This window comes from Myotis nattereri (assembly GCF_964212035.1).
Source record: "Myotis nattereri genome assembly, chromosome: 11".
Taxonomy (NCBI): domain Eukaryota; kingdom Metazoa; phylum Chordata; class Mammalia; order Chiroptera; family Vespertilionidae; genus Myotis; species Myotis nattereri.
This window is the reverse complement of record NC_138086.1, coordinates 72,591,487-72,705,627: the sequence shown is the minus strand read 5'-3', so window position 1 is coordinate 72,705,627 and position 114,141 is coordinate 72,591,487. Positions and strand designations below refer to the sequence as shown.

Here is a 114,141-nt window from a genome sequence, read left to right as displayed (position 1 = left end):
AAGGATAGAGGCTTCTTGTATCTACCAACAGAACAAGTGTCCTATGATGGGGACAGCTCTTTAGGCCTCACTGACACTCACAGAGAGACTGGCCCTCGGCACGCTGCTGCTCCCCCTCCCTCTCCTCTGCTTTCTTTTTTTCCAGAGTTCCAACCAACATGAAATATACCAGACACTTCATATTTTCATTAGTTTACTATCCTATGTCTCCTCCTCTAGACTATGCACCATGAAGTAGGGTTTGTGGCTGTAGGTACTTAATAATTTTATTTATTTATTTTTGAAAGAGCCAGTGTTATTCATTCGCTGTGAATAAATTAAGTGGAGGTAGACTGTGGTAGGGACCTGGTACTGGGTGGGGGACATTCCACTCTCCATCTGGTACTCAGGAGCTCCAATCTCTGCCTCAACAGCAGGGAAAAACACCTCAGCACAAAGTAAGAGGTGCATGGGGTGGGAGCCCAGTCCTTCCTGACATCCTGGCCCAAACAGCAGAGATTCCCTAAGACCTATGTGATTTGCCCTCCACCCCACTGTGACCAGAGGTGTGAGGCCACCAAAGAGAGTGGGTTCCTGGCCTATATTTTGGGTTGCAGACCTTCTGCACCTGACTTGCAGGCAGAGCCTGCCTGCTCACAGCACCCAGAGCTCACAGTGGAGCAGCCCGCCCCCCCCGCCCCCAACTTCATATAATCTTGGCTGCAAAGGGAGAAACCTTCCAATTCATTTGAATTCAAATCCATTCAAACCAGAAGGTGCTGAGAAACTGTATATTTTAAAATAACCTCTCTGGGCACCATCTCATGCCTAAGACAAAGAGCAAATCTGTGCAGAGGGAGCATAACTTTACAAAAAAGAAGCAGATGGGGATGGAGGGCCCTTCCTCCAGGCTGAGATTCCCCAGAGCAGGCTGAAAGCTGTGCTGGGCACTCGCAGAGAGGGTGGTCCCGCTGAACAAGGGCTCCTCGTCCCCCAAGACTGCCCCTCCCTGAGAGTAACAACCCAACATGTTATTGGACATCAGGGCCTAGGAAGACATGGACAGGAGTTTGCAGCAAAGAAAGTAAGGGTTTATTTTAAGAAGTGGCCCATGCCCAGAGACACAGGTGAGGTAATGCTCAAAGGCCTGTGTCCCTGATGGTTTCCAGGGGATGGGTTACATGGGGAAAAAATGACTAATCATGGTGATTAAAGGAGTTAGATTCATGGTCGAGGGCATGGTCTCTACTTATTGGTCCAGGATAGTTTAGGGCAGTGGTTCTCAACCTTGGCTGCACATTAGAATCACCTGGGAATTTTTTTAAAATCCTGATTTCTGGGCCTCATCCTCTGGAAATTCTGTTTCTTTGTTATGGGGTGAGGTCACAGCATTAGTAACAAAGAAACACAATTTCTGGTGAATGAGGCCCAGAAATCAGGATTTTAAAAAGATTCCCAGGTGATTCTAATGTGCAGCCAAGGTTGAGAACCGCTGGCTTAGGGGCTAGTTTAATCAGTGCATCTGGTCCAGATGTCAGTTGACCAAAACTCTGTCTCTGGAGTCAACACACTTGATGCTGTTTCCTAAGATGATTTGACGCCAACCACAACCTCATGGTCCTGAGGGCTTCATGGTTAAGGGAGCAGTTGTGCAGGGGAGAAGGAGGCAGGTGAGTCAGGGTGCAGGATGAGGCCAGTTTTCCTCAAAAGGAGAGAAAGGAGAAAAAGTCATATTAAAGAAATAAAGTTTCGAATAATAGCCTATGTGGCTCAGTGGTTGAGCCTCGGCCTATGAACCAGGAGGTCATGGTTGGATTCCCGATCATGGCACATGCCCAGATTACAGGTTCAGTTCCCAATGTGGGGCGTGCAATTGGCAGCCAATCAATGATTCTCTCTCATCATTGATGTTTCTATCTCTCCTTCTCTATTCCTCTCTAAACTCCATAAAAATATATTTACAAAAAATAAAGTTTCTGCATGGTGCAAAAGCTGTATCAATCTCTATAATTTCTACTATATGTGAACCCAGAAGTCATCCCCTGCAAGCTCTTCAGTTTCCCCTACAATCTCCTGAGCATTTTCTATGCATCTGGGACTGGGATATATATGATTTGATCACCTCATCCTGTTAGCCTCTATGCAACCCCATAAAATTCCTTTTTACAGATAAGGAAAAAGAGGTGAAATAATTTATCCAGGACTACACAGCTACCGTGTTATTTTAGGGCATTTCAAGTCTCTGTCTTTTGGAAGCTCTGGGTGAATTGCTCCACTGATACTTCAGAGGGTGGGCACTGTTTTGGGCAGGGCTGTAGTTCCATGAGACTTGTGTGTAGCCAGACATGGCTTCCTCCCCCATCTAATGCCCCTTAGATGTGCAGCCTGAAAAGTGATCTCAAATACCAGCTCTGCTTTCCCCAGTTCTCCAGATCTTCTCCTTTTGGCTAATGTGAACCTCACGAACGACACTTTGGCCACACACACATCAGAGGCAAACCAGCTCTGCCCTAAGGCTACATTTGCCAGTTAAATGGTTGTTCATTTTGCCGATTTATAGAAACACTACATTTGGTTAGAATGTACAGTACTAAATGTAGCCAGGGCTCAATTAATGTCTGTTGAAGTGAGATTAATATTTTTATTATTATTGATGGGTTCACATTACCTAGTGAGTGGGTGATTTTGTATAGATGGCTGCCCAAAATATCGTGATCATTTTGGCTCAACTTATTTTCTTCCATTCATGAAGTGGGAGAGACACATTCACTCTGCCATAATAGAAGCAACATTATCTAATTAATGCTGAATAAAATCTTCAAAATCACCATTTTCACAGTAAAAATACTAGTACTGTGGGAAATGTGATGTCTGTTATCTAGAAGTCATGTAAAATCATAATTCAAAAATTATTAGGCCCTGACTGGTTTGGCTCAGTGGATAGAGCGTCAGCCTGTCGACCCAAGGTTTGATTCCAGTCAAGGGCATGTACTTTGGTTGCGGGCACATCCCCAGTAGGGAGTGTGCAGGAGGCAGCTGAACGATGTTTCTCTCTCATCAATGTTTCTAACTCTCTATCCCTCTCCCTTCCTCTCTGTAAAAAATCAATAAAATATATTTAAAAATTATTAGGCCCACCTGGAAATCCAAGCTGCCTGTTTTCCCAGGGGGCTCTTTACTTTCCACCCAGAGAATGGGTTCAGAGAGGTAGCCCGGGTTAAAGGAAGGGGTATAACATTGGAGTGGTCACCTCTAAAAGTTGGAATCATGGGTTATTTTTCTATGTCATTTTTGTACTCCCTAAGTTTTGTAATAGAAAACTTTCATTACTTTTGGATTTTATTTTAAAATTTATTTTTAAAAAGAATTCATTTCTTTCATAGTACTAAAAATATCTCTGCATATTATTGAGCAATTAGAGACAACACGTGAAATTTGATGTTTAGAAAGGCCTGTAATGGACTTTTCTTGACCACTTTTTCTCCCCTCTTTTCTAACAACTTTTGTTTCTCTTACAAAAACAAAATCTTGGGGTTTTTTTCTGATTCCCGCTGTGCCCATCTGCCAAGTTAAAGATTATTTAACTTGGGGTGCTCAGGGTAGTTTTTTGGGCTTGTGTAGATCTTATTCCCTCCACAGTATGAATATGAAATATCAGAAAGTGGCAACAATAGTCTTGTTATTAACACTCTCTATGTCTTTCTTGCTTTCTTTACTTTTGTCCAGATGCAGGTGCAGAATGAGATTGTCATAAGGAGAATTGCACACATTCTTGCACACGATCAAGCTTTCCCTCAGCAAGGTTTTTTGGCACTTTTATTGCCTGAGAACATGATCCTCTAACTTTCTTGGAAGGTTGGCAGAAAATCAGCCTCATGTGATCTTCCCCTGGCGGGGGAGGAGAAGGGAGACTTTCAACTAGGACTCCATGCGTCCCCTACTTTAGGGTCATGGATTCCTCACCCAGTCAGAGGACAAGAGTGGATGGTGAGGGGCAGAAAGTGTGGACTCCACCGAGGGTCTTCTGTTTTCCCCTCTAGATCCACTTTCCATGTTCCTCCACCTGCTTTGTGCCCAGGAGGCTACCCCTTACAGGCTACACTAATGGGCATTTTTGCTCTCTGATTTCATATAATTTTGATCAATGGAAGTTGAATTTCAATGAAATCATAACTGTGTCACCTGACAAAAGTATCCCTTCCATGGAATTTCCAAGCCTGTGGATCCAGGGCCCTGGGGAAAAAAAGGAAACAAAATCCTCCAGTGGGTGAGTTGGTAAAGAAGAGAATGGCCGCTTCCACATCCACCTCTTGGTTCCTGGACATAAGCCTTCTGGCTATGGGGTGGATGGCACTCTATATTGGCCACTAGGGGGAGGATACAGCCAACCCAAGACCATCTGTCAGGGGGGAAACCCTAACCACAGTCCCTTCCACCTCCAGTCTCCCGCTGGTGCTCCTATTAACTGCTTCCAAACAGCAACAGGGAGGTAAGGAAAACCATGAACTCAGCCCATGGGATCCCATTCATAAGGCACAAGAGAAGATAAAGAGCCATGGAGAGTCCATTACTAAGTGTAAAGCAGTGAAGCATTCCCAGCTCTACATAGAGCACACACACACTGGTGCTGGAGTTTAGGATCTGGAAGGAAATGTCTGGCAGTGATGGAGGTGCACGGACCAGGGTCTGGGGTGACTATGGCTGCCCAAGCAGAGGCAGCACCCATACCCCAGAGCCAAGCACTGGAAGCAGCACTGGGCCAGGCTGCAACATTGATGTCCCTCTCCTCCTCCTTCTCATTCCCATGGCATGGGAAGGAGCTCAGAATATCAGGTGAACTGAAAGAACACACAACCCTGCACATGTTCAATATACTGTAGTCCACAAAATCATACTGCTGTCCACATACATGCAAAGAAGAAATCTAGACATTAACACCATACAGATAACAGATTTGGTCTTGTGATATAATTAAGGTGTTTTTATATTTATCTTTACCTTGTTTCTCTAAGTTTCTTCAATAAGCATCTGTACCAGCATGTCCCAAGGTGCCTCCATGGCCCCTTTGCATTCATGCCAAAGAGCTCTGTGGAGACCAGGAGCCTTTTCTGGAGACCAGGAGGCCCACAGAAAAGAGTAACCTCAGACCAGCAGCCAGCAAGAAAGGCCCAAGGTCCTGCCTGACCCATCACTTCCTTTTCTCTCCCCAGTTAGGCCACACCCACTTGCCACTGACTTGAGGCGCCCTGCCCCCAGGTCTCCACTTTCTGCCTTCCCTTGGAGGACACGGCCTGTCCACAGGATGCCCCTGCTGGAAGCTTTCACCTTCTTGGCCTTCTGGGCTCGTGAGTCACACCCCTTGACCATTTCAGTCTAGATGAGTGAGCAAAGAAATTCTTTAATGTTTCTTATGTGATCAGAAGTTCATTGGAAATTTTCTTCTTTTGCATACAGTTGGCCTTGGGTTATCTACATTGGAGCAGTCCCAGCTATCCATTACCACAGAAGTGGGGGGAAGTATTGACATAGGTTGCAAGATAACAAGCACCGATTTTGAAAAGGACATCATTCACTGGTACCGGCGGAAACCGAGTCAGGCTTTGGAGCATCTGATTTATGTGAGCTCCACAAAAGGCCCTGCTCGAAGCCATGTAGATGGAAAGAGAAACAAAGTTGAGGCAGGAAAGAATTCTCAGCTTCTCACTTCAACCCTCCGCATATATTTCATAGGAAAAGAAGATACGGGTATTTACTACTGTGCTGGGTGGTACACACAGTCCTCTGTGGGTAGGACTCACAGTGCTAGAACTGTGGAGGCAACTCACCCAGGATCCCCGCCTTGGATTCGTGCCCACCCACATCCTTCCCCACAGTGGCAACTGCAACCAGCACCCGCCTCCCCAGCTGGGCTCCTGGCCTCGGCCTCACCTTGTCTGTAGCTCTTCCTCAGCTTCGCAGGAAGCCACGTTGGCTTATGCTTGCGCATCAGCTTCCAGCTGATTCTAGGAGTTGTGCTTCCAAAGCTTCATCTGACACTATGTCCCAACTAATTAAAGCCTTGTCTGGGGACTGAGCGCACACAGTCTGTGCCACTGTCCATCGTCTCACCACCCAGTTTCAGGCTGAAAGTGGGGAAGGGATGGCTGGAGCCATTATTATTGCTTATACTGAAGACAGCCCCTTGGCAATATCACTATTATTGGTCCGTTTTACAACTAAAGAACTTAAGCTTGGATAATTTCGGCTTAATGATCAGCCCAAGACAACAAGTCCATGCTTTTTGAACTGGACTGTGAGACTACACTGTGAAGTTTAAAGATTGCAATTATTTAAGTCAACACTAGGGTATCTCCAGTAAATTAGGGATGGAGCAATGCCATTTTTCTGGGAGGTGTGGGGAAAAGGTTTCTGTCAGCATGATGTCATCAGAGCAGAGTTCCCAATTCACCGGGGCCCTTAGAGGAGCCCACTCAATCGGGTAACCCTTGATTTTGCTTGTGAAAGAAGGAAGAGAACCTGCCAGAATCAGAAGAACTAACAGTGTGTGTTGGGGGGAAGGGAGAGAATGTGTGTGAATTGCCAATTAATTTTCTCAATTCCTTTAACATATTCGCTCCTTTAACTCTCAGGATCTGTAAATCTGTTCTGTTATCAAGCATATTTGACTCATGAGGTAGGTGAAGTACTAAGTAATTCAGTCACTTGTCCAAGGCACAGGCAGTGGTATGTAACTTGTTGGCAGAATAGAGTAGGGACCCAGATAATCCGGCACCTCTTGACTATTACACTAGAACTGTTCTTAATTACAGGACAGTAAAAGAAAGAACATATTACTCCCATCCCCTTAGGGGAGACAGACTAATCATAATGGAACCTTGACTGATACAAATTATTATTGTGCACTGAAGTATGTGCCCAGGATTTGAGTGATTAGGTGTCTTTACAGAATAAATTAAATGCCAATAGATTATCAATTGACTTTTCAATATAAAAAATGTTTTCATTATACTTTTTTTAAGAGAGAGAGGAAGGGAGAAGGATAGGAGATAGAAACATGGATCAGCTGCCTCCTACATGCCTCCTATTGGGGATGGAGCCTTGGTTCATGGGTCAATGCTCAACCACTGAGCCACACCATCCAGGCTGGGCCTTTCTTTCTTCCTTTTTTTTTTTTTATAAAAAAATATATTTTTATTGGCTTCAGAGAGGAAAGAGAGGGAGAGAGAGATAGAAACATCAGTGATGTGAGAGAATCATTGACCGCCTGCCTCCTGCACACTGCAAACTGGGGATCAAACCCACAGCTCTGGCAAATGCCCTGACCATCTAACTGGGACCTCCTGTTTCATGGGTGGATGCTCAACCACTGAACCACACAGGCCGGCCTAGGCCTTACTTTATTTTTCTAAAAGTGATGTCTGTAGTGGGCTTCTTATAAGAAAATAGGTATCTCCTTGCAAGTTCCCTATATACACTGTTCACTTTAATTAAAATTTACCCAAATAAAACCAACATATTTATTCTCTCTAGTCCCTATTTCAATGATTCGCAGTCTATTTTTTTTAATTTGGAGATGTACTGAAAGAGAAAAAAGAGTAACCCTTTCAGGCCAGGCGGACACAGAGATGGGATTAGACATATGATCGCTCAGCCCTTCTCTCACTTCTGGTGGGCAATTATTTCTTGGATTCACATGGAGACAACAGTACTTATGATCATGACTCTCAAAAACATTGTCTTCTTGAGCCTAAACAGAAGCTTCCTAATCCTCCACATTTTTATTCGAGCAAAATAGAGACCAGAACTTAAGTGGAGCACACCAAATGTGAGAACATGAGCCCTTTCCAAAAGGAATACATGACAGTGTAGATCCTCTCAAAATATCCTTGCTCATCTTTTGCATGTATTTTCATAATTTATGTACAGAAGAGCAGTGTACCTTCACAATCCAGAATCTTCAGAGGGACATATATCAGGAGATAAAAGTTATATCAGCTTTTTAATATTATCCTTAAAAAAATTAATGACAAATTCAACGGTGAACAAAGAGAATGAAGCAAGTAATTTATGTTGCATTCAAATGATAGAATATTATGAAGCCATTAAAATAGCATTCTTGAATATTTATTAAATACATTTAAATATCAAAAAACACATAAAGTACTAATGTGAATACATTAAATCTCAAATACATAAATGTTTAATTGTTGGAAGAAAAAATAAAAGGAAATATTTGTATATTAAGAGAGAGTGTGCTTTTTTGCTGTTAGAGTGGATGGTTTGGTTAATTCTTTATACTTTTCTTAATTTTATATTCTTTCAAAAAAGAGACTAGGAGAATTTTTATAATTAAAATGTTATTTAAGAAGTTAATTTTCTCAGTAAAAGAAAAATACAACTTAAGAAACATCAAACAGGCCTTATTATGTGCCAAACAGCATTGTCTATACTTTGTGTCCATTCTCACTTTCAGTTGTTAAGGAAAAGTTCTTGGCCTATGAACGATATTCATTTAGGCAGTTGTAGCTGAAGAAACTGAGACACAGAGCAATTAAATAACTCAGCCGGGGACAGAAAGGGTAAGCAAGTAGTCAGGAGGGTGCATATGTTAATAGGTCATTTTTTTAAAAGTACGTGTTTATTGATTTCAGAGAGAGGAAGGGAGAGGGAGAGCTAGAAACATCACTGATGAGAATCACCAATTTACTGCCACCTACACGCCCCCTACTGGGGATTGAGCCCGCAACCCAGGCATGTGTCCTGACCAGGAATCAAACATGACCTCCTGGTTCATAGGTCAACGCTCAACCACTGGCCATAGGTCATTTATAATAATATTCACATAAAATTTTTAAGGACCTGATATATTTTTAAAATATAAAGTTAACTACACAAGAGTATAAAACTGTATTAATAAAATTTAATATAAAAATAGTTAACGCATTTTATTTTAAATTTTAAAATATTTTTTAAAATGTATAATGGTCCAAGCAAACATATTACTAGGTATAAATGTGTGTGGGGGAAATTGTTAAAAGTAAATGATGAAGTCCTTTATTTTCCACATTTTATAATACACGGAAAGCTTTAAAACTGTGTCAACAAATTCTCAAAGTAGGATTGGACTCACGTAATCTCGCTCCAGAGTCTGGCCTCTAGATCATAAGAGGATAAAAGAAGTGCTGTGCATTGTTCCTACACCCATGGAGAAGACAAACCTGACCTTGGTGAAACAACACAATCTATACTTTGCACTGAATCATGTGACCAGGATTGGAGTGATCTGGCGTCTTCACAGAACACATAAAATGTCAATAAGTTATCAGTTTGTTTTTTAAAATATAAAATAAAAATGTTGTCCTTTCATAATGCACCTCTGAAATAATTGTGAAACAGATGCCTGCCCTTTCATCCATGCATTCTTCTTATCCAGTACATCCTGGGCCCCAACAGAAAGAATATGGACATCACCTTGCCTCTGTGGCATACACACTCCCTTATCCATTTGATAATTTCTAAGATCATGGCAACATATGCATCCACACCACCTCCTCTTCTAAGGACCCTGGTTCCAGTTATCAATGCAGGGAGGCCATTGGACAAAAGACGGAGATTGACAGGAAAGGCTGACATGGAATCAGCCTCTCGGCCTTGCTCCTCCACCTCTGATGCACGCAGCCTTTTGTGAGTCCATCCTGTCCCTGGGATTCCTGACCATCATGTTCTCCCAGTGTGCACCACAATAGATTTCTTAGACTGACATAAGGCCTTACTGCTTATCTAAACTTTTAATAGGAGAAAAGGGAAAGGGAAAGACCTGAGAGAAACACAAAGAATCTGAAAATATGAGCCCTTTCAGCAGGAAAGTACAGACAAGCTTGTCAACACACCGCCGCTACCTTCTTCACATGGCTGTCTCATGTAGTCCTCAATGGGCCTCCTAGAGCAGTGGTGAGATGCTGACAGTAAGGCACTCCTGTGTTCAGAGCTGAGAAGAAAACTCTCCAGCAGCTTTTTATATGTCAGACTAAGTGGTGAATAACAGGGATAGAGACACCAGAAATACATTGCACTCAATGGATAGAATATTATACAGCCTTTGAAAACAATCTTTTATGGATTGATTACTAAAATTCAAAAATATTTACAATATAACATAAAGAAAAATTAATGAGTGTACAATAACCTCTTAACAATAAAATTATTTGTATTGACAGAATTATAATAAAAGGGGGAAGTGAATCCTCCAATATTGTGGGAATGATTATTTCTGAAGGACTAGATGGCTTTATTTTTTCTATGTACTTTGATTAACTTTACATCTTTTTTTAAATGAGCTAATATGGTTTTACAGTAAAAATATTTAACAAAGTAATTATCACTTGTATGATAACAATACTAACAAGACTTCATGATATTGTTGAAGGCTTATGATTGGCCAGGTCCTAATATTTGAGTGTTTGGTGCATTACCCTCATGTAATGTTATAATGGAAGCAGTTAGAGGCGATCAGACAGGCAGGTGAGTGGTTAGGGGCATCAGGCAGACAAGCAGAGTAGTTAGGAGCGATCAGGCAGGCAGGCAGAGGCGGTTAGGGGTGACCAGGCAGGCAGGCGAGTGATTAGGGGCGGTGAGGCAGGCATGCAGAGTGGTTAGGAGTGATCAGGCAGAAAATCGGGCAAGTGGTTAGGAGCCAGCAGTCCCGATTTGCAAGAGGGATGTCCGACTGCCGGTTTAGGCCTGATCCCAGCAGTCAGGCATCCCCTGAGAGGTCCCGGATTGCAAGAGGGTGCAGGCTAGGCTGAAGGCCACCTCCCCCACCCACCCTGTGCACAAATTTCATGCATTGGGCCTCTAGTTCATAAATAAGTAGAGAAATACAAAGTATAAAATGGGTGCCTTTACTGTCATTTTTAAAATATAATTTTACTCAGACTTTCTTTAATGAGCAACTGTTACTTATCTGACTTCTGTCTCCCAGATCTGGGTCATTGAATGAGTCACTTCTCTTTGCCACTGTCCTCAATGCCAAATGGAGATCATCATAAGAGCTACCTCACAGCCCTGTTGCTGAAAGGATTGAATAAGTAAGTAAACATTTAGAAAAATGCCTTACAAATAACAATTCCTCAATGGTTATTAAATGCCACATTAATTTTAAAACTTATTGTTACACATTAAACATAATATAGCTTTGAAAATACTCTTGCATATGGGATACTTATGTTCAGGAAGCAGCTCCAAGGTCCAAAAATAAGAGGTTGAGTTCTACAAATTGCTCTGTCTCCCATATCAGCCAGCAACTTCAGTCCAGTCCCTTCTTGGAGGCACCCAGATTATAAATGAAATTTGGGTGCCCTGAGTCATAATCTGTGTGCTGACACCTCAATTGATTTATAAAAGCACAAAAGTACTTCCATGCTTCTGCATATGGTGTCTTAAATAATGTCGATGAGGTGTTTCCGTGTCTGATTTCTATGTTGTTCTGTAACAGAAAAATAAAGGTCAGATTTCATACCCAAGTCCTCAATCAACAGCACTTCACAGAAAGATGGGTTTAGGGAGGGGCTGAACATAGCAGGTGAGTCTTCATATTTCTGAAGCAATGTTTCCATGACATGGTAGTTCATGGGGAACAGTTGAGTGGCTATGAGAACCATCCCTGACCAACCCCAAGGCTGACACGTTTTTCACAAAATATTTTCTTTCCAGATCATGGACCCTCTTACCGAGTCTTCCCAGCTCTTATGGGGCACAGGGAGCCCCAGAACTGGTCACATCTGTAGCAGCTCATGAAGAACTCCAGGGAGCATCTGAGCCACCACTTCTTCTGAGAAACCAGAACCAGCCCCGCCCCTGCCACTGGTCTGCGAACAGGGAACTCAGTGTCTAACCTTCTCCCTGGGAGCTGCTTGGTGCACAGGATGCCACCACTGGAAGCTGTCATCTTCCTCTCCCTCTGGGCCTGTGAGTTGTCCCCATCATTTCAGTCTACCAGACAGACCCAAGCAACTCTTTACTGTTACTTCTTTACATGTCATTTGTTCATGGGAGTTTATTTTTATTTTATTTTTGCTTGCAGTTGGCCTTGGGCAGTTAAAGTTGGAGCAACCTGAAATATCAGTTTCCAGTGCAAGGGATGAGAGTGCCCAGATACCTTGTAAGGTGTCCTCTGGCACCTTTGGCAAAGATTACATACACTGGTACCGGCAGAAACCAGATCAGAGTATTGAACATTTAATACAAGTTGCCTCCACAGCCACTGTTTTTGGGAAGAACAGCAAATTTAAGGCAAGTAAATATACACAAACTTCAACTTCTACCTTGACAATAAATTTCTTAGAAAAAGAAGATGAGGCCGTGTATTTCTGTGCCTGCTGGACTGGCATACACAGCATTAGAGATGCCAGGATCACCTGCACAAGAACCATCATCAGTCTGTGCCCACCCACATCCTTCTCTCAATGAGGAACTGCAGAGGCTGCACAGCTGGGCACCAGCCTGAGCCTCCCTCCCCATGGAACTTGAGTCATGTACTATGTTGTTTGTAACCAACTGCTGGGACCCAGGAACTTAGCTGGAATGTGTAAAGAAAGCCCACCCAGCATGGCTCAGTGGTTGAGTGTTGACCTCAGACCTAGGAGGACGTGGTTTGATTCCTGGTCAGGGCACATGCACTGCCTGCAGGCTCAGTCCCCAGCATAGGGAGTGCAGGAGGCAGCCTATAAATGATTCTCTCTCATCATTGATGTTTCTATCTCTCTCCCTCTCCATTCCTCTCTGAAATCAACAAAAATATATATTTAAAAAGAAGAAAGTGTAAAGCAAATGCTGACTTCAGAAATCTCAAAGGAACACCTGACCCATTGCTTCCCCTCCCCACACTGACCTGGACAGCCTGAGTCCTCCCTTTCCTGCCTCCTCCTTAGTGACACAGTCTGGCAGACAGCAGGATGTCCCTGTGGAAACATTCATATTTTTCTCACTCTAAGCTTGTGAGTTGCTTCTTAATTATATCAACATGGATGAGAGTTGAAAGAGATTTTTCATTGTTTCCTGTCTCTATGTCAGATGTTCATGAGAATTTCCACTTTTTGTTTGCAACTGGACATGGGCAGTTACAGCTGGATCCACCTAATTGTCAATTTTCAGAACAGTAGAAAAAGGGTTCATCTCTTGTATGATGTCCACTCAAGACTTTGACAATACACTTATAGACTGGTATCTATAGAAACCAAACCAAATTAGGACACAATTGAAGTTAATCATCCCAACAAAACCCCCGCTCCAGTTCAATTAGCTAAGAAAAGCAACAAATTTGAGGCAAGAAAAAGTTTTCAAAAATCTACTTCAGCCCTGACCATAAACGTCACAGTCAAACATGTGGGCATTGACTACTGTGCTGGTGGGACCCACAGCACCAGAGGTGCCAAGTTGCCCAACAACAGCCTCCTCCGGGTGTGTGCCCCACCCAGCCTTCCTTCAAGGTGCAAACACAACTCACCCCTGCCTGGGCCTCAGCCTCCACCTCGCCTTCTCTGCTGCACCTCTGAGCTCCCAGGAAGCCAACGGTGCTCCTCACACATGAGGCCCCACCTTGAGCAGGGGGCATCTCCGACCATGATGATCCCAAATCTTCATTTAAACTACTTCCTTGTGAATTAAAGTCTCATCGTGGAATGAGTAGACACAGGCCCCATTGATCATATCACCATCCAAAGACCTCCACTAACAGAGTGACTCAGGCTGAGGGAGGAATCACTGTGCACCAGCATGCCTAGATATGGTACATACACATTACCACATATAATTATCATCACACCCCAGAAATAAAACCATTATTTGCCCATTTAAAAGATAAAGACAATAAAGCTCTGAGAATTAAAGTGTTTGATCAAAGACAGAAGTCTATGTGTTTTTAACTGGACCATGCGACTTCCTTGAAAACATGAACATCACAATTCGATAAGAAGCAAAATACTCGAGGTAAATCTGGGATGGAGCAAGTATCCTCTTGCTGGGGGAGGAGGAAGATAGTTCCTCACTTCACATTCGTGGCTGTAGGAACATGATGTCAGCAGAAAGGAGGTCAGAGCCATTGGGGCCATTAGGAGAGCCTACCCTTCTGTGAGTAACCCTTGATTCTGCTTATGCACCAGACTGAGAATGGGTCAAGGGAAAGAACAGCTCATAATTAATTTAAACATTTAATAGGAGAAAAGTGAAAGGGAAAGACCTGAGAGAAACACAAAGAATCTGAGAACATGAGCCCTTTCAGCAGGAAAGTACAGACAAGCTTGTCAACATATCGCTGCTACCTTCTTCACATGGTTGTCTCATGTAGTCCCCAAAGGGCCTCCTAGAGCAGTGGTGAGGTGCTGACAGAGAGACACTCCTGTGCTCAGAACTGAGAAGAAAACTCTCTAGCAGCTTTTTATATGTCAGGCTAAATGGTGAATAACAGGGATAGAGACACCAGAAATACATTGCACTCAATGGTTAGACTATTATGTAGACATTGAAAACCATGATTATGGATTGATTAGTAAAATTTAAAAATATTCACAATATAATATAAGGAAAAATTAATGAGTGCATAGTAACCTCTCAACAATAAAACTGTATTGATAGAAAAAGAATAAAAGGGGGAAGGGAATTCTCCAAAACTGTTAGAATTATTATTACTGAGGGACTAGATGGCTTTATTTCTTCTATGCAGTTTAATTAACTTTGCATATTTTGTTAAATGAGCTCATATGGTTTTATCATAAAAATACTTAAAGTAATTTTCTCTTGTTTGACAATAATACTAATAAGACTTCATGACATCATTGAAGACTCAATGCATCAGATACTAATATTTGAGTGTTTGGTTGTAATGTAATGTTATAATGGAAGCCTCTGAATAGCTTTAAAACATACATATAGTCCTGTGACATGGCTCAGTGATTGAGCATTGACCTATGAACCAGGAGGTCAGGTTTCGATTCCCAGTCAGGGCACACATTCTGGTTGTGGGCTTGATCCGCTTAGGGGTCGTGCAGGAGGCAGCCAATCGATTGTCTCCTATCATTGATTTTTCTATCTCACCCTACCTCTCCTTCCCTCTCTGAAAAAAGAAAAAGATACAAATACAGGAAGGAACACATGTGCAAAGAGAGATACGAAGTTCAGGTAAGCTAACAAATGTCTAATAGGGTTAAGTGGCATAGGAAGGTGTTAAATGATCTTTGATCATTTTAGAATACTCACATTGATTATTGAAAGACCTCCATATTGATGAAAATAAAAGTTAGCCAAAAGAAAAGAATATAAAGACAAATATTCAAATCCTACTTTAAAATGTTTATTTATATACTAGAGGCCCGATGCACAAATTCGTGCAAGAGGAGGCCTTTCTTCTCCCAGCTGCCAGCACCGGCTTCCTGCTGGCATCCAGGACCTGGGCTTTCCTCACAGCCTGATTCATTCGTAAGGATATCCGGTCTAATTAGCATATTATGCTTTTATTATTATAGATAATACTAAGTAATCCTATGTCTATTCATAAAGAAGTAGGGAGAGAAACAAAGTAAAAGTATAGAATGGGTGCCTTTTACTGTCCTTTTTTTTTTTTTTTAAATATATTTTATTGATATTTTACAGAGAGGAAGGGAGAGAGATAGAGAGTTAGAAACATCGATGAGAGAGAAACATCGATCAGCTGCCTCCTGCACATCTCCTATTGGGGATATGCCCGCAACCCAGGTACATGCCCTTGACCGGAATTGAACCTGGGACCTTTCAGTCCACAGGCCGAGGCTCTATCCACTGAGCCAAACCGGTTTCGGCTACTGTCCTTTTTTATATCATTTTATTAGACTTTCCTTAGTGAGCAAGTGTTACTTATCTGACTTCTCCTGTCTCCCAGATCTGGGTCTTTGAATGAGTCACTTCTCTTTGTCTCTGTCCTCAATGCCAAATGGAGATCATCATTACAGCCACCTCACATCACTGTTGTTGAGATGATTAAATAAATAAGAAAAAATTTAGAGTAATACCTTACAAATAACAATTCCTCAATGGATATTAAGTTCCACATTAATTTTAAAGCTTATTATTTTATATTAAACATAATATAGCTGTGAAAATACTCCTGCATGTGGGATCATTATGTTCATGAGACAGCTCCAAGGTCCACAATGAGAAGCTGAGTGCCCGGATTGCTCCGTCTCCCAACTCTGCCAGCAACTGCAGTACAGTCCCTTCATGGAGGCAGCAAGATGATAAATGAAATTTGGATGCCCTGAGTCATAATCTGTGTGCTGACATCTAATTAATTTTAAAAAGCACAAAAGTGCTTCCATGCTTTCGCATATGGTGTCTTAAAAAATGTCAATGAGGTGTTTCAGTGTCTGATTTCTGTGTTGTTGTGTCACAGAAAAATAAAGGTCAGGTTTCATACCCAAGTCCTGAATCAACAACACCTCACAGAAAGATGGGCTTAGGGGCTGAACATAGCAGGTGAGCCTTCATATTTCTGAAGCAATGCTTCTATGTCATAGTATTTCATGGGGAACAGCTGAGTGGCTGTGAGAAACATCCCCGCCCAACCCCAAGACAGACACATTTATCCCAGAATATTTTATTTCCAGATCATGAACCCCCTTACCCAGTCCTCCCTGCACTGATGGGGCACAGGGAGGCCCAGACCTGGTCATATCTGTAGCAGCTCATGAAGAACCACGGGAACATCTGAGCCACCACTTCTTCTGAGAAACCAGAACCAGCCCCGCCCCCTGCCCCTGGTCTGCGAACAGGGACCTCAGTGTCTTCCCTTCTCCCTGGGAGCTGCTTGGTGCACAGGATGCCACCACTGGAAGCTGTCATCTTCCTCTCCCTCTGGGCCTGTGAGTTCTCCCCAACATTTCAGTCTACAAGACAGACCCAAGAAATTCTTTACTGTTACATCTTTACCTGACATTTGTTCATGGAATTTGTTTTAATTTTTGCTTGCAGTTGGCCTTGGGCAGTTAAAGTTGGAGCAGCCTGAAATATCCATTTCCAGGGCAATCTATAAGAGTGCCCAGATACCTTGTAAGGTGTCCTCTGGCACCTTTAGCAGTGATTACATTCACTGGTACCGGCAGAAACCAGATCAGAGTGTGGAACATTTAATATACGTTGTCTCCACAACCCTTGCTGGTGGGAAGAACAATAAACTTGAGGCAAGTAAAGATTTTCACACTTCCACCTCCACCTTGAGAATAAATTTCTTAGAAAAAGAAGATGAGGCCGTGTACTTCTGTGCCTGCTGGACTGGCATACACAGCGTTAGAGTTGCCAGGATCAGCTGCACAAGAACCATCTTCAGGTCTGTGCCCACCCACATCCTTCTCAAAATGGGCAACCACAGAGGCTGCACAGCTGGGAACCAGCCTGAGCCTCCCTCCACCCCACAGCACCTGTCATGTACTTTTTTGTTTGTAACCAGCTGCTGGGACCAGGAACCTAGCTGGAAAGTGTAAAGCTCATGCTGACTTCAGAAATCTCAAAGGACAGAGGCTTCCTGTATCTACTGACAGAACAAGTGTCCTATGATGGGGACAGCTCTTTAGGCCTCACTGACACTCACAGAGAGACTGGCCCTCGGCACGCTGCTGCTCCCCCTCCCTCTCCCCTGCATCCGTTTCCTCCAGAGTGCAAACCAACATCCAACATGAAATACACCAGACACTTCCATCTTCTTGTTAGTTTACTATCCTATGTCTCCTCCTCTAGACTGTATATGCCTGAAGGCAGGGTTTGTGGCTTTAGGTGTTTAATAATTTTTTTTTTGAAGGAGCCAATGTACTTTTTTCCCCATTATTGATTACAGAGAGAAAGGGGAGAAAGAGAGCTAGAAACATGAATCATGAGAGAGAATCATTGATTGGCTGCCTCCTGCAAGCCCTACACTGGCATTGAGCCCACAGCCAGGGCATGTGCCCTCATCAGGAATCAAACCGTGACCTCCTTGTTTATAGGTTGATGCTCAACCACTGAGCTACGCTGGCGAGGCAAGGAGCCAATATTCTTAATTGTCTTGTTCACTGTGAATACATTGAGTGGAGGGGGACTGCTTGGGGAAAGGGGGACTGTATGCAGGACCTCCCACTCTCCCCCAGCCCCCACCTTGTACTCAGGAACTCCACTCTCTGCCACAACCACAGGGGAAACACCTCAGCACAAAATAGGTGCATGGGGTGGGGGCCTGTCCTTCTTGTCATCCAGGCCCAAACAGGACAGAGTTGCTGAGGCCCATGTGCTTTGCCCTCCAACCCACTGTGACCAGAGGTGTGAGGCCCCGAGGTGAGTGGGTCCCTGGCCTATATTTTGGGTTGCAGACCTTCTGCACCTGACTTGCAGGCAGAGCCAGCCTGCTCACAGCACCCAGAGCTCACAGTGGAGCAGCCCCTCCCCTCTCCAACTTCATATAATCTTGGCTCTAAGGGGAGAAACCTTCCAATTCATTTGAATTCAAATCCATTCAAACCAGAAGGCACTGAGAAACTGTATATTTTAAAATAACCTCTCTGGACACCTTCTCATGCCTAAGACAAAGAGCAAATCTGTGCAGAGGGAGCATAACTTTACAAAAAGAAGCAGAAGGGGAGGGAGGGCCCTTCCTCCAGGCTGAGACTCCCCAGAGCAGGCTAAAAACTGTGCGGGGCACTCGCAGAGAGGGTGGTGACACGAAGCAAGGGCTCCTAGCCCCCCAAGGCTGCCCCTCCCTGAGAGTAACAACCCAACATGTTATTGGACATCAGGGCCCAGGAAGATATAAACAGGAGTTTGCAGGAAAGAAAGTAAGGGTTTATTTTAAGAAGTGGCCCATGCCCAGAGACACAGGTGAGGTAATGCTCAAAGGCCTGGGTCCCTGATGGTTTCCAGGGGATGGGGGAAAAATCACTAATCATGGTGACTTTCGGAGTTAGGTTCATGGTCAAGGGCATGGTCTCTACTTATTAGTCCAGGGTAGCTTAGGGCAGTGGTTCTCAACCTTCCTAATGCTGCGACCCTTTAATACAGTTCTTCATGTTATGGTGACCCCCAACCATAAAATTATTTTCATTGCTACTTCATAACTGTAATTTTGCTACTGTTATGAATCATAATGTAAATATCTGATATGCAGGATATATTTTCATTGTTACAAATTGAACATAGTTAAAGAATAGTGATTAATCACACAAAAAAATATGTAATTATATATGTGTTTTCTGATAGTCTTAGGCGACCCCTGTGAAAAGGTCGTTCGACCCACAGGTTGAGAACCGCTGGCTTAGGGGGATAGTTAATCAGTGTATCTGGTCCAGATGTCAGTTGAGCAAAACTCTGTCTCTGGAGTCAACACACCTGATCTGTTTCCTAAGATGATTTGACACCAACCACAGCCTCATGGTCCTGAGGGCTTCATGGTTAAGGGAGCAGTTGTGCAGGGGAGAAGGAGGCAGGTGAGTCAGGGTGCAGGATAAGGCCAGTTTTCCTCAAAAGGAGAGAAAGAAGAAAAGGTCATATTTAAAATATCATGTTCTGTGTGGTTGCAAAACTGTGTCAATCTCTGTAATTTCTACTTCATGTGAACCCCAGAAGTCATCTACTGCAGCCTGAGCTTTTTCTATGTATCTGGGGTTGGGTTATATGCTTTGTTATGGGGAATGGCTGAGTGGGTACGAGAACCATCCCTGCCCAACTGCTGGGGTCCAACCCCAGCGGGTCCAGGGGTACCCAAAGGTGTAGACAGAGTTGGCGAAGATTAAATGACATGGAGACAGCGTTCAGTTGATCAGCAGCCTAGCCAGGATCTCTAGCCAGGATCTCCAGCCAAGTTCTGTGTCCATGGTCTCTTGCTAGGTTCTCCAGCCAGGTTCTCCAGGTTCTCCAGCCAGGTTCTGTACCCATATTCCCTCGCTAGGTTCTCCAGCCAGGTTCTGTCCAGGTTCTCCAGCCAGGTTCAGTCACCAAGTTCTAGTCAGGTTCTCTTGCCAATTTCTGTAGTCAGGTTCAGTCCAGGATCTTTTGCCATGTTCTCTCGCTAGGTTCTGTCTCTAGGTTCTGAGGCCAGTTTCTGTCCAGGATCTTTTGCCATGTTCTCTCCAGCGAAGTTCTTCTGTCTCTAGAGAACGTTCTGTGTAGGTTCTGTGCCTAGGTTCTGTCTCTCTTTCTGTCTCTTAAGTTCTGTGTTCTAAGTTCTGTGTCTTGCTGTCTTGTTACAACTGTATTTATACCAGTTGATTCAATCCTATCAATCTCTATTACAAAGGTTAGGGCGTTTCTTATCTCCATTCCAGGGAGTAAAGATTATGTAGCTTAAGCATGATTGTTCGTAGTTAAAGTGATTAATTACCCGCCTGGCACTTAGTTAAGAGGTTTTATTCCCTCCCTAATTTCAGGGGAAAATCCCTACCTGGGGAAACAACCTTTCTCAGAGACCTTGGTTAAAACACATAGTGCCAAGAAGGTGAGCAAAAATATTAAGAACAGTATGCTATATATGCCAGGTCCCTTGAAACAGCAAGCATGGACCGGCTCCCGGCACCCAACCCCAAGATGGACACATTTATCCAAAAATTTTCTTTCCAGATCATGAACCCCCTTACCCAGTCCTCCCAGCTCTTATGGGACACAGGGAGGCCTAGAACTGGTCATATCTGTAGCAGCTCATGAAGAACCGCGGTAGCATCTGAGCCACCACTTCTTCTGAGGAACCAGAACCAGCCCCGCCCCCTGACACTGGTCTGCTAACAGGGACATCAGTGTCTAACCTTCTCCCTGGGAACTGCTTGGTGCTCAGGATGCCACCACTGGAAGCTGTCATCTTCCTCTCCCTCTGGGCCTGTGAGTTTCCCCATCATTTCAGTCTACCAGACAGACCCAAGAAATTCTTGGCTGTTACCTCTTTACCTGTCATTTGTTCATGGAATTTGTTTTTGTTTGCAGTTGGCCTTGGGCAGTTAAAGTTGGAGCAGCCTGAAATATCCATTTCCAGGGCAAGGGGTGAGAGCGCCCAGATACCTTGTAAGGTTTCCTCTGGCACCTTTATCAGTGATTCCATTCACTGGTACCGGCAGAAACCAGATCAGGGTATGGAACATTTAATATACGTTGTCTCCACAACCCTTGCTGGTGGGAAGAACAACAAACTTGAGGCAAGTAAAGAGTTTTACACTTCCACTTCCACCTTGAGAATAAATTTCTTAGAAAAAGAAGATGAGGCCGTGTACTTCTGTGCCTGCTGGACTGGCATACACCCCATTAGATTTGCCAGGATCAGCTGCACAAGAACCATCTTCAGTCTGTGACCACCCACATCCTTCTCAAAATGGGCAACCACAGAAGCTGCACAGCTGGGCCCCAGCCTGAGCCTCCCTCCCCACAGCACCTGAGTCTTGTACTGTGTGTGTGTGTGTGTGTTACCACAGAGATTACCCATAATGTGGCTCAGACTCCAAGAGCAAATCCGTGAGTGCCAGAAAGCCTGCTGGTGATATTACATCTCAGGTAATCGTCACAACACGTTTGCAATGTCATGGTCACTTTCCCCACTTTTAATAATTTAAGGTTAAGAGATAAAAGTACTTTTAAAACCCGGAGCCCCACACTGCCTCACCTCTGTCAGGCCATCCTGAAGATGTTCAGTGTTTATTTACTCCATACATTTTGGGGGTGAATGTGGGGCGGAGCGCTTCCCTTCCCCTCCAGGGGGAGGAAGATTACTCATTTTACACTGAAGGACCGTGTCACAGCCGGACCAGCACACCTCCCTTTGCACAGGCCTCAGCTTGCCGGGAGCCGGTCCATCCTTGCTGTTTCAAGGGACCTGGCATATATGGCATACTGTTCTTAATATGTTTGCTCACCTTCTTGGCACTATGTGTTTTAACCAAGGTCTCTGAGAAAGGTTGTTTCCCCAGGTAGGGATTTTCCCCTGAAGTTAGGGAGGGAGCAAAACCTCTTAACTAAGTGCCAGGCGGGTAATTAATCACTTTAACTACGAACAATCATGCTTAAGCTACATAATCTTTACTCCCTGGAATGGAGATAAGAAACGCCCTAACCTTTGTAGTAGAGATTGATAGGATTGAATCAACTGGTATAAATACAGATGTAACAAGACAGCGAGAGACAGAACCTAGGCACAGAACCTACACAGAACGTTCTCTAGGGACAGAAGAACTTCGCTGGAGAGAACATGGCAAAAGATCCTGGACTGAACCTGACTACAGAAATTGGCAAGAGAACCTGACTAGAACCTGGTGACTGAACCTGGCTGGAGAACCTGGACAGAACCTGGCTGGAGAACCTAGCGAGGGAACATGGCTACAGAACCTGGCTGGAGATCCTAAGCAGAACCTCTCTGGAGATCGAGACCAGAACTTGGCTGGAGATCCTGGCTAGGCTGCTGATCAACTGAACGCTGTCTCCGTGTCATTCCTTCTTTGCCGACTCCGTCTACGCCTTTGGGAACCCCTGGACCTGCTGGGGTTGGACCCCGGCATCTGGCGCCCGAACAGGGACCTCTAGGTAAGCGCCCCACACTCGGGACGGATCGGACTCCACCGTAGGAAGAGGTTGGATAGTCTTCGCCGACTCTGTCCACACCTTTGGGAACCCCTGGAACAGGATTCCCCTAGGTAAGCCCCCCCCCCCCACATTGAGAACCCCCACATTCGGGACGGATAGGACTCCACCAGGGTACTTCAGACCCCCCTATAGAGGATAAGTAGGGTAAGAAGGTGGATAGTGCAGAACTTAGATTGAGAAGATGTGCCATACTGAGTCCAAAGAAAGAAGACTTTGTATTGATTCTTAGATTGAGAAGATGTGCCATACTGAGTCCAAAGAAAGAAGACTCTGTATTGATCTTTAGATTAAGAAGATGTGCCATACTGAGTCTAAAGAAATAAGACTCTGTATTGATCTTTTAACACATATGCTTGCTAGCAGAGGAATTAAGGTTACTTCTAGTCAAACAGAACATTTTATACAAGAAATATGTCCATGCTTTTCTGAGGAAGGAAAGGTGCCGGAAAGGTAAATGTAGAGGCATGGGAGAAGGTAGGCCCAAGGAGCCTTATCCTTAACCCCACTGCAGCCTTTCCACCCCGGGAAAGTGCAGGATTGGCAAGCTCTCCCTGGGGTGATAGATCAGGCCTCAGGTAATAGCGGAAAGCGCCAATCCTACTCTTAAAATGGATACAAGAAAGCATTTCGGGTTTTTCTTTTTAATGCCCGCTTTTAAAAAATAAAAAAGGGGGAATTTGCCGGGAGCCGGTCCATGCTTGCTGTTTCAAGGGACCTGGCATATATGGCATACTGTTCTTAATATGTTTGCTCACCTTCTTGGCACTATGTGTTTTAACCAAGGTCTCTGAGAAAGGTTGTTTCCCCAGGCAGGGATTTCCCCCTGAAGTTAGGGAGAGAGCAAAACCTCTTAACTAAGTGCCAGGCGGGTAATTAATCACTTTACGAACAATCATGCTTAAGCTACATAATCTTTACTCCCTGGAATGGAGATAAGAAACGCCCTAACCTTTGTAGTAGAGATTGATAGGATTGAATCAACTGGTATAAATACAGATGTAACAAGACAGCAAGACACAGAGAGAGAGACAGAAATTGGCACAGAACCTACACAGAACGTTCTCTAGAGACAGAAGAACTTCGCTGGAGAGAACATGGCAAAAGATCCTGGACAGAAACTGGCCTCAGAACCTAGAGACAGAACCTAGCGAGAGAACATGGCAAAAGATCCTGGACTGAACCTGACTACAGAAATTGGCAAGAGAACCTGACTAGAACCTGGTGACTGAACCTGGCTGGAGAACCTGGACAGAACCTGGCTGGAGAACCTGGACAGAACCTGGCTGGAGAACCTAGCGAGGAACATGGCTACAGAGCCTGGCTGGAGAATCTGGAGAACCTAGCATGAGAACATGGACACAGAACCTGGCTGGAGATCCTAACCAGAACTTCGCTGGAGATCCAGAGCAGAACCTCTCTGGAGATCGAGACCAGAACTTGGCTGGAGATCCTGGCTAGGCTGCTGATCAACTGAACGCTGTCTCCGTGTCATTCCTTCTTCGCCGACTCCGTCTACGCCTTTGGGAACCCCTGGACCTGCTGGGGTTGGACCCCGGCATCAGCTCCCCCTGGGGAGCATCAGGTGATCACACAGCAAGGCGGGTTCTCATCAGGGAATTCTGCTGGGATCCTGTGAGGACCACAGGGGTCATTCCTTCAGAGCTGCTGCTCTTTCCCGGGCACCGTCCTAATTCATCTCATGTTTGTGACAATCTGCTGTCATGCTCTCATGATTCACTTTTTATAGACGAGGAAATGGAGGCAGAGAGATGCTATTTACTTTGTCTGTGGTCACAAGTTACTGGGTGGGGACGGAGGGCTGGGCTTCTCTGGATTCAGTGACTGTCCTTGCAGCCACTGTGCTATCCTGCCTCTGACACACAGGCATGGGCATCTAACCGAGTTTCTAGCGTTAAGGAGAAAACAAACTCCTTCTCAAAATAATCAGTGAAACAAATAACTACTCTTCAAAGCTGAGTCTGAATTTAAGTGTTTTCTTCCTACAATAAGTATAAATATGTAGGATGATTTGACTTTCAAAATATAAAACAATAGCAAAATATAAAACAAATAACATATTTTCTTATATTTTGGAAATATTAGAAATAAATGGAAAAAAATAAACTCTTTCTTCAAGGACAGTTTCTAATAGAATATGTGTCTTGGCATTCCTGGAATACAGTCACACCTACTCATTTACAGACTGCTTTTGAGCTACAGTGGCAGAGGTGAGTAGACCTAACAGTTCACAAACCCAAAAATATTTATCTGACCGCTTACAGAAAAAATTCGCCAGCCTCTATTGTGCAACATGGGCTTAGGGAATCAATTTGTAACTCAAATTCAAGGTGCAACAAGAGAAACTATTGATAACTTTTACTACAGGAAAATGAAAGCAAATTTTGCATGGTAGACAGCAACAGAAGTTAAACCAAAGGACAAATCACAAACTATAGAGAATATTTGCAATCTATTTAGCAGATAAAGGCCTACTATGCCTGATATAAAGATAAAGAAAAAAAAAACATTAAGAATATCTTATAGGAAAATGGCAAAAGATATAAAAAGCCAATTCATTAAGAGCAATATAAAAAGCTTTCTTAAGCATATAAAAAGATACCCAACTTTACTTCTAATAAGATAAATTCAAATGAATACTGCATAGAAATACAATTTCTCACCCAAAGGATTGGCAAGAATTTAAAAGTTTGTCAGTATACTCTGTCTGTTCAGCAATGGGGGAAAATGGCCACTATACATTGCTGGTAAAAATGAAAAATATAACCTTTTTGTAGTGGAATTTGGAAATATCTTTAAAAAATTGCTATACATTTACCATTTCACCTAGCAAAAAAAATCTTTCAAAATTTACCCTGAAGACACAATTTTTAACAAAATTAAAATACAGATGTATAAAGTTAGTCATTGTGTAACTGCAAAATATTAGAAATTACATAAATATACAAACATAGGAGATAGTTTGAAAAAAATTGATGGCACATGCATAATGGAGTATATCCAGCTGTAAAATAGAATGAGAGATGCAAATTAATTGTAATTGTATATAAGTTAACCCTTGAACAACATGGGAATTAGGGGCATTGACCCCCTATACAATCAAAAATCTGTGAATAACTTTTGACTCTCCATAAATTAAACTACAGTCAGCCCTCAGTATCCATGGGGTACTGGTTCCCAGACCCCCTGCAAATACCAAAATACCAAAATCTGCGGAACTCAAGCTCCTTATTTAAAGGAACAGTGCATGCAGTCAGTCGGCCCTCTGCATCCATGAACTTCCAACCGCAGGTTGAAATATGGTGTTTTGACCAGCCATTGGTTGACTCTATTGATAGAAAACCCACAGACATGGAGAGCCATCTGAATTTATTGGAAAAAATCCAGGTATAATTGGACCCATGAAGTTCAAATCTGTGTTCTTCAACAATCAGCTGTACTGACTATTAAAAATTGGAAATTTAAAAAGTAGTACTGTTTACAAGAGCAACAACACCTATATAATATTTAGAGATTAATTTTACCAAAAATATAAAGGATTTATATGCTGAAATCTTCAAAACTTTGATGACAAAAGTTGAAGAGCTACTCAATAAATGGCGAGATGTGCCATGTTCATGGATTGGAATACTGAATATATTTAAGATGTCAAACTTTCCCCAAATTGATAAAAAGATTTAATGTAATTCCAATCAAAATCTTAGGAAGACTTTTTGTAGAAATCAAGAAGCTGGTAGTAAAATATATATGGGGAGAAAAAGGATGTAGAATAGCTAAAACAGTTTTGAAAAGATTAAAATCATAGCCATGCTATTAAGCTACAATGATCAAGACAGTGGGTGTTGGTGAAAGAACAGATACATAGAGAGGAGCACAAGAAAAGACAAACCAGAAACAGGGCCACCCATAGCGGTTAACTGGTTTTTAACAGAGGTACCAGCGAAATACAAGAATGACACACTTTTTAACTAATAGTACTGGAACAATTGTTCATCTATGTAAAAAACAACAACAAACTTAATCCATAGCACACACCATAAAGAAAAATTATCTCAAAATGGATTACAGGACTATATGTAAAACTGAAACCAATAAAACTTCTAGATGGAAATACAGGAGAAACGCATTGTGACACGGGTTAGGCAAAGATTTCTTAAGACAGAAAAAAAAACAAACAAACAAGAAACATTTGACAAATGGCACTTTCGTTAAAATGAAGAGTGCTGCTCTTTTTAAAAACTACTAAGAAAATGGAAAGGGAAGCCACAGATGAGGGGAAAAAATAGTCTCAAAGCACATATTGAAAAAAATGAATGGTGTCCAAACTGTGCAAAGAACTTTCACAACTCAATTTAAAAAGCAATGCCATTTAAAAAATGGGAGAGGACCAGCATGTGCTCAAAGATGTAAAGAGGGGGAAATGACATTGCTCCCCTCCTACAACAACATTAAAAAGGGACTTACTGAGAGTTAATGACTTTGCTTAAACCTTCAAAGAACTCAGTTGCAGGGCAAGTGACTTACTCAAAATTTGGAGACAGACAGGCACTTGCAGGAAGAAACAGGAGCTGAGTACTTGCTCACCTCAGACAGATGTTGTCAAACACCAATGAAGCTGGTCAGAGGATCAAACTTGGAATTATTAATCAAATAACAAGAGCTGGGCATAGACCAGTGGGAGAGAGAGAACACTTGGGAACCACAAATATAGGGTATAGGGTATTCTCCACTCTCTTTTAAGCCTTTACCCCAGGAAGCCTACAGGATTCTTGCCAAGAAGATCAAGGAGAATCTGGAGAAAGCTCCGCCGTGGTGCTGGCTGCAGGAAGGGGACAGCCACTGCTGAAATCCAGCCAGGCCTAATCCACTCCATCTCCACTGTAGGAAAACACACACAAAAGCAACAACAACAAAGGCAATCTGCAGGGAAGGCACTGGTGGAATCCCATCGCTTTCGAGGCAGTACAGCCAAAACTTTGCCCAGAACCATCTGCCCCAACTCCACAAAGTCACAAGTTTTCATCTGCAGAAGAATGCGCGTCAACACGTTTAGCCAGAAGAGGGTGGAGACCCACTGCGGCTGGGGGAGGGGAGCGGGGGTAAAAACTGTGCTGCCTCTGGAAGAGGGGCAGGAACACTTGTGAGAGCCACATTGTCAAGACCCAGTTTTACTGTACCTGCTTCCCACCGAGTCAGAGGGCGTCTGCTTCCCTCCCCTCTCGCCAGCAGGCTAGCGACCTTGAAGAAAAGTAACTGGGATGCACCTAAGGGGGCTTCAAGAGACACTTCCTCTGGGGAGCAGAACAAAGGGAAGACTCGAAGACAAAAACAAAGTATGACCAGACACATTGTAGACCTCTGAACCCTGAAAACAGCAAACTCCAATCCTGATAACCTAACAAACTTCAACCCAGTATAACTCCTCGACTAGAATAACACAAATCCCCACACTAAAGGCCTAGCAGAAGGAAAGGTGTGCATAATATATATTTACTTCAGTATTTATTGTACCATACATGTCCATCTTTCAACCAAAGATTTCAGAGCCATACAAAAGGCAAGAAGAAACATAGTCCAAAGACGCAAAGCAATCATCAGAACCAGGTTGAGACAGGACAAAGATGTTGGAACTAACTAACTAACTAACTAACACAGGGAATTTGAATTCAGTATAATTAATATTCAATGGCTCTAATGGAAAGGGTAAAACAACATGCAATATCACATAGGCAATTTCAGCAGAGAGATAAAAATTATTTAAAAAAACAACAACAAATGGTCAAAGGAAATGCAAGAAATTAAAAGCACAGTACCAGAAAGGAAGAATGCCTTGTCAGTCCTCATCAGGAGACTCAGCTCATATTAGGAAAGAATTTGGTGACAGGAGGATAGGCCCCTAGAAATCCCCCAAAATGCAATGCAAGGAGATGAGGTAGAGCTAGAGATGGAGCAGATAGTCATAAATCATGAAACTGCAGAACTATGGACAATACCCAGTTGTCAAACACATTTGTAACTAGAATCCCAGAAGCAGAAGAAAGAGGAAATGAAGAAAAAGAAATATTTGAAGAAATAATGGGGGGAAACCTTTCAGAATTAGTGATAGAGACTAAGAAAAGACAGAGACAAATCTGGAAGGCAGCCAGAGGAGGAAAATAATAGCAGATTTCCGTCAGAAGCAAGCAAGCAAGAAGACACTGGAGTGAATACTCTAAACTATTAAAAGAAAAAACTGACCACCCCACAAAAAATATCCTTTCCTACCTCTTTGCTCCCTTCCTTCCTCACTCCTTCTCCCCTTCTCCATTTTGGGCCCATAAAGAACTTTAGTCCTACAGCAGAAAAGTGGCTTCTTGATGCTGATGTCATCAGATGGTAACAATCACACAGTAATGGCAGCAATCTGCTGCTAAATCAATTAACAGGCCGATTTCCATAGGATGTTTCGGAGAAATACCACGAGCCCCTTTCCTGCGGTTTATGGGTCTTAGCTGTGTGTTCAGAGCGCCACTTCCTCTTACTAAGTCAGCCCTTGGGTTGGCTCTGTGATAATTCCATCATTCAAGCACCGCAGCTAACAGTGCTGGCAGGATGCTGCTCCTGCCCCAGGCCATCCTGGCGGCCTGCCTTTGGACGTGTGAGTGACTTTACCAGCGGGTATCTTATTCATTCGATGGGAGGCAATAGAAAGCCTGGACAGTCTAACTAGCTCACTCAGGTGGAAGAAAGCCGCACGGTCATTCAAACTAAGCTGACAGATTCCACCATACCTTGAATTCTTCAGGAAAAAACTAGAAACTGCAGGTCCCAAGATTTTCATTAACAGAGAACCAATGTATACTATTTTAATAAATGCCAAAAACATCTTACTAATGTTTGCTTTTGTTTTTCTTTCAGACACAAGTGGAGACATTCAAATAACACAAGCCCTCACATCCATTACCAAGAAAAAAGGAAGTACAGCATTTCTTGAATGCCAAATAAGAGAGATCTTAACGAAGGATTCATATATACATTGGTACCGACAGAAGCAAGACCAGGCACTCAAACGAATACTGTCTATTTCCTCAGATGACAATGTTATCCATGAACAAGGTGTTAGTGGGGAAAGATATGAGGCAAGAAAACATCACGGTAATTTGCTGGTGAGCCTCAGGATACACCGAGTTGAGGAGGCAGATGCTGGGCTGTATTACTGTGCCTGCTGGATTGAACACACTGTATAGAAACGCCCACTGTCGCTGAACAAAAACCCCCACGCCGCCCCATCTACACAAACACACACCTCCTCCTTCCCACCTCCCAGAGGCACCTGACAGCTGTCCACTGAGGATTTTCTCCCGCTCCTGTGTCCTGAGCAAGTTCTGAGCTAGAGCCCAAAGACCCATTTTGTGATGCTTCTGTCAGTAATGTCACTATCATCTATCCTCACCTCTCTGGGGCCTACGCTGGCATTTCTAAAGTGACCTGAATGGTCTCTGCTTCACCATCTATGGAAACCTGCTAGAAGGGAAGCCACAGTCCAGTGCTCAACATGGTTTGTTAACAATGAATGAATGAATGAGTGAATGAATGAATGCTGGAAGTTACAAGGTCTTTTGAGTGACATATACACATTGACTTCAAATTTCTGCGCAGGTTCTGACAGACAGCATGAGCCAGGAAAGTTACTGAATCAGGTTCATTCTGTTTTCCCAGTTTTAAGTAGGCACAGTGTTAACACCTCGTAAGGTTGCTGAGGACTGCCTGAGTTTCCATACGTGAAGGTTTTACTTCGTGTTCATCAAATCACAACGTTCTTTCCCGTTATCACTAAACCACCTCACCGAGCCATCTCAGGAACTCATTAGAAATGACATCTACATTGTCTCCCAAACAACAAAGTGTAGCTTTAATTCTGAAAAGCTAAGGATTGTGACTAGGAGAAGAGTGAAAGGAAACTAACAAGGGGATATGTTTCCCTCCAACAACTTTCTTCATTCACAGCAGAATATAGTAATATCATAGTATCTAATATAATACCTACGGAAATTGTTAATATTTACCAAACTTTGTGAACTTCCTGCAAACTATTAATCTAGAAAATGTACATATTTTTGCATGAAGTTGTGGGAATATTGTCTCTTTAGTTATTATAATGTAATGATCATTTCCTTCCCATTCTCATGCTAGCCACACATAGCTATCCACACTCACAAAATATGGTGAAAATCTATAACTGAGCTCAAGAATAGATGTATTTGAAGCAAGACTTTAAGGAAAACATGGCAGGCAACTGCTCTCAAGAGGAAGTTATCACTGACTTACTACAAAACAGGTGTTGTGATGTGGTCTTCCGGGAGAGATAGTTCCCTTATACCAGGAACATGATAGAATGACACTGTGACAGATCTTACCGAGAAGGACTTTCATGGGTTTAAGCAAACCTCCCTCCCCCTGGCCTGCCTCAGCAGAGCAAGGGTTGTCACTGCATCCACAGTCCTGACTCACACCCCTCGGCGTGTCCATTCTGACCAGTGACTGGCAATGCCAACCCTGTGGATTTTCCTTGTGTCTGTGGCTTGGGTTTGTAGGTTCACTTTCCACCTTTCTTATCTTTTCGTTGTTGTTATCTCCAGAGTCCACGTTTTCAAGCGCTTTCAATTCTCTCCCTTGCTTTTCAGATGGAGACACCAAAATGAGAATATCTCAAGATCAACTCTCCTTTATCCGAAGACCAAACAGAACTGTGCACATAAGCTGCAAGCTGTCTGGGGTTCCCCTTGAGAACGCCATTGTGCACTGGTATCAACAAAAAAACGGGGAGCCCTTGAGGCGAATCCTTTATGGCTCAACCAAGAATAGCAAGGACAACAAGCTCAATCCCCGCTTGGAGGCATACAGGAAAGATGGAACCTTTAACCTGATCATCAATAATGTCGTCAAGTCTGATGAAGCCATCTACTACTGTGCCTGCTGGGATCTCACAATGTCGCAGAGTCACAAGGGACCTGTAAGAAAACCTTATCTATTACTAACCTTCAGCTCCTGTCACACTGGAGTAACCACAACACACTGCTTCATGCTCTTACTCGTAAGTTCACAAATTAATGAGACGGGGGGCGCTCTCAGGACACAGTCAGCACAAAGGCCACGTGAGCTGAGGGAGCTGGGGCTGGCTCAGAGAGGGCAAGCAACTTGTCCGACACTAGCTAGCCACAGAGCCACGGCTCCACTTGCATTTCATATGTTCGGCCTAGGGCCGTGGTCGGCAAACTCATGAGTCAACAGAGCCAAATATCAACAGTACAACGATTGAAATTTCTTTTGAGAGCCAAGGTTTTTAAACTTAAACTATATAGGTAGGTACATTGTTATTAACTTAATTAGGGTACTCCTAACACTTAGGAAGAGCCACACTCAAGGGGCCAAAGAGCCACATGTGGCTCGCAAGCCGCAGTTTGCCGACCACGGGTCTAGGGCCTTTTCTGCCTCTCTTATGGTCAGTGTTGAACTTCTTTTAGCAAAATTGTTTTCCTTTCCAAAGGAAGCTTTAACCATGTCTTCGTAAGTGACATCCCCAGACCATGGTAAGGTCTGATATGTAGGCAAAGTGTGTGACTTCACACTGTCTGGAAGGGATAATGTCAGCAGGGGGTAGACTCCAAGCTCCCTCTGTCTCCATGCTTTTCTTCCATGGCGACTTACTCTCCTTTACTTCTGTAGTTTCCTGTTAGCTCTGAAATTCCCAATAATTAGAAAGTTTTCCTGGCATGCACATCAAATATATGGGTATGTGGGAAGCAGAGTTTGGTTTTTCATTCATGTGTTTGTAAATCTTCACCAGTTACAGAACAACCTGTTGAACCAAGGTTCAAATTCCCTGCTTTTCACTCTGATGCCTGATACCTATCCTAAGTTCATGGTCATGCACTTGGTTCCTAATGTGATAGCCCTGACCTATTTTCCTCATTGTTAGAGTGACGCAGGACATTTTCATGTCCAAGGTCTTACCAGCCACACTTTGAAAATAATAAGAGCAATGGTAGTAACAACAATCTATGCTATTACATTACAGCTGAAAACCTTTCTCCTCGGATGTCTAAGTATCCAGAACAAAATTATTGATTCCAATTTCACTCCCTTACCCCAATGCCCACATTTTGTATTATTTTTTCTCCCCAAACTTTACTGTCTCAGTAAAAGACAAAGGTATATTATGTCAATGAACACAATGGCAAGGATATTTTGTCAAACAGCTGGTGTTTTCTTGATTTTTCCACATATTTTGCTTCCTCTGGTAATGAGAGAAAAATAAATGAGGAAACCTGTGTATTCTTTAGGCGTTTCCATACTATGAGATCTGAGGGGGGAAAAAAGACACAGGTGACCCTGAGAACTGTGGTTTCATTGGCCAGAAAGTAAATCACAAACCTAACCAACCCCATGGGACACCCCCTGAGACTAGATTGGGCTGCCCAGACAGGGTGCCCAACCAAAACTCTTAGATCCAATGCAGAGAAATCCCACTCTTTCCTCTCTAACTTAATGCAAGTTTAGAAACTCCTTTTTTTTCTTAGCTTACACATGTAGAGTAACCAGCATATGGTTGTTCATATTGTCTTTTATATTATCATCAAATCTAAAAAAGTGATGTAAAACTTCAAGTAATTCCATTGAAACTTGTGGTCTACTTCACTTGACTTGCTTATTATTTATATATTTATTTATTCCCTACTGTTTTTGAAGTAGAATTTTAGTTACCTCATCTAGTCACCTCAAAATATGGCGAGTTGTATATGTGTGCATGCGTATATGTGTATTACATAAAAGAGAGTTAGAAGCAAAAAGTACTGATTTTTTACACAAGACTAAGGTGTTTCCATACTTTCTTAGAAAGTGAATTCCTGTGGTTGACCTTTTGTCTCACCTATTTTAAAAACATTATTCAAAAGTTTTGAGAAATTTATATTATCATCTCCATTTTAAAGATGAAGACACTGAGGCTCTAAGAAGGGTCTAAGGACACATCACCAAAAGTGGAAGATCTGTAATTTGAACCTGTTCTTTCTGTTGTCTTTTTCTTCACTTTCAACTTCCTTAATGGTAATTTGATATATCTCATGTGAATCCTTTTGCAACTCTAATAAACCTATTAATATTAATTGCATCAACCCTTCTGTCCATCCCCACTGTCACCATAATAACACCAGGGGCCCAGTGCACGAATTCGTGCACCTTGAAAGGAACTGTGGGCCAGGAGGCTGCTGTGGGCACAGGGGTGGGTCTTGGCCCATCCTCCATGCCTCTGCCTGGCCCCTCCCACTGCAGCCCCTGGTCCCTTGTCTGCTGCAGCCCTGCTCCCATATGCTGGTGGCACAGAGCAATTGGGGCTGGCACCAGCAGCGGGTGTGAGCAGGGCCAGTGCTGTCAGTGGGTGGGAGTGGCAACTGCTGCCCCGATCACCCCTCAGGAGCAGGGTGAGGTGGAGAAGCCATCGGGGTGATCAGGCACCGGCAGCAGGTGTGAGCGGGGCCAGCACCAGTAGCAGCTGCAAGCACCTGGCGAGACCACAGCAAATGGGAGCAAAGAATGTTCAGTAACCACCAGAGGCTCACCCCGATGACAGCAACCAGTGCTCTGCCTTGGTCTGGTGCCCCTGCTTACCTGCTCCACCATGCTCTGCCGCCTGCTGCCGACACCTGCCATGTTCCATGCATGCCCCCTGGTGGTCAGCGCACCTCATAGCAACCAGTTGTTTGGTTGTTCGGTTGTTCCACCGTTTGGTCTATTTGCATATTAGGGTTTTATATATATAGATAGGTTCTTGGCTTCCTCTTAGTGGCTTATGGTCATCATCTTTGAAACATCATATTAAAAAAATGAAAGATGCCGAAACCGGTTTGGCTCAGTGGATAGAGCGTCGGCCTGCGGACTGAAAGGTCCCAGATTCGATTCCAGTCAAGGGCATGTACCTGGGTTGCAGGCACATCCCCAGTGGGAGGTGTGCAGGAGGCAGCTGATCGATGTTTCTCTCTCATCGATGTTTCTAACTCTCTATCTCTCTCCCTTCCTCTCTTTAAAAAATCAATAAAATATATTAAAAAAAATGAAAGATAATAATCACATAATCATATCAATAGATGCAGAAAAAGCAGTTTATAAAATCCATCGCCCATTTATGATGAAAACTCTCAGCAAAGTGGGAATAGAGGTATCATAACTCAACATAATAAAGGCCATATCTGAAAAACCTACAGCCAATATGGGCAAAACTAAATGGGCAAAAACTAAAAGTGTTTCCTTTAAGATCAGAAACAAGACAGGAATATCCACTTTCACCATTCTTATTCAACATAGTACTGGAAATACTAACCACAACAATCAGATAAGAAGAGAAAATAAAAGGCATTAACATTTGAAAGGAAGAAGTAAAACTGTCATTATTCACAGCTGATATGATGCTGTACATAGAAAACCCTAAAAACTATTATATGTAATAAATGAATTTGGCAAAGTAGCAGGATACAAAATCAAATCCAGAAATCAGTGGCATGTTTATACACCATCAGTGAATGATCAGAAAGAGAAACTAAGATAACAATTCCCTTTACTATTGCAACAGCAAAAAATAAGGTACTTGGAATAAATTTAACCAAGGAGGTAAAAGAACTGTACTTGGAAAACTATAGGACATTGAAGAAAGAAATTGAGAAAGATACAAATAAGTGGAAGCAAATACCATGTTCATGGATTGGAAGAATTAACATTAAAATGTCCATACTACTCAAAGCAATATATAGATTCAATGCAATTCCTATTAAAATACAAATGGCATATTTCACAGATATAGTATAAATATCCCAAAAATTTACATGAAACAAAAAACGACTCTGAATAGCCTCAGTAATCTTTTGAAACATATTTTTATTGATTTCAGAGAGGAAGGGAGGGGAAGAAAGAGACAGAAATATCAATGATGAGAGGGAACCATTGATTGGCTGCTTCCTGCACACCCCCCAACTGAGGATCGAGCCTGCAATGGGGGCATATGTCCTGACTGGGAACCAAACAGTGAACTTCTGGTCATAGGATCGATACTCAATCCTGAGCAAACTAGCCAGGCAGCAATCTTGTGAAAGAAGAGCAAAGTTTAAGGGATCACAATACCTGGCATCCAACTATACTATAACGTCTTTGTAATCAAAACAGCCTGATACTGGCATAAGAACAAGCATATGCACCAATGGAGCAGAACAGAGAGCTCAGAAATAATCCCATGCTTTATTGTCAATATTTGACAAAGAAGGCAAGAGCAAACAATGGAGCATAATTTCTTCAATAAATGATGTTGGGAAAGTTAAATAGGTACATGCAAAAAGTGAACTAGACCACCAATTTACACCACACACAAAAATAAAAACAAACTGAATAAAACACTTAAATGTAAGAAATGAAACAACAACAAAAAACCTCCTAGAAGAAAACATAGGCAGTAAAATCTCAGACATTTCTTGTAGCAATATTTTTGCCAATATATTTCCTATGGCAAGGGAAACATAGGAAAAATTAAAAAAATAGAAGTACAACAACCTAAGAATCTTCTGCACAGCAAAAAAAACCCATCAACAAAATGAAAATGGAAACCACTGTATGAGAGAACATATTTGCTAATGAGACATCTGATAAGGTGCTAATTTCCAAAATAAAGAATGTGTGCAACTCAACACAAGGAAGACAAAGAATCCATTTAAAAAAATGTGCAAAGGATAAGAATACACACTTCTCCAAAGAGAACATACGGCCAATAGACATATGAAAAAATGCTCAATGTCACTAATCATCAGAGAGATCAAAATTAACACCACAATGAGATATCACCTCACACCTGCCAGAATGGCTACCATTAATAAACCAACAAACAACAAATGCTGGCGAGCGTGCGGAGAAAAGGGAACCCTCATGTAGTGTTGCAGGGAATGCAGATTGGTTTTCCACTGTGGAAAACCACACGGAGTTTTCTCAAAATTTTAAACACGGAACTCCTTTTTGACACAGTGGTCCCACTTCTGACAATGTATCCTAAAAATACCAACACGCCAGTTTGAAAGTATTTATACAGCCCTATGTTCATTGCAATGGTATTTACAATAGCCAAGATCTGGAAGTAGCCCAAATGTCTGTCATCGATGAGTGGATAAAAAAAAAAAGCCATGGCACATTTACACAGTGGAATACTAGGCAACCCATAAAAATGAAGAAAATCTTTCCTCTTACGACATAATAGATGGACCTGGAGACAGTATTATCTTAAGTGAAATGAGCCAGTCAGAGGAAGACACATGATCTCACTTATATATGGTATCTAATAACAAAATAAACCAATGAACAAAATAGAAACAGAGGCATGGATAGAACAGACTGATAGCTCTCAGTAGGTGTGGGGGAGGAGGGGAACTCAATGAAAGAAAGGGAATGAATTAGCCAAAGAACATATATGCATATCCCATAGACACAGACAATAGTGTGGTGAGAGCTAAAGGGAAGTGGAGAGGGGTTTGGATAGAGGTGGGTAAGGGAGGGGGATGGGAACATCTGTAATGGTGTCAACAACAAAGTAAATCAATAAATACATATTACATAATATAATTGGGACCTATTTTATGAGGTAGAGAGCTATTTTTGCTTTCACAGCAGATCATTAGTAGTGAAGTCAATTTTTAAATAATCAATCATATCCGTTCAATTTTAAAATTCCATATTGTATATTCATATTGACATATATTTGGAGGATTTCCTGGAGGATTTCTGTTTTATTTTGTTTCATTAGTATTACACCACTAGAGGCCTGGTGCACAAAAATTTGTGCACTCGGGGGATAGGTGGGGTCCCTCAGCCTGGCCTGTGCCCTCTCACAGTCTGGGACCCCTCAGGGGATGACCACCTGCTGGCTTAGGCCTCCTCCCCGGGGGATTGGGCCTAAGATGGCAATGAGACATCCCTCTGGCAGCCCGGTAGCCCTCGGGGGATGTCCACTTGCCAGCGGGGAGCAGGCCTAAACTGCAGTTGGACATCCTTAGCGCTGTTGAGGAGGCAGGAGAGGCTCCCACCACCACCACTGTACTGGCAGCCATCAGCCTGACTTGTGGCTGAGCAGAGCTCCTCCCATGTGAGAGCGCCCTGACCACCAGAGGGCAGCTCCGGCATTGAGCGTCTGCCCCCTGGTGGTCAGTGTGTGTCATAGTGACCAGTCATTCCCAGTCCTTCTGTTGTTAGGGTCAGTTTGCATATTACCCTTTTACTAAATAGGATAGAGGCCTGGTGCACGGGTGGGGGCCAGCTGGTTTGCCCTGAAGGGTGTCCTGGATCAGGGTGGGGGTCCCCGCTGGGGTGCCTGGCCAGCCTGGATGAGGGGATGATGGCTGTTTTTAGGCTGCCCGCACCCCCTTCAGGGTGGGGGTCCCCACTGGGGTGCCTGTCCAGTCTGGGTGAGGGGCTGAGGGCCGTTTTCAGGCTGGCAGGCAATTGAAGCTCCCAGCCTCTCCTTTTTTTCTGTTTTTTTGTGGGGTTTTTTTTATTCTGGGATTTATTTACTTTCTATGGCTGTCACTGGAACTGAGAGCCGGCTTTAGCTCTGAGGCTGGCTCCAGCTTGAGGCCTTGGCTGCTGAAAGCAGGCATCTGGATTTGTTTGGGTTCTATAATTAAAACACTGTTGCCATCACTGCTGCTCTAACCTCAGAGGCCGGCTGGCTGAAAGCAGCTATCTGGAGCTTGTTTAGCTTCTATAATTGCAACATAGTTGCTTAGACTGCAGCTCAGAGGCCGGCAGCGGCAGGCGGGGAACCTTGGCTTCCTCCATCACTGGAGCAAGCAAGCCTCCTGTTCTCTTCAGCTGCGTGGCTGCCGGCCGCCATCTTGGTTGGCAGTTAATTTGCATATTGCCCTGATTAGCCAATGGGAAGGGTGTTGGGGTTATAGTCAATTTGCATGTTTCTCTTTTATTAGATAGGATTATTATACCAGTAGCTTTGTAATAAGTTTTAAGATCTAATGCCAAATGTTGATTCACTAATATTTTTCAAGATATTATTTTTCAACTATCTCTTATTTATTCTTAATATTAACATTTAAACTAAGTTATCTTGCCCACACCCAACCTTACACCATAGAACTAAAAATTAAATGTCGCGTCCTAACTGGTTTGGCTCAGTGGATAGAGCATCGGCCTGCAGACTGAAGGGTCCCAGGTTTGATTCCGGTCAAGAGCATGTACCTTGGTTGCGGGCACATCCCCAGTAGGGAGTGTGCAGGAGGCAGCTGATCGATGTTTCTCTCTCATCGATGTTTCTAACTCTCTATTCCTCTCCCTTCCTCTCTGTAAAAAAAAAATTAATAAAATATATTAAATAAAAAATAAAATTAAATGTCAAATTCTGATTAAAAATGCAGTCAATTTATATAAATGGATTTAAGAAGGATTAGCATATTTATGACATTGAGTTGTATCTTCATGAATATGGTGTATTTATCATTTATTCAGGTTTTATTTTATGCCCTTTAGTAAAATCTTTTACTGTTTTCTTCTTATAGTTCTTATATTTTCCTGTAAATTTAATAAAAGATTTTGTAACTCTTTACTTACTCTTTTGTATTTAATCATAAATTCTTCATGGATCATGAATTATAGACAACTACTAAAGCTCCACATAATTTTGCTCATGGTGTTGGAATAAGGGGGAAAAGAGGACAAGCTATTAGAAAGGAACTGAGTGGGTATCATTTACATCTACAACTGGTGCGAAAGGTATTTGACCGCTCTCGGTTATAATAACTTGGAACACTCAGTTAAAAAAAAACACACCTGCCTAACCGGTTGGGCTCAGTGGATGGAGCGTCGGCCTGCGGACTGAAGGGTCCCAGGTTCGATTCCAGTCAGGGGCATGTACCTTGGTTGCAGGCATATCCCCAGTGGGGAGTGTGCAGGAGGCAGCTGATCGATGTTTCTTTCTCATCGATGTTTCTAACTCTCTATCCCTCTCCATTCCTCTCTGTAAAATAATCAATAAAATATATATTTTTTTAAAAAAACCCACACTTTACAACATAATTTTCTTTTTTTGTTGTTGTTCTTTGTTGACCCGCTCCCATTTTGTTGGGTCCTGTGAATGGACAGTTGCCCACCAATGACCACCTCATTGTTTCATTTTCAGGGGCAGAGGCAGTGTTTGCTCATGGGACTTAGGCCCCGACCTGCACCCGACATGCACAGGACATGTCCTCTGTGGGTCCGGGCGGATGGACAACTCAGCTGTACTCAGAGAAGCACTCAGCTGCTTCTGACAATTCCTTTTCCCTGATCCAAGGCAAGTGGCATAAGAGTACAGAACAACTCCTAAGAGGGTTCTTCTTTCAACATATCATTGAACTAGATTTGTTTGTTTGTTTGTTAATCCTCATCTGAGGGGGATATTTTTCCACTGATTTTTAGAGAGCGGGAGGGGAGAGGGAGAGACACAGAAAGAGAAGCATCGTTGGGAGAGAGACACATTGATTGGTTGCCTGGGATTGAGCCTACAACCGAAGTAGGTGTCCTTGACCAGAATCGAACCCAGGACCCTTCAGTCTGCAGGCCGACGTTCTATCCACTGAGCCAAACCAGCCAGGGCTAGATTTTGTTCTTACATGTTAGTTTAAATAACAAACCTATTTCATAGGAGCTAGAATTCTATAAATTTATTCTTTTACTCCAGGAAAAGTAACGTCATCACAGAAATTCATTTCTTACTCTCCATTGCCTGGTGAAGAATCACACTGTCAAACAATAAAAGTGGCTTTACTAAAAAAGGAGAATTTTGTTCACATTTCTCAAGTGTATTTGTGTTGGTGGATTTGCCTTTTCAGTGACTGAAGCCTTTCCTCCTTCCAGAGACACATTCGCAACTGCCCTGGCGCCTGTGAGAGCAGAGGGAACGGCCCTCCTTTGATGTCACCTCTGAGCAGCTCCACACGATTGAACACCTGGAAATAAGAACCCTTGAATTCTCTGAACAGCTTTCCTGGTAATTTAGAAAAGTAGTTGGCCGACCAGGTGAACTTGATCTCTCCTTTTTCTGCTCTTATTCTTTCATTTACTATCAGTCCTTTTCAGTGATTTGTGCCTTGATGGAAAATAGACATCTGGCTCAATTCAACTGAGGAAACTTACAGATGCCACAAAACCTAAACTAGTATTTAAGGACTTCCAAAGGAGCCCTTAAAGATCAAATCGCCTTTTTTTTTTTTTTTTCAATGCTCGTCACATCATGAAGCTTAAGAGTACGGCGAGATTTTTGTAGGAGCTGTAACCAGTGTGTTAGCTCAGGCTGGATCAAGATATTTGCAGAAGGGACTCAACTCATAGTAATTCCCAGTGGTAAGTACTCTTCTCTGTTTTTGAAAAACTGGTAGATGCTGCTTAGATAAAACAATTTAGGATCATCTCAATCTGACTGCCTCATTCTTAGCCTCAGCACATGAACAGCAATTTTGCAGCTACTGGTCACTGTTTTTGAGAACAGAACTACTTCGTAAATAGTTTATTACTTCCCTGCTTGTAAGCAGATTGAAATTCTATTTTAAGAAAACACATACACAAAAAAAGGGTAGACTGAGGCTAGAAATTAAAATATTTTGAGTGCCATGTCTGTAAACTATTGGTATAAATTATTGGTTTAAGATACCTTTCTTGTAGAAGGTTGTTTTGTTTTTTTATTGAGAGACACTTTAATTAATTATCTCTTCTCTATGTTGAGATGAAACATATTGTACCGTTCTCTAAATAATCTGATAAACCAATGGGTTTTTATGCCTAACCACAGTGCAAAAACTTAATTCTTACAGTGAATGAGTGAGAACATCACAATTTATGCTACCACGAGTCTTGTTATATTGCCTAGAGATGGACCAGTTTAATGAATTATAAACTCAGTATGTCATTGCAGCTCCAAAGTCTATGAAAAAAGTTTGCACGGTTTTACACCCTCATTTGTTCGTTCATTGTCTCAACAAACATTTATAGAAGAGAGTATCTGTGCTGAATGCTGGAGATAAAACAATGAAAAAGACATCTGTCCAACACTCACAAAGCTCCCAGTCTAGTAGCTAAGTGTGCTAGATTCCGGCTCGATTGGGCTGCCTGTTCTTTGGCCTGTGGCTACCATAGAGGAAGATGGTCTTGGGTTCATGAGTTGCTTCCATCATTTATGTAAGGGTTACCACTTATAAAATTCATGCATTTTGTTCAGTGGAAGAATTTGATAACATGGATCAGGCCGTCCCATTAAAGAGAATGATATCAGCTAATATTTTTATTGAGGGCCAGACACCATGCTAATAGTTTCAGTGCCTTATCTCATTCCCCAGTAGTTCTGGACAGGAGATCTTCTTATTCCCATTTCATAGATAAGGAAACTGAGGCTTAGGGTAGTTCAGTTATTTGCCTCAGGTCATGTGGCTCGTTACTATGGCAAAGTTTAGAGTCCAATAGAGATCTGTCTGTTCCAAAGTGCATGGTCTGGACCATTATGTGATACTGGAAACATTAAGTGATGTTCTGTAGTCTGAATATTTGCTCTCCTATAGTCTGACCTTTTAAATGGACTCTTTAATTGACTAGTTATTAGCAATAGCTCATAATTTGTATTACTATTCTTGCGTGAAAACAATGCTTCTGCTTCTAATTATGGCACCCCTCTCTCCCTCCAGAAAGATCAAGTAAGTAAGTCATGTTGAATAGGCATTAAATAAATACTTAAAATATGATTCTTTCTACAAAATGACAAGTCATTTTGACACCATTCCACTCAATTTTCTTTCTGTATTGGCATCAAGTTTCCTAGAAATAGTGTAGCCAGTAAAAGAACTAACGCAGTTGCACTAAATTGCATAATTCAGAGCCGCCTTTCCACTCATGATGGGACAGCTACAGCAATGCCAAGCCGAACAGGATCCTCTGATAAGCAGCACAGAAAGTATGGCCCATGCCCCGGCAACTGTAAGTGTAATAAGTCCAAAGGTGCGGTCTTTCAGCCACAAATAGCAGGTAGTGCAGGTGCTGGTGCGGGCTCAGAACTGTTGGATGCAGTCCCCGTTTGGTCGCGTATCAGGGTGATCTCCAGAGAGCTTACTGACTTCATCCAGGTGTTTGGCGGCAGTTGTCCCCTGACCTAGCATGGAGGACAGTAATAAGGAGTTAGCTAGTGAGGGTCCCCAAGGGGTGGAGATGTTAGGTCCACTTGGTATTTTTATGTTGAAAGATTTTTAAAGAAGTTTATATAATCTATTTATTTGAAACCAAAAATAACTAAAGGAAAAAATGCTACGTTTGTCATTTGGCCAGAGGATGATTAATATCAAAATATTTGACTGTATGCAAGAAGGCCATAAACTGGATTTGCTTTTTCTAAATTCAGTCCAATAAATTTGTTCATTCATCAGTAGCCTTACAAATGAAACCCTGCCTGAACGCATTTCCCAAGAATTGTTCTAGCCTGCCAGATCCATTCAAATGAAGGTTTTGAAAAAAATTTTGCAAAGTTGATAAAGCATTGAAAAAATAAATAAATTATATATTTTGGTTTTCTTAGTGGTTGTGATCAGATGAACAAATGAATTCATAAATTGAAAAATCAACTTTCTGGTCCTCTTTTTTTTCAAAATTAGTCCATACTCAATGTAAATTATAGCAATAAATTAAATAATGGCGACACAGATATAATTCATGAGAGTTCTGAAAAGTGCTTTTTAGGAGAGTGTGGGGCAGGGGAAATTATAGACTTTGATTCTGGGTCTATCACTTTCTATATAAATATCCTTTAACAAATAAATTTTGATTCAGTGGTTATTACTTTATTAAATTTATAATCATAGTATATACTACTATGGAAAATACAATAAAATAAGGAATAAAAAGAAAGCATTTTTTCTCATCCTGCTGAGATCTTGCTCCCAGGTGTATCCTCTGTTTGGCTCACATAAATTTTTAATAAAAGTTATCTACAGGTTTTCAGGGGGATATACAGTAAGCATAAGGAATATAGCTAGTAATACAGTAATAACAATGCATGTTATCAGGTGATTATTATATTTATCAGGGAGGTTACTTTATAAAGTTATATACATGTCTAATCCCTATGTTTATAGTTGAAGCTAATATAATATTGTATGTCAACTGTAATTTAAAATTTTCAAAATTATAAAAAATTTTAAAATAAAATAAAATTTAATGTTGAAACATCACTTACTATTTTTATACATTTCCATCTATTCATTCTAAATATGCATTTCAAATGGCTGTTGTGAGAATTAAATGAAATTAAATATGGAAATAACCTACCACATGGTCAGTGATAAAAATGTGAATTCTCCAGAATTCAGATTTCCACCCGTTAGAGCTCATCATAAAATCAGGAGTACAGACAGATAAGTATATTATCTAGTCTAGAGATCATTTTTTTAAATGGTCAGTATTTGAAAATACTGTGAATTTCTAATTGTTACCTGCTTGAAAAAAAATGATTAGAATATAATAACCATTATCTCAAATACTATTAACCTAAATATAAGGTGATTTCTCATTTTCCAGTAGAAATGTCTAGCGGTAAGAGAGGGGGAGGGGCTTGCTACTTGCATGTATAAATTTATAGTCATATAGAGAAAAGTCAAATATCCACTTATAATACTTAGTGTCTTAATTAGACTATAGCTACAAAGTTAAAAATTATATCAAAACAAATACATATCCGGTGTGAAATATCACTACATATTTATATCAATATAAATACCAGGTGATTTTTTCCCCTTACATTTCATTAAAAATTTTATTCAGACACTTCTTATGCATCTAAACCATCTACTTTATTTTAGAGCAACTTTCTAAGTTACTGAGTGTCTCTTTTGGGATATCTATATGATGTATGATGTCACTGGAAATTTAATCTGAAAAGACAATTACCATTTACGAAATGAAAGAAAAGCACTTTTTCATTTATTCTGTTAATCTGTACAAGTGCAATGTAAGCATAAACTACAGAGTCTTTAGTCTCTAGTAATATTTACCAAATCCCTGTTAAAGTTCTTTGCTGTCTATACCAGTGATAGCTCTAAAACTAGTATTTTAAATTTTTAAAAATTACTTTATTTCAGTTTGATATCTTATCTAAACAGTATTTTTGATCGAAGCAGAGTATTGGAAGATCATGTTTTAATCTGAGAGGTTTCACAAGGACTGAAATACAAAGCGAAAGCTCTTTTTGAGGGAGTTTTGGGAAAGAAAACTTCACCTTATGTTCACTTTTGATCTGTTTGAATTCCACATGTTTTGCAACTATATCACAGAGCTACAATTTACAAACATATTCTTTCATCTCTCATGTCATCTCTGATTTAGAGATTAAACTATCAACCTCACGGGCAGAAAAAGAAACCAGCTATAATGCACAAACTACTTGTCAGTTACTTAAACTGCCTATTTCCAAAATCTATTTGAAAAAAACTGAAACCAAAGTTACAGTCAGACCAGGAAATAAAAATAGAAGATCAAAATCATTCAAGAAAGCCGAAGAAAATGGCCTGTAATTATCCAGCAAGAGCACTGGGTAAAATTTTATACTCAAAGGTAGGAGAGGTATGTCAGTTATATCTCAATTTTTAAAAAAGTGATTTTTTTTAAAAAAGAAAAAAACTGTAATAGAGTACATACTTTGCTAATTAATAGAATGAAGCACTTCAAATTTTCAAATATGATATGTGTTTCCCACTATAACATTAGGAAATGATTTCAATATATGAGTCCCGTAGGAGGAAAGTGAAGTAAAAGTGAATATTGTCTCGGACATTCATTTTATAAAATGGAATAAATGGTCTTTAAACACACCCCTTTGACACTACCACCGCGACAATGCCATGGGCATTAGAGCAGTTGCTGTTATTCACAGATGTGACCCTCAGCAGATACGGTCAGGCGGGTGACCTTCCAGTGACCTAACATGACAATAGAAGGCTTTGAGACAGCCATCCTGTCATTTCTCTTGAAGGCCCACTGCCAGGAGCTTTAAGCTGAACTTGCAGCAGGAGCTGGAAAGATGGCAATTTGAGGCTGAAATGTCTGGTGAAAGCGTGGAATGCTAGTAGTGCTGTTTGTTAACTGGGGAAAGAGCCATTTGTTTTGAACAACTCAAGTGAAGCAGCTCCCATACTGACCTCATATTATTAGGCTTTGGCTAATGTTCCCTTTGATTTCCTTAACACTGAAAATGCAGATAAGACAAGACAAATTAGTTCGTTAATTAAGCGTGTGTAAGGCACACTTCTGATGATGATGGTTTTGAGAATTCCAGACATAGTAGAGCAAAGTGGGATGCACTGCCAGGGATTTAGCTTCCACCTCAAAGTGCTGAATTCCTATTAGTAGGTCCAAGGTTTGGTCCCATGAGATTAAAAAGTCAGGTTACAGCACAAAGTCATCACAATCAAATGGCTAATCATTATCATAATTGCTTATTTCCATAGCATTTTAAATCAATTGCTTTTCAAATCTTGTTTCATTTTGGTCTCACTTTGACACTAGCAGTGATATCAAACTGACTGGCACTAGCGTCATTGTTTTCAGATCAATAAAGCATCAGAAACTTGAATTGACTTTGTTTGCTCAGCCACAGACCTTGTAGGAGCAAAATGAACCAGGACCAGAACATTGATCTCTTGAGTCGCAGGCCATCCTAGTTCTACTAGAGTTTGAAAAACTCAGAGAAGCTAAATTAGTCTAAAGTTTTTGATAGTGGTTGAATCACTGTGGAATTATGATAGAAAACTCTTCGGTGATGGAACAAAACTTACCGTCACAGGTAGGTATCAATGCAATTTTTCAAGGTACTAGAGGGAGGCAAGAAACAATGAAATTGGAATAACACTAAGACTATTTAGAAAGAACAGGAATGTGATGGGGATTAGATGCAGGAATCTTAGAGATTGTAAAACAAGTCCTCAAAGGCACGCACAGACAACATTGTGCAAATATCGTAACAAGACTTGGCTTTGGTGTACATGTGGACTTGCACAGAAGACTCATGCATAATGTATGCAATTGTCATGGGAGTGCTTGGCCCCAGGATAAAGTTTATTATTGTTGGTCAGTTTTGTGAGTGGACACATTTCCTTGTCTGATGGTGGAAGGGTGTTGTGGAAGAGTCTGGGCGTTGGGGTCAGGATGACATGGAGCTCCGGCTCCATCACTTACTGCTCATATGAACTTAGGCAATGACTCTGGCTTCAGTTTTTTAACTCATAAAGTGGGGTAAGTATGTGCAGAGGATTTGTATGAGAAGCGATTGAGATGGTGTGAATGAAGTACTTGCACATTGTCTAACATATAATAGGTGCTGAAGAGGTGTCCCCCAGTTCAAATGTAAAGGAAAATTGTATCCAGTATGAAGAGTAGTTTGCAGCAGTAATATTGACAGAGCATAAATTCCTCAGAGAATTAAGCTGCGTTTCTAACTACTTATAGAAAAATTAATTTGGAGGTATTCTTTTTACCATCGCTTGGCAAGAAAAATGAGATTAACATGTGCTTGTTTTTAATTTTTATTATTGGCCTATGTGCTTTAAATCTTAACCCTTTATCTTAATTGATATTATTACTAATACCAACATTTATTGGCCCTAAAATTTATAGACAAAAAGTTTCAGCTTCATATTTATCAAAAGAGTTTAAATGCATACAGAAAATGGTCAATATGTAAAGTCAATTAAATATAGTTAGAAACTTCATAAGTTTGGAATACAGATATAACCATAAAATAGCTATAACTATGTATTTGATAAAATAAAAATGACAAGAAAAAATAGGGAACATTTAATATCAATGTAGGTTTGAAATATCATACTTTCAATTGAAAATATAGTTGACATTTACATAGAATTTGGTAAATTTGCATAGTATTGCTGCATCTTAATAAATATAAACAACTCAGGCAATTTAACTCAGACATATTATTTGATTATAACTACATAACTGCATTGGAAGGCTTACTTATTTATTTACTAGAGGCCCGGTGCACAAAATTTGTGCAAGAGTAGGTGTTCCTTCCTCTGGCTGCCGGCACCAGCTTCCCTCTGGACCGGAGACCTGGGCTTCCCTTGCAGCCCCGGCTTCATCCAGAATGTCATCCGGTCTAATTAGTATATTACACTGTTATTATTACAGATTTTTCTGGGTGATCTTTTGCATTTTTATTTCTATTATTGCTGATAAAATAATATAAGTGAACTCTCATTTTTTAAAAATGTTATTTCAGCTAGATATTGTTTTTTTCTTTTTTTGCGGGGGGGTGGCCTTCTTTATTTTTTGAACTGATTTCTTTTATATAAATCATGAATAAGATTTTGACCATAGGGGAGAGAAAATGGCGGAGGTTTAGACAGACGTGTCGGTGCCTTGTCCCGGAGCAGATAAGGGCGGGCAGCTGAAACGGGTAGCATACAGCCCGAATAAGCAGAGGAGATTCAGCTGAGACAGTCTGCAGCCAGGAAAGACAGAGAAATCCTAGATAAAGGGAACGGTTAGAGGCTGAGGCTGAAACCTCTCCAGGTGCGCCGGCACAGCCGCGGAGACCGTGCCATCTTGGGTGACTGTCGCCGGCATCCAGAGACCAGCTACTAACCCGGCAACAACGGCTCTCAAGCAGCGCGACTACGTGAACTCTGAGGAACTCGGCTTCTCCCCACAGAAAGCAGATCCAAGCAACAGCGGCCTCCTGATCTCCACACGCTCTGTCTGAGGAACAGCTGCTGTGGGTGAAGCCTCCCTCCACCAGCCAGAAGAGCCACAACAGCTGTGAACAGCACCCATCAGAAGACCCGCTAACAACAGAGGAGCAGCTGCTACCACGACCGCCCAAGGAGCAACCACAGCCCGAGGAGCCACTGCCACCTAGGGAGCAGCCACTGAACGACTCAATATCTATATACGTCAGTGAGATCAAACATGGGTAGACAAAGAAATCCCCAAAGGAAAGAAAAGGAGGACTCACCAGAAAAGCAGCTAAGTGATACAGAGGCATACAACATGACAGAAAAAGAATTCAGAATAAGGGTCCTAGAGTGCATACACCGGATGGAGGAAAAAATCGACAACTTATCCAAGAAGCAAGAAGAAACAGATGAAAAAATCGACAACTTAACTAAGACCCAAGAAGAAATGAAGTGCGATATAGCTGCAATAAAGAACACCATTGAAAGTATCAACAGTAGACTAGGAGAAGCGGAAGACCGAATTAGTGAATTAGAAGACAGGGAAGCAAAACACACCCAAACTGTACTTCAGTTGGAGAAAAAAATTAAAAGACAGGAGGAGAGCCTAAGGGAGCTTTGGGACAACATGAAACGAAACAACATACGAATAATAGGGGTGCCAGAACAACAGAAAGAGGAACAAGGATTAGAAAACCTATTGGAAGAAATAATATCAGAAAACTTCCCTGAGGTGGGGAAGAAAAAAGTCACACAAGCCCAGAGAGTCCCAAGCAAGGTGAACCCGAAAAGACCCACACCAAGACACATCATAATTACCATGGCAAATGTTCAGGACAAAGAGAGAATCTTACAGGCTGCAAGAGAGAGACGGAAAGTTACATACAAGGGATCTCCCATTAGATTATCAAATGATTTCTCAACAGAAACACATCAGGCCAGAAAAGAATGGACGGAAATTTACAAAGTGATGCAAAGCAAAGGACTGAATCCAAGAATACTCTATCCAGCAAGGCTATCATTCAAAATTGAAGGGGAAATAAGAAGCTTCACAGACAAAAAAAGGCTAAGGGAGTTTATCACCACCAAGCCAGCAATGCAAGAAATGCTAAAGGGACTGGTGTAAAAAGAAGAAATAAAAATCCCAGAAAGAAAACAGCCACACACACAAAAAAAGGAATGGCTACAAACAAGTACCTTTCAATAATAACTTTAAATGTAAACGGGCTAAATGCTCCAACCAAAAGATATCGAGTGGCTGAATGGATAAAAAATCATGACCCATACATTTGCTGTCTACAAGAGACCCACCTCATTAGAAAGGACTCACACAGACTGAAAGTGAAGGGATGGAAAACTATCTTTCAGGCTAATGGAAAAGAAAAGAAAGCTGGGGTAGCAATACTTATATCGGACAAAATAGACCTCAAAGTGAAGGCCATAACAAGAGATACGGAAGGCCACTTCATAATACTAAAAGGATCAATACAACAAGAAGATATAACCCTGATAAACATATATGCACCCAATGCAGGAGCACCCAAATACATAAAAAATCTTCTGGAAGATATCAAAGGAGAGATCGACAACAATACAATCATAGTAGGGGACTTTAATACACCACTGTCATCACTGGATAAGTCCTCTAGACAAACAATCAGCAAAGATACAGCAATACTAAATGACTCACTAGATCAGATGGACTTAATAGACATCTTCAGAACACTTCACCCCAGTGCCACGGAATATACATTCTACTCAAGTGCTCATGACACATATTCAAAAATAGACCATATATTGGGTCACAAGCAAAGTATCCCCAAATTCAAGAAGATTGAAATCATAAAAAGCGTCTTCGCAGACCACGATGGCATAATATTAGAAATAAACTGCAATAAAAACAACCCAAAATACTCAAACACCTGGAAGCTGAATAGCATGCTATTAAATATTGATTGGGTTACCAATGAAATCAAAGAAGAAATTCAAAACATCCTGGAAACTAATGACAATGAAAACACAACAATCCAAAACCTATGGGACACAATGAAAGCAGTCCTGAGAGGGAAGTTTATAGCTCTACAGGCCTATCTCAAAAAACAAGAAAAAATGGTAGTAAATCAGCTAACTCTACAACTCAAAGAATTAGAAAGAGAGCAACAAGAAAACCCCAGAGTGAGCAGAAGGAAGGAGATAATAAAGATTAGAGCAGAAATAAATAACATAGAGACCAAAAAAATAATACAGAAAATCAATGAAACCAAGAGCTGGTTCTTCGAAAGGATAAACAAGATTGACAAACCTCTAGCCAGACTCACCAAGAAACAAAGAGAGAGGACCCAAATAAACAAAATCAGAAATGAAAGAGGTGAAATAACAACAGACCCCACAGAAATACAAATGATTGTTAAAAAATACTATGGACAGCTCTACTCCAACAAACTAGACAACCTGGAGGAAATGGACAAATTCCTAGAAAAATACAACATTCCAAAACTCAATCAGGAAGAATCTAAAAATCTCAACAGGCCAATAACTATGGAAGAAATTGAAGCAGTCATCAAAAAGCTTCCAGCAAACAAAAGCCCAGGACCAGACGGCTTCACAGGGGAGTTTTACCAAACATTCAAGGAAGAACTAAAACCTATCCTCCTCAGACTACTACAAAAAATTCAAGAGGAAGGAACACTTCCAAGCTCATTCTATGAAGCCAGCATCACCCTAATACCAAAACCAGGTAAAGACAACACAATGAAAGAGAATTACAGGCCAATATCCCTCATGAACATAGATGCCAAAATCCTCAACAAAATCTTAGCAAATCGGATCCAGCAGTACATCAGAAAGATCATACACCATGACCAAGTAGGATTTATCCCAGGGATGCAAGGATGGTACAATATCCGCAAATCAATAAACGTGATACATCACATAAACAAATTGAAAGAAAAAAACCACATGGTCATATCAATTGATGCAGAAAAAGCATTTGACAAAATTCAACACCCATTTTTGATAAAAACTCTCAGCAAGGTGGGAGTAGGAGGATCATACCTCAACATAATAAAAGCCATATATGACAGGCCCACAGCCAACATCATTCTCAATGGACAAAAACTTACACCATTTCCCCTAAGAACAGGAACAAGACAGGGATGCCCCCTCTCACCACTCCTGTTCAACATAGTACTGGAAGTGTTAGCCATTGCAATTCGGCAAGAAGAAGAAATAAAAGGCATCCAAATTGGAAAAGAGGAAGTAAAACTGTCCTTATTTGCAGACGACATGATATTATACATACAAAACCCTAGAGACTCCATCAAAAAGCTACTAGACTTAATACATGAATTTGGCAATGTAGCAGGATACAAAATTAACCCCAAGAAATCTGAGGCATTTCTATACACCAATAGTGAACTTTCAGAAAGAGAGATTATAAAAACAATCCCGTTTACCATCGCACCAAAAAAACTAAGCTACCTAGGAATAATCTTAACTAAAGAGGTAAAAGACCTCTACTCAGAAAACTACAGGACGTTGAAAAAAGATATAGAGGAAGACATAAACAGATGGAAGAACATACCGTGTTCATGGATTGGTAGAATCAACATCATTAAAATGTCCATACTACCCAAAGCAATCTATAAATTCAATGCACTTCCCATTAAAATACCAACAGCATACTTCAGAGATCTAGAACGAACTCTCCAAAAATTCATCTGGAATAAAAAAAGACCCCGAATAGCTGCAGCAATCCTGAAAAAGAACAAAGTAGGTGGGATCTCAATACCAGATATCAAGTTGTATTACAAAGCCACTGTTCTCAAAACTGCCTGGTACTGGCACAAGAATAGGCATATAGATCAATGGAATAGAATAGAGAGCCCAGAAATCGGCCCGAACCAATATGCTCAATTAATATTTGACAAAGGAGGCAAGAACATACAATGGAGCCAAGATAGTCTCTTCAATAAATGGTGTTGGGAAAATTGGACAGATATATGCAAGAATATGAAACTAGACCACCAACTTACACCATACACAAAAATAAACTCAAAATGGATAAAGGACTTAAATGTACGACAGGAAACCATAAAAATTCTAGAAGAATCCAAAGGCAACAAAATCTCAGACATATGCCGAAGCAATTTCTTCACTGATACAGCTCCTAGGGCACTTGAAACTAAAGAGAAAATGAACAAATGGGACTACATCAAAATAAAAAGCTTCTGCACAGCAAAAGAAACCATCAACAAAACAACGAGAAAACCCACTGTGTGGGAAAACATATTTGCCAATGTCATATCTGATAAGGGCCTAATCTCCAAAATCTATAGGGAACTCATACAACTTAACAAAAGGAAGATAAACAATCCAATCAAAAAATGGGCAAAGGACCTAAATAGACACCTTTCAAAAGAGGACATTCAGAAAGCCAAGAGACATATGAAAACATGCTCAAAGTCACTAATCATCCGAGAGATGCAAATCAAAACAACAATGAGGTACCATCTCACACCTGTCAGACTGGCTATCATCAACAAATCAGCAAACGACAAGTGCTGGAGAGGATGTGGAGAAAAAGGAACACTTGTGCACTGCTGGTGGGAATGCAGACTGGTGCAGCCACTATGGAAGACAGTATGGAGTTTCCTTAAAAAACTGAAAATGGAACTCCCATTTGACCCTGTGATCCCACTTCTAGGAATATATCCCAAGAAACCAGAAACACCAATCAGAAAAGATATATGCACCCCTATGTTCATAGCAGCACAATTCACCATAGCTAAGATTTGGAAACAGCCTAAGTGCCCATCAGTAGATGAATGGATTAGAAAACTGTGGTACATCTACACGATGGAATACTATGCTGCTCTAAAAAGGAAGGAACTCTTACCATTTGCAACGTCATGGATGGAACTGGAGAGCATTATGCTAAGTGAAATAAGCCAGTCAATGAAGGAAAAATACCACATGATCTCACTCATTCATGGATAATAGAGACCATTATAAACTTTTGAACAATAATAGATTCAGAGGCAGAGCTGCCTCAAACAGATTGTCAAACTGCAGTGGGAAGGCCGGGGAGGGTTGGGGGGCAGGAGGTAGGGGGGTAAGAGATCAACTAAAGGACTTGTATGCATGCGTATAAGCATAACCAATGGACATAAGACACTGGGGGTTAGGGGAGGCTGGGGGACTGTCTAGGGCGGGGGGATAAAATGGACACATATGTAATACCCTTTGTAATACTTTAAGCAATAAAAAAATTAAAAAAAAAAAAAAAAAAAAAAAAAAAAAAAAAGATTTTGACCATAAATAACTTAAGTTTTACAAAGAATGTTTAAAGAAAAAACATGTAATACAATTATCCAACATATAGGTACTAACGATATATAATCAAGTACACTATATAATAGTTAACTATTACATTAAGGAAGATATGGAAGTTCAAGATTCATTTTATCTTGAAAAGAATGATGCAAAGAATCTAGCTAAGAAAAAGGGACAGGCAATAAAAATAGTGTGTTTCCACACAAAAGCATTTCAAGTTTATCATTTGATTTTCAATTTATTTAATATAATGAATCAGAAGTATTACTATGAAGAAAAAAGTTTCTAAGATGAAAATTAGATTCTTTAATATATTGATTAGAGATTAAAATTATGTAAATATATTGTAAAATTGAAAAATTAATATTATTTTATATAGGATGGTTTTTAAGTTAAAAATAAAATATACGGTTGGAGAAATATAGAATGTCTTACTATTATAATCAATAAAATATTATTGCACTAAAAGTAAGATATATAAAATTAAAATAATTATAAGCACATTATGACTTAGTTATGTTTACAACATGATTTAAAAACCCAACATTGTTTGCTTACTGATTTAGTATAAAAATCGGGAGCTTTGCTTCACAGTTAAAGTCTTAAGAATTTTTTTCCTTTTCTTCTCAAATGAGAAATCCAGTTAATTTTTCTTAAAAAATTGCCCATGACTTATTAAACTAACTCCAAGCTAGCCCAAAGAGAATACAGTAAGAAATTTGTGTTTTAATCAGAAATAAAATTGGAAAGAGTTTTAACGTTTATAATTTCAATCATTAGATTAATAATAAATATGTAATCTAGTAACATTCCATCATGCCTTTGTAAATATATGTTTTGTTATATAGTCTGACATATATAGAAACTCTAGAACCATCGCTTTTAACATTATCCCACTTGTATATAAATTTTATTCAGCAGATGCAAACAAAGAAAATGATGGAGCTCTAAAATAGCTCAGCGGCCTTATAGGGCAAATACAAATTTCATGGGAGACACTCAGAGTCAAAATATGGTGTATTTAAAATATGGTGTAATAGTCATGTTTAGACTTGAAATGAAATTCCAAAATAAAATGTGCTTTTGGTAAACCTTTTCAAAGGCGAAATAAAATTCTGTTAAGGGCATTTACTCGCTAGATTAAGATAAGTGTTTCTGAACATAATCAATGAAATTTTAATAGAAATTTTGGAATTATTGCTATTTTGCTTCTAAATTCAAGGCATCATAAGCAATTTGGAGGTGCAGTTTTCAATACCGCCCTAGAAATCTGGAGTGGTTCAGATGTGAAACCTATTAGGAGAACTCTATTACTTCAGAACTGGGCATGAATGAGGTCCATATTGGGAGGTAAAAGAATAACTGGATAAAGGAGTACATCTGGTGGTAGATTCCCATTAAAACAAGTGACTGTGTATTGTCTAGGAGGAAAAGAAAAACTTCCTCCTGGCATTTATTTTTATGAAAATAAGATAATTTGGTATATTTCAGAATCAGTTCATAGAGAGTGAGTTCCCACAGAGTTACAGAGCAGGAGACCGTGTGGCCAAAAAGAGCTTAAATTACAAAAGTCCTAGCATGGGATAGGAAAGTACTTTATTTTTTATATTTTTAATTTTTATTGAACTTATTGGGGTGCCATTGGTTAATAAAATTATACAGGTTTCAAGTGTACAATTCTATAACACATCATCTGTATATTACATCATGCATTCACCACCAGGCAAGTCCCCTTCCATCACCATTTATCCTCCCTGCACCTTCTTCTACCTCCCCTACCCCCTTGCCCTCGGGCAGTCACCACAGTGTTGTCTGTGTCTATTCTGGTTGTTGTTTATTTGCACTGTAGAAGCCACTAAGGATTCTCATCTGAAGAGAGATTATCTCTTCCCCTAGCCCCCTATCCCCGTCATCCATCCTCCGCCTATGATAGCTTGAGGGAGATTAAAACTGAGTAAGTTCACAAATGTTGGAGCGGTTAAAGGTCATCCCCCATTTTAGGACATGGAGAAGGAACACGGGCCAAGTTTTCATTCAGGCTGTGCCAGTGAATCTCTGTGACGCTGGGCGAGTTATGAAACCTCTTTTCACATCTGAAAATAAGAACAATAATAAGTGGCACACACTACATGGTGGATGAAAGGCCATTGTAAGCACTGACTCAGTGGCAGCTTTCCTTCCTTTTACCGTATGCTAGGTTGTTCCAAACCACACAATGTTTGTGTATCTCTAATTCTTCATTGCTGTTCTATTTTTCCCACAGATAGAAGCTATGGGCTAGGGTATTATCCCAGGCCCACTATTTTTCAACCTTCAGCTGCTGAAATAAGCCTTCATAAGGCTGGAACACATATTTGTCTCCTTGAGAAATTTTTCCCTGATGTTATCAAGGTGTACTGGAAGGAAAAAAATGGCGATACAATTCTGGAATCTCAGCAGGGAAATACCATGAAGACTGATGACACATACATGAAATTCAGCTGGCTGACCGTGAGTGAAGAGTCAATGAATAAAGAACACAAATGTATCGTCAAACATGAGCATAATAAAGTGGATCAAGAGATTCTCTTTCCTGCAATAAAGAAAGGTATGTGTGTGTGTGTGTGTGTGTGTGTGTGTGTGTGTGTGTGTGTGTAATCTTCCCAGAACACTTTTTTGCCCCCAAAGGGAATGCCCCATGTGTCTGTCATGTACTAATAATAATTACAATTATATATACATATATCTTCCTCAAATGTTGCTACATTTAATAGTAGTATAACTGTCCTGCTATTTTCCCATAGAATTGAAAATAGTATAGGTGTTAGGACATAAAAAAGATAAAGAAATAAAAGTTTTACTTTTCTCAGCCTCAGTTTTATCATCTAAAATTAAAGTCACATGATTTTTTTTTTTTAGGGTTGTTGATGAAACAACCCACATGACAGCACCAGCAATTTAGCACACAAGAAATGCTCAAAAAGAGATTCCACTTTTGATTATCTTACTTGGTCAGGAAATAAGAATAATCATACATCTTTCAGGAATTTTCTGCTCAGCAAGCAAAGTCACTCATGCCTGAGTCTTGCTATCCTTGAAGGATAACCCATGAACAATGAATCTTGGGCGACTGATGGTGTCATTCTGAGGGAGTTGGATCAAGGTTCACTGAAAAATAGAATAATTTAGCCCTGCAGTGTTATTATGGTCCTAGGTTTTCCAGATTCGTATTTTATGTACCTTTGCAGGTAAATTTTGGTGAGGCTAGTGCCTAGAAACATATTTCCATCCTACATAACGAGTATATTTCTTGCCACTGGTATTGCTGCTCAACAAACACGTAGTGCAGTACTAGCGTGTGTCAGGCCCGGAAGGGTATGGATGAATATACTAGGACGAATCTCTGTTCCCAGGAGGATACACGAAGTGAAGAGAATGTAGACTTTTCCTAAACATTCAGGGTCACCTGGGATTCAGGCATGATGTCCCAAAGGAGCGCCTTTGATGCAGATGCTATTCATATGTAGGCAGTGTGGGCAGGGCCGAATGTGCCCCGCCCCCGGCCGTGGTCCCATAACTCCCTGGACTCAGAACTTCAAGTCTTGAGTATTAGCACAACAGACCAAGGTCCCGTAAGAAGGAACCAGTTGGATCTTTACCCTGTGGCTAACAAGGCCTTTCTAAGCAGTGGGAAATGAGAACGTCAGATGTGCTAAGACCTTTGCTGTGTACCAGTCTTTATCTTACACCTGAGTTTCCCCAGAGACCAAGTCAGGTTCGAACACTTGCCGTGGCTTCCTTCTGAGGCTGTGATGAAGGACAAGTGAAATAATATCTGGGAAATGCTTGCTCTCAAAAATATAACACGAACGTATTTATTCATGTATGTGTATTTATATCCTTTCCTAGAACTAGGGTAAGATTGCCGAAAGAGCCCTAATTTTCCTATTTCTGTGGCTAAGAAACAGAAAGAAAGCAAACAGGCAAAGCACAAGTTTAATACAATCACTGGGCTTCAATGTCCTATTAGGTTTTGATTTTTCCAGTGACCTGGGTTGACTATCGTAACGGAGAGAAGGTTTTGGTTACGAGGTGTTTTACTTGGCGTCTAATTACTGAAACAAATGTCTCCCTTGGGCGTCTCATGGCAACAAAGCTAACGAGGGTGTTTCTGTTCATGTCAGTCTATGGCAAATTTCTAATGCTGTTTCTCGGAAGTTTTTTGTTCTGAAAATATAACATGGAAGCACAAATTCAATCTCCCACAACAGTCCTCTGAATGCTGGCTCTCCCAGTCACTGGCGTGCCTCTCAACAAGTCACTAATACTCCCTAAACCCCACTCCTCGTCTGTGACATGGGGCCCTCCAAAATACGACTCACTCCAGTCTTATAATGCATGTGAAGCATTTGACGTTCACTGCGCCACACAGCCTCGCACAGGAATAATCACTTCGTAGACATTAGCTTTTATTAATACTGTTGTCATGTCCACAAACACAACTGCAGAAAATGATGTGGGTGAGCTGGGGACATTGGGGAAATGCATGATTTGGGAAGGCATGGCTTCGATGGGAAATTTGTCTAAACCAGACTCCTTCAAACATGTAAGATTCTGTTGTGGGTTTCACAATTGAGCAAATTTCTCTAAGTAGCAACTGTTCATGTCAGCAGTGTGTGCTGAAGACTGCGGAGCAGCTCCTTTTTCTGTTCATTGTTTTCCCATTCAACAAGTACTTATTGAACAGTTACTTTGCTGTGGGCACTGTGCTAGGAGCAATGAGTGCAGGAGGAAAACAGGTAGTCTTGGGCAGTGGCCTCCAGACAGGATTAAAAAGTTAAAATGTACCCTTCATGACCTTCAACATCTTCACGTGCAGAAACACAGTATATGTATTAGGTCTACTGAATTACACAGAGTCTGGGCAACTATTCCTGGAATTGTGGGCTCATATTTTTAATGGCTCTCTCTTCTCTGTTGGTAGATTCTATCTATCTATCTATCTATCTATCTTTCTTTCTATCTATCTATCTATCTATCTATCTATCTATCTATTATCTATATATCTGTCTATCCAGACACACAGTCAAATAATGGTTATGAACAATTCATTAATAGTGCTCTCATTTCTTGTAGAGGCTGCTACTAATCATATAAGAGAAGTTTATCTGGAAGACAAAAGTGGTAAGTTCTTGCATGTTTGCCTTCATGTCATGCTGTAGCATTTTTTCCCTTCTGGTCAACTTAAATTTTGAACTTCTCGGACTTAAGGTAGAAAAATCAGAACGGCTGGAATTTGCAGAATAGACTGAATGATATTTTAAGCAAATCCATCATTTCCTATTAGCTATCTTAACACAGTAAATGCTATATTTTGGTATTAGATGACTGGGGTGTGGTGATATGCTCAGAATTATTTCAACACTGGATTTTATTCATCTGCATGACTTTTGTTTCTATTGATTAGGGAACACATACTATCAATATGCTTCTAGATTTTTATCTTTGGTCCGTGCTAGTAGTTAATAGCATGAACTGACATTTACTGAGCAGTTCTTATACAGAAGGCGTAGTGTTGTGTTTTGAATGCATTTCCTTGTTCAATTATCATAATACTCCTATGAAGTGGTAACTATATTTTCCACCATTTTACAGATGAGAGAGTGAGCTAACATTAAGTCCCGTACACTGTGCCACACAGCTAGATCTGGGCTGTCAGCCCAGGACACCTGAGTCAAGATTTTATAAACTTCCTCAGTTCTTTATTCTTCCTTTATGAGTCGAGTCATTGAACAAGAAAGCCGAAAGCCAAGACCCCAGGTCACCGTGGTCGGCAAACCAGGGCTTGCGAGCCACATGCAGCTCTTTGGCCCCTTGAGTGTTGGTCTTCCACAAAATACCACATGCGGGCGTGTGGTACAGTGCGATTGAAACTTCGTGGCCCATGCGCAGAAGTCAGTATTTTGTGGAAGAGCCGGTATTTTGTGGAAGAGCCACACTCAAGGGGCCAAAGAGCCGCAGTTTGCCGACCACTGCCCCAGGTCAGTGGATGCATGGCTGGGGCGGGGCTGGGGGCAGTGCATGGGCTTCTGAGTACAACAGACTGGGCTTCAACCCCAACTCTTTTAATAATTAGCTGCATGAATATGGGTACTAACACTTTACTCATCTGCCAACCAGGAATACTTACACCTAACTCAGTTCTTAAAGAGATAAGGTCACATATGTGGAATGTCTAGCATAAGGTATCTCAGTTAGCTGGCACAGAATATGTACTAGTTTCTGGCCCTTTCTCCCTACAAATGCACAAAGAGAGCAACTAGAAGCACTAGCTCTAGTCCTGCTGATCTCTCCTCCATTTCCAATATCAAGGGGGCTCTGGACCTCAACTAATACCTTCTCTGACCAAGGGCAGGAGTTCTGAGCACATCACTTCTTGAGGCCCCTTTCCACACCAAGTGCTAATAATTCTGGAATGCTGATGCTGTGAAGATAAAGCATGTCAAAGGGAAATTTCCATAGGAAAGGACGTGGCCTTGTGGTTCATTGAGTAGCAGTCTGGCTCTCCATCACTGGTCGTCAATCATATCTTGACATCATATATTTTTTGCAAAACTTCAAAGGATATTAAGTGCAATTACCCTATAGTATCATAGCCCCAGTGAGAGACATTCAGGAAAGACAGGTGAGCCATCACCTCTTAAAGTTGCAGAGAATTTGGATTAACCACTTTCTTCCAGTTAACATAATGCCCTCTACTAAAACCTTGCACCCACCCCGTTGTGAACACCACCAAATTTTCATGGATTGTACCCTTGGAAAGTATCATATTGCATGCACATGTAATGCCTCAGATACTTCTAAGTCAGCAACTCAACTTTATACTCATGCTTAACCCTTTGATATCTGGGGTATTATTTATTGTACTTGGAGATGCAGAATTACAGAGTAATTAAGAATGTGATCTGTAAACTCATGTTGCTGGGATTGAAATCCATCTTCTGGTACTTATTAAATGCATGACATCAGGCAAATTACTTCTCTCTCCCCAATTTTTTGTAAAGCAGGAATTAAAATAATAACCTCATAGGTTGTTGTAAAAATATATAAGATTAATGCTTTGCATACAAAGCTCTCAGAGTGTTTAGCATTTGTTTAGTGGTTAATGAATATTGGCTATGATTAATTAGAGATATGGTAGGGGTGAAGAGATGCTAAAAGCTACTTGCCACAAATATTTTCTTCTCAGTGGACTCACTCATTAAAAATGCAACCTTAGTTTTTAATATTTTGGAGCTCTCTAAGTGAATTTAGCAGAGGTTGTTGGTTGACTTGGCCTGCAAGCTGGATTCTACATTGTCTTGTTGTTGTTGGTAGAGGTGGTAGATGTTTGCTTATTTGGGGGGTTGGTGGTGTGAGGGTGTCACTTTAATGAAGATCATAAGAAGTAAATAAGTGTGACCCCTCCCATTAATATTTCCTACCCTTTCAAAACAACAGGTGAAACTAATAAATTGACTTCTCCTAGATATGCTTCAGCTGCAGCTCATCAATACCTCTGCCTACTACACCTACCTCCTCCTCCTCCTCAAGAGCCTGGTCTACTTTGCCGTCATTTCCTTCTGTCTGGTTCGGAGAACAGCAGCCTGTGACCATGGAAAGAGTTCATAACAGATAATGGCACAAAAGAATCAGTGTTCTTTTCCTTATTTTTCTTTTTTTTTTTTTTGCCTCTGAACCTGTCTGCTGAGGATCTAGCTGGACTTTCTTTCTGGGTTTGGATGATTTCAGTTCACATGTGCCTTTTTCTATTATGTCATTTTTGCATAATGGTTTTCAAACCACTGGCCAAAGGCCAACAGAAAATTCCACTGTGTAACAATAACAAATTCCGCCATTACTCAGGGGCAGGGCCAAAGGGTACCCTGTAGCACCATCTTCCCATAATCCCCCTCAGCTCCTCTAGCCAAGCCTAATAATCACGCCTTCTGAGTACAGACAGCACGCAGCCTCTAGTCACACTCCTTAGGGCTTTTGCACCAGATAACTGCCCTGAACTTTCCATTTTACACACCCGGAAGATGCCATATTTGCTACTTGAATTCTGTATTTTGTTTTTCATACTAAGACAATAAATTTTTTTAAAATCAAAAGTCTACTCTTGTCTATGTACTCTAATTTGATGAATCTAATTGGAAGTCCAAGATAAGAAAGACATGACAAATGAGGTGTCAAATGCAGTGTTGGCGTGATGGTCCACACAACATTTCTAGTTCGTTCCCTGAGACGGTCGTTCGGATGCTTTCTCTGGGGCACTGGTTCCTAGGGGAGCCAGTGCCAAATGAAGGTGCCCAGCTTCCTCCTCTTTCAAAGGTTTGGTTTGGGACATTCCAATGGCGACGCTGTATCACCTGCCATGACTTGCACTGTGCGCTCAGATCTATACTAGTGTTTCTCAAGCATCAAGCTTCCTGACCCTCACGATCACCCTGTGAGAACTGCCCTGGCATTGGAGAGGCAGTGTGAGGGAGGGGTGAAGCACGTCGACTCTGAACCCTAAGTGCCTGGGTTTGAATCCTGGGTCTAGCATTGCTCTCTGTGTCCTCAGACAAGTTCTTTGAACTCTATGTGCCATAATTTTCTCATTTGTAGAATGCAGTTACGGTGCCTGGTCTACTCGATTTGTGTGAATTAGTTGGGTTAATAATTTTTGGTACATGTAAGTCCTCAATAGCATTAGCAGCTGTTAGTAGCTCTACTTTAGAAATAATAGATCACACACACACACACACACACACACACACACACACACACACACACACCCTGACAGTCATCTCTAATCTTATTTCCCTGCGGAGAAGTTAGATGCGGATGGAATAGTGCCTCAGTGAGTTTCTACTACAAACCAGGCAATCCCACGAATCCTCTCAGAGCCTTTGGAGGTGGGTACAGTCCAAGTTTACAGACTGGAGAGATTGTTATCTGCTCCTGGTCACCATTTTGTAAGTAACGGTCATTTGAAGCCAGGTCTCTCTACACTCAGAGCCGTATTCTGTGACCTAGTATCATGTGGCCTCCCCTTCACCTACTTTCAACTGGGAAAAACAAAACAAAATGCACTGCTTCTTTACTACACGCATCCTCCAAGGAGCCAGGGAGAATTTTCTTAAGGACTTGCAGGTGCACCTACATTTTCTCCTGGGAGAACCATAATCACTCCCTTGATTAGCAACAGGATGGAAATCCTGCCTTATTTTATGTGTCCCAGATTTGCAGCTACTCTTCTGGGGTGATAATGAAGTGAACTGAGAGTCCCAGGCAGAGCAGGACCTCCGATGGTGCTCTCGGGGTCCTGAGATCCTCAGAATCACCGTGTAGAAGCCTCTGTATGTCCGTGGGCATTTCTGAGGTCGGAGGTGGGTGCACTTCCTTTTTTGGTCCAGGACTTTTCCCATCACAGCAAGACTGCCACACGGTGTGGTGGGAGGAACACTGGGCCAGAAGCCTCACCTCCCACTCCATAGTTAGAGCCTCAGTTACTTGGTCTGGCTCTAACTAGCTGTGTCATTTATTCTCTTTTAAAAATGTATTTTTATTGATTTCAGAGAGGAAGGGAGAGATAGAAACATCAATAATGAGAGAGAAACATTGACCGGCTACCTCCTGCATGTCCCCTACTAGGGATCAAGCTCGCAGTCTGGGCATGTGCCCTGACTGGAAATCGAACTACAACCACCTGTTTTATTGGTCGACGCTCAACCACCGAGCCACACTGGCCAGGCTTTGACCATGTCATATTGCCTAAGTTTACCCATCTTTACGAGAAAATGTTCAATTTAAATAATTTCACATTTCTAGCATATTTACAAATTCAATGATTAATATCCTAATGTAGTAATAACAGCAAACGTTTGCACAGTGCTTAATACCTAAGTATGTGTTAACATTTAATTCACACAAGAACCCTATGAAACAAGTACAATTATCTCTGTTCTACAGATTGGGAAACTGAGGCAAAGAGGGGATAAAGAATGTCCCCATAGTTAGCTAATGACAGGCAGAGCTTGGATTTGAACCCAGGAAGCCTGGTTACCGGAGCTCTGCTCTTACATCTACATTAATTGCTACTAGAGTAGAAACGGGTTAATTTTAGTTTCAATTAAGACAGGAAAATTTTCTTCCTTATTAGACTAAGAGCTAATGAAGACAACTACCTCTTTACCTGTCTATGCTTTCTCTCCTTACTCCTATGCTGTTCATACCGTTAGCGGGCTATAGGCCAACATGCCACACAAGTTTTCTCATGTTGGGAAGATTTTTATATGCTGACCTCACACACACCAATCAGACATCTGTGATTAGGGTTCATGGCACTTGGTTGGGTGAAATAAATACCAGGACAACAGGTGGCATCCACAGGTGTGCAATGAGAAACTGAGGCAAAGATTTCTGCAATTCCACATAAAAGCACTCACGGCCCAGTAGTTTTTATAGAGCTAGAGTACTCCATACACTTCTCAGCCATAAAAGAAGGGAAACACCAAGGCAACAATTCTCAAACTTTTCCAATTATGAAGTCTCTTCACTGTTTTAGATTCTTTTCTCCATAAACTCATAGATTTTTGTGAAGGTTTTCTGTCAATCAAGCAAGCCACAATGATGTAACACTCGATTTTCCCTTTACATTAATCAAAGTCCTATATAATTGCCAATTAGAAATTCTGAATAATAAGAGATAGTCAGAGATGCTATACCCACATAATACGATACAATACAAAAAGCTAGAAACTCAACGCGTCGTTAGCCATGAAAACTTATTGGGTAAATGCATGGTCTCTGGCGGGTTCTGTTAGGCTGTTTTTTGTTCGCTTTCTTCTGTTTTGTTTGAATAACAGCAAGTACCTACAACTTAGTGAGCATCAGGAATTCTGCTCAGCAGTTTGCATGCTCCGTGTAATGCTCTCACTGTACCACAGCGCAGGTACCATGCTGCGCTGATGGGAAAGCTGTAGAGAGGCTACTATGCCAGAGGTTAAACATGGAGTCGTGCCCGCGTCCACATGATTCCAGGTCCATCTGACTGAAAATCTGCTGTTTTGCCCACTATGTCAGCGGCTGTCCCCTTGAAGCCTTTAAAAATCGCCGAGGCCAGCGTGGCTCAGTGGTTGAGCATCGACTTGTGTGAACCAGGGGGCCACGGTTGGATTCCCAGTCAGGGCACATGTCCGGGTGGTAGGCTCGATCCCCAGTAGGGTGTGCAGGAGGCAGCGGACCAATGATTCCCTCTCATCACTGATGTTTCTATCTCTCTCTCCCTCTCCCTTCCTCTCTGAAATCAATTAAAAATATTTGTAAAAGATTACTGAGACCCAGACTGCATCACAGGCCAGGCGCCGGACTTTAATAAAACCTTTAGTAATTCTAACGTGTAGCCGGTTTGAGGCCAGAAGGTGACTGAAATAGCTCCTGAGCTCCAGCGCTGCTGTCTCAGCTCTGAGGCAGCCGGGAGCCATCACAGCCCCTTCCACAGGACAACGTGCTGCAACCTGGACAGGTACCTAAAATTGTTAGGCAATACCTCCATGTGGTTCCAACATCACAGCACCTGTAAAATACACTATCTTGCAGACCACATTTTTGTTTCTCGTGCATCCTTGTTTTTATTATGCAATCAATGCACATATATAAATACATATGCATGTTTATATACATTCTAATTTCCTCCCTTAACACACAAAGGGGGTACACAATACACATTATTCTGCGCGTTTCTTACTTATACATCCTAGAGCTCTAATGTCAGGACATAGGGCCACCTAGCTGCATATTTCCTTTATAAAATCAGCTCTCCATGATAGACTGTTGGCTATTATTATTAAAAAATGCTGAAACAAATATTAGTGTTTTATGTCATTTTGAATGTGTGCATTGGTCATTTCTACTTCAATGTAGGTAAATGCCGAGAGTGTGCTGTCTAATGCCAGGACTTGGCTAACATGACAACTGAAAAATAGTCTCATCGTGCCTTTAATTTGCTTTTCTCTTATGAGTGAGGGTAAGCATCTTTCCATATATTTGAAGTTTATTTATGTTTTCCTTCTGTGAAATGTTGGCCCAGGTCCTCTGGCCACTTTTTCTTATTAATAATACTAACAAGTATGACACTCATTTATCCGTGCGTCTGTGTATGTCCATGGGCATAGGCATAAAACAAAATGTTCAATGTATGCTTGGTGGGTTAAAAAAAAAACGGATTATATGAATCCTTTAAAAATAAAACCTTTTACATATTAGAATTAAAACAATGTCTCATTTAAAACTGAAAAGATTTTGTTTGTTTACAATCAACTTTAGGTCCTGAGAAACCAAGTAGAGGCTCCCATTGGGAAACAAAATAAGACCAAACAGATACAAGAAAGATGCAATTTAATTAGAGCTCCTGCTTGATTCTCATTGATTTGATCAAACCTCATTAGGCCAAATACCCCCCCTACTTGCAACCAGTGTGCCACAAGGATTTTTAAAGCAGTAAATACCTGACTTTTTAGTCAGGGGCACTGACCTCTTTTCCCTTAAACTGTCAAATTAAAAAATGACAACAGCCAACACAACAATAGCCTGCTGGTGCAAATGCCCTGTCTTAAACCGTAAATACACAGGTCATTAAAGAGTTGCATCTTATCGATTACACCACATAATAAGGTTGCATGTGATTGGTTAATTCTTGGTACTAGAAATCCTTATATACAAGTATATGCACCTGATTTTTTAAAAAGTTACTTTGAGCAAAAAGGGTAGGTAATTACTCTTATTATTGTTTTTATAAATCAATCAAAATTATAACTACTTTTTGTCAGATTAGCAAAAAACATATTTTTTGTTGTGCTGCAGAGTATTACCAATTCTTTTATGTGTGCCATGAGATGAGAAAGATTGAAGATCGCTGACTTAACAGAGTTGAAACTATTTCTGCAAGGGGGAAAGGGAGAAGCAGAGGGAACCTAAAAATCACTGAGTGTTTTGTGTGGCTAATTTCACAGCTGGGGCACTGCTAGCCAGTATCTCCTGTGGCTTCAAACTTCGTGGCCACTTCCTTCCCCAGCTCAACCTGGGCTGCCCTGACACCGGAGGCGAGGCGGAGAGGAGGAGAGCGGAGGTGGTGGTGGAGGAGCCAGCGTTGGGGGGGAGGGTGCTGGTGCAGCTGATGGTGCTTCATGTTCTCAGGCCTCCTTTGTTTACGTGCTCCGGCAAATGCGGTTGATTCGTGGAAAATGCTCCAACTCAAACCGGCCCCCACTGGTTGGGTCTGTACCAGTGGTGGCTGGGGTGTTATAAGATAAAATAAGGGCAGTTAAACCACAACCACTTTGAAAAGGCCACAGCTAATGTGAAGAAAATATCCATCCACAGACACAAGCAGGCGGTCGTTATCAGACATGCACTTAGGCTGTGGGGAGGGGTCCCCACTTTTTATATACAAGGCTTACTCCCATTACTCCTAGACCAGGAGGTTAGTAAGGCTTACCCTATGCGAGCTGGAAATTTATGCCCAGGACTGTTCAGATGCTGCCCCTTCAGGCCACCACGACGCTGTTCTGGAGTAAAGAGCAAACAACACTGGGATAATCCCTAACATCTCACCCATTCTCTGGGCTTTTCCACGGTATTTGATTTACTGAGCCTGTACCTTTCAGGCTTCATTTTCTCAGTGTCGACAGGGTGGCACTGTGTCTGTGAACCTCGTAGCATGGACAGACCGTGGATGTGGGCAAGGGTGATGAGCTTTCTCCTTCCCTTCATGAGAACACAGCGATAGCAAGGCCCTACCGTATCCCTGAATGTCCTATATGGAATCCTGTAAGCCCCCCTAAAGAAAGAAAAATACTTCAGTCAGCCTGCGCAAAGCTTAACAGAAGACACGCACATCAGAGAGAAGGGTGATTGGGGTCAAGTAGAAGAGGGCTGGTCAGCATTGTGAACACGGAGAGCAAATGTGCCCACCCCACCCATGCACGGTGCAGAGGGGTGCCCAGGCCCACAGGCTCGGTCTGCACGGGCTCTATTGTTGAGAACAACGCTTCGGGCTTTCAGTCTCACTTCACGGCACACTCAAATCAGACACCTCCTCCTTCTCGGTCTGTGCTCTGAGAGCCAAGTGCTGGGAGGCTTGGCTCCCTATGACGATGGGCTGTACCCCACGGGTCAGTCCAGCATGTTTGAGCGAGAGCTCTTCCTCAGCTTAAGTGATGGCAAGGATATCCGGTTCAGGCAACATCTGAGGGCGTGGTGTAGGCGTCCATTCCTGAGACAGGGCCTTCTCGCCGTGGGAATAGCAGTGAGTTCCTAAGGTTTTAGTCCAAAGCTGGCCCCTGGAGCTTTCCCTCACCCCTTTCTCCACCATAAGAAGCTCTTCCTGGTTAGGCTCCAGCCTCCTGGAGAGCCTCCCCCATGGCATTCCTGTCGTTTGGCCCATTCTTAGAACAAGCACAGATGGACTTGATGTCTCCCTGCAATCGGTCGGGTTTGGAGGCTGAAGAAAGCCAAGGTCTCTTAGATGACCATCTGGAGGTGGCCAAGCACTTCAAATCTCATGGGTTCTCCAGCGACCAGGCTAGAGTGGGCTCCTCTGCATGGCTGGCTGTGGATGGGCTGGTCAGTGCCTCAGACAGTGTAAGGAAGATGCCTTCTCCAGGACAGACTGGATGGTAGAGACACTGGATCCCAAGGAGTTTGACTTTGATGACCTGTTTAGATGACCTCAAAACATGCCCTATGGGCTTTGGCTACATTGGATGACACATGTGATCTCTGTGACCCCCTAGACCAGGAGAATAATAAGGTGTCCCCCTCACCCCTAGACAATGAGCCCAATTAGCCATCTTCCAGAAAGTTTTCTCTAAACTGACCAGGTTGTCCCCTTCACCTTCCTGCAACCTCTTCCCTTCTCCAGGGTCCCTGTCCATTCCGGATCATTCCTTTAGAGTTGGGCAGTCAAGTGGATATTTCTGAAGGAGATAGGAAGTCCGACTCAACTCTTTTTATTACCACCATCCCTCAATGCATAAAAGAGGAGGATGTCACCTCAGGCAATGACAGGGGCATCTCTGAGCCCAGAGTCCTATCTGGGCTCTCCCCAGCAATAGTCCCTCTGCCTCCAGGGCCTCTCCAAGTAGGTATGTTCCTGCTGTCTCTAGGCACCCTCTGTGGCTCTGCCCACCCCAAACCCTACAGCTTTCTGGACACAAGATGGTAGCAGCAAAAGTAAAGGGTAAGAAACTAGATAAAAAGCTGAAAAAATGGAGCAGAGCAAGACAACAGCCACCAGGTACCACCAGAAAGAGGGGAGAGCAGGAGGCCCTCCCTGACGAGTATGAAGAGCAAGACAAGAAAAACGAGGCTCTGAAAGAGAAGGCAAATTCCTTGGCCAAGGAGATCCAGTATCGGAAATATTTGCTAGAAGAGGTCCGCAAGGCAAGGGGAAAGGAAAGGCCCCCAGTTAGGGTAGTCGGTGTGTGCTTGTACATTGTACATAGGGGGCTTGTGCTGGAGCTGTGTGTTGTAATAAAGTATTCTGCAGTGAAAGTAAAAAAAAAAAAGAAGAAGAAGAAGCTCACAATAAAATGTAGTCTACTTTAATTCAAACTAGGTAAATAGTTTGAGGCAGAGGTTAAACATGGAGTAGTGCCCGCGTCCACATGATTCCAGGTCCCGCGTCCACATGATTCCAGGTCCCGCGTCCACATGATTCCAGAAGTCTCACCTCCCATTCCATAGTTAGAGCCTCAGTTGCTTGGTCTGGCTCTAACTAGCTGTGTCATTTATTCTCTTTTTTAAAAATATTTTTATGTTATTACAAAGGGAAGATGATAGCAATGATTTCATAGTTGGGTTCAGACACCTTTAGAACCACACTGCTAAGAAAGATACTATTCATGATAAAAATAATACATGCCGAAACCGGTTTGGCTCAGTGGATAGAGCGTCGGCCTGCGGACTGAAGGGTCCCAGGTTCGATTCCGGTCAGGGGCATGTACCTGGGTTGCGGGCACATCCCCAGTAGGAGATGTGCAGGAGGCAGCTGATCGATGTTTCTCTCTCATCGATGTTTCTAACTCTCTATCTCCCTCCCTTCCTCTCTGTAAAAAAATCAATAAAATATATTTAAAAAAATAATAATAATACAAATGTCTGGTGACCTATTATATGTATTCACAATTCCTCCTTGTCCCCCTTTTGTAATTCCCACACTTTTGGCCAAATGCAAAATGAGAAAAATAAAACTAATAATTTTGATATGTTGGATTTTATTACTTTTAAAATTGTACAAAGAGCACATGTGCATGAGTTAAAAAAGACAAAGAAAATGTAGGGTGTTAAAAAAAGAAATCTGAGACATGAAACAAAACAATTCCACTCTGTGAATTCAAATAAAAAGGTATTTGCTTACCAAAGAAGTGTTATGCTAATATATTAAGAAGTCCTTTGATTAGGATACAGTATAAGACCATTCTGCAACTACTCATTAACAGGTCAGACTCAATCTCACGAATACAGGATGGATCATGACATTATCTTACCAGCCACAGGCAGGTTACTAAACGTTTGTGAATATGATACAGTGTCTGTGAGGTATTACGATAAATAAATTCTTTATTAGCCAATCAATCACGTCAGCAGTGATGTCACCATTTCAACTTTCCAGACGGAGACCCCATCTCTGGTGCTTTTTGCCTCCGGTGATTCTCAATGAGGGTTTTTCAAACTTAAAAAAGAAAGAACACAAAAATATTTGAGATGTGTTGAAACGAAGAATGCTACACGTTGCCTTATGTTTTCATAGCAAAGTCTGTGCGGAAGATGGCTGTGTTACAGACACTTAGAGGGCAATGGTGTGGTCAGGAGAGAGCTTGTGTTAAAGGGTGTGGAAGAGGATCAGCTCTTTTTTTTTTTTTTTTTTTAAATATGTTTTATTGATTTTCTACAGAGAGGAAGGGAGAGGGATAGAAAGTTAGAAACATCGATGAGAAACACCGATCAGCCGCCTCCTGCACGCCCCCGACTGGGGATGTGCCTGCAACCAAGGTACATGCCCTTGACCAGAATCGAACCCGGGACCCTTGAGTCTGCAGGCCGACGCTCTATCCACTGAGCCAAACCGTTTCTGGCGAAGAGGATCAGCTCTTCACATGACCACATGTCTGCTTCTTCTCAGGACCGTTGTGCAAAGAACGGAAGGAGTACAGGGTGCTGCTGATGCAGGTGCAGGGCCTGCACTCGCCAGGACTCTGGCCGCCTCTGCCGGCCCGTCTGCCACTATGCTGGCTTCCCAACTATGCTGAAGTCTGTCTACTATGCTTACCTTCTCTTAAAAATGCTATTATTAGTTTATTGAGATCTAATTGACATATAACTTTATATTAGTTTCAGGTATATAATATGATTCAATATTTGCATATATGACAAAATGGTAGCCACCATAAGTCTAGTTAACATCCATCACCACACAGAGTGACAACATTGGTTTTTTCTTCTGATAAGGACTTTTAAGATCTGCTCTCTTTCCCCTTCTGCCCCTTCTGTGTTTAAGCAATTAGAGTCACTGCTACTACACTTTATGTTTATTATCGTCTTGTATTTCTGAGGTTACATGTTCTCCTCTGATGATCTGAAGGGATTTAACAACGTGCCCCACCCTGAGGTGCATCAAGCGCTACTGCTCTGAATGACTGACTACATCTTCCATCGCAGGAGCTCCACAAACTGGATTGACATTCAGTGCAGGGTCAGGCGCACACTGGAACCGGCCGGGCGGCCTGCGTCCTGGCTCGTGCGACCCTGAACAGGTCACCCACCCACCCACCCTAACTCACAGCCGCCTCAAGTGTAAGTGGAGACAGCAGCAGTGCCACAGCTCATAGGACCGCTACGCTCACATCCTACGTAAGCTCGGGTTTGTAATTAAACGATGTCTGACATGGAGACATTCTGGCCAAGTAAACAAAAATGAATTCATCTTTATTTAGAAACTGAGGTCTCTGAGGTATTTTCATACTTCACGAATTTATACCCATACAAAAAATGTTAAGACCTTTTGCACAAGTTACAATATGACTGATAAATTCATGTAAATTGGAGAAATCTGGCTACAGATTCACTCATATTCTTTGAATTTGACTTTGAATCCGCTCGAAGAAATGCTCCCTATTTCACACTTTGCTGTTACAGTTTCATTTTCAAAGACTTACTTCAACAAAAGTAGGACTCATAGCTCTAAAAGTGGCTTCTCACTGTCCTGCTTTTCTTCAGCTTCTTCGGATCCTATGTGGTAAGAAAGGGGAATGAGAGAAAGTACTGCTTTCTATTAAAGTAACACACGATGTCTTTAAAATTACAATACATACACATAATGTTTTCAATGAGAGATACATGTTTAATCCTCCAGAGATTTAGGTTAAAACTGTAACTATAAAATAAAGTTTTACTGTATTTCTTGTAGGAGAAACTTGGAAACAGGATCTATAACTTGCACTACTCTTTTAAAATGGATTTCATTTACATATGGTTAAAAATAATCATACAGACCAGAAATTTAATTACCCAAGCTCTTCCTCCTCCACCTCTGTGCTGGCAAGCTTGCCTATGTTTTTCAAGGGCAAATAACTGAGCTTTGGTACAAATAATTTAATCTACATATTTTAAGAAGCACTGTCCCAGTGAGAGAGCAGAGAGGGCTTCCTGATGCCCAGGTGATGCCAGATGGTCCCCGCGTGTGCTGTTGCCAGTGACCCTGTTCTAACCCTTCTGGGCCAATGTCCAGGGAGCCTCACATTAGTTGTGCTTTGACCCAATCATTCCACTCTTGAATTATATCCTTAGCTTATATCCTTGAGGAAATAGCACTTATTCTATATCATGTAGATTTTTCCTCCTCTCAAAAGTAGGGGAAAAAAGTCTGATTCTGAGAGCAGAAGTTAAAAATTCTTACATTTCCATGAAATATCTTGCTTCCATTTAAAATTAAATTTATGCCGAAACCGGTTTGGCTCAATGGAGAGAGCGTCGGCCTGCGGACTGAAAGGTCCCAGGTTCGATTCCGGTCAAGGGCATGTACCCGGGTTGCCGGCACATCCCCGGTGGGGGATGTGCAGGAGGCGGCTGGTCAATGTTTCTCTCTCATCGATGTTTCTGACTCTCTATCTCTCTCCCTTCCTCTCTGTAAAAAATCAATAAAATATATTTTAAAAAAAATAAATAAAAATAAAATTACATTTATATAGTTTATAACATGAAAAATGCATGTTGTAATGTAAAAACAAATATATAGAGACAAATTATATATATATTGTAAAGACATGTTCGATAAAAATAAAACACTAACTACATATGTGCAAGTCAGAAAGACCAGGAGAAAACAACCAGGAGACAAGCACACAGTCTGGATTCCCAAAGCCTCTAGAATAAACCCACGGTAACGACACAACTTTAGAAACAGGATGCAAATAATATAGGCTCTGTGGCCACAATTACATAAATTACAAACACAAAACTAGAAGGAAACAAATTAAACTGTCAACATTGAGGTTGCTGAATAGTTTGAGGAACAGCTGATCTTTTATTTTTGTTCTTTCTACATTTTTATAAAAAACTTGCATTACTCTCATAACCAGGCACCAGTCAAAAAGGAGCAGAGATTAGACGAAGGCAGCAGTCAGGGATACAACCTACTCACACACAAAAGCAGCCCGCCTCCCGCTGCGGCTGCACCTGTCAGGTGATGCACTTGTCTCATGAGTGTCTGCCTCGATTATTGCCAAAAACAAACCTGCTCCAGGAGAATGAAGGCCAAGAATCTTAAGGCAAGATTATGTCCCACATCTTAACGTCATGAATGTCACAGTTAAGGGTGAGTTTGTGATAAATAAATAGACAAAGGCTTCACTTTACAGCCTGTTAAACTGCTATAAAGCGTCCAGACCCTGGGGTAGTTTTACTGGCTTCTTCTCACTCTGAAAGGAGCCCAAGGAAAATGATCAGGCCAACTTCCCATTTCTGGGCTCACTTTCCACCTATCAGGCTAACAGCATTTGAGCCACAAGCTGACAAGTCCCAGGAATCCTATGAAGACACACTTTTAATTAAAATTATAACATTTATGCCTTTCCTAATTTAAAAGTGAATGCTAGACAGGCCTTCTGGTTAGAGTCCAGTGAGATCAATAAGTTTCCTTGAAAAGCAACTATAAAACTGGACTAGATGGACAAGACTAGCCATTTCAGCACTCGGAAAATGGCCAAAGGCACACAACAATCCGAGAAGTGTCGATGCTTAAAAAACTGCAGAATTCTGGGAACAGCAGTGGTATTCTTGCCTGCAGCCACTCCAATTCCTTCTCCTCCCAACACCTGGTTTGATGGGCATGAAGGCTCTTACACGGTGGGGCAGACCATGACAACTGGAAGCAAAACTGCACAGCTGAAGGGAGCTCACTTAATCTGAGGTGGGGAGTGATGCAATGGTGAACTGACAAAACCAGTTGTGTGCGAGCAGAAAGGACCAGAGGCTCTGCTGGTGTGAGGCTGTGGTCATGGCTGCAGTAAGCATGTGCTTGGCTAAAGCTGTGTGCACTGCACCCTTAGTGGAGACCCCAAAGAGCCCTAGCCAAACACCCCTGGTCGACCCTGAAACTATGAGCATATGCAAAAGAGATAAGAAAAAATGTAGAGAAAAGTTCAAGCTGGGGAGGACTATAAGTAGACTGAAATTTGCATGTACTATCCAATACATACATATATCCATTTGGCAGAAGATGAAAGACTTCATCAAAGTGCTGGAGCACAATCTCTGTCTAATCATTGGCTACCACTAACAAAGGGTGAACCCATGAAGCTCTGCTTAATAATAGACTCATTAAAAATAAAATAAAAAACCAAGAAGACACATCAACAGCCACATGTCACAGGGAACATAAATTTACAGATTTAGTCTAGGCAATTATCTAAGTAAACATACATTAATAACACACCCTTTTCGGGGGGGAAATCAGAATCTAGAGTTGACACAAATTTTTATTTTTCAATAAAAATTATAAGGCAGAAAAGTGTGACTATTCTCAGGAGGAAAAGAAAACAAACAAAAACCACAACTCAATAGCAGCTATCTCTGAGCTAGACCAGATGTTTTATTTAGCAGACCATGACTTCAAAGCCACTATCTAGAATAATCTATAATAATAAAAGGGTAATATGCTCCGGACGTCCTTCCAGACGAAGCCGGGGCCCGAGTGAAGCCGCCTGGGTCCTGGGTGCTGGAGGGAAGCCCCTGCCGGCAGCCAGGGGAAGGAAGGCCTACTCTTGCATGAATTTTCATGCATTGGTCCCCTAGTTGTAAATAATATAATATTTAGAAATGTGAATTTTTGGATATACATATTCAAAGAATTATAGAAAATAAAGCTTAAAGAAGTAAAGTAAAAATGAACACAACTAGAAATCAACAAATAAAGATTATCAAGGAGGCAGAAATTACAAAATGATCAGATTTTTAAAAACCTGAAGTAGAAAAGTATAATAACTGAAGTGAAATATTCACTGGGAGGGGGATTGTTTAAGAGAATATCAAAAGACAGAACTTGTAAACTTGATGCTAGAACAAGAGAAGTTATCTAATCTGAATAACAAAGAGAAAAAGACTGAAGAAAATGGAGCAGACTCAGCGAGCTATGAGATAACATCAAGCATAGGATGGGACTGCCTGATAAAGAGGAGGGGAAAAAGGATCAGGAAAAACATTTGAAGAATTATGCCCCAAACTCCGAAAATTTGTTGTTCATCTATACATTTAATAAGCTAAACAAATACTGATTAGGATATGTACAAAAAGTTGCTACAATATATATTTCATAGGCAACCAGATGAGAGCCACAGAATACATGAAACACAATACATCAAAATTTTTAAGATGTTTGCTAAAGCAATCCCTTGGGGGTAAATTTATGACTTTAAATGCCTGTGTCAGAAAAGAAGATTTAAAATCAATCATGAAAAAGAAGTGCAAGCCTAACTCAACCCAAACAGAAATAATAAAAATTGTAATGAAAATTCAAAAAAAAACAACACAACACACAAAAAGCAACACACACACACACACACACACACACACGAGAGAGAAAAACACAGGAAAACAACTCATTCTTTGAAAATATCAACAAGCTTGCCGAAACCGGTTTGGCTCAGTGGATAGAGCGTCGGTCTGTGGACTGAAAGGTCCCAGGTTCGATTCCGGTCAAGGGCATGTACCTTAAGGGCATAAATGGAGTTCTAATAGTGATTACATGGGGCCACAGGTAAGCCAAACCAAAATGCAGGCTTCCTTTTAATTGTAAATGTTAATGCCTTCATCTAGATTTGTTCAGCACTGATTATACAGGGTGGGGCAAAAGTAGGTTTACAGTTATGAGTACACGAAACAGAGTTTATTCTTGTATCATTGTTTATTAATTATTGTATTATTTTCCATATGAACAACAATAAACCTACTTTTGTCCCACCCTGTACTATACAATTGAGCTGGTCTCCATTTTAAGTTAGTCTTTCAATTATTGAGGAGGTGATGAATTACCTTTTCCCCAGCATCACTACTGCTTCGTTTAAGTTGTGTAACCACACGCAACACCTTCAACCCCGTCATCTGAGAGAGGACTGTGCCTCCTCATTCTTTCCATTTAACACACAGGTAAGCAGGAAATGGCTAGACCAAAAGCAAACCTGCAAACACGCCACCTTTATATCTTTCAGAGGTACATCTACTAAAATATGCTAATTTTCCAAATCTCTGTGATACTAAAATTCAAGTCATTCCTTTACAAGGAAAATTCTGACATTTCAATTTTTGGTGCCTTCAACTTTTCCCCTTATTTTCATTTATTACTCCAACAGTTTAAGTTTACTATGTGCCAGGCATTGTACTATGTGCTGAAGAAAGACAAGAAAAGGCAAGGCCGGCCCCAGATGCCCTCTTGCCTCCAGGGACCAATAAGAGCTGCATTAGGACAACAGAAGCTTATAACTTCTGCTGCTAATACACTGTTTAATATTTAGCCATTGGCCTAATGAGAAAACTTTACAGAATAATCTTGTAGGTATGTTAATTTCAATAACAGTTTTTAATTTTAATTCATTCTTAAATTAAATTGTCTTTAATTCAGACAATGAAAATAATATCTATAATAATAAAAGCAAAATATGCTAATTAGATTAGACATCCTTCCAGACGACCTTCCAGACAAAGCTGGCGCCCTGGGTCCTGGGCGCCAGAGGGAAGCCAGTGCCGGCAGCCTGGGGAAGGAAGGCCTACTCTTGCACGAATTTCATGCATCGGGCCTCTAGTACAATATAATATAACTAGAGGCCCAATGCACGAAATTCATATAAGGGGCTTGGCTCTCACAGGCCTGGCTGCCTGGGCCCTCGCAGCCCTGGCTTCGTCTGGCAGGTCATCTGGACGGTCGTCTGGATGGTCATTCTGCTGTTCGGTCTAATTAGTATATTAGCTCTTTATTATATAACTAGAGGCCAGGTGCACAAAATTCGTGCACTGGGGGGTGGGGTTCCCTCAGCCCAGCCTGCCCCTCTCACAGTCCAGGAGCCCTCAGTGGATGTCCTACTGATGGCCACAGTCTGGCAGCAGAGGCTCGGAGCAGGCGTCCCGTGTGTGTGTGTGTGTGTGTGTGTGTGTGTGTGTGTGTGTGTGTCTGCTAGGGCCTGCCCCCAGCCGCGCCATGTAGGCTCGAAGCAGTTGCCGTGTGTGTGGGGGGGAGGGGGGGCGGGGGGGGGGTGGTGTCCCCACTGGGGGTCTGCCCCCAGCCACATTGGAGGCTCAGAGCAGGCACTGTGTGTGTGTCTGCTGGGGGCCTGCCCCCAGCCACACCATGGAGGCTTGGAGCAGGAGCCCCTCTGTGTTGATTTCTCAGGCTCCTGGCCTCCAATGCATGTTGTACTCTCCCTTTAGCTATGGCCAGGATGGGGGTGCTGCTTGCAAGCCAGGCTTTCCTGCTCCCAGATCACCATGGTGACTGGGGAGCAGGCCCAGCTTGGAGCTGCCTGCAGGCCGGGCTTGCTCTCCTGCTCCCGGATCCCCATGGCGACCGGGGAGCAGGCCCAGCTTGGGGCTGCCCGCAGGCTAGGCTTGCTTTCCTGCTCCCGGATCACCATGGCGACCGGGGAGAAGGCGCAACTGGGGACTGCCTGCAGGCCGGGCTTGCTTTCCTGCTCCTGGATCAGGCACAGCTGGGGGCTGCCTACAGGCTGCACTTTTCTACTTACCGATGGCCGGATCACCACAGCGACCCAGGGCCCAGCGGCACTTTCCTGCTCTCCAATAGTCATAAGGTCCCAGCTGGGGGCTCAGGTGGCACACAGGGGTCCTGGCTGGGGGCGGGGCTTATGCCCCGCTGCCCAGGGCTGCACATGGGGCCCGGATGGCAGCTCGCACTGTCCCGCCCTGCCTGTAATATAGGATAGAGGCCTGGTGCACAGGTGGGGTCCGGCTGGTTTGCCCTGAAAGTGTCCCAGATCAGGGTGGGGGTCCCGCTTGGGTGCCTGGCCAGCCTGGATGACGGGCTGATGGCTGTTTGCAGCTGGTCACACCCCCTTCAGGGTGGGAGTTCCCACTGGGGTGCCTGGCCAGTCTGGGTGAGGGCCTGAGAGCCGTTTTCAGGCTGGAGGGCAACTTAAGCTCCCAGCCTCTCCTTTTTTTCTGTTTTTTTTTTTTTTTAATTTTATTTTTTATTCTGGGATTTATTTAACTTCTATAGCTGTCACTGGAGCTGAGAGACAGCACCAGCTCTGAGGGCTGAAAGCAGGTTTCTGGGTCTGTTTGGCTTCTATAATTGAAACTCTGTTGCCATCACAGCAGCTCTAAGCTCTGAGGCCGAAGCTGGCTGAAAGCAGGTCTCTAGAGCCTGTTTGGCTTCTATAATTGCAACATAGTTGCTTAGAGTGCAGCTCAGAGCCGGGCTGTGGAAGGCGGGGAACCTTGGCTTCTTCCGTCACTGGAGCAAGCAAGCTTCCTGTTCGCTTCAGCTGCGTGGCTGCCGGCCGCCATCTTGGTTGGCAGTTAATTTGCATATCGCCCTGATTAGCCAATGGGAAGGGTGTTGGGGTTATGGTCAATTTGCATGTTTCTCTTTTATTAGATAGGACTAGAGGCCCGGTGCACAAAATTCGGTGGGGGGGGGGGGGGGACGTGTCCCTCAGCCTGGCCTGCGCCTTCTTACAATCTGGAACCCCTCGGGTAGGGTCCCTAGGTCTTGCTGGAGATCAGGGCCTATCGGGGCTTTCCTTCCTCTGGCTGCCGGCAGCTGGCCCCGCCCCCACCGCTGCCACTGCCTGTCATCAGTGCAGTGCTGCCCCCCCCTCCTCTGCCACCAGTCGCCTCCCTCTGCGGGTGACAGGCATGAGGTGCAATGGCTAGGCTGGCCTGGACTTCCCTCTGCGGGGCGATGGATTGTGGGGCCCCCAGATCAATTGATGCGCAGAGGGAGGCCCGGCCCATCTGCCACCACGCTGCTAGCTGGGTAACCTGGACCTCCCTCTTTGGGGCGATCAGTCGTGGAGCCCCCCCACCGATCACCCCACAGAGGGTGGCCTGTGGGGTGATCGTGGAGCAATGGTGGGGCCCCCCGACCAATCGCATCGCACCAGCCTTGGCTGGCCTGGCGCCAGTGCGTACCCTAGCATGGTTGTACGGAAGGTCATCCAGACGGTCGTTCTGCTGTTCAGTCGTTCAGTTGATTTGCATATTACACTTTTATTACTATAGATACAATAAACTAAGCCATTCTGAACACTCCTTCTCTGATCACTACTAATCTGCATTTTGTCTTAGAGCAGCTCCCTAGGGGAACACTGTGAAAGTATTTGTTGTTCTTGGTTAGCATAAGCTAGTGAAATGATAATATTTCCAACTACCACTAGGTGGTATTAAAAGTCACAGGTAGGAAGCCAGTGGTTGCTTTTTGAAGAGTGCCTGAGGTATTCCCCATGTTATTATCCCACTGTTCTGAATTTCCAATTAAGAAAATACATTAGTGTTGAGAAATTTTAATAGACTTAGAAAATTAAAAGTTATACAAAAGCATGAACTATAGTGCAAAATTCTTATTTTTTAAAGGAACGAGTCGTATGATGCAATCTCAATGAAATAATCCTTATGATGAGGTAATGAAAAGTTTAATACTTACTCTAATAGTTTCTGCTGGCTGAGAAATCGCTTTTCTCCTAGTTCATATATCTTATCATCTGACTCTATGTCTTTGTTTTATACTGTTTTTAGAGCCCACACCAATAGTACAGAACATCAACTTATTTCAAGTTCCCCTAACATGCTGTCTCAGTGCTGTGCCTTTGATCTTCACATGGTTCTTTCTGCCTGGAGTCTGTTTTACCGTGTGTGTGTGTGTGTGTGTGTGTGTGTGTGTGTGTGTGTGTGTGTGTTTAAACATAACGCTGGGAATAAAATAATGCCGTCTCTAACTCAAGTTTATATCTCAATGACAGAAACAGGCCAGGTCCCTGCAGAAGACAGTGCGGATGACAGAGTTGTGGGACACGTCCCAAAGAATAAGCAAACGACAAGGACATGCTGCCAACACTGCCAGGAGCCCGGGGTGGGTGGGAGGTAGGGAGAAGCCTTCTGGACACAAGAGTGAAGACTAGGATTGCAGAGATGTAGTGTTAAGGACAGAAAAAAGCAAGATGCACAATGGCTTGAGAGGGTTTTTGCACACCGCATTTTCGGAAAAACTAAGAAGAGAACACAAGGAAAGTTAACAAGCAGAGAGGCTAGACAACTGGGTAAGGGTGGTCACAGAAGTGCATTCTGCCAGGCTAAGGAGTCATGACTTTTGTAGTCTTTGATGTCACTGAAGGCTTTTGGCCAGGGCAATAATGTGATCAATTTTTAATGTTCATTCATGTTAAAAGGCTATATGTTTATTAGCTATGAGCGTGGACTCCAGCACTAGAGCCAGGGTTCAAATCCTACTTCCAACCATTATTCTTTGTATGATGTGGAACAAATACCTTCACCTCTCTGTGCCTCAATATGCTTATCTCTAAAATAGGGAGAAAGACTTTCACATCAGAGTGGTTATGAGAAACACTTAGAAAAATGCGATTGTTATTTTTAATACTGCACTCTGGTGGCTGTTTGTAAGAAGGCAACTAAAGCAGAGAGAGAGAGGCTGTTGCAGAAACTGAAGCAAGAAATGCTGAATTGAAGCTCAAGGTGGAATTAAGTGGTACACATCTGATTTCACTCATATGTGGAATCTAATGAACAAAAAACGAGCAAAATAGAGACAGACTCATAGATCGAAAGCAGCTGACAGCTGTCAGAGAAGGATTGGGGGGCTGGGTGATGGGGGAAGTGGAGGGATTGAGCAAAGAAGAGAAAGAACTCGTGAGCACATACAACAGTGTGGTAACTGCTGGCGGGGCGGGGAGTGGAGGGAAGGGGAGGTGGACAGAAGTCCCCTTCTATCACCATTTATCCCCGCACCATTTATAGGGGGGATAAACGGTGATAGAAGGAGACTTGACTTAGGGTGGTGAACATGCAATACAGTGTACAGATGCTGTGTTGTAGAACTGTGCACCTGAAATCTGTATAATTTTGTTAACCAGTGTCACCCCAATAAATTCAATAAAAAGGGAAAAAAAGAAATTAAGTGGTACAACTTGAATGAGATAAAGGAGGCAGAAATAGAGAGGATCACAATGTCAGAGTCCCCAGGGAGGCTCTGGTTTCTGACTTGGAAAACTGGGTGGACAGTGCTTCTATTCCTAAACATGGGGGGCCCTGCAGGAGGGTCAGTAGGGAATGGCAGGTAATAAAGAGAGCATCAAAGCCCTTATCTCTCCGCCCGTCTTCTAGGATGCAGACCCTAAGCCACAGTGTCCCTGGCCCTCTATTCCATTTAGTTTTACATCTCTACGTCAGACCACTGATCACATGTCAAGGCCATGTCTTAGCTAGTCTCATATCTGAAATACCTGGTATGTTAAATATTTGCTAAGTGTTTTTGAGAAGGAGAGGGAGAGACAGCGGCTGAGCATTTGAATAATGGACAAAAAACACAAATGATAATTAAATTTTTTTACCTGCTTCAGATTCAGGAGGAGAATAAAACTGGCCATCGGAAAGGCCACCAGGAATGAGTGCCGCCCTCTCCGAAGCATCCTGAACTATCAGGAGTCCTGAAAGAGAAGAAATCAGAGGCTGGGATGGTGCCACTGTTCTGGTAGCTTCTTGGCAAGGCTAACCTCAATAAAATGATGTTAATATTACATTTAAAAACAAGTCTTAGCCAAAGAGATATTTTGAAAATCTTTCCACCAAAAACTACATTTTATTAATAAACTGTGAACCTGTACTGTAAGGACAGATTTCAACTAGTTTTAAAAACGGCCTCGTGTTACTCATGTGATTCTGTGACTCGATATTTACAGCATCTTCCCTTGAGAACAGCTCCTCCCTACAGAAATCAACTACATCAGAACCAAACACAAAGCAAAACAGAAAACCTGGTCAGCTCGGACAAGTGGTCTATCGTCTGCATGTGGGAGGAGAACTGCCAGATGTAAAACATAAATGAATGGACAGACTCTTGTAAGTATGTAAAGAGTAATTAAGATGGTGAAGAAATATTATCCAGTAAAAAGGTCCTCACAAAAGGGTATTAAAAAAAGAAAAAACAAAGAAAAGAGAAGAAAAGGAAGGACGATGTGGACAGTTCAAGAACACTAACACATGATGAGAGAGGCGATCAACAATGAGCTCTGACTGAATGTGAGTTAACAATGAGAAACAGCAGATACCAGGTAAGTGTATAAAGTATGCTACAGACAGTAAGAATAAGTGCTATTGTAAAGTGTTTCATTAATTGTGTGTTCTGCTTTGTTACTTATTTTGAATCTGGTTTAAACACATAAGCATTCAGGCCTTAGTCACATTAATAGTTGTTCTGCTTTCAATCAAGTTCAACTTATATGTAATTTAAAAAATGATTTCCATTAAGTTTGTCCCAAGTCCACAATATGTTTTCATTATGGAAAAGAAGGCACAGGATAGATAAGGCTTGGTCTGATTAATGTGTTTTAAAACCTACTCTTGAATAATTCTTTTATTGTAGATGTCTTCCCTGAAAATGAAGTTTTTCCTAAAGAAAGCCATTTCCAATGTTACTTTTCGTTCTGCTGTTCCTTTGGGTTATAATCATGTTTATTTTTACATAAGACAGACATTTTTTTCTATCAGGCAGGGCAAACAGAGCCAGGTGACGGAGGGGGCATGAAAGAGCATGTCTTGAATCTGCCTGGGTCTCTGTTGAGCTTGGATCATGTCACCAGCAAAAAGGCAGGTGGAGTACGTGGGCTCCCACTAAGGCCACGATTTAGAAAAGAATTCCAGCCCAATAATTAATCATAAAGCTCCATGAATCACTTGGCCTTCCTAGTCAATATCCAGGGATGCTCAAAGCTGCACAGGGAGAGTACAACAGCTTTGGCAGGATGCACAACTCCACAACGCTAGCTATCACTCAGCCACTAGGAGGAGCGTGGTGCATTTCTTGAATGGCTCGCTGGCTCGCTCTCTTCCTCTACCTGAAGTCCACCTTCAGCATCAACCCACCACCAGTTGTACTCTAGGTGCTCAATGTTCTAATTATGACACATCCAAAGCCACAGCTGGATGATAGCCATGGGAACTCTGGAGAATCCTGACGTTTAGAATGGCTGACTCAGTTCACCTAACATGTTTCACATTTCTCTGTCCTTATACAATAGTTCTGTTTAGATGCACAAAATGCCTTGTGCCCTGAGTATTAACAGGTAGAAAGGTCAACCTGTCTGAGGAGAAAGCGGTGTTTACGATTTTTGTTGTTTGCATGTCTTTGACACCAGTGTTCACACGTCTTCTCAGGAAGCCAGATCTAACAGCTGGAGGGAGGAGCCACATTCTGTCACTACCCTTTCATCCAACTCTCCTTGTGATATCAGCTACACCCACTAAGGAACATAGACACCACGATCTGCTAACTTCAGTCACCTGCCACTCTGTTCAAATTATGGCACCCACAGCTCTTCCTTCCAGTTCAGCACCTAGCCAGTCCCAGGAGGCCAACGTTGAGAGGAACTTACTGTTTTCTTCTTCTGACTCTTGAGGTAACACTTTGAAGTCCAGAAACCACGTCTCGATCCAGGCAAGGATGAATGAAATGATAGGCAGCACATAACCAAAAGCCCCTTGAGAGAAAAGCTGGAAGAACAGATATGAGCAGCAGAGGGAAATCCAGTTACCATGAGCTCACAGTGGAAAACGAGGCATGGTTATTATAGATGGCATTCTTCAGAAAAAGTGGTAGGCCATACCTTTGAGAGGATCACTTTTGCTAGTAAAAAGGCACTGGTCACTGCTGTCGTCAACTGAAAGACACAAAAGTCGGCACCATTCAAATTAGACATTGGACATTGTGGAGGCACCTTCCTCACACAAGAGACCCACCTGAGCCAGAAGTGCACAAAGCCCGAGAAGCTATGCCCAGGCCGGCTCCTTCCCACATCACTCTATCTCTATCCCCTAAACCCAGACTGTGGCAAAGTGGACTTCTATGTAACACACAATCCCTGGCCGGCTCTAATGGCCTTTCTCCCACATTTAGCAAGCTTGTGTGTTGGGAAACTAGCTGGTGTGATGGGAAACTAAATTTTATCCAAACACACTATCACCACAGAAGAAAGGACAGTGAAATGCAGAGGCAGGGGTCCTGGGATTGGGGTTGGGATTATCCCATAGGACCTGGCTCTAGTCACTCTGTCCTCCAACTAAGATTTGTGGCAATATGAAACCTGACCAAATTGAATGCCAAATAGTCGCCTTGATTGACAGACTGGCGGTCAGGGGACATCAGGTGTTGTGCTTAGTGACTATTAACAAAGTTGCAGAGTAGGTATTTGTTAGCAAAACACACCCCGATACACACACACACACACACACACAAACACCAGCTAAAGTGAGTTACTAGGAGAAGAAGGATTTTAAATTCTGATACTAATTAACTTTACAGGCTGAACTAAGTGCTGTTTAGATACCAGCTGACTTCTTCCAGCTGCCTGGACCCTTCTCTACAAATGTTTTTCAAAATAAAAACCAGAAGCAATAAAATGAATATGCTAAATCTAACCTGTCCTCTTGATAATTTACAATTAGAGACTGAAGATACTTTGTTAAAACTCTCACAGAATGTCAACCATTTTTCTGAAAACAAAACACTGAGACAGTTGGATTGACAAATCCTACTGCATGTTACAGAGACTCAAATAGGGACTACTGTAGAATATCGGGAAGGGACAATCATCAGCTATTTGGTATTGCCAAATAGCTATTTTGTATTCAAGAGAGGAGTCAAGTCTGGCTAAAACTGTCAGCCGATATCAATGAAATGCAAGCTTGGGGGTCAATGGATGGTCTAACGATTCTGTGGATGCTCAGAAGAGATGGCCCAGGCAGAGGCGCCCCCTGGTGGATTGTCTTAGGAGTGCTGGACAAGCCTGTGCCAGCCCACACACAGACCAAGGTTTCACACTTAAAAGCAGGACTGCAGGCTATTTCTAAGCAGCATTCCCCTCCCTCATATACCTGCCTTATTAAAGCTCTCAAAAAGGTGAGTGTTCAGGTATCTGTGGAAATAGAAAAATTGCTTATAATTCTTCTTTCAATCAATAAATATTTGTTTAGGCTGAATAGTATGTGCTCTATGCTGGATGCAAGGAAACAGAAATGAGTAAAAAGGCCACTGCCTTTAAGAAGCCTAAAGGCAATAATAAAAAGGAACATGAGAGCGTTTCCCTCTAAGACAGGAGGAAGGGGAATAAAACAGGGAGGAAGGCAATTATCAAAATGAGCAGAGAGCAAGTCATGAAAAATCACTAAGCAGTTTCAATCAACAGGAAAATTTCTAAATATCTTTGTGACAGAGATACTGATCTTATGTCTCATACAATGAGGCACAGGGTGGGTTGGTGCTTGACCAGTAATCCTATTAGGCCTCTGGGTTTCTGAATTGGTTCAGTATGCATATAGACAAAGCTAGTTAGTCATTACCATTGGAAAGAAGCTAAACTGTTGAAAGGTAGAGGAAAGGAGACTCGGGTAAAGCCAGATGAAAACTGCCTCTTCTCCCAGCTCAGCCCTGCTGCGAGCAGGCCCTAGCCACCAGCACCAGAGGCGGCGAACCACTCATCCAGGTATACTCACTGCTATTGCCCACCAATGGCGCAGTCTGCATACAGCGTAGGCAAGTATTAACACTTTGAACCGAAAAACTGCCAAAAGCTGTATTAAAAAAAGAAAAGACGAGTTTTTAAAAATATGTACAAAAGAAGAGTAACTTAGTTTTATGAAGAACCCACCAAAGTGCCTTCATTATTCTGATTTAGCTGAAGACTGCCATAGACTAGCACTAGTCTACAGACCACCATTTGAGATCCCTGCTCTAGAATTTATGTAGTTCCACCCAAATCAGGATTCAAATCAATTCCCATTCTCGACAAAAGAGCATGAAATTAAATGTTTGTTTTTCCTTTCTACTTAAGTCCACATATATTTCCGATTCCACTTCAGGGACAAATGCTCACTTTTGGAAGACAGCAGGATTTTAGTCAAGTCTTCAGTAAAGCTCTGGGTTACTGGGGTATTGGGAGAGTTCAGCCTAGCCCAGTAGTTACTATCTGGTTATTCAGGATGGTTCTGAGACTTTTGTGAAACCCTTTATGTGTATTATTATCCCATGTAATCCCCGCCACTACAACCACATGAGTCAACCACTATCATTAATCATATTATACAGATTAAGATGAATAGAAACATTGTTCAAAACCACACAACTCCTTAGTGAGAAAGCCAAGATTTGAATCCAGGTAGCCTGACTTCAAAGACCAGACTCTTAACCACTATACTACAGCTGTCTTAGTAACTCTCAACCACTACGAAATAAACACAGAATAACAATTTACCAATTTTACTCAGAAAATATGTTTATTCTGAGTTGGACCCTTGAGACTCAGGGTAGAGGTCTGCCAAAAGTTCCTCACTCGTCAAAACAGCTAAAAGGCTGCAGGCTGAACATTTTGCTGCCATTGACTAGATACCTCACTTAAGATTCTGTTACATAAATGAAGTTCACAGGTTATATTTGTCTTTAATTTGCTGCTTTCATTAAAAATGTGTTTTCCAATAATCTAACCATTTAGTTTCTTTTCATTCCAAATTCTATCTCCACATTCTGGACTTGGCAAAGTATTTCTTTACCCCTCTATCTTGACGTCTCCCAGGTCCCAAGGTTTCATGCTCCCAGGTCCCCTGCTCTCTCCCTATTTGTCCAGTAATCCCCTAAGCATGGGGCACGGACAACCAATGAGATCTGACCAGTGCGTTAACCTGGCTTCCTGACAATTCCTGACTCAGGCTATTTTAGGAGAAACTCAGCAAGGGAAATAAGAGGAAAAAAGAGAAATCAATTTTGTTGTTGATATGTCAATAGTTTCAAAATAAATATCATAAGATTTGGGAAATAACATGTTCTGCCATCAACTTCAATGGCCTAGGCTAGGTCAGGATACTGAACCATGAAACACAATTTCTTCATTTGGAAAAATAAGGGGATTGCATTATATTAGTGTTTTCCAAATATTCGGCAGCATTCAAACACTTTTTCAACCTACTGCATAGATTCTTAACCTGCTAGAAGTTAAAATGAATTTGGGGGAATTCACTGTGAATCTTAACTGCCTATGCTGTCTACAGATAAGAATGAACCCTCACATACTATGCAGATAAAAATGGAGCTAGTCAGGTTCCAAGGGGGTGATAGCAAGGGAATCCTGAGCTCTACGTATTGGGAATTCCACTTTGTTCCCCAGACACACTTATTCCGGCCCCTTTAAAAAGGAAACAAGACTTTTAGAATAGTTTGAAAACCATTAGAAAATATAATCATTAAAGTTTTCAACAAAAATAATGACATTGATTGCAGATCCTGAGCTCTACCTATCATGGGGTTATGTGTTTTCCATGTATGATTTCATTTACTTTTCAGAATGATGATGATGATCTCATTTTAAATACTAAGGAAACTGAAACTTAGACATAATTTATTCATTTACTTTTCAGAATGATGATGATGATCTCATTTTAAATACTAAGGAAACTGAAACTTAGACATAATTTATTCAAAGATATACAACTAGTAATAGTGTTGTGAATCAGGTTTTCTGACTTAAAGGGTTCTATAGTTTCTAAAGATAGTGAATAAAGAAGTTGAAATGAATTTGGAGGAATTCACTGTGGATTTTAAATGCCTATGCTATGTCTAACACAGTGCTAGAATCTGATCTACTTACATCATCAAGAGATATACCAGGGAGATGTGTCAAACCCAATCAAAGTGTGTCCTAGAGCCAGCAGGCATGGCTCAGTGGTTGAGTATTGACCTATGAACCAGGAGGTCACAGTTCAACTCCCAGTCAGGGCACATGCCCGAGTTGCGGGCTTGATCCCCAGTGGAGGGTGTGCAGGAGGCAGCCAATCAATGATTCACTTTCATCATTGATGTTTCTATCTCTCTCTCCCTCTTCTTTCCTCTCTGAAATTAATAATATATATATTAATAATATATATTTTTTAAAGTGTCCTAGAGACACTGCAAGCATTTATTTGAATAAATGAATGCCTCATCTACAGATAATTGCATCTGTAATTCTACAACTGACTAATGTATCCAAGATTACCAATATATAACTTTCCCAAATTATATTAGAGAAAAATGAAACAGATTTATTATTGAAAATATACTGAAAAGAAAATGCATTTTCATAATGTTACATAAATAGGTACATTTTCCTTTTAGTGATTAGTGCCAATGGCTTCTATTTCAGCTATTTGAAAAAATAAAGGCTTTTCTCTAAGAAAATCAGAATGGCTTTTTCTTCTGCCTTTCTTATATCTTTTATTATCTTGAGATGACCAGTTATTTCCTTAGAAAGAGGTAAAGAGAACACAGAATGGGCCAGTAACTAGAGGGGGAAGGAAATATAGTGTTCAAGGGAGGAAACAAATTGAACTACATAGAATATGAGGTCTATTGGGAGGAAATTTGCCTTTTGGTTAGTTTCGTCATATCTGACATAAACTATAATAGAAAATACTTACAAAGATATCAAAATAAGAAGAGTAGAAATCATATTGCACCACCTCCTTCTCTAACGTGTTCTCAATGCCTCCATTCACCTAGGAAGGAGAGTAAAAGGTAAAAACAAAAAAAGAGACTTATGTGTGAAAGTAATGCAAGAGAACATGCACAGAAGACAACTGGTCAATGTTTCTCTCTCACAGTGATATCTCTCTCTCTCGCTCTCTCTCTCTCTCTCTCTCTCTCTCTCTCATCAATAAACATATCCTCGGGTGAGAAAAAAAGAAAAGAAAATGAAGGAAGCAGATGAATTTTGCCTGGGAGGAAAGCCTTTTGGAAGAGTTTATCTTGTATTGTTGGTAAGAAATGTAAACAGAACCAAGGCTTTGGGAGAAAACAGGTCTGTTGGGTTAAATAAAATATATTAAAATTAATTTCACCTATTTACTTTTAGTTTTATTAAATAAATGGAGCAACTAGAAAACTTAAAATTACATATGAGGTTTGTATTATATTTCTATTGGGCAGTATTGATCTGGACCAGTGATTTTCAACCAGAGTGCTGCAAGAATTTTAAAAACATGCAATGCCTGATTTAGTCAGAGGCACTGACTTCTTTTCCTTTAGATTGCCAAATAAAAAAAAAATTACAGCCCTAGCTGGTTTTGCTCAGTGGATAGTGTCCACCTGCAGACTGACGGGTCCAGTGTTCCATTCCGGTTAAGGGCATATACCCAGATTGCGAGCTCGATCCCCAGTAGGGGGCGTGCAAGAGGCAGCCGATCAATGATTCTCTCTCATCATTGATGTTTCTATTCTCTCTCCCTCTCCCTTCCTTTCTGAAATCAATAAAAATATATTTTAAAAAAATTATAACAGCCAACACAAAAATAGCTGTCCTGTGTGAATGAATCAAAATTATACCTATTTTTTGGTCAGAATGGCAAAAAATGTATTTTTTTGGTGCACCACAGAATTTTACTAATTAGTTTATGTATGCCATGAGATTAAAAAAAAAAAAAAGGTTGAAAATCACTTAATCTATATAACTGCATAAGTCAAAATATAGACAAACCTCCAAATGGTTCTAAAATATTTTTATAACATATGAATTCATAATCTCTTTGCAAAAAGGTAGAGTAAATAACATGCAAAATCTTAAGTATGGGAATCAGAAAAGGAGATGCAACATCTAAAATATATTCCAGAAGCATGCTACATTTTTATAGAGCAAGGATCAGCAATCTATTTTCTGGAAAGGGCCAGGGAATAAACATTTTTGCCTTTGTGGGACAGAAGGACTCTGTAACAAATACGCAACCACTCACATAAAAGCCAGCCATAGATAATAAGTAAACAAATGGGCAGGGCTATGTTCCAATAAAACTTTATTAACAAAAGCAGTCCAGCTGAATTTGACCCCAGGCTGTAGTGTGCCAATTCTCACTATAACACAAAACACCATGAATTCAAATTCCGAAATCCCAGACAAAATGAATTTTAAATTAACAAGGTTTGGTTTACACAGTAAAGAAAAAGAAATGTCCAATTCAGCTAGAGATCAATATTGCCTCATTTGGGGGAAACAAACAAAATTCACTGACTGAGACAGAAATGATATAAAAAAAAATAAGAAAATGGTTTTGTCTCTGGAAACAATTCTTATACTGCTATGGGGAAAAAACCACTTACATTTAACTCTATTATCCACAGTAATGTTACAAATAAGAGGTCAAAGGTGACAAACAAACAGAAAGTCCTCCTGACATCAGATATGCCTTTCTTTTCCCTTCCTTCATAGGACTCAATCCTGGCCATGAGCTGTGCAGGGTTGATGGAATGGACATCGCGCAGAGAAGCGTGAGAGCTCTGGCTCCCTGTGAGAGCGTTCTCCATGTCTGCTGGCAGGGAGTTCATCCTGGAGGGGAGTTACAGGAGCCTTTTTCCAACCTCACCATCCCTAGAGAACAGAGGCCTGAGGGGAATAAAAGAGGGACACCATGTGAGATCAGAGCTCACCCAACCCCACAGCATCACCCCCGCCTCCATGCACTGTTTCTCTAATGGAGCACAGAGTCTTAACTGAACACATTTATGTCTTGATGAAGACATAAAGAGAAAGTGAAAGGAGAAGCAATTCTTAATGTTAACAATTAATACTACAGAATAGCTGCATGGAAAAGAATGGCAATAGAGAAGAATGCAAACTTACAGTGGTACAGGATAAAGGCAGGATGTTAACCCCAACAAAAAGGTGTGCCGGGTAACCTGGAGAAGGCCCACTGGTGAGCAAGCCAAGCCAGGTCTCTTGCTGTGCCAAGAAGAAAACCTCTACAATTCTGTCATCACCCACGGACTAGGAAAACTAACTGAATAGCTTCCTAGAGAGCATGTAACCAGAATGTGTAAACTACCTATAAAAATGTGTGCCCTAAAGAGGAATTGCTTTCCACCAAAGGTATCTAATAAACCAAAGTTCGTTTTCCCCATCACCTCTTAATGAATAAGCATGTTTCTGGGCTTCTTTAAAAAGAAATGCGCACACTGCAAAACGTTCAGCAGCACATAAGCGCCCCACTGGTAATTACAGTAGTTACACACTCCTGTAGGGAGATGCAAAACCTCCTCCCCCAAGGCCAGGATGTACTTCTGTAGTAAAAGTAAAAGATTTATATGGTTGGACAAGCATGGGAGAAGGCATGTTCTTTTCACAGCAATTGGCAAGAGCACATTAGAATAGCTAGAACATGTAAACACACTTAACATCTCTGTATATACATCATGTTTGCTCACATTCTATTGGTCAAAGTATATTTCAAGGCCAAACCCAAAGGCAATAGAGCTGGGATGTATACTCCACCCAAAGAGGAAGAGTAGGTAAGTGAATATTTGTTGATTAATATTCCACTCTAGCACAGCTATCAATGTTCTAAATCACAGGTTGACAAACTATAGCCATATAGCCTGCAGGTTAAATATGGCCCACTGCCTGTTTCTGAATATCGAGTTTTATTAGACCACCACCAGATCCACTCTTATTGCCTATGGATGCCTTCACACTAAGATGGCACACATAAATTGCTGCAGCGGAGACCATATGGTTAGCAAAGCCTAAAATGTTTATTTTATTATCTGCCGGGAGCTGGTCCATCCTTGCTGTTTCAAGGGACCTGGCATATATAGCATACTGTTCTTAATATGTTTGCTCCCCTTAGCGCTGTGTGTTTTAACCAAGGTCACCTCTCCGAGAAAGGTTGTTTCCCCAGGTAGGAATTTTTCCCTGAAGTCAGGGAGGGGATGCCTCTCCTAGAAAGGTTGTTTCCCCAGGTAGGAATTTTTCCCTGAAGTTAGGGAGGGAATAAAACCCCTCAACTAAGTGCCAGGCGGGTAATTAATCACTTTAACTATGAACAATCATGCTTAAGCTACATAATCTTTACTCCCTGGAATGGAGATAAGAAACGCCCTAACCTTTGTAATAGAGATTGATAGGATTGAATCAACTGGTATAAATACAGATGTAATAAGACAGCAAGACACAGAACTTAGGAGACAGAGAGGAGAGACAGAAATTGGCACAGAACCTACACAGAACGTTCTCTAGAGACAGAAGAACTTCGCTGGAGAGAACATGGCAAAAGATCCTGGACTGAACCTGACTACAGAAATTGGTAAGAGAACCTGACTAGAACCTGGTGACTGAACCTGGCTGGAGAACCTGGACAGAACCTGGCTGGAGAACCTAGCGAGGGAACATGGCTACTGAACCTGGCTGGAGAACCTAGCAAGAGACCATAGACACAGAACCTCTCTGGAGATCCAGACCAGAACTTGGCTGGAGATCCTGGCTAGCGGTCCTGGCTAGGCTGCTGATCAACTGAACTCCATCTCCATGTCATTCCTTCTTCGCCGACTCCGTCCACACCTTTGGGGACCCCTGGACCTGCTGGGGTTGGACCCCGGCATATGGCGCCCGAACAGGGACCCCGAGGTAAGCGCCCCACTCTCGGGATGGATAGGACTCCACCGTAGGAAGAGGGTGGATAGTCTTCGCCGACTCCGTCCACACCTTTGGGGACCCCTGGACCTGCTGGGGTTGGACCCTGGCAATTATCTGCATCTTTTTTCTAGAAAGAAGGACTACTTTTTTTATCAGCTTCTCAAAGGGGACCAGGGTAAGACTGAGAGTTATTCAGATTAGGCTAATTGACAAATAATAATTTGCATGCTCTTAAACTTGTAATTCATTCTTATTTTCCACAGGTTGCTCTAGTGACACACTACAGTTTAGGTACAGATGGTCTTACCTTATGTTGGCTTATCTGAGGGCCACTTCAAGAGTATTTACAGCATGAACACCTTATTCTCTTTCTTTTATTCCACACTACTGAAACTGGAGAAAAATTCTGCCCCATCTGTACTGGTAGCTTCCTAAATGATGACATCTTTCCCACATGAAAACAAAAATAAAAACTGTATTTATAAGATCATTTACTAAATAGTGTGGACCAAATGGGGCCATGTATTAATCCTGACAAGCTCAGGAAAGGCCTACATGGTGGACTTACAAACTCAGAGATCTAAAGGAATCACATAGGAGGGTCTGAAATTAAAACCTTTTAACTAAAAGCAGTTTATAGCAGGTAGTCATGTCCTAGGCTAGAATATGCCCTGACAAAAGTCAATCTTTACCTTAATTAAGCCTGTCTATTGTCTTTTTGCATCTATGATATCATTACTTTGGAATGTCAGGGTAACTTCCCTTTTACCAGACCCTCACGGCACAACCAATGCACCTGACAGAGAATAAAAATCCTCTTATTGTTATTGAGTTATTTGTTGACTGTTAACTATACTGTACCGTCCCTATGTAAAAGAAGCATGTGTCTACATTTTACTTTTTATCCAGTCCCAGAATTCCCACCTAACCCCGCCCCCTGCTATGCTTCCTCCAATCTCCCTAATCTATTACCAATGGATTTCATGTAGCCCACTTACGTTTTCTCTTTTGATTATAATGTATAGAATAAGATGCAAAACTGCCGTTCTCTGGGACATTTTCTTAATCCATTGTCCACAGTTTGGCTCAAATAAACTCACAAAATTTCTCTGCAGGTTTGAATGCTTCATATGTTGACGAAAGTTTACTGAGACCTTTAACAGACCACAAACTCCTTAATCTTGCCTAATCTAGCACATGGCCTAATTTTATCTACTTCTCCAGTACCACTTCACCACACTAAAAATCACAAACAGTTTCCTTAAAAAAAAAAAAAAATCACATTCTCTGGAACCTCTGTTTCAATTTTTCTCTCTTCATGGAGTGCTACTCTCCTTACCTCTATGGCTCTTACTCTTCCTATCAGCCTTAATGCAAAGGTCCCTTCCTTAGGGAAACTTTTGATTCCTCCTACTCTTTCATCCATACCTATCAGAGAATAGTGTACGCCAAGCATGTCAAACTCAAAGGCTAACATGGGCCAAATGAACAAGGTTTAAGTTTATGTGGGCCACAAAAAAACCAAAAGCTTCAATTTTCATAGAACTGTAGGTTTATTTCGATAGAAGACATGCTGGATACAAAGGTCTGAAATAAATGAGTAATTGTTAACATAAAATAATAGAACATTTTAATAAATGTTGATGTAGGAGTTTAACCAGGTCATCAGCTTTCAGCACTGCTGGAGATGACAATGGAAGAGTAGCAGTAGATGATAACAAGAAGGTAACAACAGGCAGGGGATAATACTCCATTATAAAGACTCTGAATGAGATAGGAAGCCTTTGGGAGGTTTTCAGTAGAAGAGAAACATGATCCAGCTAAAACGTTAAGAGGCTCTCCAGCTGAGAACCATAGAAGTGGCAAGACCAGTTAGAGGACTATGGCAGTAATTCAAGAAGAGAGATGACATACTGACTTAGTAGACTTGGGCTGTGGCAGTGCAGGTGGTGAGACTGATCGGCTCTAAATACAGAGCCAGAGGCATTTGTGATGGGATGGATAAGGGGATGGGATAAAGGAAGGACTGAGGGAAAACTGCTAGGTCTATAGTCTGAGGAAACGGAAAGATAGAGTTATGTACTGAAATGAAGAAGATAGAGAGGGGCAACTTTGAAGAAGAGTATCAGTTTAGTTTGGACATATGAAGTATGTGATGCTTTTTAATATTCAAGTGGGAACAAAGTAAGTGGTTGGACATAAGTCAGGACTTCAGTGGGGAGGTGTGAGCTAGAGGTAGAAATTTGGGAACAGACAGATGGAACTTAAAGCCTTGAGCTATTAATTGTTGTAGTAAGTGCTAATTGCTTGTAGTAAGCGCAAGCAATTTTCAAACGCTCTCTATTCTCAGGACAGAACTGGCAAGCTTACTGATTTAGATCTGAAAATCATTAATGCCTCAAGGCAGTGAGCTCACTGCTCTCCCAGGAAGAGAAGGTGGCTAAAAGTGTACACTTCTTTTAGTAACTACTTTCTTCATCTTAAAGACTAGAATTAAAAATGTGTTTATCACACATTCTTCATAGCCTCCCTAGACCGACCTTCTCTATACAGACAAAACAGAAGATACATTCCAAGGAGCCCACCAGTAAGTAGATAACAAAGCTGCCAAGGTGGCTATTCAGAGTCAAACAACACAAGACTTCTCTACAGATGACGGATCCTGAAAGTGTCACTTTAATTGACAGAGCAATCTTCTCCTCACTGCTCCTGTGGTGGCCCTATAGCTGGTAGAAGTAGCACACTGATGACAATGCTAGGTTAGACATAAATCGACTGTCCCTGGAGTTTTCCAAGGCCAACTTCCTATTTCAGAAACTAGAGCAAGTCAATAAAAGGGAATGCTATTCACATACTTGCCCAGGAATATCTAACCAACAGGCAGAAGTTATATATTTTGTACTTTGATATACAAGGATGATACAAAGTTTATATAAAAAAAATACTAATGTCTACTATGAAGGAAGGGTTGAGGTCCAAAGCTTGGTGCATGTGACAGATAAGGAAATCCCCAAATCTTAATGCCTTGATTTAAAAAATATCAGTAGCCAGTACCCTAGTCTTTTTTCATCAGACTTCATCACACAAGAAACCAGACCCTCAAGATATCAGCATCAGATGACTTTTTCAACCTAGCTCATGGTGCAGAAAACAGAATCACATAAACATAGACTCAATGCAACTATAGGGTAATATATCCAGAAAACAGATCATGAATTATAGCCTAATAATGAGAAAGGGTTCAGATATCACAAAAGTAGTAGTAGGGCTGAAACTGGACAACCAATGGGTACAGGCTGGTTGTCACTACTTGAGCCAATTAAACAGAAACAGGGCTGAATCATATATGAGCGTTTGTTCCATTAATGCTGGCGCTATGGGAGAGCCTCAGGTCATCCATGAAAATCTGCCTGGCACCCCTCATAAGCCAGCTGCTTATATTGGGTAAAACAAAGATTACATGAGGAAGTAAGCAAAAGGAATAAGAATGGGTATAACAGTTACAGGTTAAAAGAAACATCAATGATGAGAATCATAGATTAGCTGCCTTCTGCACGCCCCCGACTGGGGATGGAACTGCAATTTAGGCATGTGCCCAGATGGGGAATCGAACTGTGACCTCCTGGTTCATAGGTTGAAGCTCAACCACTGAGCAACACTGGCCGGGCTTAAATTTTGTTTTTTAAATATCTAATTATTTGCCAATATTAAAAGATGGGAGTTTTTCACACAAAGAAAATCCAGATTTCCAGAAACAGGTAATTCTGGCAATACTCTCCAGTTCGCCAATTTGCCACCTAACCATCTCATTTATGTCCAGTCCCGCCTGGTCCCTGTTGGCATTTGTTTTGTTTCCTGTGTGGATGAAAAAGGGGCCACATGCTAACCTGACTAACTCAGGGAAGGCTTGCATGGAGGCCTTGGAAACTCAAGAAACCTAAAGTAACCACAAAGGATGGTCTGAAATTAAAGCCTTTAGTTAAAAAGCAGCTTATAGTGGGTAGATATGTCCTAGACCAGTATCTTCCCTGATAAAGATCAACTTTGATCTTTACTGAGCCTACTGTCTTTTTGCATCTAGATAACATACCTGTGGAATATCAGGATAACTTGTAACTTCCCTTTTTTCCAGACCCCTCAAGGCACAAATAGTACCAGCAGGGAAACCGCAAATTCCCTCATTGTTGTTATCCTGTCAATTGTCAACTGCTAACCATCCTGTGCCCACCCATGTAAAAGAAGCATGTGGCTATCATTTTACTTTTTATCCAATCCCAGAGGTTCTGCTCTCCCCTTGGCTTTCTCCCGCCTCCCCTCATCTGTCACCAATGCATTTCATGTACCCACTTATATCTCTTCCTTTGATGTATAAAAAAGGGGAAAACCACCATTCTCCAGAGCATTATCCCAATACGTTGAGATTCTGCTTCCTGACAATTGTTAACAGTTTGGCTCAAATAAACTCACAAAAATTCTTTACAGGTTTGGATGCTTCTTATGTTAACACCTGTTTACGTACATGGGTCTTCAGATCCCTAGTAGTTGGTGCCCAGTCTGAGCTGGCCGCATTTAGACCAGGGTTCCAAAAGAAACGATGCCTAGTTTCACATATGGTACTATTGTTTACTAATTGTGTAACCTTACAAATTACTTAACTTCTCTATGCCTCAGCTTCTCCTTTTAGTAAATGAGAACAATAGTAATACACCTTATCTCAAAGATTGTTAGGAGGAATCTATAATAATAAAAGCATAATATGCTAATTAGACTGGGCAGCTGAACGAACTTCTGGACATCATTCTGGAGGTCCTTCCAGACAAAGCCGCAGTGGCGGGGGCCAAGGTAGAGTGGTTAGGAGCGATCAGGCAGGCAGGCGAGCAGTTAGGGGTGATCAGGCAGATAGGCAAACAGTTAGGGGCAATCAGGCAGGCAGGCAGAGTGGTTAGGGGCAATCAGGCAAGCAGGCAGAGTGGTTAGGGGTGATCAGGCAGGCAGGCAGAGGGGTTAGGGTCTATCAGGCAGGCAGCAGAAGGGTTAGGAGACAGCGGTCCCGGATTGCGAGAGGGATGTCTGACTGCCAGTTTAATTGGACATCCCCCAAGGGGTCCCAGATTGCGAGAGGGTGCAGGCCAGGCTGAGGGGGACTCCCCTCCTCACCCACCTGCCGTGCACAAATTTCATGCAATGGGTCTCTAGTAAGTTTATATAAAGCAGTGGTTCTCAAGGTGTCAGAGGCTGGGGAGACATTTCCTATTGTCACAATTTGGGGAGGTGCCCCTGGCATCTAGTGGGTAGAGCTCAGGGACTCTGTTAAATATCCTACAAAGCACAGGACAGCCCCACAACAAAGAAATATCCAAAATGTCAATAGCGCCGAGGATGAGAAATCCGGGCAAAGCACTTACAAGAGCAGCTGGCACAGAGGTCGCCCTCTCTCTGTGTTGATTATCAATAATGACAAAAGCAAATCCTGGCTGGTGTTCCCACCTCAGCTGATGAAACATCTAATAGCTCGAGAGCTGCGTGTGTTATCTTTGATGAATTCTACTACCATACAAATAGGGAAATGTACTTAAAATTCTCTGGTTCCACATCATTAATCCAATAGGCAAGTGATTAATTAAAAAAATAATTATGAGAATACATTTTCTTGAAACAAAAAAGCAGATAAGAATATACTTTGGCAAACAATAATGCACAGTACAGTGGGGCCTTGACTTACGAGTGTCCCGACTAACGAGTTTTTCGAGATACGAGCCGTCTCTCGGCCGATTTTGTGCTTTGAGTTGCGAGCTAAAATTCCGGTTACGAGCCAGCTTCAGATACCCCACCGCTAGTTGGCGCAGCGAACGTCACAGTGAACGCCACAACATCAGCCCAGCATCACGTGTCTCACTCATACACTTTTTGATTTGACATACGAGTAATTTGAGTTATGAGCTCCATCATGGAACGAATTAAACTCATAAGTCAAGGCCCCACTGTATTTGAAAAGTATAATGTTCTAGAAAATACAAGACACAGAAGCTTGTGATTACCACAATGTATAAGGCACTAAGCCAAATTTTTCAAAATCCAAGTTTAATGGGTTGAGGATGTCCACCAGTCCCAATATATTTTTTGGAAAACTAATGAGAGGGGAAGTGGAAGAGATGCCTTTGAACTATACAGGGGTCTACCAAACCTGACATTACCCCCATGCCTGCCCAGGAAGATCCTTGGTTAGAGGCCCTGCTTTGATCTTGAGTCACCACCAAGAGGTTATCTTCCAGATCCAGGTCAACGCACAAGAAAAGCAAGCAAAACAGTCCGGAAACGACTGAGCTGTGCTGATAAACTTGTGAGAGGCTTTCAGGAGCTCTGATGTATGACATTGGAGCCAACAGATGGCCTGCACAAGCTCCTGCTGCTGTGAACCAGGGGTCCTGACCAGGCTTCTTAGCCCAACACTGCAGGGGTCTCCGGCTAGTCTCTCTGTGCCTGCATTTTCTTATCTTTAATATTAAAAAGCGGAATCGGCCCTGCCCATCTTGGCTCGGTGGATAGAGCATCGGCCTCCGGATTGAAGGTTCCCAGGTTCGATTCCGGCCAAGGGCACATGCCTGGGTTGCAGGCTTGATTCCCAGTGGGGGGTGTGCAGGAGGCAGCCAATCAATGATTCTCTCTCATCATTGATGTTTCTCTCTCTCCTCCCTTCCTCTTTGAAATCAATATAGAAATATATTTTTTTTAAAGTGGAATCGCTGTTATTTTTTTTTCTGACACTATAAACACACACAACATTGATTTTTATTTGTGACAATCTCTCTTCAACATTTACAACCCAAAGATTTGAGTTCCTCCCAAGGGACCCCTTGTTAACTATAGAAGTCAGAGCCTTAACTGAAACAGGAAAGAGTCTGTATGATTCAAAGCCAAGAAAAGCATCTCAGTGCTTCTCTCAAAGATGAGGAATAAACGCAGGAATAAAACTAAAGGGCTCTACAATCTACAAAAAACTTTGCATGTATAACATGAATTAAGTCTCTTTTAAGTTCAAGCTAACATCTATTTGAGCACCCATGAATAAAACAGTGCATTACCAAAGGTATCAAGATTGGTAACCTGTGCAGAGAAAATCTCCCAAAAGTGCTGTGAAAAGGAAGGCTTCCATTAAGGAGACATGGGAAATATCTCATTGAGAGAGTAGCATAGATGGATGCAGATGGACAGGGAGAACTTTGGCTGGATTTGTCCATCTCGAAGGCATTCCAGGCTGCGAGCAGAGTACAAACAATGGCACTGAAGTTGGAGGAAAGGCCAGGAGTGCATTTTGGGGTACAGGGGTCCTAGTGGAAGAAGGGCACTATGATTTGAAGCCAAATCACAACAGTCTTGATCATCAGAATGGGATTTAGTTGCATGAATGATCTTACAGGACAGAGATACCAGGACAAAATATCCAGTAGATGGCTTAAAGATCAAAAGCTCTCTTTTTCCTAAATTTAAATTTCTTCCAACATTTAAGAAAAAAGGTGCTGATCCATTAACATTATTCTAATTGACTAATGAAAAAAGCTTCCCATACTTGTAAGCATAAGGTTAAAGGGAAAACAGTAACAACTTTAAAGTCCCTTTCAAAGATCTGTGAAATAAAAAAATTAAATATTAAAGTTATTTGAAATGACTTTCTACTAATAGAAACCAAAGATTCATCCAGAAAGCTTATACTTGTTTAATGCTTAGAAAAGGGAAGGAAAATAAAACAAAGGATTTCTTTTAGCCCCCAAAGCAGCACTTTTTAATCTTTTAAAAATGACCTTGTATAAGTTTATGGACATTGGAATGCTATGTTTTTATATATACAGAAACCCCCTGTGGTGAAATTTTCAAAAAGCATTTGGCTGAAAATCGGCAGGGGGAGAATTTGGCATCAGTTATGTCTTGAAAATCACTAAACATCTATACCTTCACAGCCCAGCTTTCAACTGAGAGTACTGAATCAAGATCTCTAAATGCCATTTTATAAAATATAATGTGAAATAATAGCGATTTGTAGCAGCTGTTATATACTCAGGAAAGCAGCAAAGTAACATGGATTAGGCTTTGGGGACGGGTTAATTGGGGTGTTCAAATCTAGACTCCCTCAGTATTAGCTAGGTCTAGGTTTCCTTTTCCATAAAGAAGGGATAATATTTACCTTCCCAATATGTTGGAAGAATTAAAATGTATGTAACATGCCTGGAACACGGTAGGCACCAAATGAAGGCAGACATTAAGTCTCTAATCAATGGAAAATGGTTATTAACTTCATCAACGCAGTTTCCAAGAACTCCGCTTGGAGAAGAGCAGGGATTAACTTCCAGTCCTTTCCCAAGCGTGAGAACATAAACGATACTAGAGAGGACTCATGGTTGGCAATAGGAAGGATAGAACCAGGAAGTTGAAGACAAGCAGAGGCTCAGAGCCCTGCACATAGTAACAATGAACAGGGAAGAAACATCTTGGGACAGAGTGCTTCAGGGAAGAAGACATTTTTTCTTTAAGAAAGAGGACCTAGGGTGAAAAAAAAGATATAATGGATTATTGCAATGACTTCATAACCAAAATAAAGCAGAGAGATGGTCAGAGTCTATCACCATCCCTAAAGAAAACAAAGAGGGCTCTGGCAATACACAAATCCTATTTCCTTCGTCTGTCTGATGACCCGGCTCCTGCCCATCTCTTGAGTGTCTCCTACCTGAGTGTCTCCTACCTCTGTCCTTCCCTTCACTCTTCCCTAGGTTCATTCCACTCCAGTCACATGGCTTCTCTTCTATCTCTGGAACTTGCCTAGCACATTTTTCCTTTAGCTCTTCTGCACATCTGCCTGGAAACTTCCAGCAGAGCTTGCCATGGCTGACTCATTCTAAAATTCAGATCTCACTCAAACTGTCACTTCTTCAAGAAAGTCTTCACTGACCACCATACCTAATTTCCCCCCATATCCCAGTCACACTCTAGTCCCTTACCCTGTAATATTTTTTTTCTGGCATTTATCATTATCTAAAATTGACATTTTTACAAAATATATATTCTTATTGATTTCAAAGAGGAAGGGAGAGGGCAAGATAGAAACATCAATGATGAGAGAGAATCATTGATTGGTGCCTCCTGAATGCCCCCCCTGGGGACTGACCCAGCAACCCGGGCATGTGGCCTGACCGGGAATCGAACCGTGACCTCCTGGTTCAGAGGTCCACGCTCAACCACTGAGCCACGCAGGCTGAGCTCAAGTTGTCATTTGTGTTTACATGTTTATTGCATCTGCACGAAAAGCTAAGGTCTTTGAAGGCAAAAACCTTACATACATTTTTCAGCACTCAGTTGCCAACACCTAAAACAAAGTGTGGCATAGATGATACACTCATCAGATAAACTTGTCCAAAGAATAAATTCAAATGATATTACCATCCTTCTGTGGACACAAGTTAGAAAAAGTCCCCGGAAATGGCTTTAGTTTCATTTCTTTAATGCAGTTTTATGCAATAATGCAGTCTTAAAAGATCAATGTTTGAGACAGCAAGATTTAAAGAGAATAAATCCTTCAGGATCATAGAAAATATGTATGTGTGCATATAGTACGTGATATATGTTTTTACTTTATGAATACAGCGACAGTACCGTAAGTTTTGTGAGATCCTGCTTCTAGAAGGAGAGGGTATCTGAGTAGATGGGTAATACAGAAATTATCATTCAGAACCCTTCTCAACAGAGTTCAGAGATAAACAAACCGAGTTAATTCCACTATATCTGAGCGGTGAGACCTGTTACTTTACCTTGCTAAACTTAACCAAGTGATGAATTCAGTGATTCCATGTGAAATAAAGACAAGTGACCTGATGAAAAATTGGCACATTAAGGGAATGGTAAGGCAAGTTCATGTTTGAACTAAAAGAAGAAAAAAAAAAAAACACGAAAAAAAAAACAAAAACCCTTGCTAATCCTAAACGAAAGTAAGCATGCTAATGAGATTTTGAAATATGGCCAGGTGCCCATCAGTGAGCAAAGCAGTGAGCTAAACCACAGCCAACTCATCCATGACTTGTGCTTTCATTTCTAAGTTTTGTGTCGAACACAGCTTTTTGACGGAAGAATATCAGATGCCGGTTACACTTGCCTGTATAACCCGGGCATCACCCCGTCACCATTCTTGGTCGCTCTGGAGGGCCCACAGCGCCCACATGAGGCTGGACCCCACCGGAGACTCCCCCGGGTCCGCAGGGTGGAGGAATGGAGACCTCGCTCCTGCAAACAGCCCCCGAATCCCCGCCCAGGCCCCAGATGAAAGCGGGCTAACACGCTGCAACTTCACTTTCGCGGATCTTTTATAAACAGAGCCTGCCTAACCCAGCCTCCTCCGCCTCCTCCGCCTCCTCCGCCTCCTCCTCTCCGGGGGCGCAGCAAACAGCTGGATGCTCGGGCTGCGGCCTCCGCCGGCGGGGCTCCGTGAGCCCCGGGGAGGTCATCTGGCCCCGGCTGATGTTCCAATCTGTCAGTGTTCCAATCTGTCAAATAGGATGACGAGAAACCCAGCCTACCTCATGGGGTGGTTCCGGGCCTGCTGCCCCAGGCTGGCCCGGGGACCACAACTCCGTGGTCGCGCCCGTGGAGGGCCCTCGCGAGCAGAGGGGCGGGCTCTGCAGGGCGGGACCCTGGATCGAGCCCCGCAGGCGAGGCGCAGCCCACCGCCGGCCGCCAGCCGCCCCGAACCTCCACGATTACCCGGCTCCTGACGTCAGCACGCTGACGTAGACGCACAGAGTCCGCAAGTCGCCCTAGGGACCAAAGACCCGGCTGGGGCCCGAGTGTCGTAGTGGACTCAGTGATTGGTAAGTATGTATGTCAATCATCAGTCCGCCCAATAAGCGAGGCGGAAAGGCGAAAGAGGGCGGGCTTATCTGCCCCCAGGAGAGGGTGGGAATTTGGAACTCCGGCGTTGAGGGCCAGCGCTGGTTGCACTTGACCCAATCCGGTGCCTCTGGGTTTTACTAAGAGTCCGCTTCCCCACCGTCATCAATTTTGCTTCTTCCGCCTTGAAAATCATATTGGGACTAGATTTCAGGGCCCGTGGGCGCCTCGCACTAAGCTCTCCAGCAACGAAAAAGTGGGACATTTCTTTTTTTTGTTGTTCTAGCTTCAACTCCGTTTTGAATCAAATAGGCCAGTGGTTCTCAACCTTCCTAATGCCGCGACCCTTTCATACAGCTCCTCATGTTGTGGTGACCCCCAACCATAAAATTATTTTCATTGCTACTTCATAACTGTAATTTTGCTACTGTTATGAATCATCATGTAAATATCTGATATGCAGGATGTATTTTCATTGCTACAAATTGAACATAATTAAAGCGTAGTGATTAATCACAAAAACAATATGTAATTATATATGTGTTTTCCGATGGTCTTAGGCGACCCCTGTGAAAGGGTCGTTCGACCCCCAAAGGGGGCGCGACCCACAGGTTGAGAACCGCTGCTCTAGACCTATTTAGGAGACCTTTCTCTGAGCTCCTATCACATAGCTGACACCAAGATCTTCATAATAGTCACATTTAATTATGTTTTCCTAGGAGATTGGGCATTTTTTAATTATTGTTTTAAGTCAAGTTATCTATATATTTTAATTAACATTCCCCCTCCCCCAAATAGATGCTACAGTTATATCCTTGAAATATTTAAAGACACAGAGGGTTATACTGTGAAAATTCTTCCAGTTTCTCGGGCACTCAGTTCACCTGTTGGAGGCAACTAGTGTTGCTGACATCTTGGATATTCTTTTAAAGACATTCTAAGTGCTGTTATTAATTTTAAGTTACACATAGTCATAAATTTAAACATTAGAAGTTAGGCTAATATCCTGCACAGGCACCAAATGCAAACCCAGTCCCTATCTGATGACTCCTAGTTCCTATGCATTTACATATGCATCAATGTTATTATGTATCGACATTATATATTTGAGATCTTTTCACACCTCTATGTAAATTTACCCACTGCTTTCAAAATACTTCATGGGAGTCCTCAGAACCCTTCTCTCTCTCTCTCTCTCTCTCTCTCTCTCTCTCTCTCTCTCTCTCTCTCTCTCTCGTAGGAAGTTAGACAGACTTGAGCAGAGCAATGACAATGGGCCAAGTACAGAATGTCACCATGGTGGAAAAACCCCTGGTGCCTAGCAATGGACAATTTTAGGGTGGGACCTTGCCCTGAGGGTGACACAGGCACACACATTTCCTCCGTGGAGATAACATCTATGCCTCAACTGTATTTCAGCTCTAGGTCTAGATAAGCAACAAAACCAGCCATGGCTGATATCTGGACCAGCTGCACTGAATAATGACCCCTGCTCTGGTCCCAGCCAGTCAGTGAAAGCCAATCAATCAATGAAAGGACTCCCGCTGGAAAACTGCTGACTATTCTCTCCAAGGGCCCTTCCTTTACCTCTATAACTTGTTTCCCAAGTCCATTTCTTCCAGGAATTTCTTTTTCTACCTCTATAATTTATCCAATAAATATTCTATTAACAGTTTGAGTCTGGACCCTGAACTCTTTCCTAGACAGGACCCAAGCACTGAGGTTGCTGAACCCAGGTTTGGTTTAACCCCACCGGCCATATAACTGGTGCCATCCCATTCCCACCTCCTACAACATTTGGAAGCATTGCAACCTTTAACATAAGTGCATGTGCCTTTTGTACCTATATAAGTGTCCCGGAAGATACAGATACTAGCATGTGAATGCACTTCTCAGAGTATGCACATTTTAAATCTTAGTAGTAGGTTTCCTCCATTTGCTCCTCTAAGTAGTTGTCACAATTTACATTCCTAACCCTAATATATGAAAAGCCCTTTTCCTGTACCCTTGCCAAAATTGATAAAATACAATGTTCAAAAATTTCTGAAATGATGGGTGTGAAAAATTTTAAGGGATAAAAGACCTGCAGTAATCATGACTGTATATCTTGGTAACAAAGTGAATGAACTAGTGTAACCGCCTCCTGGATCAAGATTTTAAATGATTTCCAACAATGTAGAAGCTTTCATGTTTTGTCTTAGTCATTGCATACCTACACAAAAAATAACCACTGTTCAGAATTTTACCACCAAATTAGTTTTGCCGGGTTTTGAATGCTTAAAAATGGCCATACATAGTGTGTGCTTTTGTGTGGCTCTTTTGCTTTACAATATACTAGAGGCCCAGTACGCAACATTTGTGCGCTTGGGGGGCCCTTGGAGCTTAGAACTGAGGAAGGTGAAGGTGACCTGCCTGGGAGGATGGGAGGGGTGGGAAAGGCTTTGGGTGCTTCAGGGAGAGAGAGCAGGCTGGATCCTCCTTCCTAAGGGTTTTAAGGGTAGAGATTTTAGGGGAAGCCCCAGGGAAAGATCTCAGTAGAAAATCAGCCGTGTTCCAAGTGTGTTCTTTCAGGGTTGCGGTCTCCACAGATGGATTGGTCGGCGCCAGGGCAAAGGTTCATTATTCAATGCGGGTCCTGGGGTCAGCCCATGGTTTTGCTTGTCTGATTTTGCTGCTTTTCTGGAGCTGAAATACAACTGAAACCTAAATGTTATCTCTAAGAAGAAAAGGTCAGGGGATCTAAACTGAATGATCAGGTTTATGCTGGGGGAGGAAAGGTCACCCTGGGGGCAAGGTCCCACCCTACAATTGTCCTGTGCTAGGCTCCCGGGCTTTCCACCCTGGTGACCTGCAACAGGCCCATCATCTTTGCTCTGCTCATGTAGATCTAACTGCCTACCTTTCTTTTTTTTTTTTTTTTTTTTTTCAGAAATAGAAAAACAATCCTAACATTTATGTGGAACAACAAAAGATCCAGACTAGCCCAAGAAAGAAGAACAACGATGGAAGCATCACACTTCCTGATTTCAAAATATATTACAAAGCTACTATAGTTAAAGCAATATGATATTCGCATCAAGACAGACAGACATCCCTGCTGTTGTCGCTCAGTGATTGAGCATTGACCCATGAACCAAGAGATCAACAGTTCAGTTCTTGGTCTGGGCACATGCCTGGGTTGTGGGCTCAATCCTAGGTGCATATGTGTTTGTGTTTCACTTTTAGGATTTTTCTTTACATAAGATTATGCCATCTGCAAACAGAGACAGTTTTACTTCTCTCTCATCGATGTTTCTATCCTTTTCCCTTCCTCTCTCTCTAAAATCAATAAAAATATATTATTTTTTTAAAAAGCATGGTGCTGGCATAAAACAGATATACAGATGAATGGAAAGGAATAGAGAGCCCAGAAATAAACCCATGCCTATATCATCAATTAATATTTGACAAGGAGGCAAAAAATATTTAATGGGACAAAGAAAGTTAATTTAATAAATGGTTTTGGGGAAATCAAACAGACACATGTAAAAAATGCAAATAGTGCATGTTCTTACACCACACACAAGAATAAACTCAAAATGGATTAGAGACTTTGATGTAAGACTCAAAATCATAAAACTCCTACAAGAAAACACAGGCATGAAAATCTCTGACATTTCTCTTAGCAATATCTTTTTCTGATACATCTCTTTGGGCAAGAGAAACAAAAGAAAAAATAAACAAATGGGACTACCTCAAACTAAAATTTTTGCACAGCAAAGGAATCCATCAACAAAACAAAAAGACAACCTACTAAATGAAAGAAGATATTCATCAATGATACATGTGATAAGGGGTTAATATCCAAAGGTTATAAAGAACTGATACAATTCAACACACACACAAAAAAAAGCCCACAAAAATAATCCAATTAAAAAATGGACAGAGGACCTGAACAGATTCTTCTTCAAAGAGACATACAAATAGACAATACACATATGAAAAGATACTCAGTGTCACTGATGAGAGAAATACAAGTTAAAACTACAAATTCAAACCTCACGCCTGTCAGGATGACTATCATGAATAAACCAACAAATAACAAGTGTTGGTGAAGATGTGCAGAAAAGGGAACCCTTGTGCTTGGTGCGATTGCAGATTGGTGCAGCCACTATGGAAACAGTATGGAGGTTCTTCCAATAATTAAAAACGGAACTGTCTTATGAACCAGTGAGTCCACTTCTGGGTACATATCTGAGGAAATCCCTAATACTAATTTGAAAAGATATATGTACCCCTATGTATAGTGCAGGGTCACTTATAATAGCCAAGATATGGAAGCAACTGGTGTCCGTCAACAGATGACTGGATAAAAAAGTGGTTTCATATTCAGGGTGTCCCCCAAAAATGTACACACACTCTAACAGCTGATATCTCAATTTTGAAATGAAATGTATTTTAATAAACATTTATAATTATTCAAAGTGTGTGCATACATTTTTTGTGATATACTATATATATGAGTATTATTACTCAGCCAGAAAAAAAAAATGAAATCTTGCCATTTGTAACAGCAAGGATAAACCTAGAAGGTATTATGCTAAGTGAAATAAGTCAGTCAGAGAATGACAAATACCATATAATTTCACTTATATGTGGAATCTAAAGAACAAAATAAATAAACAAAATTGAAACAGATTCATAGATACAGAGAATAAACTGTCAGAGGGGTGTTGGGGGCTCAGTGAAAAGTTGAAGGAAATTGGCAGTTAAAAACAGTCATGAGGATGAAAAGTACAGCCGAGGGAAGATAGTCAATAATAGTGTAATAACTATGTATAGCGCCAAGTGGGTACTGGAAATATCAGCGGAAATACTTTGTAAAGTGTATGATTATTTAACCTCTGTGCTGTACATCTGAAACTAATATACAATCATATTGAATGTAAACTGTAATTGAAAGATAAAATTTAAAAAGTATCAGTCTAACAGCTAAAGCATATTTATGAAATCCACCCAATATCAACAATAAAATATTTATAATTGGGAAAAAATAAAATATTTGTTGAATGGTGTTGCAATGTATATATATATATATATATATATATATATATATATATATATATATATATAACAAAGTCATGCAAATACAATGCTCCCATCTAATCCATCCTCCAGTCTGCCTCTAGTTATGAGATTTGATAAAAGCGTGAAGCCTTACAATAGATATGTTGATAATGGAAATCAGTAATATACATTAGTGTGGGTTGGAAAGGAAGTGATGGATATGAAAGCTCTTAAGAGGTGGAGTTGACAATTTACTTTATTTGGTAAAATAGAGGGCTAGGTAAAAGGTGATTGGTTGGAGAATTTTGCCTTTAACTTATATTAGGATTTTAGAAGAAAGGCTGGATTGGACAGGGCTGGGTTATAAACTCACTTTTGAACACTCTGAGTTTGAAATAGGTGTGGTTCATTTGGAAATGTGTTTAGTGGGCATCTAGATTATAAACCTGGAGAGTTCAGGAGAGACACTCCAGGGTAATATCGTTCAGCAAGAGAGTAAGAGATTGAGAAGGGGGAACCCTGGGCAGGATTCTGGGGAATAAGAATTAACCAAAATTAAAATAATACAAAACACCCAGGCCCAGAGACCATGGAGTCATCTTACAAAATTACATTAAAGCTAACACCTTTCCTACATGCCCCCCAATCCCATCTCTCTTTCTTCCCCGTTAACCACTGCATCATCTCCAACCCCAGCCGGGTCAACATCACTGCGACTGAGTGGGGGAGGAGGCCTCACAGAGGGAAGAAAAATGGCACTGTTTTCTCTGGCACCACGTGAGCCCGGCCAGGGGAAGAGACGTGGCTTGCTTTGAGAGGAGATTTGAAGTGCTCTTTAAGATGTAGCACTTAGCACTCTCATTTCTGATAGAGGGCTATAGTTTACAACTTACAGTTAACTAGGAATGAGCAGAAGGGTGATTAGATGGGAGCATTGTATTTGCATGACTTTGTTTTTTATATATATATATATATATATATATATATATATATATATATATATACATTGCAACACCATTCAACCCTGGGCAGGATTCATTTAAGAAGTAGGTGGAAGCAGAGAGACCAAAAGGAAACTTAAACACAATGAACTCAGAAATCAGAGAAGAAACAACAGAAGAGTCATAAATGACTAGAGAAAATAGTGTTTGAAAAATGATGAAGTGATAAAGATTTAAGTCAGAGTGAGCAAGAAGTATGAAAACACAGAATACAAACCCTAGCAGAGCAAGGCAAATGTGAAAATGTTTACTTAAAGAGATTAATTGTAACTTGGCTCTTTAAGAATATAAGAGATACAAAGCAGGAAGAAAGCCAGTGGAAGTTGGAGAAGGACAGCATTACAGGAACATAAATGGAGGCAACGATCTGTAACTGAGCAGCCTGGAAGGGTAGCCTTGATTGAACGGCACATGGAACAGTAGATCCCTGAATTATCTAAGTTAACAAATCACTTTCGATTCTGTGAGGATCTATGGTTGGTCATATGATGAAAGGAGGCATTGATTTATTTTGTTTGAACATTTTTCTGATATTCCCTTTATTATTAGTTTGCAACTAAAATCACTTTAGGAGCTTATCTAAAAGGGACAACCCTTTAGTAATTTGATAATTAGACAAATCACTAGTGCACATAGTGCTCATTATAATTTAGTTCCTATTAAGTAATCCTGAGTAAATCTGAGAATGGTGGTTTTTATTTTAAAAAAAAAGAAAGGAAGAAAGAAAGGAAGGAAGGAAGGAAGGAAGGAAGGAAGGAAGGAAGGAAGGAAGGAAGGAAGAAAGAAAGAAAGGAAGGAAGGAAGGAAGGAAGGAAGGAAGGAAGGAAGGAAGGAAGGAAGGAAGGAAGGAAGGAAGAAAGAAAGAAAGAAAAAGAAAGAAAGAAAGAAAGAAAGAAAGAAAGAAAGAAAGAAAGAAAGAAAGAAAGAAAGAAAGAAAAACATCAATTCTGGAGAAGAATTCAATAGTGGATAGCTGTTGTCAGTATTCATAACATCCAAAGAGACATGGGTCCTGAGGCAAGTTGGGATATTTAGGTCTGATCCAAGACTTTGAATATGAATTCACTCTTAAACAGAATGCAAATTCCTACAGAATTTATTGAAAAGTCCACTTTAGCTGCAGCAGCTTACCTATTAGAAATGAAAAAGGCAAAGTAAAACATGCTTTATGAGCCCAGAGCTAATGTTAGCACTTCATAGAGCTGTGCCAGCCCAAACCGTCAGTGAGTCTGGTCATGCTCATCCTGTTCTCTCCCAATTTGAGGGATTTGGTTGCATGTTGGTGAAGCCATTTAGCTCACTGCGGTCTCTCACACAACCCAGGACCACAATCCCAGCGAGCATCCTCTTCTGCTCCCGAGTGAGTCAAGACAACCAGGAAGGAGGCTCTCTTCCGCCACTGTGACTCATGGCACATGAGACTGAGCTGGTGCCCGGGGTAGGGGCCACTGCGCCCGCCTTACATGTGGAGCTGATGTTAGCCAAGGCCAGTCAAACCACCAAATCCACACATAAAATTCGGCTTCCCTTTTGCAAAGTTGCTAGGAAGTCATACAGAGGTCACTGGCCTGTTCTTCCCAGCTATGTTTGTAAAGTTTTCACACAATGCTTATGTTGGCAGGAAGCAGCTCCTGTAAGATTCTAGTGGTAACATTGAGGAAGGGCCAAAATCAAGGCAGAATATCCAGGAAAACAATGTTTACCATTATCACTAATTATTTTTCAAAGAAATTTAACCATTTAATGTATAACCTTCCCAATTTGCTTGTGTGACTCACTGGGGGATTTCTGAGTCTTTTTGTAAGCATCTGTAACCTAATGTTGTTTCTCTGCTAAAGAACGGAATTCTAGTAATTCTAACTTTTGGAGGCACCATGTTGATGTAAAATTTCTCCATAAAATTATGCTCTCCATGAAATTGCTTTAAAAATAATGCAAGCAGACAGCACTATAGTGCTCAGTATTTGTTCTTGGCAAATTGATTTACTCTTAGCAGGAACTAATGAAGTTAGTGAGGTGTTGTTTTTTTTTGGTAATTGGTCTGTTTAAAAATTTATAGGAAAAGGAGATTGAATCTACCTTCCTTTTCACTCTTCCTTCTTCCCCCCCCCCTCCTCTTCTTCCTCCTTCCCTCTCTTCCTAACATTTTTTCCTCTTTTGCTACAGAAAAAAAAAAAAAAAGAGAAATCTAGAAAACAGTCTTTACACCTAGCCCTATTATCAATGCTGGGTTCCAACAATTTTTAAAAAAGTTTGTCTTTCTGAAGAGGTTTATTAATAATATCTGGTTATAACAAAGTAGACAGTATTTAGACAGAACCATTACTTATATGAAATAAAACTGTATAATATGTTAAACATCTCACATCACTTAGGTAAGTGATATAGGAATACACACTCCTTGCAAATAATTCAAATAGTAGACATGCGTGAAGCGTAAATATCTTCTTTCAAACACACTCCCTCTTTTTAATTCATCCCCAGATTTGACTACTGTTAACCATTTAATGTATAACCTTCCCAAATTTTTCTCTATATTGACATTATCTACGTTGACATTTGCAATCAGCACACTGGACAGGTAAAGCACATTGGATATAGTTAGAAAACATCTTTATTTCTGGTTCCCATTGTCTCTTCAAACAAGCTCAGTAGGAAATCTCTTTCTCTGACAATGGATGTCTATTCACCCTTCTGCTCATTCCTAGTTAACTGTAAGTTGTAAACTATAGCCCTCTATCAGAAATGAGAGTGCTAAGTGCTACATCTTAAAGAACACTTCAAATCTCCTCTCAAAGCAAGCCACGTCTCTTCCCCTGGCCGGGCTCACGTGGTGCCAGAGAAAACAGTGCCATTTTTCTTCCCTCTGTGAGGCCTCCTCCCCCACTCAGTCGCAGCGGAGTTGGAGACAATGCAGTGGTTAACGGGGAAGAAAGAGAGATGGGATTGGGGGGCATGTAGGAAAGGTGTTAACTTGAATGTGATTTGTAAGATGACTCCATGGTCTCTGGGCCTGGGTGTTTCGTATTATTTTAATTTTGGTTAAAAAAAAAAAAAGGTGACATAAAATTTACCATCTTAACCATTTTTTTTTCATCTTAACCATTTTTAAGTGCTCCATTCAGTAGTTCTAACCATATTCACAATGTTGTGCAATTGATCTGTAGAACTTTATCATTTTTCAAAATTGAAACTCTGTATCTATTGAGCTCCTCATTTCCCCCTCCCTCTTAAACCCTGGTAACTTGTATGCGTTTGACTACTTTAGATAACTCAACACATGGAATCATACACTATTGGTCCTTTTGTGACTTACTTATTTTACTTAGAATAGTGTCCTTAAGGTTCATCCATGTTGTAGGACTTCCTTCTTTAAGGCTTAATAATTTCCACTGTATGTGTATACGCATTTTTTTAAATCCATCTTTTGATGGACATTTGGTTTGGTTCCACCTCTTGGCTATTGTGAACAATGTTTGTGCAAATATCTTCCATCCTGCTTTGAATTCTTTTGCATAAATACCCAGAAGTGGAATTGCTGGATCATATGGTAATTCTATTTTTAATTTTTTGAGAAACCTCCAATGTGTTTTCTATAGTGCTGCAAAATTTTACATTCCAGCTAACAGTGCACAGGTTCCAATTTCTTCACATACTCACAAAGACATATTGCTACTTTTTTGCTTTTTATGTATGTACCATCTCATTGCATTTCTCTAATGATTAGTAAAGGAGAACATCTTTTGGTATGCCTGTCGACCACTTGTATATCTTCTTTGGAGAAATACTTATTTAAGTCTTGTATATTTAAAACGATGGTTTGTTACTGTTGAGTTGTAGGAGTCCTTTGTCTATTTTGCTCAATAATCCCTTATCATATTTATGATTTGCAAATATTTTCTTCCAGAAAAATATACTTGCCATTTCACTTTAGTGATTGTTTCCTTTAAGGCACAGAAGTTTTTAAGTTTGGTGTAGTCTCATTTGTCTACTTAAGCTTTTGTTGCCTGTGCATTTGGTGTTGCATCCAAGAAATCAATGTTAAATCCATTGTCATGAAAGCGATTCACTTACAGTTTTATAGATTTAGGCCTTCCATGTAGGTCTTTAATACATTTTGAGTTAATTTTTATATATGATATAAGGTAAAGATCCAATTTCATTCTTTTGCAAGTGGATACCCAGGATTCCCAGTACCATTGTTAATTATGTTGTCCTTTTCCTATGAGTAGTCTTGGCACCCTTGTCCAAGATCATATGACCATATGTGTGATGGTTTATTTCTAGCCTCTC

At 41.6% G+C, this 114,141-nt stretch overlaps 2 protein-coding genes and 1 pseudogene across 4 annotated transcripts; 2 read left to right on the top strand and 1 right to left on the bottom strand.

Moving 5' to 3' along the window:
- Positions 1–40,945: 40,945 nt before the first annotated feature.
- Positions 40,946–61,827, top strand: TARP (TCR gamma alternate reading frame protein). Of its 2 annotated transcripts, none has more exons than XM_081102778.1 (4): positions 40,946–40,995; positions 55,969–56,292; positions 58,821–58,868; positions 61,213–61,827. In XM_081102778.1, the coding sequence occupies exons 2-4, from the start codon at positions 56,154–56,156 to the stop codon at positions 61,353–61,355; spliced, it is 330 nt and encodes a 109-aa protein (XP_080958904.1). In that variant the 5' UTR covers positions 40,946–40,995; positions 55,969–56,153; the 3' UTR covers positions 61,356–61,827. The 2 variants fall into 2 exon arrangements, with proteins under 2 accessions (XP_080958904.1, XP_080958903.1); XM_081102777.1 differs by lacking the exon at positions 40,946–40,995 and adding an exon at positions 46,429–46,465.
- A 6,305-nt stretch (positions 61,828–68,132) lies between these two features.
- LOC308526790 (cyclic AMP-dependent transcription factor ATF-4-like) lies at positions 68,133–69,320 on the top strand (annotated as a pseudogene). The gene has a single exon. The product of its transcript is annotated as a cyclic AMP-dependent transcription factor ATF-4-like (transcript).
- A 649-nt stretch (positions 69,321–69,969) lies between these two features.
- STARD3NL (STARD3 N-terminal like) lies at positions 69,970–103,704 on the bottom strand. Its single transcript, XM_081101824.1, has 9 exons — positions 103,492–103,704; positions 90,625–90,907; positions 88,953–89,030; positions 86,001–86,078; positions 84,116–84,169; positions 83,885–84,002; positions 81,845–81,940; positions 71,930–72,002; positions 69,970–70,446 (listed from the first exon to the last, which is right to left on the bottom strand). Exons 2-8 carry the CDS (start codon positions 90,847–90,849, stop codon positions 71,947–71,949), a joined length of 705 nt encoding a protein of 234 aa, XP_080957950.1. The 5' UTR covers positions 90,850–90,907; positions 103,492–103,704; the 3' UTR covers positions 69,970–70,446; positions 71,930–71,946.
- Between the last annotated feature and the right edge of the window lie 10,437 nt (positions 103,705–114,141).

Bases quoted from the DNA above. Each gene is read 5' to 3' on its own strand.
- TARP (XM_081102778.1), top strand. From the start codon at position 56,154: ATGAAGACTGATGACACATACATGAAATTCAGCTGGCTGACCGTGAGT. The intron at 56,293-58,820 runs GTATGTGTGTGT...CATTTCTTGTAG, and splicing joins CTTTCCTGCAATAAAGAAAG to AGGCTGCTACTAATCATATA. The intron at 58,869-61,212 runs GTAAGTTCTTGC...GACTTCTCCTAG, and splicing joins TTATCTGGAAGACAAAAGTG to ATATGCTTCAGCTGCAGCTC.
- STARD3NL (XM_081101824.1), bottom strand. From the start codon at position 90,849: ATGAACTCCCTGCCAGCAGACATGGAGAACGCTCTCACAGGGAGCCAG. The intron at 86,079-88,952 runs GTAAGTATTTTC...TTTTTAATACAG, and splicing joins CTTCTTATTTTGATATCTTT to CTTTTGGCAGTTTTTCGGTT. The intron at 84,003-84,115 runs GTATGGCCTACC...CTGTTCTTCCAG, and splicing joins CAAAAGTGATCCTCTCAAAG to CTTTTCTCTCAAGGGGCTTT.